Here is a 108,277-nt window from a genome sequence, read left to right as displayed (position 1 = left end):
GCCATGTTTTATTGCTATTATGACTTAAAATAAGAAATAACTTCCAGGAGTCAGGCGGTAACACTGCAGGTTAAGCGCACGTGGCGCAAAGCAAAAAGGACCCGCGTAAGAATCCGGGTTCGAGCCCCTGGCTCCCCACCTGCAGGGGAGTCCGAGTCGCTTCACAGGCGATGAAGCAGGTCTGCAGGTGTCTATCTTTCTCTCCCACTCTCTGTCTCTCTCCTCTCTCCATTTCTCTGTGTCTTATCAATAACAATAACTACAACAACAGTGAAAAAACAAGGGCAACAAAAAGGAAAATAAATAAGTAAATAAATAAAAGAAATAATGTCCAGATAAGTTTAAATTGATAAGACCTATGATATTAAAGGATATTATATTTTTCTAATATAGTAACAAAACAGATACTTTTTTCATGCAAACATCCCATATACATTCAATTAACAGCTAACCTCCTAGAGTCATTTGTGCAGTATTCCTCTTGCTTAGAGTATCTCAGAGCCTGGGTGGTGGTGCACTGGTTAAGTGCTCACATGATAGTACGTAAGGATCTGGGTTTGAGCCCCCAGTTCCTAACTTCAGGGGTAAGCTTCAGGAGTGGTGAAGAAGGAATGTGTCTTTCTGTCTCTTTCCCTCTTAATTTCTCTTTGATTCTAGTCAATAAATAAATTAAGAATAATAAAAATATATTTACAAAGAATGTTTTTTAATTTTTTTATATTTATTTATTTTCCATTTTGTTGCCCTTGTTGTTTAACATTGTTGTGGTTATTGATGTCATTGTTGTTGGATAGGACAGAGAGAAATAAAGAGGGGAAGGGGAAGACAGAGAGGGGGAGAGAAAGATAGACACCTGCAGATCTGTTTCACTGCTTATGAAGTGACTCCCCTGCAGGTGGGGAGCTGGGGGCTCGAACCGGGATCCTTATGCCAGTTCTTGTGCTTTGGGCCACGTGTGCTTAACCCGCTGCGCCACCGCCCGACTCCCTACAAAGAGTATTTTAATTCTACTCTTGAACAGTGTGAATTGATTGGTTTGACAACAAAGGTGGGGACATTGGGGCTCAGGACTTCACTCACACCAAGAGGAAATAAGATTTTCTTGCACCACATGGAGTAATCATGTAATGCCCAGGTATTGATGGTCTTAGGTGGATAAATTAATGAAGGCTGGTATTTAAGAGGATATGTTGTATTCAGAGATAATGATAAAGGCATTCTCTTCCTACTATTTCTTTTTCTGAACCTTTGTCTTCCCCCTTTTTAGGTTTTCACTGGAATTTTCACAGCAGAAATGTTCCTGAAGCTCATAGCCATGGATCCCTACTATTATTTCCAAGAAGGTTGGAACATTTTTGACGGATTTATTGTCTCCCTCAGTTTAATGGAACTGAGTCTAGCAGATGTGGAGGGGCTTTCGGTGCTGCGATCTTTCAGATTGGTATTCCACATTTCTCTAATTTCTTTTTACATTTCCTGTCTTGCAGCTACTAGAAAAAGATTTCCATAAGTGAATCTAATAATTTATTTTAAAATTCTTAGCTATAGTCTACTCCCAATCTTAGATGACTATCTATTGAATTAGTTCCTAAAATCTTAAAACTTTATAGTAAATACATAAAACCAGAAGCTAGTTTTTAAAAAATCAGTCAGCAAACAGAAATAAATTTTAGGAAGTTTCTCAAAATAAATAAACATAAATAAATAAATTTTAATCTAAACAGTGAAGAACAACTGCCAGTGGTATTCGGAGGTCTCATACGTATTTGCTGTTAAATCTGTTATTTTCTTTGAACATCTCCCTGAAATGTCCAGAATTTCTCCTTGTTCAAAAATGGCTTTTCTATTACTTTTTTTCTGTCAGGGTGAACCATTCCAGAAAATGAGAATAAAATGATTTTTAATTATATTGAAATGAGTTGTTGAACACTGGCTTCATTTTTCATCCCATTGGCTAAGGAGAATTTTTAACGAATGAATTTAAAGAAGCTAACATTTAATATTTTCAAACTGAAAGCATTTTATTTTTTACTCAAGATATTCATCATATTTAAGAATGGATATTGGAGTAGTGTGTGTAAAATAGAGTTCTTGTTTAGTCCAAGTCACCAATAACATCTGTCAAATTTCTAGTACCTCTGCTTACAAGTCTTTGGTTAGAATCCAACCACCTTAGACTTTATGAGAATAGTTCTTATTATATAAAAAATTACAATAAGGGTTAGGAGATAGGTGCCTTTGCTTCTCATAGTCTTAATAAATTAAAAGTCTGTCAGAAGGAGAAGGGCCGGGTGGTAGCACACATTACCATGCTCAAGGGTTTGGGTTCACCTGCAGGGGGAAAACTTAACAAGCAGTGAATCAGGGCTGCAGGTTTCTCTCTGTCTCTCTCCCTCTCCATTTTCCCCTTCCCTCTTGATTTCTCTCTGTCTCTATCCATTAAATAAAAACTATTTTTTAAAAAAACAGAAAGAGAAAAAATAGTAGTAACCAACATAATGCATAGGACAGCACCTGGTAAACTTTGAACTCTCTGATAGATTCATATTTTCAATAAAAAAAGAAAATGTCCAAATCCATAGTACTGCCTTTTGCCAAAATTTCTGTTATATTACATGTTTGTTATTAACTTATGATGTAGTATTTAATTATCATCATCCCATCACAGGCTTAATGTATTTTATGGATTTATGAGCTGTTAGCAAAATCCTTGTAAATATTGATTACATTATGTAGAAATTTGACAGAACCAGAGGGGCAATGACTAGGAAAAGATATGCTCATGAGTGCATTTTTAGAAAGCAGGTTAACCCAAGGACTAATACAAGGCAGTATTCTTAGCTTCTAGTTCCAAAAATTTCCCATGATAGGAAATTAATCAGTTTTTCCTTACGTGCCTCAAGTCTCCCTCTTCTTAGCTTAAGACATTATCAGACAACCCTGGGATTTCCCCTATGGTGCTCAGAATATTTAAGCTGATCTTGCTAATTTATGTTGTAGTTTTTTTAACCGTGTGATTTAAAAAAAAAAAAAAAAAGGATTGAGTATCATTTGGTTTTTTGTTTGGGTATTTTCCTTTAGCTCCGAGTCTTCAAGTTGGCCAAATCCTGGCCCACCCTGAACATGCTGATCAAGATTATTGGAAATTCAGTGGGTGCTCTGGGCAACCTGACCCTAGTGCTGGCAATTATAGTCTTCATCTTTGCCGTGGTGGGGATGCAGCTCTTTGGGAAAAGCTACAAAGAATGTGTCTGCAAGATCAACCAGGACTGTGAACTCCCTCGATGGCACATGCATGACTTTTTTCACTCCTTCCTCATTGTCTTTCGAGTATTGTGCGGGGAGTGGATCGAGACCATGTGGGACTGCATGGAGGTAGCAGGCCAGGCTATGTGCCTCATTGTCTTTATGATGGTCATGGTCATTGGCAACTTGGTGGTTAGTACTAAATTTTTTAATTTTCACTTTGAACATCTGATCCCTGACCCAAAAACCCTTTCTCCCACTTTCCAGCTATGTTGGATTTTATTTTTTTCTTGGCCCAGGAAGCCTAAAGTAAAATGAAGGAGGGGAGACTGATATTTTGTGTGGGCCAAATAAAATACAATACAAACTCTTGAATTTGTTGCTTTTATCTGTGGGCTTCCAATTTGCAACCCTAGTTTAGTGAATAGCTTTACCTAATGCCATTCTACATTCACTTTCTTCTTTTCTAATCTACGGATATAGGTGCTGAACCTGTTTTTGGCTTTGCTTCTAAGCTCCTTCAGTGCAGACAACCTGGCAGCCACAGATGATGATGGAGAAATGAACAACCTACAGATCTCTGTGATTCGTATCAAGAAGGGTGTGGCTTGGACCAAATTGAAAGTGCACGCCTTCATGCAGGCCCACTTCAAGCAGCGTGAGGCTGATGAAGTGAAACCTTTAGATGAGCTGTATGAAAAGAAGGCCAACTGCATTGCCAACCACACTGGCGCAGACATCCACCGGAATGGTGACTTCCAGAAGAATGGCAATGGCACAACCAGTGGCATTGGCAGCAGTGTAGAGAAGTACATCATTGATGAGGACCACATGTCTTTCATCAACAATCCCAACCTGACCGTGAGGGTGCCCATTGCTGTAGGCGAGTCTGATTTTGAGAACCTCAACACAGAGGATGTTACCAGCGAGTCAGATCCTGAAGGAAGCAAAGATGTAAGGTCCTAGCCTAAAATAACTAACCCCCTGAAAAATAAAACTTTGCTGGTCTAGGGAGGTATTGAGCTATGGGACTGGTGGAGAGATTCTGTAATAGCCAACTTACTTTAAAAACCAACCCTGTTGCTCCTCAGTATAATTCTAGGCCTTCCCTAGACAACCTGACTTCTAAAATGTCCTTGGACTTATTTATCTCCATTGTTCCTGGGTCATCCAGGTCAGGGGCTGGAGTATATTCTAGCCTGCCTTTCATCAATCTGAGCTATATCCCTGAGACCAACCTAAAATCACATTGTGTTGAGACTGGGTCTCTGTCATCTATGAGTGATTTTCACTGTCATACCTTATGGTAGTTGTATGCTTGTCCCGACTTGGATGGTGATGATATTATAATAAGGGGTGTGTGTGTGTGTGTGTGTGTGTGTGTGTGTGTGTGTGTGTGTGTTGGGGAGTGGATACATCATCCATTCCAGAGGTAGAATTGTCAGTGCAGAGTAGATAATGTTGCTGCTGAGTTGTTTGATCTCCCTTTTCCATGTGTATCTAGAAACTGGATGATACCAGCTCTTCTGAAGGAAGTACCATAGATATCAAGCCAGAAGTAGAAGAGGTTCCTGTGGAACAGCCTGAGGAATACTTGGATCCAGATGCCTGCTTCACTGAAGGTGAATAGAGGCAAGAAGACGGGGTGAATGTGTGATATTTGTACTGTGCACAGATACTTTTCTGCCAAGGTTAAAGGTTAGGTGAGAAAGGGAGGTTCAGTTGCTGTCTTCATGTACAGTTGCTGTTGTCAAACAATTCTCTTGTCTGTTTTTTTTTTTCTTTTGGCAGCATTCCAGAAAATTCTATTAGAGAGGCCTATTTTCTCATAGCCATACCTGCTTCCTGATTACCTTGTTCTTCTTCCTCTCACTGCTTCTTTGTAGGACTTTGCCCAACTCTCGGTAGCCCTGCTACCCTCTCTATTTCCAAATCAGCCATTCTGATTCAACCTCTACTTCCAGAGTGTGATGGGGCAACACCTGGTGGGGCCTGGGAGATGGAGGAGAGGGCAGACCTGGGTGGAGCATGCTCCCACAATCTGATCTGTCTCTCGTGCTGGTGCCAGGTTGTGTCCAACGGTTCAAATGCTGCCAGGTCAACATTGAAGAAGGGCTGGGCAAGTCTTGGTGGATCCTGAGGAAAACCTGCTTCCTCATCGTGGAGCACAATTGGTTTGAGACCTTCATCATCTTCATGATTCTGCTCAGCAGTGGTGCCCTGGTGAGGACCAGAGGAGAGTAAGATGAGGGGTGGCCAGGGAACCGTTTATAGGATCTAATGGGAAAGAATGGATGGAACCCAAACTCAATCTCTTAGTGCACAGTTTGGCTTTCAACCCGAGAATAATGGTCAGTTAAAGTGCTCTGGACTCAGCCTCTGAGCTTTTGGAATTAAGAGTCTGTTTGCTTACATCCTGATCTTTAACTCAGCATGAGCCCACTAAAACCAAGACTCATTTTTACTAGGATGAGAATACAAATTACCAAGTGTCTCCATTTTTTGGTTTGATAGCTTCTTAAAATGAGCTTCCCTGGGGACAGGCAGTGGTGGTGGTGTACCTGGTTGCAAGCACATGTTACCACACCCAAGGATCTGCATTCAAGCCCCAGGTCCCCACTGCAAAGGGAAAGCTTCACAAGCAGGTAAAACAGGTCTACAAGTGGCTCTCTGTCTCCTTCTCTATTTCCCTCTCCTCACTCAGTTTCTCTCTGCCTGTATCCAATAAATAATTAAATAAAATATTTAAATGAATAATTTAATAATACAAAAAACCCAAAGTTAAAAAAAAGAGAGAGCTTCCCTTTCTTCTTTCTTACCTAATATCCCAGATCTGTTTACTTTTCAGTTGCTCAAGATTAGAGAGAGCTGCTGTTCCTCCAATCACTTTGCCCTCACACTCTGCTGTGTGTGAGGAATTTGAGAGCCTGTGGTATTAGCAGGAATTTAGAGAGTCAGACCTCTGGTGTGAGGGTTATTCCCATTCACATGTGAGCACATGTGCTCATCACTAACCAGTGGCACATTCAGGTTCTTTTCCAGCTCCACAAAATATCAATCAGTCAACAAGAGAAAGAGGAGGAGGAGGAAGAAGAGGATGAAGAAGGGTTAAAAAAGAGGGGCCAGGCAGTGGTGCATGTGGTTGAGTGTATACATTACAGTACCCAAGGACCTGGGTTCAAGCCCCAGGTCCATACCTGCAGGGGGAAAGCTCCATGAGTGGTGAAACAGGGCTGCAGGTGTCTCTGTGTCTCTTCCCCTTTCCATCTCCCCCTCCCCTCTCAATTTCTGGTAGTCTCCAATAAATAAATAAAGATAAAATATTTTTAAAAAAGATAAAAGCAACAGGGAACAGCCCAAGAGGTGGCACAGTGGCTAGAGTTTTGGAATTTTCAGCATAAAGTCCTGAGTCTGGTCTCTGGCATCACATGTGCCAGAGTGATGCTCAGATTCTCTCTCTCATATAAACAAACAAACATTTTAAAGCAACAGGGAAACCAAAGCTTTGAACATTCTTTACTGTTCACCTTTGACATTATTTATCATAAAGCAGGGTAGCTTAGTACATATAAAGACCCTGTACATTTGAGACCAGTCCAGGAATAAGACCTGCAAATAGCAAAACCAGCCAAATACTCAAGAAAAGACTAGAGTGTAGTTATGATGAAAATTGGTTTTAGGCATCTCCCATATGATGGCATATAGAATCATATGCAAGAAATGTAACACAGGAACTTAACATAGCAGCTATTATTTTTTGTTTGTTTGTTTGTTTTATTTTGTTTGATTGAACATAGATGCATTTGTACCAAGATCTTAGGAAAGACTGAAGATCCATGACTTCCAGTGGTAAAACTGAAGCATCTCCTAGCTGTGTGCTTCCATTTTTAGAAGAATCTGCAGGTAGCTCAGGTCTGTCCTTCCTTCAGGAATTCTTCACAGCAGACAGACTTTTCTCCTTATTTGGCACTATCTGTCTATTCCACTTCCAGGTTTTATTTTGTTTTGTTTCATGCTATAGAAATTCCTTCCCAACAAGGGCAACAAAAAGAATAAATAAATATTAAAAAAAAAAAAAAGGAAGAAATTCCTTCCTCTTAGCACCAAGCTTTTTTAGTCCACCACTCTGAATATAGGAATAGTCTTTCCTTTCTTTTTTTTTTAAGATTATATTTATTTATAAATGAGAGAGATAGGAGGAGAGCAAGAAAGAGCCAGACATCATTCTAGCACATGTGCTGCTGAGGGTTGAATGCAGGACCTCATGCTTGAGAATCCAACACTTTATCCACCAAGCCACCTCCTGGACTGCTGTTGTTTCCTTCTGATCATTCAAAAGTCCAGAACAAAAAATGGAAAAGAATAGTAGATTTTCTTCATCTAAATATCTTATAGCTTTGTTACTTTCCACCCATATCCATGGACTGAACTTCAGATATATATTGGCAAGGATGTGGAAAAATTAGGGCCTTCTTCTTAGAATATAAAATGGTGTGACCACTTTGGAAAACAGTTTAGTAGTTCTGGGAAAAAAAAAATTAAACTTAGAATTACCATATTGTCCAGCAGTTTCATTCCTAGAGCTATACCCCGAGAGAGATGACAAAATAGCCACCTGAAGACTTGTACACAGGGACCAGGTGGTGGTGCACCTGGTTAAGCTCCCAGTCCCCACCTGCAGGAGGGCAAAGGAGTGAAGCAGTGCTATAGGTGTCTCTCTGTCTCTCTCCTCCCTTTCTTCCCCTTTCTCTCAATTTCTGGCTGTCTCTATCAAAGAAATAAAGGGAATAAAAAATTTAAAAAACAGTTTTTAAAATCTTATTAATAAAAAAAGGTCTGCACACAAATGTTCATGATAATATTTTTCAATGGCCAAAAAGTAGAAACAATACAAATGTCCATTAGCCAATAAAGGAAAAGCAAAATGTAGCATGACCGTCTATTGAAATAGTATTCATCAATTAAAAGGACTGAAGTACATGTATTTATGGTGAATGATCATAAAAAGATTTTGCTAAGTCAAAGAAGCCACTTACAGTGGGCACATGTTACGTAATGTCTAGAATAAGCAAATCTGCAGAGATAGAAAATAGACCAGTGGTTGCCGGAGACAAAGGGGAGGAAGTAGGGAGAGTAGAGGCTGACAGCCAGGAGTGGGCTTTTCCTTTTTATTTTATTTTATGTTTTATTAGCTTTATGTATTTGATAGAGACATCCAGAAATGAAGATAAAGGGGTAGGGAGAGAAACACCTGTAGCACTGCTTCACCACTTGTGAAGCTTCCCCCCTGCAGGAGGGGTGCAAGGGCTTGAACCCCGGTCCTTGTGCACTGTAACATGTGTGCTCAACCAAGTGTGCCACCACCTGGTCCCCTCTTTTCCTTTTTTAAAAAAAATGAAATAATTATATCTAATGATTAATAGAGGAGAGAGAGAATGTCAGAGTATCATTTTGGTACATTTGATACTAGAAATCAAACTCAGGACCTCATGCCTCTAAGTTCAACACTAGCTACCATGCTACCTCCTGGGCCCCTGGAGTTTCTTTTCTAAATTTGATTGTAATGATAAATGCGTAACTCTGGATATACTGAAAGCTGTTGGAATTGTATATGTTAAATCTAAATTGTATTGTGTGAATTGCATCTCATTAGAGCTGCCTGGTTTTAAAAAGAGCTATGTGGGGAATCCAGTGGTAGCGCAGCGGGGTAAGGGCAGGTGGCGCAAAGCGCAAGAACCGGCTTAAGGATCCCAGTTCGAGCCCCCGACTCCCCACCTGCAGGGGAATCCCTTCACAGGCAGTGAAGCAGGTCTGCAGGTGTCTATCTTTCTCTCTCCCTCTCTGTCTTCCCCCCCCTCCATTTCTCTCTCTCCTATCCAACAACGACAACATCAATAACAAGAGTAATAACTATAACAAAACAACAATGGCAACAAAAGGGAATAAATAAATATTTTAAAAAGTTTAAAATAAAAGAAAAAAAAGAGCTATGTGAAGCAGTGCAGTAAAGTGAGCCACAGGAAACTGATTGATAGGCACCCTGGAGTGAGGATGGGAGCTGTGTGGCACTCCTGCTGTCTCCTGCCTACCTTTAGACACTACACATGGTTGCTGCCTCTCTTGCAGGCCTTCGAGGACATCTACATTGAGCAGAGAAAGACCATCCGTACCGTCTTGGAGTATGCTGACAAGGTCTTCACCTATATCTTCATCCTGGAGATGTTGCTCAAGTGGTGTGCCTATGGCTTCGTCAAGTTCTTCACCAATGCTTGGTGCTGGCTGGACTTCCTCATTGTTGCTGTACGTGTCCTGCTTTCTTCTTCCGACCCCTTCTAACGGGAAAACCAAAGTAGGGATTTTTCTTCCTCTGATGTTTGGCATTGGTTCTAGGACCCAATATGTGGGATAAAAAGATGTAGATTTGGGTAAAGAAGTTGCTTCCAGAGAACTTAGATCTTAACTTGGGGAAACAGAGTGCTGAAGTCCTCACTTACACCCCTGAGAATAGCATACCAGCTCTTTACCTAATGGGTTTGGCATAGAAGATTGAGAATTGGGAAGTGGAATTATTGGCATTGAAGCCCTTCTGTTAGATGAGGGAAGAAGAAGGTTAAAGTCCTGAACTACAAGGATATCCTCTTTCTGCTATCTGGAGAGGTGTGAGGCTGATGTGGTGCTCCTGGGGTGGGGGGCTTGGGGGGGGGCAGTGTAGACTCTCCTGTTTACCATTCCCATATATACTTTATTCTACTAGAGTCTTTATAACAGACTCGTTGGAACAGGTCTATCAGAAAGAGGAGGATTCACACCAAAATAAAGCCCTGCCCTCTTCCCACGCATTGCCATCTCCAGAGTGATAATCAAACTTAAGAAAATCTTTTTTTCCTCTAGGTTCCAAGGCCATCTCCAAGGCTTGGTGGCCACTGTCTGCTTGTTATTTTTCAGGTTGGAAGCTGTTAACTATCATCTGTAACTATGTCTCATCCCACCAGCACTGCCCCTTGGCTTTTTTTTTTTTTTACTCCAGCAAACTATGCATGTTAAAGAAATCTCAAAGAAAGAGTGAATGAGATATGCAGGATTAGGACCTATGGGGAATTTACTTCCTATTGACAAATGCCATATAAGTGAGGAATTGGGAGGCTGGGCTGGTACTCTTAGAATGTAGCCATGTGGGGGCCAGGCGGTGACACATCTGCATGAGCACACATGTTACAGTGCACAAGGACCCGGGTTCAAGCCCCGGTCCTCACCTGAAGGGGGAAAGCCTTGTGAGTGGTGAAGCAGGACTTCAGGTGTGTCTCTGTCTCTCTCCATCTCTATTCCCCCTTCCGTCTCGATTTCTGGCTGTCTCTATCCAATAAATAAAGATAATTTAAAAAAAAGAAAACTGTATGTTTAAAAAAAAAGAATGTCACCATGTGATAAACTGTCTCTAGAGGGCCTTTGGGCCTTTCGGTGACATGAAAATCAGTCTCTCAGCTTACAATCCAACAGCCATCTCTGCTCTCTTACAGTGCTCCTGTTCCTGTCTACAGCCTCCTTGGGTAACAACTCCTTCCAAGAGCGCTCACCATGCTCCTTCTACTTTCCCCATCTCAAAAAGCAAGCTTTGGGGGGAAATTCCTAAATGAGGTGGGGAATGAAATAGATACCGTGCCAGAGGGAGCCCCCTTGATCCTCAGAGCAAATGGCTTCAGTGCTCCAGTCAATAGCTCTTGGGAGCACCTTTTGATAGGAGGACTTTTACCTCCTGGAAGGGGGAAGCTTGAACTCTAAGAATGACAGAATGGACAGAGATGAAGTCCAGAGAACTCAGGTGACACTAAGCCTACTCTCTCTGTCTCTCTCTAGAGGTTGGGGCAGTATCATACAGTTACCACACATGCTGAGAATCAGGTGGGTTACCTAGAGGAGATGAGCAGAAGACACAAACAGCCATGACCTGAAGCAAAGAGTCCTGGTTGCTTCTCATGAGCTATGTTCGGAGATTAAAGCTTATACTAACACCTGGGTAGATGCAGTTCCCAGAATGTTCACTGTCCATTTAAATAGCACATCTGGTGTCTTCAGTGGTTCAGAACATCCAGCAGATGTTCAGCAGTAAAATTAGCTCCTTGCTCAGCACTGTCTGAATACTAAATGCTAATCTCTTGCTTCACCTACTTGATGTCTGAATCTATTATTCACCATGTTCATTTCTGTAGTAGCTATCCTTTTATCCCTAGTTCACTGAAATTGCTAAAGGTACCTTTAGAATCATGGAGATAATCCACAGTTTCCAGGGCTAATTTTCATTAATTTTTTTCCCATTTTATTTGCTAGGACACAGAAAAATTGAGAGGGGAGAGGGAGGGAAAGAGGGAGGGGAGGAGACCTGCAACACTGCTTCACTATCAGTAAAGCTTTTAATTCTCTTTATTTAAGTACCTGAGTTCCTAAGCAGGAACAACATTCTGTTTCCCTTGAGTCTTTGGCTGCATTTTTATAGGACAATTTTGAATGTTGTCATCTCCCCAGGGAAAGGTACTCATTATGTCTGGATATGAGCATGTCTATTTTCAGGATAGGAATTTTCTGCGACTCCTCACCTCATCCTTCTTTCATTATATGTTTAAAGGTGTTCTCATCATTTTTAAAGTCACCCAGTATCTCTCGCTTTTCCCCCAGGCCTGCAACTGTAATGACTCTGAGTTTTGGTTTCTCAACTCCTTTTTTACTTTCCAGGTTCAATTTTTTTTTCCTGTAAGTATACTTGAAACAATGTTCTATTTCCAGTGAGAATTTAACATGGAGACTCAGATTATAAGTGAACTCTCAACTACTAACAATCCAGATAGGGTCTTGCTTCTGGAGAGCCTGGCTGGATTCATCAGTTGAGCAGCAGTTTCTCTCTGACAGACAGAGCCAGCCTTCTGGATTGCCATCTAGACACCTTCCACCCTTCTCCCCACTTTAGGCATATTTGTTCTCAGATGAATCGCCCACCCTGAAGAGCTGCATGGAGACTTGTCTTGTCTGGCCCTCTAGCCAGTTGTGGCATAGATTTTTGTAATTTCTACCTGGCATCTTTCACAGGATGAAGCTAATGCAATTATTTTGAACGCAGATCTGAGTGGGATAGTTTCCCTTCAGGTGTACCTACTAAAGTCTGTTAAAGAATCTGGCAGTTTTTTGTTATCCAGGACTAAAAATTGCACTTGGAAGTTACTATAGGCAAAAGGCACTTCCATGCAGACTTTTAATGATATTGATAAATGGAGGGGGAAATGATTGATAGGTGCTACTATGTTCTAGGTAAGGGCTTTTTTGTTTGTTTTTGAGGCCTTAATTTTGTACAGAAATTCAACTCTGAACTACCTACTTACCCTTCAGAGAACATGGCCAACCTAGTAAGGCAGCATTTAACTCCAGCTTTGCTCTGAATCCATTCTAGGACTCCAGAGAAGATACCCAGAGAAGATGAATATCTACATTGACAAAGGCTTACTCCCTTGTAGACCTGTGTATCACTGCCTTCACTAGGTCATTGGCCTAATCCTTTCCAGTCCTGCTGCTTAATATAAATGTCTTTATTTTATTTTTGAGCCGGGGCCTCACACATGCATGGTTTCTTCAAAACACTATTTCATTCAGATAGAGAGACACAAAAAGAAACAGAAACAAGGAAAGACACCACAATACCAGGGCTTATTCCTGTGCCATAGTGTCTCCCATGTGGTGCTAGGACTGGAATATAAGTCACACAGGCATAGCAAGGCACCCTCTCAGTCCCAAATGTCTTTGTTTAGGAAAAGGAGAAGGAAAAAAAAGTTTTGTACAGTTTAGAAATACAGAATCAAAGAATTAAAGCCCTGAGGTGAAGATAAAAAGCAACACATGAAACTAAGCTGTGGGTTTTTTGCTTTCTTTCTTTCTTTCTTTCTTTCTTTCTTTCTTTCTTTCTTTTCTCTTTAAAGTTGCTTTAAAATATCCATTTCAGCTAAGCAGATTTATGGCCACCATTTCCCCCTAGAGAGAATTTGAAAAGTGCTAATGGGAACATGTTAATTTACAGTGCAATATAAGAGGAAGACTGTTTTAAGAAAACAAGAAGCGGGGCCAAATGGTGACTCACCTGGCTAAATGCACACATTACAGTGCGCAAGGATCTGGGTTCAAGCCCCTGGTCCCCACCTGCATGGAGAAAGCTTCATGCATAGTGAAGTAGGACTGCAGGTGTCTTCTCTCTTTCCTCCTCTACCTCCCATCTTCTCTCAATTTCTCTGTTTCTATGGAATAATAAATAAATGTTTTATTTAAAAAAAAAAAAAAGAGGAAAGAAAGAAAACAAGAAGCCATATATTAGAGGGTTGTTTTAACTGAAGGTCTTATCTCCTTGGGTAAGGCCTAGGCAGCCCTTGATAGAGTTAGTACCCCGTGTTAACAATCATGGTGACTGCTCTGAGAGCAGTGGTAGAACAAGGTGAGTCCATCTGTGAGAGTAGAAAGGCATTTGATCATGACTCATTCCTGGAGGCCTGTGAATTTCTCCCCAGCACAGCAAATATATTCAACTCTGGACTAGCTAAATACCTATAATCCCCTACTGAGATAGTGTCATCTAACCAACCTGTCTGTGGGTTGGACCTTTGACCTGAAGTAATCCTGCTGATGTAAGATTGGGGAAATTTGTGTATATAGATCTCAATTTCCTCACCTATAAAACTAAAAATTCCTTCCAGATGTTATTCTGATGGTGAAAGTAATGGAAGACTGTCCTGGAAATGACACCCAAGGCCAATTTGTTTTGAACTCTTTTAGAAAAAAAAAAAAAAGGAAATTCTAGGAAAAGCATGATGTCATAGTTACAGTCAGAAATGGGAGGTAGAAAAACTATCAATACTTAGGTGAGTTTTTATCGCATCAAAATTCTGTCAAGAAACCTTCTTCATTTTGTTCTTTTCTTCTTGGGAACTGCAAAGTCAGCTGTGATACTGAATGTTTCCTTTGTAAATGTAGTAGTAACTCATCAAATTATCAAATGGTTTCTTGTCAACCAGGAGTAAGAGAGCTTGTCCCTGTTGGAAATCCTTGAGCTGAGGAGGGGGCAGCTGGTGTGAATGTGTGTATTTATCTGTATTCTTTTCCATAGGTACCATTAAATTTGTCTGGCTTAATTTAATGGGAACTTCTGGGACCTGCAGAGACTATAAAGGGCGAGGGTAAGGTTTTTGTAATCTGTTCAGGCTCCTCTCCTTCCAATGGAACTTCCTCATTCTCTCCCTCTCCCTTCAGCTGCTTCCCTTTTCCAACGTGTGTGTACACTCCACCACCTTCTCTCGATTTTCTCTCCCTTTGTGTTTTTTTTCTTCTTCTGCCTCTTTCAACCACCTTTCCTTCCAGGTCATTTGAGTCCAAGTTGAAGTAGGCAGCTGGTGTTACCCACTTCCTCAATGGGTAAGGGCGGGGCGGGAGGCCCAATATGTGTAATCAGTGCTAGGGGCTTTATTCTAACACTCTGGAACCTCTGTTTTCTTTTTCTTTCTTTTTTTTTTCCTTGTTTTTGTTTTTTGTTTGTTTTGTTTTTCTCTTCTGTTTCCGTGTAGGTCTCTTTAGTCAGCCTTATAGCTAATGCCCTGGGCTACTCGGAACTAGGTGCCATAAAGTCCCTTAGGACCCTAAGAGCTTTGAGACCCTTAAGAGCCTTATCACGATTTGAAGGGATGAGGGTAAGATACTAAGAGCAGCTGATCCTTCTGCATGCCAGTGGAAACTGTTTAAGCATGCTAGAACTGATCACATGGTGGAAAGATCATTCAGACATGAACTCTGTGATGCAGCTGCTGATTCGATCCTCCACTCTCCCCCTGCACCTGCCCTGTGCGAAGGGGAGTTGCCTTGAAGCTGCCTCATCACACTAATATTGGCCCCACCCCAACAATGTGCCATCGCAGAACATGTTAACATTGGCTATTCTCATTTGGCCTGGCTTACCTGTAGCACTTGGGGTGGCTTTCTGGGCTGTTGATTTAATAGGGAGAATCACCAGGTGCAAAGAAGGGGAATTGTCACCCAAAGCCCCATTGAAAAGCATAGGTCACTGGTAAGGAGAGTGCTGGGTAGGGGCATCAGCTAGGTGGGGACTGTGACCTTGGAGTCACTGAGGAAGCATCTGAGAAAGGACTGGAAGACAGGATGGCAGGACCAGAATTGGGAATGGAACAGAATTTGGCATGGCCCTGGGGAAAGAAATGAGTTTTCTTTCTATTCTGATTCCTCTTATTGCACCTTGTTGTTCTCAGCCCAGTCCCATAAGGACTGGCAGCCTCTGTCTGATAGCAAAGCTTTCCTCCTCACCCCCTCCCCCTGTCCCCACGCTATATGGTCCCCTATCCTAGCACTGTCAAAATAACAACCAGGTACAATGCTAAAAGACTGTTAGCTAGTTCTGAAATTTCTTGACACCTGCTGTCCAATACTCCACCCAAGTCCAAACAGTGCAAGGTATTGTCACCCTGCCAATTCAGGAATAAGGCTCCCTCCTTTGGTGCCTCTTTAGCTATCTCTCTTGATTGAAATAATCATGTGTCTGCACACACTTAAAGTCTATTTCCTAAAATCAAGTGGACCACTGACTTTTGATGCTAAAAGTTGCCCTATGGTAATCAGAGAGGTCTGTTATACTTAACGAGACCAAGAAAACTCCTATCAATTCAGATGTTGAATACATGCAGGAGAGCAAACCAAAGGATATGATTCTAAATGTGCAAACATCAGAATGTAGGGAGTAAAATTATACTGTCCCTGAAGTTCACACAAAACAAGGCTAATGGGAGAAACCAGATGCCAGGATAGTGCTGCCTCCTCTTTACCTCCTCTATAACCTTTAGTCATTCTTCCATGAAGCTACCCACAGTTGTATAGAAAGGCGAAATTTTATAAATAAAAAAGGTGAAAATTTCACCGGGAATTGGTAATTCATTTAAGACAAATTGCTTTATGTAACAAACTTGTGCCTCTTCTGTAGCACAGAGTTTGGTTTACTAAGACACAAACTTTTTGCAGCACACATCTGTTTGCAATCAAAAGCAAAGTAGAGGTGTGGGAGATAGTATAATGGTTATGCAAAAAAGGCTTTTCATGCCTGAGATTCCAAAGTCCTGCATTCAGTCCCCCACACCATCTTAAGCAGGAGCTGAGCAGTCCTCTGGCAGTTAAAAAAAATAAAAAGCAAAGCAGAACTTAGTGCTTAAAGTACTTACCCCAGAAGATAAGAGATCTCTCTGAATGTGTGCGATAAGGCCACTTCTGTGCTCCAGTTAAATTTAGGAAGTTTACTACAGAGGAATCTATTTCAGGTGACCATTATCATGTCATCACAGTGACAAATAGGACTAGAATTCTTTTCCCATTTCCACTTTTTTTTTTCCCCAGGAGTTAAAGTTTTAGTCATGCTAGTTTTGTTGTTGAGTTTCTAAGCTATTCTGGTAACTAAATAACAGTATTATAATAAGTATATTCAAAATAATACTTGGAATGTTGTGCCCAAGCCTGTGATCGTCCACACCCCTCACAGTGATAATGCATCTCCTAAAACCAGATTGGCAATGCCTGAGTCAAGTGCCCCCAGAAAAATATAAAAGAAAAAAATGTCCAGCTGGCTTTTGTTCTCCTAGTGTAGAAAAAAATAACTGGAAAAAAAAAAATGAATCTACCGAGACCTAAAGTAAGTTCCCCAGTAATAAAAAGAGCTAGTTGCACATGCTTCATTTGGATAATTTTCTTTTTTAATGGGGACATTTTCATTCCTTGGCTTGGGTTCTTGTCTATCCCAGCAGCCCTGAGAAATCTTCATGAACTGAATACCATCAATGCAGGTGGGCTCAACTGTCACTGTGCTACTCCAGTTAATCGTAGGCTGAGACATTTCACCTGAGAGGGAGAGAACACATGGCCCTCACCTGTCATGATCACTGACTTCAATCTCTCTCTCTTCTTCCTTAAACCAAAGATCAGAATATTAGAACATTAATGCTGTTGGCAAAGAAATACTTAATGTAATTCTTTGCTTTTCTCTCCTCCATAGTAATCTTCATTTAAACGTTTTGCTGTGCTATTAAATTTCTGATGGTTTATAAGAGTGATGCTGTGAAACATGCATGCATTTTCTTTTGTTGTCAGTACACAGTTATCCATTAAAGCCATGTTCCCTCTGCCAGATATTGAAAGCTATTTAACAGATTTTCAGAGTATTTGATGAACAACAATATTCAGGTATTATAGTGAAGACAGAACAAACAGACACTGAGAATTAGTATACACTGAATTTTCTTAAATAAAATGAGATTTGTATTAATTGTCAAGTATAGACTTCTACTGGAAAAATAGATTGCTCGAACTTAGTTTTGAGTAATAGTTCTAGATTTTAACAATAATGAATTCATCCTAAGGGCTATATAGAAAAACTTGAGAGTTATTCAAGAGTAAAAAAGGAGTTCCAATTTATTGACTATCTATACAAACTTGAAATAACATTTATAGTACATTTACAGTGGGATAACTCAAAATAAAAAGCATGATTTCTTGCTCTTTGGTTGCTGAGAATATCCGTACAATGACAAATCTATGGAGCATAGTTAAATACTTTATTTTTATAAAATACATTGCAATTTAGAAGGTAATCTTTGCAATCAGGAAGAAGTATTAGTAAATGTACTCTGTCTCTTTACTGTTTTACTCATAAAGCTAAACTAAGTTATTTTCTTTGGTTCTGATTAATAGATGAAAGTATATTTAAATCTTGTAAGTACTTTAGGTTGATAGGATTTTGTTTTGTTTTGTTTTTTGCTGTCAGAGATATCAGAAAACAGTAAATACTGCCATGTTTTTATTCCTTTGATTAGACCTGAATATTAAAGGGTGAAGAGAGCATTTCATCAATTAGCTCGTTATTCTTCCATGTTCTAAATATTACCCCCATATTCCACTGTGACAGTTAGGTGCTAAATAGGACAAGTTAGACTAGGTTAATATAGTCAGAAGAGTATCTAGAGGAAGTGGATTCTGAATTGAAATAAAAGTCAACAATTTCTAAGTTTTGAAGTCTTTTAGCATACATGTGATAATATAGTAGGTTATGCTCACACCTAAACTCTGCAGAATGCTATCACATAGACTTGAGCCTTTGAACCTTTAATCTACTCTTTCATTTGAGAACTTATTATTCCATTTGTGAATCATCCTTCCTTTGCATATTCTTTTTGCACATTTCACTGATTTCTAGTGCTCCCGCCAAAGGGTGAGCAACTGTAGACTGAGGAGATAAAAGTCAAATATGATCACCTGATATGTTTGGTATCAGAGGTAAATAAATTCATCATTCTCCAAAATAACTGTAGGGATTTTCCAGTCTTCAGGTAAATTGGATTCCCTTGTCCAAAGTAATGAACAATTGAAATATAATCATCTTGTTCTAATGACAAGCTTAGTAGATCTAGAAGAGATGTCTTGGTCTAAGAATTAAGAAATAACTGCCTCTCAATATAAAGACCTTCTTACATGAATTGGAGAGATATAGTACTCATATTTTAATCTAAGGAAGAATAACTCCATAACATTGCCTTTTTTATGTAGGGTAGAAGATATAGCTCTGATGAGTTGACATTTCAGTCTAAGGCAAAACCTGAACCAAATGGAGCTCAAATTATAGCCCAGAGCTGCCCCCCTGGTGTTCCTGCTGTAGCATGACCCTCATGAGGCTGTGCTCATTGGCTATCTGCACTGAAGAACTGATTCAGGGACATGGGCTAGTTGTATCCTCCTTCTAACAAAGCATTAGAAAAATCCCCTTATATTCAGTGTCTTTGTTTTAACTCTTGTTCATTCTCTTGGGCTACTAGGAAAAGAAAGAAACATTCTTCCCATTCTAGAGTCGCCTTTTAAGGGCTACAGAAGCCCTGCTTTAGAGAAGTGAGAATGAGAACAGAAATGAAATGAACTTCCACAGTGTTTCTTGTCCCACCATCTGAAGTGCTATTTTAATAAGCACTTTGAACTCCTCTAGTGCAAACTACTGCAACTATGGAAGTGTTGTCTAGCTACTCTCACCTATAGTGTGACGCAAAATTAAAGTTTAAAACAACCTAGAGTCTTCAACACCTGAGGGACTTTTTTCCTTTGTTGTTGTTGGGTTTGTTGTTTTAATTTCTGAACTTACTGTAGTCAGTGGTTTTTAACATTACATCAACTTTTGGACTTCAGGAGCAATGATCAGACCCAAAGTATAGTCATTCCTTTTTCTAATGCATTGTGAAGAGTGGAATCAACCCCTGGATTGAGCAGAGAAACATTAGCTATCAGCCCAGCAGGAGGCAACTCTTAGATTTTAGACACATACAGAGTCAGGAGGTGGGTGGGAAAATGCTGAAGAAGAATAATGAACCTCAATTGAAAAGCACATCTGTTCATATTTGGTTTTATACTGTTTGGTAGAGGGAATATAGCTTTATTTTTTCCTTGAGCCTGCAAAATATGCATGCTCAGCTATTGCCTGAAATAAAATAACTGGCCTTGCATAGTCATAAAAGAGACTTTATGTACTGTTGACTGACTCGCTGCTAACCCTAGATGGTAGTTCTCTGTAACTTTGAATAATTGTACTTTGTTTTGCAGAGGGGGAATGTCTGTGGGAAGGCAGCTAGTGAGCTTAAATTTCCTCTGGGGGACATATTTTATGAGATATTGAAGGAGACTGGACTAAAAAAAAATTTTTTTTTCTGTCCATCTCAGTGCCTGGGAAAGAAAAGCTAGGTCAACTTGGGGGGGTGGAGAGTGCAAGATGACATAAATATGTAATTTGTTAGAATTGATCAAAATGTAGTTTACAAGTTTAGAAAATCGTGGTCCTACTTGTGAATCTGTGTAGTCAGTCTAGTTCCACAGGGAGCATAATGTTTTCATAGTCAAAACAAGCCACACAATGCCATTCCCCTCCTGGAAATCAAAAGAGTGTACTTGCCTGAGCATCCTGCCAACACTCAGCAACCTCCCCTTCCAATGCAGGTGGTGGTGAATGCCTTGGTGGGCGCCATCCCCTCCATCATGAATGTGCTGCTGGTGTGTCTCATCTTCTGGCTGATTTTCAGCATCATGGGAGTTAACCTTTTTGCGGGGAAGTACCACTACTGCTTTAATGAAAGTTCTGAAATCCGATTTGAAATTGAGATTGTCAACAATAAAACTGAGTGTGAAAAGCTAATGGAGGGGAACAATACAGAAATCAGATGGAAGAATGTGAAGATCAACTTTGATAACGTCGGGGCAGGCTATCTGGCACTTCTTCAAGTGGTAAGTATTGTTAGTGTGTTTCTAGTCATGTAAGATTCAAGACAGATAGCAGAAAATCTCATTTGGCTCCTTCTTGACCCCTCTCCCAGAATTAGGATTACTTTTTAAAATAATTTTATGGGGAGGGAGCATGTTTAATGGCTTATAGTATAGTTGTGGACTCTTGAGTACAATTTCTCATCTCCCTGTGATAGGTGTCTGCATAAGAATACTCTTAATAAGCCCAAGAGAACAGTGTCACTTCTCGACCCCGTTCCTGTTACTCAGAGAGTTCCCAAGTTCTCTCACTTCCCTCACAGTGTTTCAGACAGCAGTTCTCTCTACTTAGATTCTGTTCACCAACGAAGTTTCCTGAAACACAATAAAGTACAGAGACATCCCCCTTTCTTTCTAACACATATTCACCTTAATGTAATTAAAGAGAACAGGGATGAAAAGTTTGTGAACTGCCCTCCCTCCCCCGTCAGAAAAAGTGATGACAGTTTTTGTGAAGCAGAATAATCCTGAGACTGCATTAACTCCAGAAAAAAATATGGCAGTGCTCTTACGCTCAACTGTAGAAAGTCTTAAAATCACAATAAGAAAGGGTTTTAATTAAATTAAATTATGTCTCCTTTCCCTCTCTACAACTTTTGCAATGTTTGACAGAATGGTATGAAACAATGAAATCTCCTTGGCTTTGTAGATTTTAGCCACACTCTTGTACTTAATGGATATGTCACCTTGAACGAAGGAGTCTTCCTGAACCTATTTCTTCATGTTAAGTTGGATACTAATACCCTGATGATTGTTAGGAGAATGTATCACAGTTTATTAAAATGACTAAGCTCAAAGTCTACCACCTGTACTGCTTAATGAATGGTCTTTGTTATTATGTACTTTCATTGTTGTTACTACTGTGCCTAGATCAAATAGTTGTTGGGAGTTTAAAATGAGATAATGCAGCCGAAACACAACTCACCTTCACATAGTGTTTACTGTTTCTGAGGCATCATAGTTGTTGGAGAGTGAGGAAGCTGTTAATGGAATTAGAGGTGCTTCATCCCACTCCAAAGCTCTTTTGTTGTTTTAATCCCAGTTGAAATCATTGGACCCACAAATTGAAGCTGAACTGGAGAAGCTACAAAAGACCAGTGCACATCAACCAGCCAGTAAAACACATTCTCAGAGTCCCCATCATATGTAAGGCACTGTTCATGGCAATACTAGAGCATCAGATAAATCAAGAACTACCTGTACCATGAAAAGGCTTAGAATCAGCTTCAGTAAATAGAACACAAATAAAACACTGAAAATATTAAATGGTCTATACTTGCTTCAAAAACCAGATTAAATATAGTAGATTGAAGAAATAGAGCTGGTTAGAGGCTGTCAAGGATAAAGCCCATATTGGCACCACCACTCCTGTCTAGATTGGAGTATTTTAGGGGAAAAGTTATGATTCCTTTTTAATGCAACTGAATTTTCCAGACACCTGTTGCTTACATGGCAGCTTTTTGCCCCTCCCCTCTCCCCTAGTGCCTTTTTTAAAAAAATTATTCTATCATGATATGCTAAATTCTAAGTGCCCTCAGCAGATTCCTGCTACTCATTCACAAATTAGTTTCCCTAGCTTGAGATAACCTTCTCAGGCCCATTTTCAAAGTATTGATCCAGTAACAATTGCCAGCTTCTTTCTCTCCCAAGCTCTGATGCTATTTTCAGGAATTTGGACAAAGCTCCTTTGGGATCTCTATTAACAAATAGAAATTTCTGTGTTCGCATGAGACTATCCAAACTCCCTGTCTTATGCTCTTGCTAAACCTAAGCCTGGCTTTTAGGACCTCTGCCTAGATGCCCACCTGCTCCCTAACAGGCACAGTCTAATGACTGACTCTGTTTGCCAGGCAACCTTCAAAGGCTGGATGGACATCATGTATGCAGCTGTAGATTCCCGAAAGGTAAGGATGTACCTGGTGAAATCACAACCTTAGAGGGTTTGAAAGCAAATAGCATGGTGGAGCTCATCAAGAGAGAAGAGGTGGCCCAGGAGGTGGTGCAGTGGATAAAGAAAGCATTGGACTCTCAAGCATGAAATTCCAAATTCAATCCTAGCAGCACATGTACCAGAGTGACACTCTGGTTCCCTTTCTCTCTCATTAATAAATTAAGTATTTTTTAAAAGAGAGAGTAGGGGAGCAATGAGAGGGCTCTAGTTTCTTTGTAGAATAGTTGTTGCTTGTTTTATTGACTGCAGATCCTTTTGCTCTGCTCAGTAAGTCTTCACTCTCCAATATTGTCTTCAGCTGATTGTTTTAACCTGGTCCTGATGACTCCCTTGTTTCTTCAGTGCTGCTTTGAAGCAAGTGTGCCCCTGCCCCTTGCCTCAAGATTTGCATTCTCTTCACATGGGGCATGGCAGGAGTGGTGTCTTCTCCAAGCAGAACCTGCCAGTATGGAGGAGATGTGCAGGAGACAGGCAGGGAGAACCTAGCCCCCCCCCCCCCCACTCCAACTTGTTCAGCATCTGAATGGTCAGTTCTGAACAATGGTCTTGGCATGCCAGAATCACTCACCTTGATCTGGGAGCTGACTCTTCCTCTTTCTCTGCCCTTTGACAGCCTGATGAGCAGCCTAAGTATGAGGACAACATCTACATGTACATCTACTTTGTCATCTTCATCATCTTCGGCTCCTTCTTCACCCTGAACCTGTTCATTGGTGTCATCATTGATAACTTCAATCAACAAAAGAAAAAGATAGGTCTCCTCCCCACATTGGCAGTGGCCAGAGGTCAACCCAGACGAGAGGCACTTCTCTCCATATTTCTACAGGGAAAATGCCTCTTTCTCTAAGGGGTCTTCTCACCCCACTGTGGCACTGATACCAACTAAATCTTGATTTCAGTGTGTGCACTACCATAGTCACTGGCAATCTTCTTCTTGAGGCCTGTTACTTCCTAACTTGGGCCTCCCCCCACCAGACCAATTCAGGATGAGAGGGGGGTCTCCAGTGGCAAAAGTGAAAAGGGGAAAATCAGATGAATAGTGAGAAGTATACATTGTCTTTGCCTGTCACTGTCTGTGTTAATCCCTAGCACCACTAGTATTTTAGGATTTGAAAGACTTAGAAAAAAATGTAACTTAGTCAAGTCTCTTAGCAAACTCCAAGAAACTCCCCAAATTGTTTTTCTTAGACCAATATTCCAACTTTTTAATAATTTAAATGATCATAAAAAGCAAATTTTTGATACTGTGTTGAACCAAGAGCCTTATATATGAAAAGCATGTTCTCTAGCAGTGAAGTATAAAATGTTTTTCTATTTTTTTTTTTTTAGGAAAGCAGGACAAAAATTAAGTATGAACTAGTTAGATGTAATTAACTTCGGAGTTAGTTGAATCATCTATTCCCTTTCTATCTAATTACTAGCAGATCTCAGACATTCCATACTGAAAACAAAGGCAGGTATACCTGTGAATTGCATATTTATTCCTCACTCTGGAACAACTGTTAATGAACCTGACCTCTGGGAAGGGAAGGGTCTAAGCCCCACCCCCACACTTGTCAAGATTGGGCTTGTTGTGCATGAGAGCCAGTTGTAACTGCTTCCTCTCTTTTCCTCCCTTTACTTTGGAGGTCAGGATATCTTCATGACTGAAGAACAGAAGAAGTACTACAATGCCATGAAAAAGCTGGGCTCAAAGAAACCACAGAAACCCATTCCCCGCCCTTTGGTGAGTGTATTGTGAAAGTCTCCAACAGAGTGAGGCCTCCTATGGAAAAAGATAAGTAAGGGTTATTGCAGAGAAAGACAGGGCAGCCTGTGCCCTGACACCCTCCCTTAACCATCCCATACAGAGAGCTGAGGATGAGACAGAAGGACAGGGCTGTGCTTGCCTGGCCTCTGAGTCCTTCTGGGTCAGCCCAGGGAATCAGCATGTGAATCTCACTGACTTTAGCCCTAATAAAAAGGTGTTTGAAAAAAAAAAAAAAAAAGTCAAAATTAACAAAAAGAAAGTGAAAATGAAAGCTGATCTCTTCTACCAATAGGAGGGAGAATTTGGTCATTATCTTCTCAGCTTCTCTCCCCAGTAAGTAAGACTTTGCAAGAAAGTCCCTAAAGCTAGAATAACACTTGTGCTTATTTGTGGGAGCAGAAGAGCATGACACTGGGAGAGCCTGCTATCCTCATCGCCTCTCTGGGACTGTACCTTTTGGAAGACTGACAGGATTATCTTGTTCCTAAAGCCACATGCCAGTCATATGCCTGCATCACTCCCAAACGCAGGCTCATATTTCCTTCTACTTTAACTTTCACATCATAAAGTAACCTTTAAAAAAAAAAAAGTAAGAAAGAAAAGAAAAGAAACCAGCCAAACTTTTAAGAGAAGACCACAAACTGGCAGACCAGACTATAAAGATAAAACAAAGAGCTACTTTGTTTGAATCAACAGTGGGAGTTCCAGAATTCCCCCTGCCCTGCCCTACTTTGTGCCCAACATACCAGTGTCACCAGCTTCTAAGGGGAGAAAACCCCAAGTCTTTGCAGAGCAGCTTTGGGGCTCGAAAACCACCAATGAAAGTAATCCTGAAGATTATAAGCACTCACTCAAGTACCTGCTTCTTCTTTTTTAAATAAAGAAGCTCTTAAGAAAGAGCACCTTTTTGGGAGTCGGGCAGTGGCACAGCACGTTAAGCGCACAAGGTGGAAAGCGCATGGACTGGCATCAGGATCCCGGTTCGAGCCCCTGGCTCCCCACATGCAGGGGATTCCCTTCACAGGCAATGAAGCAGATCGGCAGGTGTCTTATCTTTCTCTTCCTCTCTCTGTCTTCCCCTCCTCTCTCCATTTCTCTCTGTCCTATCCAACAACAACAATGGCAGTAACAACAACAACAATAATAACAACAACAATGAAGATAAACAACAGGGCAACAAAAGGGAAAAATGAATAAAGTTAAAAAAAAAAAAAGAGGACCTTTTTAAGGTGGGATAGATAGCATAAAGGTTATGCAAAGAGATTCTCATGCCTGAGGCTCCAGAGTCCCAGGTTCAATACTCCACACCACCATAAGCCAAAACTGAGCAGTGCTTGGGTTTAAAAAAAAAAAAAAAAAGTGAAAGAGGACCTTTTTAAGAAATATATATATTTCCTAGACATTACAGTTTCGAATTTGAGAGATAGAGATGAGACAGGCTGGGAGTGTGGGTCGACATGTCAACGCCCATGTTCAGTGGGGAAGCAATTACAGAAGCCAGACCTTCCACCTTCTGCACCCCATAATGACCCTGGGTCCGTACTCCCATGGGGCTGAAGAATAGGAAAGCTATCAAGGAAGGGGATGGGATACGGAGCTCTGGTGATAGGAATTGTACCCCTCTTTTTTTTCCTTTTTATTTTCATGTATTTATTTATAAAAAGGAAACACTGAGAAAGCCATAGGATAAGAGGAGTACAACTCCACACAATTCCCACCGCCAGAACTCCATATCCCATCCCCTCCTCGATAGCTTTCCTATTCTTTAACCCTCTGGGAGTATGTGGGATGCAATTGCTTCCCCGCTGAACATTGGCATTGACAGGCCAATCCATACTCCCAGCCTGTCTCTCTCTTTCCCTAGTGGGGAAGGGCTCTAGGGAAGCAGAGCTCCAGGACACATTGGTGGGGTTGTCTGTCCAGGGAAGTCTGGTCAGCATCATGCTAGCATCTGGAACCTGGTGACTGAAAAGAGAGTTAACATATAAAGCCAAACAAATTGTTGATCGATCAATCATGAACTTAAGGGCTAGAATAGTGCAGATGAGAAGTTAGGGGGTACTCCGTTTTGTAGATAGCTAGTAGGCATATTTTAGTTATTCCAAAGGGCCTGTGGCTATACTAGTTTTGGGTTTTTTTTTTTTTTTTCTTCCCTGAGCCTGAAATCTGATAGTACAGGTGGATCCAAGTTATTGTCTATTGAGATGATGTCATGGCTGGAAAAGGAACAGAAAGCTGGATCAGGGAATACAGTAGCTCCCTAATATGGGAAAGGGTTATAAATATCGTTGACTGTAAACCCCATCTATTTGATTTGGTCTGGGGCCCATATTCAGCTTAGGAGCCTTTGTGACCTCTGCATCCCTGTAGCTCTGAGCTCACATTATGTGGTCATGAGAATTGTACCCCTCTTATCCTATGGTCTTGTCAGTGTCTCCATTTTATAAATAAATTAATTAAAATAATAATAATAGAGAGACTAAAGGAAAGAGGGTATTTCTAAAGTCTGTTCATTACTTTGCAAGTACAGCAACACTTGAGTTTATTTTCTGCTGTGTGAAAATATAAACACTCAGTATGGTAGAAAACATTTATAAAGAGTAACTATCAGCCGTTTTGCGAGTGTTTATAGATCTTGTGCTATAGACCAGGCACTAGGCGTAAGTGATGAGTACTGCTTTCATAGAATTTATAGCACAGTGAGGGCGGGTAGATAGTAAGCAAATAGCTGTTAGAAATGTGGAATGTTGTATGAAAAAATTCACTGGAGGGCCAGGACAGAGAATAATGGAGGCTGGGAGACAACAGTCAGAGAAAGCTTTGCCAAGTAAGATCTACAGATGAGAAGGAGCCAGAATGCTCAGGAAAGAGATGCTGCAAAAGCACCCATGGCCCTTGGAGCAGGAAACATAGTGTGACCTGTGGTGACAAGCTGGAGAAGGGGGCAGCAGGCCTGAGCAGGATCAGACAGTGAAAGGCATTTAAGCCCAGACTGACAATAGGGATTTTGTTGCAAGTTCAGTGAGAAACCATTGAGGGATTTTAAGTAGGAGAATAAATATGGTCCATTTATCTTTTTAAATAATCACAGTTGCCACTCTATGGAGACTGCATTGGATGAAAGCAAAAAAGGAAGAATAGAGACCTATTAGGAGACTCTTACCAGATGAAAGATGATAGTGGGTTAGACTAGAATAAGGCCAACAGAAGTGGAGTGAAGTGGATGACTACAAACTGTGTTTATAGAGAAAGAGATCAGTAGGACCTGCAGTGGACTAAATGGGGGAATGACCTCCAATAATCTGTCTTAGAGGCTGAGGGAATAATTGAGATGAGAGAGGAACAAGTTAGGTGAGGGGTAGGGAAAAGGCTTAATTCTACTTTAGACTTGTTAGGTTTGAGATGTTTAAGTGTTATTAAGAAGAAATGGCAAGTAATGCGGCTACAGACAGACTGACCCACATAGTCAACGACTGCCACCTCTCCAGATTCAAAGGAGGTCTCGAAACTTTACATCAGGCTCAACCTGCCGCTGTTAACTGGCTACGGAAGAAGGGCAAACGCTAGAAGAAGAAGATTACAGAGAAAGGTTCAGAGGAAACATATAATCCCAAGGAGAAAGAATTTAAAACATTTTTTAGCAGAGGGATATTGACAATTTGATGATGGATGTGATATGATGACACCAAATATCTTGAAAAGGTGTGAAAGTATACCCCTGCAATATAAATGGTCTTATAAATCCATCGTACCTCACTGAAAGTAAAGAAATAAAAAGAATCTGAGAAACGTAAGTAGGTAAGAGGTAGGGATAGATGGGCTCTCCAAGGAAAAAATCTATATAAATGAGATTAAAAGAAATGACTAGTAATTGAGATTAAGGAATATCTGGGAGCAGTAGAAAGAAATGTTATACACCAAACACAAAAGTGGAATGTCGCCATTTCAGAAAACTCTTGGGAAGGTGCTGGTATTGTTCTCTATGCATATGCTGAGATCCTTATAGAGCATCAGGCCAGAGCCAGCCAGTATTACAGATGAGCAAGCAGAGCACTTTAGCAGAGTGGCAGCTTCCACCTACAAAGGCTCTCCTGAATCCTGTTGTATCTTTCCTGTCCCTCAGAATAAAATCCAAGGCATCATCTTTGATTTTGTTACTCAGCAAGCCTTTGACATTGTTATCATGATGCTCATCTGCCTTAACATGGTGACAATGATGGTGGAGACAGATACTCAGAGCAAGCAGATGGAGAACATTCTCTACTGGATTAACTTGGTCTTCGTCATCTTCTTCACCTGTGAGTGTGTGCTCAAAATGTTTGCCTTGAGGCACTACTACTTCACCATTGGCTGGAACATCTTCGACTTTGTGGTGGTCATCCTCTCCATTGTGGGTGAGTGAGACAATCAGGGAGGGGAAGAGGAACCTGGCTGGCCTTGAGGATGAGATTCCTGGGAGAGTAGTGCTTTAGGTGTCAGGTACAGGCAGATCACTGCCATAGCTCAACCACAGATACCCCTAGGCCATCTAGTGGGCCTTCCCAACAGATCACATCATCGTTGTGTTCATTCAGTGTTAAGAAGCAGGGAAGTTAAATTTGATTTTTGCCTGCAAAAAGCTGCAAGTCTAATAGGGAAGGTTTAAAAAGTTTTTTTTTCAGGCTAGCTGCAATAACAGTACAAGATGGAAAAAGAGTGGTAAGAGATATTACTGAAATGCTCTAGGAAAGTTCTGGTGGTGGTAGCACTAAGTGCTACTGCTAATGGCAGTGCTCACTTACTAAGATTTTCCTGGGTTCCAGGTACAGTTCAAGAATTTCTTCCTTTGTGCTATTTTATTGGGTCCTTATGATAGTCCAAGAAGCAAGCTGTTCATTATTTTCACTGTACAGTTAGTTCTCCAAGGCCACTCGACTAGATGGTGCCAGAAACAGAACTCCAGTTGGCTTTTGACAGTGACTGATAGGCACTGTGCTTCAACCTAAGAGTGATGGGAGGAACTGTGTCCTAGCAGTCAGCAGAACATGCTCTCCTATTGATTACTCTCCACAAAAATAGTTCTTGCCCTTCTAGAAGGCAGTATCCAGAATGGTAAGACACTGCATTGATTCCAGGTGACTTGTGTTAACAGAGGTCATGTGCTTGAGGTTCATGGCATCCAGCCCCAAGTCTCCAGTCTTCAAGACATCTAGCAAGATGATGACTATAGATACCAAACAGCATCTGAACCTCCCATTGACCTCTGCTACCTTCTAGTTCTGTCCTCCAGAGTAGCATGGCCAAGAAAAGAATTCTATCATAAAGTCACTTTGAGTGGTCCGGGAGGTGGCGCAGTTGATAGGGCATCAAATTCTTGAGCATGAGGTCCTGAGTTCAATCCCCGGCAGCACATGTACCAGGGTGATGCCTGGTTCTTTCTCTCTCCTCCTATGTTTCTCATTAATAAATAAATAAAATGTTAAAAAAATAAAAATATTTAAAAAAATAAAATAAAATAAAGTCACTTTGAATGACACTAAGTGATTCCTCAGTATGGCCACTGCATGTTAAACTCCAGAGGTCCTGCACAGTGAGTCTTCTTTAGCATACTTTTTTCAAGTAGTAATAATGATGCCTGACATTTTGATGGAACAGACTATGTGTTTGTCTCAGTTCTAAGTGCATTACATATTTTAAGTTCTGTCATTCTCATAACAACCTCCTAAGTACCTTTAAGAACTGAGGCACAGATACATGGAGCTGATGAGTAAGTGACTGTAAGTCAAACCCCTGGCCTCAAGCTTATATTCCTAATCTCCCATAAGACTCATATTGGGCAGTGCTACCACTCTCCACTGATACTGAACTTCTTCTGCCCATTTATCATTAAGTAGGTTGGGGGGAAAAAAAAAAAAAACACAGACCAAACCATGCCCAGATAATACTCCAAAACAAAAAGGAAAAAGTACTACTTTTGCTTATTGTTTTATTAAGTATCACTAATTTGTTCTGGAATAAAAATGTAGAAAAAAATTTTAAAGACTTGGAGTAAAACATAGCCCAGGAACCTCCTAGAATTCTTTAAGCGGTGTTCCCAGTGCCTGAACTGCTCTCTGTCACCTCTCCATTTCACTGGAGACAAATGCGTGTTCTTCCTGTGACACTTTACTGAGACATCTTCTTTCTGAAGCTCCATGTGGCTGCCATGCAAGGAATGCAAGTATTTTTGTATTTTGCCTGACCTCTTATGGTTACTAGTTACAACATAATTGATAAGTTAGAGAGTGGAGACATCATCTGGAGTCCTGAATGAAATAGAGGGGTTTTTTTAAATGTCTGTATTGGGGGATTAATGTTTTATATTCGACAGTAAATACAATAGCTTTTACATGCATGACATTTCTCAGTTTTCCACACAACAATACAACCCCCACCAGATCCTCTGTCAGCCTTTTTGGACCTGTACTCTCCCCCTTCACCCCACCCCAAAGTCTTTTACATTGGTGCAATATACCAACTCCAGTTCAGGTTCTCAGAAATAGAGATTTTTTTTCTCTTTTATTTTTTTATTGCCATGTGGGTTATCACTGGAGTTCCTGATGATCATTTATTCCCTTTTCCTTTTTTTTTTCTTTCTCTATTTTCTTGGAATGGAGAGGGGAGGACAGAGAAAGAGAGGTGCCTGTAGCCCTGCTTCACCACTCATGAAGCTTCCTCTCTGTTGGTGTGGACTGAGGGCTTGAACCTGGTTCCTCTCATATTAATAACATGTGCACTTAACCGGGCATACTACCACCCACCCATGCTTCGCTTCGCTTCCCTTCCCTACCCTACCCTTCCCTTCCCTTCCCTTCCCTACCCTTCCATTCCCTTCCCTTCCCCTTCCCTTCCCTTCCCCTTCCCCTTCCCTTCCCTTCCCTTTCCCCTCCCCTTTCTCCTTCCTTCCTCCCTTCCTTCCTTCCTCCCTTCCTTCCTCCCTTCCTTCCTTCCTCCCTTCCTTCCTCCCTTCCTTCCTTCCTTCCTCCCTTCCTTCCTTCCTCCCTTCCTTCCTCCCTTCCTTCCTCCCTTCCTTCCTTCCTCCCTTCCTTCCTCCCTTCCTTCCTTCCTTCCTTCTTTCCTTCCTTCTTCTCTCTCCTCCTCTTCCTCCTTTTTTTTTCTGAGCCAGGGCCTCATACATGTGTCATTTCACTGCTCCTGAGCCATTTTTCATTCAAATAGTGAAATAGACAGCACAGTTGCCCCCCCCCCAATGTCATGGCACCTTCCATATGATACCAAGATTTCATCCCGGGCTGTGTGCATTGTAAGGCAGGCACCCTACCTAATGAGCTATTCCTCTAACTCTTAAAAGCTCAGATATCCCTGTGAAATTCTAGCCCCAGAGGATGCTTTAAAACATTATCTTGCCTACCAAACTTACTACAGCTTGTCCCTTACTGAAAGTTAAGATTCTGCCCTCATCAGTATATCCCAGAACCTTACCTCTCTGGATCCCTACCTGACTAGGGAAAGACAGAAACAAGCTGGGGGTATGGATCTACCTGCCAATGCCCATGTCTAGCAGAGAAGGAATCACAGAAGCCAGAACTCCCACCTTCACCTTCAGTACCCCATAAAGATTTTTTTTTTCCTCCAGGGTTATTGCTGGGCTCGGTGCCTGCACCATGAATCCACCACTCCTGGAGGCCATTTTTCCCCTTTTTGTTGCCCTAGTTGTTGCAGCCTCGTTGCGGTTATTATTGCCATCGTTGACGTTGCTTTATTGTTGGATAGGACAGAGAGAAATGGAGAGAGGAGGGGAAGACAGAGAGAGAGGGGGAGAGAAAGATAGACACCTGCAGACCTGCTTCACCGCCCGTGAAGCGACTCCCCTGCAGGTGGGGAGCCGGGGGCTCGAACCGGGATCCTTAGGCCGGTCCCTGCGCTTTGCGCCATGTGCGCTTAACCCACTGCGCCACCGCCCGACCCCCCCCATAAAGAATTTTTATTCATACTCTCAAATGGGAGAAATGTTAGGGGAAGATGACCAGAGGGCTCTGAACTCCAATTCCATCATGACCCAGAGAGAGAAGAGGAAGAAAGGAAGGACATTCAGAAGTAGTAACAGGTATAGGTGTAACACAGGAAGAGAAGGCAGGACCATATAAAAATGGACAAGAATATCTAGTTATAAAAATAATAGCCAAGCCACATCTGTGACCTTGGAAGAGCTACTACAGTTTCCAGTGGAGGGAATGGGGATACAGAACTTTGGTGGTGGGAAATTATACCCCTATATTTTATAATTGTGTAAATCAATATTAAATCACTAACAAAATTTAAAAATTAAAAAAAAGAGTATGCCCTAGATTAAAGTCTTGAAGTCCTAGTTGGACTGTGGCTCAGTGCTAGAGTGCAGAGCTTGTCATTGTCTTCCCTTCAACTGTCATTTCCCCTTATCTCCTCTTATGTGGTCCCTCATAGGTCACCTATTGTCATTTTAAGGACAAATGGGCCAATTGAGATGGATCCCTAGATGAAACAGCAAAAGGTCCTTTCCTCTGTACATTTTCATTCTCTATGTTTATGTGCTACTCATGCCTTGACATTTTTATCTTCTGATGGTTATTTCTGATTTTCCATTTTATACGCAAAATCTAGGAAGCTGGGGAGGTAGCTCAATGGTGGAGAGCATACATTGCATCTGTGAGGCCCTGAGTTCAATCCCTAACACCACATGAGAGAGTAACAAAGATAAATAAACTGGACTTCATAGAAGATAGAATGGTGTTTTGGTGTCAGTCACCCCCCATCTCTATTCTCTCTCTCTCTCTTCTCTTCATAAATTGGGCAGGGAGGTGGGTCAATGGTAGAGCACATGCCATACAAACATCAGGTCCTGAGCTTGATCTCCAGTGCCGCACTTAAAACGCTCACTCTCTCTCCCTTACTTTCTCTTTCTTCACCCATCCCCCCCCCCCCTCTCTCTCACACATACACTTTAACACTTCTTAAGGTAAAGTCCATTCCTGAGAGGTCCCTTTAGTTTTCTAAACTAGTTTGATAAGTTAGGAGCATTAGACAATGAAAAACTAAAGATATCTTTTTCAAAGCTGGAAAGAGGATCCTTTGAAAGCTGTTGTCATTAGCATAATACCCAAGACAGTGATGGCTCAGATACAAGGTAGTGATGTCATAAAAGTAGAACCAGTGTGCATACATACACACCTCTAGAAGAACAAATGTTGCCCTTGAGTGTGAAGATATAAAGATCTTATAAATGCCATAAATGGATGACAATTTAACTGTTAAAAGAAAAATCTGAAGTGGATATGTGGACATGAATCCATAGGAAAAAAATGACAATACTGGAATTCCTTATAACATCTTCAGGATTGTGGTTACTTCTGGGGATGAAGAGAGTAAGCCAGTTTGGTAAAATACTATGGTATCCATTAAATCTATGTTTCCAGTACATAGGTGTCTGTTTTTATTGGTTTTTGCTGCCTTTCTATTTATTTGAAATATGTAGTTTTCTTTTATATTTATCATGAGCATTCCAAGTGAATAGTAAGACACTTACTCTATAAAGTCTTTTGAACTTACGAGTTCTACATCACCAGGTGACATAAGAGAAAGAGCATCTCCAATCTCAGTAACACGCCTTCTTCTGTTCCTCTTCTTAGGAATGTTCCTGGCTGATATAATAGAGAAATACTTTGTTTCCCCAACCCTATTCCGAGTCATCCGATTGGCCCGTATTGGGCGCATCTTGCGTCTGATCAAAGGTGCCAAAGGGATTCGTACCCTGCTCTTTGCCTTAATGATGTCCTTGCCTGCTCTTTTCAACATCGGCCTCTTGCTCTTCTTAGTCATGTTCATCTTCTCCATCTTTGGGATGTCCAATTTTGCATATGTGAAGCACGAAGCTGGCATTGATGACATGTTCAACTTTGAGACTTTTGGCAACAGCATGATATGCCTGTTCCAGATCACAACCTCAGCTGGTTGGGATGGCCTGCTGCTACCCATCCTAAACCGCCCCCCTGACTGTAGCCTGGATAAGGAGCACCCAGGGAGTGGCTTTAAGGGAGACTGTGGGAACCCCTCAGTGGGCATCTTCTTCTTTGTAAGCTACATCATCATCTCCTTCCTAATTGTTGTGAACATGTACATTGCCATCATCTTGGAGAACTTTAGCGTTGCCACAGAAGAAAGTGCAGACCCTCTGAGTGAGGACGACTTTGAGACTTTCTATGAAATCTGGGAGAAGTTTGACCCTGATGCTACCCAGTTCATCGAGTACTGTAAGCTGGCAGACTTTGCAGATGCCTTGGAGCATCCGCTTCGAGTGCCCAAACCCAACACCATTGAGCTCATTGCCATGGATCTGCCAATGGTCAGCGGAGATCGCATCCACTGCTTGGACATCCTTTTTGCCTTCACCAAGCGGGTCCTGGGAGATAGCGGGGAGTTGGACATCCTTCGGCAGCAGATGGAGGAGCGGTTCGTGGCATCTAATCCTTCCAAAGTGTCTTACGAGCCAATCACCACCACACTGCGGCGTAAGCAGGAAGAAGTATCTGCAGTGGTCCTGCAACGCGCCTACCGGGGACACTTAGCAAGACGGGGCTTTATTTGCAAAAAGACAACTTCCAATAAGCTGGAGAATGGAGGGACTCACCGGGAGAAAAAAGAGAGTACCCCATCAACAGCCTCCCTCCCATCCTATGACAGTGTAACTAAACCTGAGAAGGAGAAACAGCAGAGGGCAGAAGAAGGAAGACGGGAAAGAGCCAAAAGACAAAAAGAGGTCAGAGAATCCAAGTGCTAGAGGAGAGCAAACATTACATATTGTACAGATTTAAAACTTGCAAGTGAAAGATTGTTTACAAACTTCTTGAATATTGTCAATGCAGAACAGCTGTGGAGACACTTTAACCTGAAGATCTATACCAAACGTAGTCTGCTTACCATGTAACTCAGTTGCATCTTGAGCAGTGACCTGCCAAGGGCAAAGGACCCTGCTCCCTGGACTCACAGATTTTCTAATGCTTGGGCAGGTGGTTACTGCATGTTCCACATCAATCAATGCAACTTAGGATAAAATTAACAGAATACAAACACAGAAGAGAGGCTGCCGGGACCAGCATATTTCCGTTGCAGCCAAAATGGATTTTTTTTTTTTTTTGGTGATTCTCAGAAGCAGAAAGCATCACTTTAAAAGTTTGTTTGATCATGCAAACTATATTTGCATTATTACATTAGTTATGCTAAACAGCAAAAAGAAAGAAAACACATGCACACACACTCACATTTAGCCCATATCATTTAATTGTCAGTTTCTTTGACATAAACCGCATCTTCTCCACATGGGCTTCACGTGGTTTGGAGATGGGTGGGGGAAAACAATCAGGTTTCTTCAGGCTGAGGAGGACTTGCTCAGGCCAATTCCAAACATTGTGCTCGTTTAATGCGTAGAAATGATTTGCATGATGGCATGCCGTGATCAGAAGTCATGCATGAGAACCATACACCACAGGACACTATTAATCCTGTCCCCTGCACTGGGTCAGTCTTTGGACAGGACCCAGCCCTGCACCGTTCACTGTATTTGGAGGGAAAAAAAGCAAACAAACAAAAACATAAGAGTTCCATACCCACTGCAATTCTTTATGAATTCCTAGAAGTCTTTCATACACCTTCTGGCTAGGGAAACATAACCAACCAATTGACCAACAACAACAACAAAAGAACCCAGTCCAACAAGCAGCTGGATCCGTTGTGTGTATATGTTTAACAGACATCTCTAACATACAGCCATTGTTGCACATTTGGAAAGATGAACTATTTCATGCTGCTCTGTGTCCCATACATGGGGAAGCTTTGATCTCGAATGGCTTGTATTAATAATGTCACTGTAAAACCAAATCCTAGGGCTAAAAACAAAAAGACAAAAAAAAAAAGTTCATTTGTATCTTGCAATATTTATGATTGTTTAGCCTTCATACTGGATAACTGACACATATTTGGGGTAGAGGTAAAAAGTGCTATTCCAAGTAACCCATTATCTCTTGGGGAACTTAGGAAAAAAACTTTCATTGGGGGTAATGGGGTGCTCACTTCATTTAGAGTCATGTCCTTCCATATCATGGCTTTCTCTGGGCTTGAGTCCATGAGGAGAGGATCTCAGATATTCTGAACTGGCCTCTCTCTTCTGGAAAGGGGTTGTCATGCCCTGCATTATTTCTCTTGCATCCATCACATCTGTCCACCAAGCAGGGCTTATCCTACTCACATAGGTGGATAAGGGCAGCAAAATTGGGCTATTTGGGCACGTTTTCTTCCATATATTATCAGAATAGCCATGGGTAAGGCCTGAGGGAGAGATGGAGCCACCTCTGAACCAAGCCCACTTGGTTTCTTTATTGTACTGGTTCTCATGAGAAAGTGACTCGATAATTAACTCTTTCAGATGTTGCAGCTTCCCCCAGTGCATTCCCTCCCTTTTAACCAGTTTTGTGGTTTGATTAGCAGCCTGCCCATTGCCATTGAAGGGTGGCTTTGGGGGGGGGGGATGGGGGGGAACCATAGCTTCCATTCCATCTCCTGCTTTAGGGTAGACAGTTTCTAGTCCAGGGTTTTCTCATCTGATGACTAGATTTCCAAGTCAAGAAACAGTCTGTGAAAAACTCTACAAAGAATGAGGAGAGACTTTAGCATGTAAACCAAATCATAACAAATTCTTCCTGTACCATGCAATAGGGGTAGGGTGGGGGGAACATAATCAGACACACCAATCTGCCTTGCAGTAGAAGCACTTTCTTTGGATGTAATTTCAGAGTCCACCTGATGAGTTTTGTGTAGAACAAGCCACAGCAAGTCAGTAAGCAGAGCTCTCTATCTTGTTGGACCATTAGAAACTCTGCCTAGTTCTCTCTAGCCTGCTTCCATGGTATCCTCCGCAGACCCTGTGTACTGTACAAGATACCAGTTTACGGAGGCATTTCTTTCAGTGACCCTGCTAACTGATAGGATGAATGTATAATAATATGTACAGGCTACATTGGAAACAGCACAAAACAGAAGCTGACATGTGTGGTTATTCTTTTTAAGAGAATTATAAATACTGTAATATATCATTTTATTTTATTTTATTGGCATGCCTTTTTGTAAATACAAATTATTAACTTATTAAATAGGAAATGGCTTCTGGCTTATGCCATTGTCATGTTTATTTTTATTTTTTATACTTTTCTTTCTTCTTAGAATTTAGATGCTGTCAGCCAATGTACATCCCTGAACTAGACAGATAGACAAAAAAAAAATTTTTTATTGCTAATGGTCTTTTCCAAAACAACAAAAAAATATATTTTTTCCAGTGTGCAATAAATTCTAACCACTTCTATGCAAGATTTGGCTAAACTTCATAATTGTTCTTAGGTCTTGAGATGGGCAACAGAGCTATAATCCCATTCCATATCCCCAAGTGCTCATGCCAGTGATGTCATTAAGCTGCTAGAGCATGTCGATGAGATTTTTCTGAGATTGACCTCCGTCTCCCAAACCCCAACCCAACCCCCAGCTCAACAGGCCGTCTGTCTCCTCAGTAATACACACACAGGCCTCAGTATCAGACACCCATCAGCTAGCTTCATAGGGAAGAAGCCACCTTCACTTGGTCTGAAGTTTCACCTTTTTTTTTTTCAAAAACATTTCCCACCTTCTCCTTTGCCCACCATCCTTCCACCTACTCACTTCCTCACTTCCCCAACCCACTCCACACTTCTTTGGTAGTAAATGACACCATCACCAGCAGTTTACACCCGCAGTTAACAGGCACTGAACTGACAGGACCAGTGAAGACATTTCTGTACGTCTTCAGTCTTCACTGAAGTGGGTAAGTGGCAATGCTTTGCCAAATATTAACAAAGCCAATCAAAAAAAAAAAAAAAAGCAGCAGCAGCCACACAGTATCACTGCATATATATATATATATATAGATATATATATATAGACATATAAATATAAATATTTATTTTTTTGTAGCCAGGTCCTTGGTGCAGTATTTATACTTCACAATCCACCTTTTAAAAAGGACAAAAAGAAAAAAAGATGTGCGATGCTGTTCATTAGAAATGCACAGCCAAAGCCACTGAGCAGCAGCTGACACAGCTGCTGGTTTGTGTGTGATAATAATTCCCCTCTTCTTTCCTGAATCTCCTCACTACTCAGTATGAGGAGACTCCATAATTTAAAGCAGAGGCTGAGAGCAGGCAAAACTTCCCACTTCAATATAACCTATACCCACTCCTCTCTAAAAGAGCCACTTTGGGCACCAGGAGTTGGCTGGGTCAACATAAACAAGTTCCCAGTCTGAGCCCTTGGAATAGCAGCGCCCAGTCCTTTGATTCTTTCCCGCCGCAACCAGTGTGAACTTGTAAAAGACCGATAGTGAAGATCAGTTGTATTAGTGACTGCGTGGAGGCCAACACTGCTCTAAGTGAGACATAACGAGAAAGAAAGAAAAATCACTGCTATAAGCCAAAAGGAAACAAAATAAAAACAACCTATTTTACTGTACAAGGGAAGCCTGTCTTGGTGTGTTTGTTGCTTGAGTATCCCCACTTCTTGAGTCCTGGGAGGGGTCTGGAAATTGGGACTTAGCACATTTGAGGAAAGGAGGGCAATATGGAATGGGGAGAAATCAGAGTCTCTCTCAAAAGTTCTGGTTGCAATGTAGATAGTGAAGGGAAAAGCAAGGTCCTGACCCCTCCCCAAACTCCATCCACACTCACCCATTGTATGTGGCATCCTCTCCCTTTCCTCCACACCCCACCCAGCAGAGCCCACAGAGATGATGCCAGCCAACCCAGCTGAGGCTGGCTTTCATCCTTTTTGACCAGTATGTTATGAACATAAACGACTCCATGCCCCAGAACTCGGGCAAGCACTATGCCCAACAGCCTCCACTCTGCTAGCTAACGCCCCCCATCACCCCAACGGATAAACTAGCACACTGAAAGCTGGTCTCCTTCACATGTGTGCAGGGAGGAGGGGTGGCCCTCCCCTCTGCCCCTTTTGGGGACATCCCTCTCAAGGTCATGTCTCCCACTCCAGGAAAACTCTCAGGAGGATTTTGAAGTGCCCACTCTGGTCCACTCCAGTAACTCCACTCTGGAGAGAGATGGCTGGTAGGTCAGTCCCCATCCTCCTCCCTTGGCCCCAGCCTCCAGGCCTACTGTGGAGGTAGATTGCCATGGATAATTATGACTTTGTGACTTGAGTTCTGGGCATCTTCTGCAATGATGCCTCTTTCTTTTCTCAGATGTTGCCCAAAGTTTTGCAAAAAGCTTCGTTCATTTTCAGGTACCCCCACCCCTAAAGAATTGGCTGCAACTAGCCAGCCAGGGGGGACCTCAGGAGAGAAGAGGAATTCTGGAATGGGAGGGACCCAAGGACAACATGGAGCATTGTTGTTCAGCTCTATGCATTCTTGTTTTCTTCCCCAAGATTACCAAGATTTCCTCCATTAAAACACTCCTGGGGCATCCCATGCCCCTGCCCCCCACTATTGTTTGCTGTACATAGAAGCTAAGTGGGGTGGGGTGGGCAGGTGTGCACATGTGGTGTGTGTGTGTGTGTGTGTGTGTGTGTGTGTGTGTGTGTGTGTGTGTGTGTGTGAAGAATGTATATAGGTAATGGGGAGTGTGGTCCAGTGGTTCCAGAAAAGGGAAAGAACTCATTTGTTCCATCCCCTGCTTGACTGCTGGCTCACTGTGTGGCCTTGGGCAAGTCACTTAACCTCTCTGTGCCTCAGTTTCCCCATCTGTAAAATGGGGATAATAATACTGACCTACCTCACAGGGGTGTTGTGAGGCTTTAACTAAATGTTTTGTAAAATGTTTTGAGATACAGAGGCAAAGGCACTAGGGAAGGGCAAAGTACTACTTGGACTTAAGGAAGATGAAATAGTACCATAAATGCTGCTATTCTGAGAGCCATTTGAAACTGCACTGCTCCAGTCACCCCCGCTTCTCATCACCAGGACAGCAGGTCGAGAAAATGTCTTTCCTTTCACTTGCTTCTGGGGTTTGTGATTATTCTAGATACTTAATTTTTTTTTCCCTTGCTGTATCTCCTTTCCTTACCCCCCTCAACTTTTTCCCTGTTCCGTTTATGCGGAAATGGCAGAAATGCTTGAGAAATGAGAATGTATAAGTGGATTGGAAGTTTATAGTCTGAAATTTCAATTTTACTTTGTACTGTACATCTTTTTACTTTAGAATTTGCAATAAAGGGTTACGTCAATCTTGTTTTCAACTCTCCTCTTGGATTGGCCTGTCATTCTGTCATTTCTCACACTAATTTAAATAAAAACCCCTTAGTTCAAGAGGACTCGGGGCATACTCTCACCCAATAGAACCCCAAAAGTATCCTCTTGCCTCACGGAGACAAAGGGCAGTGTCTGCACATGGTATGTGAGGATACGCCCAGTCTTGACTTCAGGGCTGTCCTGGCACTGCCACAGCCACTTGAGTGGGTGGAAACTTTGGGGGGCTCCCCAGGAGGCCTTGCCTGAATGGGGAGCACAGCTTGGAGGCCGCAACTCTGGAAGCAGGACACACCTCTAACAGTACCTTGGAGGAAGTGACAGCTTGGTCACTTGATGCAGTCCACATTCAGTTTCCTAAACTCCCTTACTACTTACAGGTTATTCCCTCTGGAGTTCAAAAAACCTGACTATGTCATTTAGTAGTTGAGACCCAGAGTTTCTTTCTGTGTAATACTTTCCTTCTTGGGCTTTGAAGTTGAGTAGTGTATGTAACTGCTTAAACATGCAGTGCTTAAAAAGAAAAGTAGCTCTTAGAGCAAGAATAATAGTGAGACAAGGAATTAATAATTGGGGGGGGGGCGACGGCGGGGGGAGGTACAGGTACACTCATCTAGTTTGCACCAGAGCCTCTTCTACCTGATGGAAGATATTCAGCGTTTGCAACATCCTGTGGCTGTTGATGTGCATTCCCTCTGCTTACGCCGGTCACTGCCCACGAGCTAATGGACTGCGCTCTCCTCTGTGTATTTTTCATAATTTTTATAGTAAGCGGAAGGCAGCAGTCAGCCAGAATCGCGTTCCCATTTTGCAGCCAGGCATGCGGGCGAGGGGGGATCTGGTCCACCCGCAGCCCAAGAGGCGCTTCGCTTCCCGCCAGTCGCGCGAGTCGCGGGGCCGTGCGGAGGCGAGTCGGGCGGGGCGGGGCTGCCGGGTCGCACCGGGTCGCGGTCGCCGCCCGTGATCCACAGCGTGAGCGGGATGAGCAGCGCCCCGGCGCCCAGCGCCCCCAGGAAACCCGAGACGAGGCCGAGCGCCAGCGGCCCGGCCCAGCCTGCGGGGCTCCGCTCGTACGGAGCCTGGGGCAGGCGCTCCACGACCAGCTCCAGCGCGTCCCAGTCGGGCTCGGGGGGCGAGGCGCGGCGGGGGCGAGGCGCGGCGGGCGCGGCGGGCGCGGCGGGCGCGGCGGCTCCGGGCGGCGGCAGGTAGGGCTGCCCGAACTTGAGCAGCTGCAGCGTCGCCTGTTGGTGGAGGCTTTTGCCCAGCTCGTGGGCCACGTCCGGGCGGCCGCTGCGCCTCAGGGCCCGGGCCACGCGGTCCCAAGACAGGGACGGGGCCCTGGCCGCCAGCCAGGCCGCCAGCGCCTCCCTGCAGCCGTCGGACACCTCGGTGGGCTCGGCCGCCTGGGCCGCCGTGTTCGCCGCCTCCCGCCTCCGCTCCCACAGAGACCGCGGCGGCGGCGGCGGCGGCGAGGGCGGCCGCGTAGACTCCGGCGACGGGGCGCGGGCCAGCCGGTCCTCCGAGAGCCTGGCGAGCTCGGCCTCAACGTCGGGCTCAGGCGCCTTCAGGAGCGACTGGAAATGGCCACACTCCTCTGGAGTCAGTAGCTCTGCCAGACGGACCGCCAGGTGAGGGCCCATGGCGTCCTCGGCCTCCGAGGGGCCCAGCGTCCAGCCCCAGAGCCCCAGCGCCAAGACCAGGCCCCCGCCGCGCGCCGCCATCGCGGGCTGTGGGGGAGGGGCGGGGCGCGGAGGGGGAGGGGAGCCAGCACCCGCGGGCGGGGGGGGGGGCTCTGACTCGCACGATTGGCCCGCGGAGGCTCCTGGAGTCCTGGGGTCTCACGCTGCCCTCCCCGCCTGCCCTAGGCTGCCCGTCAGCCCACTGACGCCTCCAAATGTGGCAAGTCTTCAATCCATTTACCCCCCACTAGAAGCCCTGGACCGCCTAGTTCTCTGTTCTCTCTCTTTTCTTACCTACTAAAGGCTAAAGAGTTAGAGAGACTACCATGTTCCCACCTTTCCACACCTGCAGCCAAACCCTCATTCTCACTCTGACAGGGTTAAGACCTCCCACCCCCCAATCTCACCCACCCTCCACTTTGAGCCCCACAGTGACTGTGGTTCTAGAGGCCTTTGTATTGTCTCCCCTTAGAAGGATGTAAGCTCTGTCCGTTATCCCTATAGCAACTGATAGGGTGTTCAGTAAAGATTTGTTGAGTCATTGTGTCATTTCTTTTTTAAAGATTCCTTCTTAATTTCGGAAAGAGACCAGAACACTGCTCAGCTCTGGCTTATGGTGGTGCTAGGATGGTGGAGCCTCAGACATGAGTCTTTTGCATCACCATTATGCTGCCTCCACACGCCAGATTTATTTTTATCAGAGATCGAAATATAGCTCATGTCTGGACTTGTGGTAGCAGGGATTGAACCTGGGGCCCCTTGAGAACCTCAGATATGCAAGTCCTATGTTCTAACATGCTGGGCTATCTCCCTGGCCCCAAAATGTGGTATCTTAATATGCCAGCCCCCTCACCTAGCACATACATGGGCTTCCTACTAAAACTTCAGTTCTATTCATGGTTTGAGAGGTCTTTCTGTACAGTGGTCTTAGTACATCCTCCAAACACTTCCCCCTGCTCCTCTCCTCACTCTATTTTCTGAAAGCAGAACATCCATCAGATGTGTGGCAGTGTGTCCAGCCACTGCATCTTCAACAGGTTGTACCTGAGTTGTTCAGACACACCACCACCAGCTAGGATCTTTTGAGGTTTGTTATTACTTTGGTGTTTTAGAATGCTTGTGCTTTTTTGAAATGGGTGTGCATTCCCCCATCAATATTTAACTGAAAATCAGTGAGTTCGTGGATTTATTCAAGAGAGCACCCTCTGTATATCTGTATTGTTCAGGCATGAGAATAACAACACTTTGGCATAGTCACCCAGTTTAATTCAGTTTCATTTTGTTGTCTCTTTTTTTAATTTTATTTCCTTTTGTTGCCCTTGTTTTATTGTAGTTATTATTGTTATTTATGTCATTGTTGTTGGATAGGACAGAGAGAAATGGAGAGAGGAGGGGAAGACAGAGGGGGAGAGAAAGACCTGCAGACCTGCTTCACCGCTTATGAGGTGACCCCCCCCCCGTAGGTGGAGAGCCAGGGGCTCGAACCAGTATCCTTATGCCGGTCCTTGCGCTAAGTGCGCTTAACTCACTGTGCTACAGCCTGACTCCCTTTGATCTCTTTATCAGAGCATTGCTCAGTTGTGACTTATGGTGGTGCTGGGGATTGAACCTGAGACCTCAGCACCTCAGGGATGAAAGTCTTTTGCATAGCTGCTATGCTATCTCCTTGGTCTCTATTGTATCTTAAACCAACCCATTTACGAGCTCTTTCTGCCCTACATTCTGCTTTTCAGAAGTGTCTGTGCTTAACCATTTCTATACCCTCAGTGCTGTGCACACTGTCTGCAACAAATCAGTGTGTAAGAGGTAAGAAAGTGAGGTAACATCCAGATCTCCAAGGGCAAGAGAATTTGGACCACTGAACCCTGGGGCAATGCCCTGCTGTCCACTAAAACTACCCACAGTTGTTGTTCTTAGCGAAGATTGGACAATCCTCTTGGTCTGGTTTTGCCTCCTGGAAGCCCACAGGATACACTCAGCCATGAACTTGTGGACAAGAGCCTGGGTAAACTTGCTCCCCTTGCACTCTGCTGCATTTTCAGTAATTTTGCTTAGAACACTCAGGAATCTCAAGAAACTGATCCTAAATATCTCACTGTTCTCTCTACACAACTTTTCCAGCAAGTTGTTTCTCCCTAGTTTTTCTCAGTCTCCCAGTTCATGAGCTATGAAGAGAAGTTGGGAATTGACAGATGGTGATGGACAAATTGTTTCATGTGACTACACGGGCTGTAACTCAGTCTCCATACCCTCCCCGATACCCACTCTTCCCCCCCCCCCCGCCACACACACACCCTCAGAATGGAATGGAAAATACATTCCTAGTTCTAGGCAGCCAAGCACTGTTGTCCAGGTTCTGATGAACCTTCCTTTTCAGTATCCATTCACTTGTACACATTCATTTTTCAAGAATTCACATTTTCATTCACCTATTCAACAAACATGTTCACTCTTCTTTATCTGTTGCATTTCAGAGTACCAGGGATACAATGAATGCCCCCACCCCATTTCTGAGCCCCTGGGAGCTCAGATTTGCAGGAGTGACTTCCCCTTTGTTGAGAGGATTTGCAGTGTGGTTTATCACCTTGCAGGCCCTATGCATGGTGTTTGGTGGGCATCTGCTGTGCACATGAATTTTCTTCTGAAGGGACAGAAACACCCACAGAACCACACCCTGGCATCAGCAGATCTGGATGCTTAACCATCCCCCAAAGGAATCCCCACCTCCTGTTGACCCCAAGAAATCTTCTGAAGACCACATGTCATCACTTTAATACTGTGTAATACTTTCTTTTAAAATACAGTCTCTTCTGAGGTAGACAGACCACAACTGCAGAGCATCGGCAGACAAGAGATAAATAGGTCCATGTACAACACACAGCAAAATGAGGTAGAAATGGTTGCAGCTGGAGGAGAGAACCCCAACCCCAATGTGGGTAGAGGAAGGAAAGAGCTAGCTTGCCAGTCTGCCCTCTCCCAATCCCTGCCTTTGGATTCTTTGGTATGCCCCCCCAACACTGCCAGAGCTAGACTGCCCCTCCTCTACCTGTCCCAGTGCCCACGAGGTAGGTGCTAACAGGCTAGAACTGCCTCCTTGTGCAAAGTTCCCCAAGGTCAGTGGAGGTGGTGGGGGCCTTGATCAGTGAGTGCTGCCCTCCCTTCCAGAACTGCCTGCTTGGTGAAGGGGAGAGTCTCGGAATCCCAACCCCACTTCCCTGACTCCGTCCATCCATCCTGCCCATCCATCCACCCTCTTACCCCCTTACATTACAAACACCTGAGAGAACCTCTTTCTCCCCTGCTCCCTGCAGTGCCTTTCACAGCCAAGGCCCTAAGCCCTACAGCTACAAACACTAAAGCCCTGTGCTCAGCCAGCTCCAAGAAGAGGATTAGAAAGAGACTGGAGTAGGGATGGGGATGGGGTGGATGGGGAAGTCACAGAACAGCTTTTTTTATGAAAGTTATATATAGGCCAGAACAGGCCCTCAGCACCTTGGCACTTGAAATGTCCCACAGAGACACCCTTCCAGCTGGGAGTGGGCAGAGGCAGTAGTAGGAGCTGTGAGGACTCATAGGAAAGAGGAAAGGCAGCTGGGCTCAGCGAAACAGCCTTCCACTTACAACCATAAGTCAGAGTTGTAGAAGTGGCTCTCTGAGAGGGAAGGAAATTAGGTGACTCCCAGCTGGGAGAACTGGTGAGGAGAAAGAGGATTCTCACAAGGAAGACCTTGAAGTCTGGCATTATGGTAGACAGTTGGGGCAGGACTGAGAATAAACTCCCAGTATCTGAGAAAACAGCCTACCCATCTCCTTTCCCACCCCATCCACATCCTGGAGTTCAATCTAGTGCGCTAGGAAAATGAGAGACTTCTGCACAGAACCTCCCCTGTGACAGATGCTCACCCTTCCTGCCAGACTCAGGCCTGTACTCAGTTTTATGCAGTCTTCCCTCTTGAAGGAATCTTCTTAGCATAAGCTATAGGAGTCACCTTCCCAATTTGGGCCCTCTCAGCCTACTTTCTGGGCCTGGGGCAGGAAGGAAGCAAGGGCATGCCAACTCAGAATAACCTTTCACAGCAATTAGGAAGCTATGGGGTGGGCTCAAAGTGGAAAGCAGAAGGGAGGGACCAATACCTACCTCTAATCAAGCATCCCTCTCCCCCACATCTCTGCCTACAACCTTGAGCCTGGGAGGAAGCCCTAGAATACATTCTGCTTCTGTCCCAGGAAGAGCAGTTCGGTTGAGGCCTGAGTCTTCCTCTCCTCTTCTTTGAGGAGAGCAGACATTGGGAGTCTTCTTGGGAGGATTTGCTAAAGAGGGTGGGGATCACACAGGAGAGCAGCCAAAGTCTAACATTCTTTCTGAGGTCAGTTTCTTCCTGAGTTGTCAAAATAAAAAAGGAAAACATCAAATTCTACACATCTTACAAAAATAAGAGGCCTAAAATATTAAACAAGCTACATTTCTGGGATTTCCCTCTCAAAAACAAAAATAAACCTTTGAGTGTTTGTTTTGGTTTTTTTTTTTTTCCTTTCTTTTTCCTGCTTGAACACCCCCTCCCACCCAAGGGTTCAGGTGGGTAAGGGGGAACTTCCTAGCCCCTGGTTCTCCAGATCCCCTGCAAAGGGACACAACAATCTTGGAACGAGAGAGAAGACAGAAGGCAGGGAGTGCGCAAGAGATGGAGACAGTACAGAGGGTGATAGATGGAGAGGGAGGAGCAAAAGAGAAACGGAGCCAGCGTGGGGGTGGGGTGGGTGCAGAAGGATCAGCGATAACGCCTGGGGAAGAAACAATTAAGTAGAGAAAGGATGTGTGGTGAGTGAGGTCGGGGGAGGGAGCCATTCAGAACCAGAAGACAAAAGGATTATGTCTACAGAGCAGGAGTTCCATAGGCCCCGGGTGCCAGTCCATCCCTGGTCAACGCGTCCACAGGGCGGAAATGGCGAGCTTCCCGTCCACAATAAATAGGGAAAAACCTGAGTACACACCGTATATGGCATCTATCTGCCTAGCAGAAGCATTTTTCCTTCCCATGAAAAAAAAAAAAAAATCCACCACCGGCAGTCCCCTCCCCTGCACCACCCCACATTCATCACTCCAGCGCCCTCCCAGTCAGGTCTGGTGAAAGATCTCCCTCCCCAGGGGCGAGGGCGGGGCGGGGAGCGCCGTCAGTGGCCCGAGCCGTACATCTTGTCCCATTCCACGAACGAGTCCAGGTCCTTGGGGGAGGCTCTGGGGCCCACCTTGGCCAGCGCTGCCTCCAGGTCCTTGTAGGAGAGGGGTCGCTGCAGCCCCGGGAGGCCCGCGGCGGCCGCGGCCTGCTGGCACAGCTGACCCAGCTCGGCCCCGGAGAAGCCCTGGGTGCCCTGCACCAGCGCCGCCAGCTCCCGTTCGCTCAGCGCGCAACCCTGCTGAGCCAGCGCCCGCTGCAGGATCTGCCCGCGGGCCGGGCCGTCAGGCAGCGTCACGTAGAAGCGGAGAGCGAAGCGCCGGCGGGTCGCCTCGTCCAGAGCCGCGGGCCTCGACGTGGTGGCCACGACCAGCACGCCGTCCGGCCCTGCGCCGCAGCCGCCGTCCAGGCAGGCCAGGAGCGGCGCCTGCAGCGCGCCCGCACCCGCGGCTCCATCCTCTCGGGCCGGGAGCAGCGCGTCCAGCTCGCTGATGAGCAGCACGGCCGGCGGGCGGCAGCGCGCAGCCGCGAAGGCTGCCTGGAGGAGGCGCGCGCCCTCGGCCGCTCCCGGCGCGACCAGCGTCGTCCCGCGCAGGCGCAGGAGCGTGGCGCCCAGCTGCGTGGCCAAGCAGCGGCCCAGCAGCGCCTTGCCCGCGCCCCGCGGCCCGAAGAGCAGCACGGTCCGCGGCAGGCGCGGGCTGCTCGGGAAGGCGGGCGGCCTGAGCAGCGGCCACACCAGCTCCTCCTCCAGCGCCGCCTTGAGCGCGCCCTGGCCCGCCACGTCCGCCCACTGCACGGGGGGCCCGCAGTCCACCATCTTGCTGCTCACCAGCTCCAGGGCCCCCGGGTCCACGCCTTTGGGCGGCTCCCCCGACGCCACCGAGAAGCTCCCGCGGGGAGCCGGCGCCGCGGCGCGCTCCGGGAACTTGTCGAAGGGCTCGAGCTGCGCGGCGCCGTAGAGCGGGGAGCCCAGGGCCTTGAGGGGGACGCCGAGGGGGACGCCGACGCCGTACTTGCCGGGCGCCTCTTCAGCCGTCCCCGGCGGCTTCGCCCGGAAGCCGTTGCCCCGACACTCGCCACCGTCCGCGGCCGGGTACGAGGCGCCGTCGGCCGCCGGGCCCTTGGCGGGCTCGTAGACGTACTTGCGGTAGCGGCCGTCGGCGCCCTCGTCCGCAGCCTTGCGCTTCAGCGACACGCCGGCCTCGGCGCCTGGAGCGGCCGCGGGGAAGCCGTAGGAGGCGGGCGCCGGGCGGGGCGGGGCGGGCGCGGGCAGCGGCGTGGGCGCCGCCAGGTACGGGGCGGCCGGCGGGGCGGCCGGGGGCGGCAGGGCCCCGTAGCCGGGCTGCGCGGCGTAGCCCCCGGCCGAGTAGTTGTAGAGCGGCGCCGAGGGCCCGTAGCCCGGCGGGGGCGGCGGCTGCAGCAGCGCGGCCGGAGGGGGCGGGCCCAGCGCGGCGCCCGTCTGTGCGCAGTAGCCGGGGGCCAGGTAGCCGCCGCCGTAACCCGCCGCGTACTCGGGCGCCGCCGACGGGCCTCCGCACGCGTTGCCGGCGTAGAGGGCGTCAGGCAGGTTCCCGGTCAAAACCGGGGAGCCGCCGAGGCCCCCGGAGCCGCCCCCACTCCCCGGCTTGGCGCCCGGGAGGCCCTCGTGGAGCGAGGCCAAGGGGTAGGGCGGCTCCGGGCCTGGCCAGGGCTCGGGGTCCCCCTTGGCCCCGTTGAGGAAGGCGGCGTCGCCGTAGCCGCCCAGGGGGGCGCGCTCGTAGGGCGAGTCCAGGACCCCCGAGTACTTCTCGGCGTAGCGCTTGAGTAGGTTGGAGGCGGTGAGCGCGGAGATGTCGTCGTGCGCCCAGGCATAGTGGCAGCGCTGGCGGCCCCCGGGGGGCAAGTCCAGCTTGTGGGCCGGCGACGGGGTGGTGGAGGAGACGTCCAGGTGCTGCTCTGGCCACTGGTTGAGGGGCTGGGCGTGCTCTGGTGTCCAGTGCATCTTCGCCAGAGCTGCAAGCAAGAGAGAGAAGCTGCTTAGCAAGGGCCTGTGGAAGCTCAGGGCACCCAGTGACCACTGGCCCCAAGCCCCCCCACACTTAGGCAGCGCCCATCCACTTGGTCCAACCCTCCTGGAACATTTTTATCCCTGGACTGAAGTTACCTGAAAGTCCTTTTCAGAGGTATGGAAAGGACATGTTTGCCCTCATCTCGCCCTACAGGCAGTATTATTTGTCCTGGCCACACCAGCCCTGTCCTCTCGGGCTCGTGGTCCTTACTTTCCGAAGGTCTAGTACAGTGAAGGGACAGACAGCCCAGCCTTGGGAATAATTCAGCCAGGTGGTGCTTATTCTGACAAAGGGTTTGCTGCATACCTACCACCTTCCGATCACTCAGTCTGTGTAAAGATGAATGATGTCCTTCCCCCAGGACACCCCCTAATGGCCCACCAATTAGCAGCCTCCCATTCCTTGTTCATCTCACACTTCCCAGAGATCACAGGGATCTAACATCAGAGATGTGGCTGTGTCCTTGGCCCTAGGAAACCCCCCAAACCCAGAAGTATTCACTTCCTTTTAGGTTGGTTTCTTCAGTCTGACTGGTGGAGTCACAGTACCTCGGTGCCAGTCCCAAATATAATGTTTTGTTTTTAATATTTAGTCCCCTTTGTTGCCCCTGTTGTTGTAGTTATTGATGTCGTCACTGTTAGGACAGAGAGAAATGGAGAGAGGAGGGGAGAGAATGATAAGACACCTGCAGAACTGCTTCACCGCTTGTGAAGCGACCCCCCTGTAGGCAGGGAGCAGGGGCTCAAACCAGGATTCTTCTGCGGCACGTGTGCTTAACCTGCTGTGCTACCGCCCGACTCCCACAAACCTATACGTGATGATTGTGTCCCCAGAAGTGCCTAGCTCCCCAAATCTGTCTCACCACAATCCAAAAAGACTTGATATTCTGGAGGAGGTATGGGACGGTTAGGACACAGCAACAGAAAGTGGGTCACCAGTCTGTCTCTGAGCTTCCCAGTAACCTAGTAAAGGAGACATGACTATACTCACTTAACAAAGTTAAAAAGCAAAACATGTTCCTGACATAGTGAACAGAGGACTTTTTTCCCCCCACAAACCTCAGGAAGCAGGCCTGAGAGATACAATAAATAATATTGTTTTAATTTTATTTGTGCATACCACAAATGCAGTAGAAATATTTCAGCTCTTTTTTTATGTTTTTATTTATTCCCCTTAGTTGCCCTTGTTTTATTGTTGTAGTTATTGTTGATGTTGTCATTGTTGGATAGGACAGAGAGACATGGAGAGAGGAGAAGACAGAGAGGGGGAGAGAAAGAAAGATACCTGCAGACCTGCTTCACCACTTGAGAAGTGACTTCCCTGCAGGTGGGGAGCCGGGGCTCCAACCAGGATCTTTATGACGGTCCTTGCGCTTTGTGCCAGGCCTTATTTTTTTTAAGAATTTATTTATTTATTCATCAGAAAGATAGGGGAGAGAAAGAACCAGACATCACTCTGGTACATGTGCTGCCGGGGACTGAACTCAGGACCTCATGCTTGAGAGTCCAATGCTTTCTTTATCCACTGTGCCACCTCCTGGACCACTCAGGTCTCTTTCTTAAACTACCCCCTCAGCATCAGTCAAGGCCTGAGCTGAACACTAGTGACAGAGACTCAGCCTGAGAACAGCATATATCCCAGAAATGGGTTGGCCCAATCAAAAGATAAAAATTTTAGACAAAATGACCCATGAGATATCAAAAATGGTTTTTACTAGTGATCCTTTTTCTTTTTTATTTTATTTATTTATTTATTTATTTATTTATTTATTTATTTATTTATTTTGCTTCCCAGGTTATTGCTGTGGCTCAGTACCTACACTACAAATCAATCCACTGCTCCTGGAGACCCTTTTCCCCATTTTGTTGCCCTTGTTATTGTTGTCAGATAGGTCAGAGAAATCGAGAGAAGAGGGGAAGATGGGGTGAGAAAGGTAAGACACCTGCAGACGTGCTTCACTACCTGTGAAGCAACCCCCCTGCAGGTGGGGAGCCAGGGGCTAGAACCGGGATCCTTATGCTGGTCCTTATGCCTCGCCAAGTGCATTTAGCTGGCTCTACGACCGCCCGGCCCCCCTCAATATTCTTTCTTAAGCAGAAAATTTTGAACAAATAGCAAGTGCTGTGCTAGGCATGGGAAAAGACTGGACAGTTAATGTGGCTCAGCCTAGGGAAGGAGAAGTGAGTTGTATGCCAAGAAAATGTGATTGAGAAAGGCTTATTAGGGAGGTAGTGTTGCTGGACTTGAGGAAGTGGGACCAAGTCCAGCAGAAGGCTAGAGGATTCCCAGCACCTTCAGAGCTGCGCAGTGCACTCAGAAAGCCATGTGCTCTGAAATTTTGGTGCTGGGTACATTGTTGAAACTACCCCTATAATCCTACAATCTTACAAACTATAATTAAATCACTAAAAAGTCATGTGCCCCCATTCTGTTCCTCGAGACACTTTACTGCCACCTTCTGGCAAAGTGTTGTAATGAACCTATACCCCTACCCTGTGGGATGCCAGTTTTGCCTCTTTAGACACAGGGTTTATTTGCAGCATACAACCTACATCCATAACCCCGTAAGCCTAAGGGGACACCAAGAGATACTTGGTCACAGAGGCTTGCAAGTGGGTGTCTGGGAAGGTAGATGGGGCCAGGAGTAGTAGAAGAGACTGAAAGTAACCAAGTTGTTTCTGGGCTTCTGCACTGTTGCTCTTACACTGAGGGCAGCACCTCTGATGATCTCATGCCCTCCTGTGCTGTGCCTGATGTCAATGGGAAAGGACAATCAGAAAATAAAATGACCCACTCTCATCTCCATTGCCTTGGAGAGGCCGTGAGCTGTATATACTCAGACTTCAAACGGGAAAGGAGAGTTTACTTTCAAGAAAAGCAGAGCATCACTCCAGCATATGCAGGGCCAGGGATTGAGCTCAGGACCATGTGGGCAAGTCTGGTGCTCTATCAAGTGGGCTATTTTCCCAGCCACAGGAGGCAGAGTTGTCTTGCTTCCATATGAGAGGTGATCTTGGCCACTACTGGCAAAAGGACAGAATCGGGTGTGAGGGTCCATTTAGAGAGGGATCTCTAAAGGACAGAGTCACTAGTCAAAAGGGGCAGTCTTCTGGATCAGAAATCATAGTGGCTCTGACTGCAGGGGCATAAAGGTGACACAGAGATTATATAGATGCAAATATTGTGTAAGGCCATGGACCCCGAATCTATACTTTTTTTTTAATCTACTTACTTAAAATCTGTCTGTTTTGACTGCTTAATATAGAAGAAAGAGATTTGACCTTGATGATAACACTTCCCTGAACATGTTAAACTGGACACTAGAGGGAGGGGAGGGGACACTGACTAGGACCCAGAGACAGTAAAGGAGCCTCTGGATGGGGATTTGTCACACTCTCTTCTTCTCCCTCACCACACCCTCTGTTCCTATATCACTATCATAAGGTAGCTTCCTTACCCTCTTAGCAGGCTCCAGTCCTGGCCTGCAGCAATCTTCAAGTTTTCACCTCCAAGACTAAACATTCAAGCTCTGGTCAAGGTGAGCTCTAGGCCCACCTCTGACCCACCAGCCTCACAACCACTGTTTTCTTCTCCAGGATCAGGGGTGACCCTGTCTAAGGCAGTTCATCCATCCCACTAGAACTCTTATCCTCAACTCCCAGATACTAGCCCTTATATTCCCATTTTAGCCCAGGGGTGTGGCTTGTCACCTGGAGCCTTTTGTTTTTCACCTTTATTTGCACCTTTACAGGCCTGAGAGCCCATCCATCCCACTCGACCCATCCTCAGTCAGGTTCCCAATGCAGAGCCTTTCAATAATTCCTCCTCCCTCCCAAGTCCTGGTTCCTTCCCCACAGCAAGTCTAATTCTCTCCATCTTCAAAAAGCCCACCCTTACCCTAAGTCTCACACTAGCTACCAGTCCATCCCTGCTTCTCTTCATTTTCTTTCAGGCATCTTTTTTTTCATTTTTATTTGTGATTAGTAGTAGATTTCTTACAAGAGTGTAACCCACACCCACCACCCAAGTTCTTTGTCCCCACCCTTTCACCTCCCAAATTTAACCACCATAGTTTTCTCAAAGTCTTAGAAAGTTTGTTTGCTTCTGTTTTGTTTTTTTTCAAGTTGATGTATTTCAATTCTCTAGTCTACATGAGTGAAGCTATCCAGTAGTTGTCTTTCATCTTTTCAAGCGTCTTTGTCTACATGCTGCAGTGTGATCTCTGCTAAAGTTCCATTAATATTATAACTGGAGGACAGGGACCATGTCAGTAATTTCTGCTGGATTTACTTGTACAGTGGTGCATGCATGAAACTTCCATGGGAAAGAATAAAGGTCTGTTTAGAGTCCAGAAGCTCAAGAAGCAGGCTCAACCCGAGGGCTGGAGGAGGATGCGAAAACCAAGATGTGAAGTTGCCTCATCTCCTCGAAGATAGAGAACACTGTCCCATGGGAGCCTGAAGTCTTACCAGTGTGAGTGGCCATACCACTGGAATGTGTCCAGATGTGCACAGCTGTAAGCACATGTTCATTTGTCCATGCACCGCCCCTCTTACAAACATACTCTGAAGCAAGCACCACTTTCTGCCACTGCACCTCTGGGGGAACAAGCTGCTCAAAGCTCATCCTCTGCAGACCCTTGAAGGCCAAGGGCCCTTGCACAGATAGAAAACCAGAACTCCACTTGACTCTGCCTGCAGTGGGCGTGTGGTCCTTCAAATTCAGACCATCAATAAGTAGTGGGGGTGGGGTGTCTCTGCCAGTAGGGTGCTTGCATTGTTGTTCATGTGACCCAGGTTCCAGCTCTGGCACTGTGTGGCAGGTTTATTGGCATTGGCAGAGGGGAGGAGAGCTATGGTACTGTGATGTCTTTCCCTCTCAGTGTGTCTGTCTGAATGAAAAAAAAAAAGTAGCCTATAGCAGTTTAATCAGGAATGTGGGGAGCTCTGCTTCTACAAACACAAAAAGTAGCAAGGATGGGCAGGAAAGAGCTCCCTCAGTAGAGTTAATGTCTTAGTAGGTGCAAAACGCTGGGCTCAAGCCCCAACACCACATAGAAGCATCACAACTGGCACTAAGGGTAGCTCCATGGGAGCTTTACTGTGGTAAAGAATGCTCATCCTGGGAGCTGGGCAGTAGTGCATCAGGTTAAGCACACATGGTGCAAAGCACAAGGGCAGGTGTAAGGATCCAGGATCGAGCCCCCAGCTCCCCACCTGTGGGGGGGGGGGGGAGTCGCTTTGCAACTGGTGAAGCAGGTTTGCAGGTGTCTATCTTTCTCTCCTCCTCTCTGTCTTCCCCTCCTCTCTCCATTTCTCTGTCCTATCCAACAACAACAGCTATGACAACAATAACAACTACAACAAGGACAACAAAATGGGAAAAATGGTCTCCAGGAGCAGTGGATTCATGGTGCTGGCACCGAACCACAGCAATAACCCTGGAGGCAAAAAAAAAAAAAAAGAATGTTCATCCTCTCTCCTCTGTCTTCTCCACAGGAGGCTGCTAGGTAGGATCACACATGTACTAGATCCTGAATTCAGTCCTGGCACTGGAGGAAGCTCTATGAGCCGTGCTGTGCTGTCTCCCCATCTCTTGTTTCTCAATCTAGTCTCCCTCCACAGTCTGAAATAAAAGTATGAAAGAGTTTGGGGCTGGGCAGTAGCACACCGGGTTAAACACACATAGTGCAAAGCACAAGGACCCCAGTCTGAGCCCATGGCTCCCCACCTGCAGGGGGGTCACTTTGAAAGTGGCAAAGCAGGACTGCAGGTGTCTGTCTTCCTCTTCCCCTCTATCTTTCCCTCCTCTCAATTTCTCCCTGTCCTATCCAACAACAGCAGCAACAGCAATAATAAAAAAAAAATTGGGGAGGGGGATGATGGCCATCAGGAGCAGTGGATTTCATAGTGCAGACACTGAGCCCCAGGGATAATCTTGGAGGCAAAAAAAAACTAAGAATCACCCCAGAAGTGGTAGGGCTGTGCCTATGTGAGGCCCCTAGGCCCTGGCACCACACACACATACAAAAGTCATAGTAGAAAGTACTAGATACAAGGACAAATAAATGGGCATCAGTAGTGGAGCACAGACTTCCTATGTATGAAGCCCTAGGCTTGATCCTAGGCACCCAAAAAAACAAAAGGTCAAGAATTCCTTGAACTCTTCCATCTAATTTTGAGGATGTCTTTCAGGATAGATGACAGAAGTGATTCAGTCTTTACAAATAGCCACTCAGTTTACGATGTTGATCTTCCTGGGAACCCAGTTGAGATTGACATAGGCTGTGATATTGTTGATTTATAACAAAGAAGTGTGCATTTACTGTATTTACTTGCTTTTTAATTGTAAAGTTTTTTTAAATTGCCACTAGGGTTATTGCTGGGGCTCAGTGCCTACACTATGAATTCATGCTCTGGCAGCCATTTTTTCCTTTTCCCCACCCCTCCATTTTATTTGTTAAGCCAGAGAAATTGAGAGGGGAGAGGGAGGAAAAGAGATACCTGTTAGAACATTAATGAAGGGTCCCCTCAAAGGTAGTGAGTGGGGGCTTGAACCTGGTTCCTTCTGTCTGATATTGTGAGCATTCAAGCAGGTGTGCCTCTGCCCAGACCCCCTATATTTACTCTTCACCCACTGTTTTTGACATATACCTTCCAAAACCCTTGTAACTTTCTTTTTTTTTTTTTAAAGATTGTATTTATTTATGAGAGAGATAGGAGGAGAGAGAAAGAACCAAACATCACTCAGGCACATGTGCTGCCGGGGATCGAACTCCGGACCTCATGCTTGAAAGTCCAAAGCTTTAACCACTGCGCCACCTCCCAGACCACATCCCTTGTAACTTTTTATACATAGAAGTGGGATCTAGGGAGTCGGGCGGTAGCACAGCGGGTTAAGCGCAGGTGGCGCTAAGCACAAGGACCAGTGTAAGGATCCCGGTTCGTGCCCCCGGCTCCCCACCTGCAGGGGAATCGCTTCACAAGCGGTGAAACAGGACTGCAGGTGTCTATCTTTCTCTCCCCTTCTTTGTCTTCCCCTCCTCTCTCCATTTCTCTCTGTCCTATCCAACAACAACGAGATCAACAACAACTACAACAATAAAACAACAAGGGCAACAAAAGGGAATAAATAAAAAAAAAAAAGAAGTGGGATCTGAGGGGGTTGGGCTGGTTAAGCATGCATGGCACAAAGTGCAAGGATCAGCGTAAGGATCCCCACCTGCAGGGGGGTTTGCTGCACAAGTGGTGAAGCAGGTCTGCAGGTGTCTATCTTTCTCTGCCCCTCTCTGTCTTGCCCTCCTCTCTCCATTTCTCTCTGTCCTATCCATTACAATAAACAAGGGCAACAAAAAGGAAAACATAGCCTCCCAGGAGTCAGTGGATTCGTAGTGCAGGCACCAAGCCCCAGCGATAACCCTGGAGGCAAAAAAGAAATGGGTCTGAGATGTAGCTCAGTGGCATAGCACTTGCCCTGGGTTGAATCCCAGGCACAGAGGGAGAAGGAGAAGTTTGAGCATTTTATAGTATCTGGTCTCTTTTCCCTGTTTCTTGAAATAGCGTCAGAGATCAAACTGAAATGGGTATCTTGTTATTCATAGCTTGGGTATTCTGGCTACTCATAACAAAAAGCTTTCAAACACACCTGGGTTTACATAAGCAAGTAATTTTAGGAAAGGTCCTAGGTAACCTGAAGTTGGGGATTGGTTGCCAAGGGAACCAGCTAAGATTAGGGGGTTAGAAGATTTAGTACCACCCACCTACCTCCAGGGAAGACAGAGAAGTTGAAATTTGAGTTCATTCACCAATTTAATCATGTCCATGAAATGATTCACTCCCAGGGCCAGAGAGAGAGAGCAACAGACTTTCAGTCTGAGATACAGGTCCCAGGCTCAGTCCCTGGCATCACCATAAACTAGAGCTAAGTAGTGATGGGGGGTGGGGGGGAGTGGAGGGGGAGGGAGAAAGAGGGAGAGGAAGAAAGAAAAATAGGTTTGGAGAGCTTGTGACAGATGAACACACAGTGGCGCTAGGAGAGCAGCACCCACCCCAGTAAGGGCCAGGACATAGCCACCCTTTCCTTTCCATCACACGCTGCCCTCTCTGTCTCTTTCACCTCACTGTCCCCAAACTATAGTCTTTCACAGTAAAGTGGTAATCTGGTGAGTAAGCTGTTTTATCTTGGTTGAGGTCTAACAAGGTGGTGGGACAAGGTGAGACAAGTTGCAGAAGCCTCCAATTTGTGTAACTAGTGAATCAGAAGCACAGGTGACAGTCTGGACTTGCAGCTGACATCTGATGTGGGATAGCCCGTGCAAGCTGATGCCACCTCCATGAGGTAGTGTCAAAACTGAGTTAAACTATGGGCTGCACAGCTGGTGTCACAGCATGGCCCCATGTGGGGGGTGCGCCCAGAGGGCTGTAAAGCTGTGCAGCCAAGCAGTGCAAGAGTAAAGGACAGACACGGGTGTGCTTCTGTTCACTCTGCACCCCCCCCCCACAGGGGGCAGCAAGCTGTCACCGTATGACCATGAGCAAGATGCCTAGTCTTCACTCTCAGTCGTCAAAAGAGACAATCAGTTGGTGGATCTCTCACTAGGAAGTCTTTAGAGTAAATTTTATACAGGATGTGGTGGCAAGGGACCCCCACCATGCAGTGTCAAACACCCCCCCCAACTAATCTCTGGGGGGGGGGTGGATAACATCCCTTCTGAGGTTTAGCAGTTCTGGGAATCAGAATTCCCTCACCCTCCATGGGAGGGATTGGACAGGACAGACTTGGACCAGAGGAGGAGGGCAGCTGCATGGTCACTCCAGGCCTGAGTAGAGAAGGGGCCTTTAGCCCTCCTGGGCCAGCTCCATTATCTCAGCATGGGACAAAGGGGCTGGGGTGGAGAATCCCATTGTGGAGCCTCGCATGGAAATCTCATTAATCTATTCACCAAGGCTCCCACAGGCCTTTTGTCCCAGGCTTTTTGTCTCCTGCTCACAACTGGTGCCCCAGGGGGTCTCTGGCCGCCTGGCAGAGCTTGGACAGAACTATTCCCCCCAACCTCTGGGCCCTGCTCCCTCATGCCAGTCCCATCTCCACACATTTTGAAAGGAGGGGGTTAGGAATGGGCTCTGAAGTCCACCACAGACCTTGGACCTGCCATAGAGGGACCTCTTCCCTCAGACCAAGAGCCCCTGGTACAGCTAACCCCTCCAAACCCTGCCTTGGGACCCTCCAGGGGTGACACAGGACCTAGCACGGCTAGGGTAAGCAGGTCTGCAGATGTCTGTCTCTCCCCTTCTCTGTCTTCCCCTCCTCTCTCCATTTCTGTCCTATCCAACAACAGTGACATCAATAACAACAATAATAACCACAACAACGATAAAACAAGGGCAACAAAGGGGGAAAAATAGACTCCAGGAGCAGTGGATTCATGGTGCAGACACAAGACCCAGCAATAACCCTGGAGGCAAAAAAAAAAAAAAAAGCAAGCCACCTTCTGCAGGTACTCTGTCTCAGAACAACCTCCTGCCTTCCAGCCACCAACTAACACTTGCATGGCGCTGTCAGTGTTCAGACACAGAGCATCAGCTGTTAGCAGAACAGATAGGGTCAAACTGTGACCTATCCTTGAGGACTCTGTCATCTAACAGGGAAGAGGAGGCAGTAAGTGTTCCTGGTCAAAAGAAAGAACAGGAAGAGAAAGGAAATGAAAGAGGATGAGGGGAGAGAGAAGAGGGGAAGGCGGCACAGTGGATACGCAGTGGACTTTCAGCTGTGAGGTCCCAAGTTTGATCCAAGAGCAGCAATGTTGGGCTCATTTCATATTTGGGGGCAAGTTGCTCAGCTGCTCTGTTTACTGTCTTTGGACATTACAGACCTTTCCATGCAGGGGGCCTAGAGAAAAACCTAGAAGGTCTGGCAAGATAGCTAACCTGGTAAGGTGACTGCCTTGCCGTGCACCTGACCCACGTTTCAGTCCAGCCCCCATAGCACTGGGGAGGGGAGCTTTGGTGCTGTGGCATCTTTCTGTCAACATTATATAGATTCTTCATATATATTCATATATGTATATGGAGAGATAAAGAGTTGTGAAGTCCTGGCAATTATAAATTCTAATATCTAGAAAAAATCACCCCTGTTTCTCCAGACCTCTGCTCATGCCATCTCTCTCTCTCTGCTAAGGAGCTTATTACCCCTCCTTCAAGGACCAGGGCAAGTCCTGCCTTCTTCGTGCAGCCCACTCAGCTGCTCCAGCAATAATTGACTTCTTTTTTATTCCCTTTTGTTGCCCTTGTTGTTTATTGTTGTTGTTACTGATGTCATTGTTGGATAGGACAGAGAGAAATGGAGAAAGGAGGGGAAGACAGACAGACACCTGCAGACCTGCTTCACCACCTGTGAAGCAACTTCCCTGCAGGTGGGGAGCTGGGAGCTCGAACCAGGATCCTTAAGCTGGTCCTTGCGCTTTGAGCCACCTGTGCTTAACCTGCTGCACTACCGCTCAACTCCCAATAACTTAAAAAAAAATTAATTTCTAATTGACCTATTGAGCTTCTTGGGTAAGGTGAAGTTCCAGCCCTCCCAACACTCAGTGACATCATCATGACCTCTCCTATCCTGCATAATCGCTTTCTTCCTCTCTGCTAGATCATTCTCATCAGCCTACAGACAGGCTGTTATTGCTCCTATCCTGGGGAGGGTGGGGGGAACAGAAACCCAAAATAATCTTTTGATGCCACTTCAGTTAGATCCTGTTGCTTACTGCTTCCTTTTACCAAAACAAAAAGCAGCTTCAAAGTTGCCTAAATTACTATTTCTGAGTCCTGCCCTTGCGTTCTCTGTGGAACGCTTCCCAATCAGGCTTTCCCAGCTACAGTCCAGCTACCCTTGGGGTGGCATTATCCTTAAATCCCATGGTCAGCCCTCAGCTTAGCTGCTTTGGACTCAGTTGATCCTTACAGCCTTCTTGAATCTTGTCCACCAGGCCTGAGGACTTCTCTCAGCTTCTTTACCTTCCTTTTATTTCCTCCCCTCTAATCCCTATTGAGATTAGAACCTCCTCTTCCCACTCCATACTAACTCCTTGAGGGCCTGTGCACTCATGACCTTGACCATCTAGGATTCTCCAGCCTAGATTCGGTAGCCAGGGTGGAGATGGGGTTGCCACAGTGGCTAGATTGTTGGAATCTCAAACAAGGTCCTGAGTTTGGTCTCCAGCATCACGTGTGCAAGAGTGTTGCTCTGGCTCTTTCCTTCTCTTCTTGTGCTAATAAGTAAATTAGTCTTTAAAAAAGGGGGGGTTGGGCGGTAATGCGGGTTAAATACACATGGCACAATGCTCAAAGACCTGCCTAAGGGTCCCGGTTTGAGCCCTTGGCTCCCCACCTGTAGGGGGGTTGCTTCACGGGCGGTGAAGCAGGTCTGCAGGTGTCTATCTTTTTCTCCCCCTCCTCTTTCCATTTCTCTCTATCCTATCCAGCAACAACAACAACAATAATAACCACAACAACGATAAAACAACAATGGCAACAAAAAGGGGAAAAAAGTTGTCTCCAGGAGCAGTGGATTTGTGGTGCAGGCACCAAGCCCCAGCAACAACCTTGGAGGGAAAAAAAAAAGAGGCTGGAGTTGTCTCTGTGTTCACATAAAGAATCGGAGCAGGGGGCCAGTGGTGGTGGATCCAGTTAAGTACACATAGTACTAAGCGCAAGGACCAGCACAAGCATCTGAGTTAGAGCCCCTGGCTCCCTACCTGCAGGTGGGATGTTTCACAAGCAGTGAAGCAGGTCTGCATGTGTCTTTCTCTCTCCTCTGTCCCCCCATCTCTCTCAGTTTCTCTCTGTCTTTTTCAATAAAATGGAAAAAATAGCCTCTAGGAGCAGTGGATTCATAGTGCTGGCACTGAGCCCCAGCAATAACCCTGGAGGCAAAAAGAAAGAAAGAAAGAGAGGGAGAAAGAAAGAAAGAAGAAAGAGAGAGAGAGAAAGAAAGAAAGAAAGAAAGAAAGAAAGAGAAAAGAAAAGGAAAAAGAGTCAGGGTGCCTAAACTGAGCACACATGGGATGGTGAGGGTGACAAGACAGACACAAAGTCAGAGAATAACTTCAGGGTTAGAAAGGGGAGGAGTGGCTATGAGGAGAGCTTGTGTCTGTGGCTCCCAAGGAAACACCCAGTCTTTTCCCAGTTTCAGTTAACTATATTTACTTACTTAGAAAGATAAAAATGTCAATAGATGATTACCAAAACTGTGGTATATTTAAAGTTCTAAGCAAAGGGCTTCTCAGTTCTTTCAGGGAATCTCTTTGATTATAGTTATATTATTTTTTCAATTTCTTATTAGTGATTTAATGTTGATTTACAAAATTATGAGATAACGGGTATAATTCTGCACTTTTCCCACCACCAGAGTTCTGTGTCCCCATTCCCTCCATTGGAAACTGCAGAAGTTCTCCCAAGGTCACAGATAGGGGTCGACTATTATTTCTATAACTGTCCGTATTTATATGTATGTGCCCATATTTTCGATGGTCCTGCCTTCTCTTCCTTTCTAAGTCACACCTACACCTTTCACTACTTCCACATGTCTTCCTTTTCTCCCTCTTCTCTCTCTGGGTCCTGACAGAATTGAAGTTCAGAGACCTCTTGTCATCTTTCCCTAACATTGCTCTCCTGGACCAAAATCCTTTATGGGGTTCACAGGGTGGGAGTTCTGGCTTCTGTAATTGCTTCTCTGCTGGACATGGGCATTGCAGGTTGATCCACACTCCCAACCCATTTCTATCTTTCCCTAGTGGGGTAGGGCCCTGGAGAGCACACCCAGTCTTGATCTAACTGGCACTGAAGGATACCCAGCCCTCAGGGACCCACCTGGCCTCATTTTTTAAATTTTTAATCATCCCTCTCCTCCACCCTCCACCCCACCCCCAGCCTCTGGGAGGGGACAAAAGGGGCAATGGAATTCCCATCAAAGGCCAGGGGACACATGGTAAAGAGATCAGGGCCCTTGGGATCCTGCTTTCTCAAGGCACTGAGGCCTCCCCGCCAGTCTGGCTCCTCTCTGGGCTGGGGATGGTGGTGGTGGGGGTGTGCTCTCGCCCTGGACTCCTCATATGTCAAATGCCAAACAGCAGGAGGTCAGCCTGAGTGAGGCTGACCAAGTGGCCCCCATCTGGGCTGTTGCTGTGTGTGTACACTCTGTGCTGGGGGAGGGGACAGTGCAGATATCCTGGCCTGTGTCCGCGGTCAGGGCCACAATCAAGCTGTGGCCATCTGTTGTCATCTTGAGAGGCCAGGCTAGGAGCCCAACACCCTTGAGAATAAGCCTCCCCTATCCCCCAGCCTTCTAGTAATTGCAAAGAATGTTCTTAGTTACCATTCCAGTTTCCCCCTGACAGCCTCCCCACTCCAGAGGAGGAAATGGAAGCTGGGAGAGGGAGAATGAATCCCCCCCCAAATCATACCAAGAGAGGAAGTTGGGACTTTCCAGACCATTCTGCCAGCCTCCTCCTTACCACAACCTTGGCCATGTATCTGGCCCCAGGGCTCTCAGAGGGATAGATTTCCAGGCTGAGCTCCAGCCCAAACCTGCCCCTTCCACTGCTCTTCCAAAAAACCTCCTAAGAAGGGGGTGGGGGGAGACAGCACAATGGTTATGCTAAATATTTTCACGCCTGAGGCTCAGAAGTTCCAGGTTCAATCCCCCACACCACCATAAGCCTGAGCTGAGCAATGCTGCAGTCAAAATGAATAACAAAAAGCCTTCTAAGATTGATACCCTCAAGGAGGTTCCAAAATGCTCTGTGCAGACACTGCTTCAGCCACAACTTTCCCAGCCTGTGTTGTGGGTCTGTCTCTGGATGTCTGGTCCCTTGGCAACCTGGAACTTCTCAAAGGGTAGCTCAGCATCCCCACAGGAGTGGATGACTCCCTCAGTGCACCTGACCCATACCGGGGGCCACACAACCATGAGGAGGGGTGACCATGAGGATGTACACCCAAGAGCTTAACTTTGACCCCATAAACACTGCCTGCACTCCTGTGCAGCCCAAAGGGCAGCTGTTCACACAAATAGCTAACTACACTTAAACTAAGGGTAAGGAACTAGCTGACCTGGGAGGCAATGCCTTACCATGCCCCAGACTTAAACTCCAGTTTCACAAGTGAGCACACTAGCAGGCTAGTGAAATAGCTCACTTAGATAGTGTTCTGCTTTGACATGCATAGGACCCAGGTTTGAGTTTGGCCCCCACTGCACTGAAGGACGATTTGGTGCTGTGGTTTCTCTCACTGTGTGTCTTCCCCTACCCCAATTAAAAAACAAACAAACAAAAAAAACCTCAATAGCTCCCTTTCTCTCCTTCTCTTTCTCTAAATGAAAAAGTCAAGCTAGGAGCAGTGGAATCATATGTACTCAAGGTTTCAGCTCTACCAAAATAGATTTGATAATTTTAAATTTTAATTTAAGTCTTTTATTTATTTATTTATTTATTGCTCCAGGGTTATCGCTGGGGCTCAGTGCCTGCACTGTGAATCCACTGCTCCTGGAGGCCAGGTTTTCCATTTCTTATTGGATAGGACAGGGGAAGAGAGAGGGGGCGAGAAAGATAGACACCTGCAGACCTGCCTCACCACTTGTGAAGCGACTCCCCTGCAGGTGGGGAGCCAGGGGCTCGAACTGGGATCCTTACACCGGTCCTTGCACTTTGTGTCACGTGTGCTTCACTCGCTTGCTACCACCCAACTCCCACAATTTTTTCTTAGTAATGTGTCCTAGACTGAAAACAACAAAAGTAGTGGCTGGGGAGATGGCTTAGCCAGTAGAGTGGTTTCCTTCATGAGGCACCAGCACCTCATATGACTGAGCAGTGCCTTCACCTCTCCCCCGACCTCCATATAAAATAACTAAATACATCTTTTTAAAATTAAATTAAAATTTCAGTTCCTCGACAGCACCAGTGACATTCTGAGTGCTCGGCAGTCCTGTGTGGCAGAGGCTACTGTATGGACTGGACAGACACAGGACACTCCCAGCCTCAGAGAGAAGAGTGTACAGCGGCTCTCTCTGAGCCCAACTGTGCTTGGCGATGTACCCAGGTGCTTCCCTCCGTGAAGCCTCCGAGCTTCCTTTCTCTTGAAGTTGGAGTCTGATTCTTAGGTCGCCTGGTAGACATCCTTAGCACTCAATGCCCTTTCCTTGGGATCCCCAAGCTGGGCTCCAGTTGTCCTGGGGACCAGGGGGTAGAGCGGGCTTGCTGGACCGGCTCCTTCCCACCCATCTAGTCGCCCAACCTGCTGTCAGGAGCTCTGAGAATGAAAGGAGGGGCGGGCTGAAGGAAAGGACAGTGGGACAGGGCAGTTTGTCATCTGGTCCTTTGGGCTGTGCTGCCTTCCCTCCCCCCATCAGCTGCTCAACACTCCTTCCCCTCTGACCTATCATCCTCATCCTCATCAAATCCTGAGGACAGATGGGGGCCCACAGAGGGAGAAACGTGACCACAGTGAAAGCACTCTCAAGTGGTAACAGCGTCCAGGGGTCACAGCTGTGTCCCCTAAGGCCTAGCCAGACTCTCATATACAGCCTTGTGCAGACCAGACCAGGGCTCAAGTGAGGGGAGAGGGCCACTGGATTCTTCTAGCAGATAACAACCTCAGTTTAAAAAGCAGTCAGTCACAGGGCTAGCAAAATAGCTCACTTGGATAGTGTGCTGCTTTGCTATGCTCACCACCCAAGTTCCAGCCCAGCCCTACCACACTGAAGGAAACTTCACTGCTACCATTGGTCTCTTTCAATCTCTGCCTCTATAAATAATAACTAAATATATAAAATAAAATAAAAATGCAGTCACTTGGGAAGTAGCACAGCGAACACAGTGGACAAAAAGTTGGGCCCTCAGGCATGAGGTCCTGAGTTCAGTCCCTGACAATACATGTGCCAGAGTGATGTTCTGGTTCTCTCTCTCCCTCTTTTTCTCACAAATCAATAAATTTGATTCATCCGCTCATAGAACACACACAGAATAATTCCTGCTACATCAAGCAGGCTCCCTAACCAGCTTGACAGGTAAGGACCTGACTTGTTTTGGGCATGATCTTTGTCCCAGTCTAGATGCCTATCCTTTGTTTCTGCCCACTGGTCTGAGAAAGATGGACATCCCCTCACCAGCCCCCACCCCAACAGGCACACTTGTGCCTACACAAACACAAGTGCACGGATGTGAGCTTGCACACACTGATCCTATACTCTCTCTCTCTGTCTGTCTCTCTGTCTCTCTCTCTCTGTCTCTCTCTCTCTCTCTCTCTCTCTCTCTCTCAGCTGCTGCCATGCACCCCCCACCCAAGGACCCTCCAGCCAATCACAGCACAGAAGGCTAAGTCCCACTTCCCAGCAGCCCCAGGGAGTGCATTCGGACATTTGAACCACTCAACCTGCAATGACAAAGCCTCTGGGCCTGGGGAGGAGACACAGCAGGGGAGGCAGCGAAGGGAGGAGGGTGTCCTCCCTCCCCTTCCAGTGGGAAAGCTTAGGACTACAGCATTCTGGGACACAGAGGAATTTGGGGGCCCCAGCTCCAGCAGGGGAATAAGCGATCCATAAAATCCCAATTTACACACTCACTGATCAAACAGTCTATCTACTATCCCAAAAGGCTGGGGGTGGCTTTTGGGTTTCCTCCATGTCTGCAGAAGGTCCCAGGGAGCTGTGCACTGGAGCCATGACAGAGGGTCCCCACCGTCATCCACAGACTCAGTCCCAGCCCTGGTCCCTATAGGAGGCATCCAGCCTCAGGGCTTGGGGGCCTTCTGTGTCCTCTGTGATCTGGCTGCGTTTGGGGGTTACCTCCCCAGAAGTCATCTTTGTCTGCCCTTTATGAATGACAACTTTTTCTCCCCAGAGTTGCCTGTTACCCTGGGGGCTGCCGGGGCCAACTTCAGCTTCACTAGAGCTGCTGATCACTTTCCCAGCTCCCAGCTCTCCCCAACCCCATTTCTAACAGCCCCTTTATGTTTTCTCAGGCCCCTCCCAACACCCCAGCTGTCAGGGAATGTTCTGATCCCTTCCCACCCCCCACACCCACCCAGTTCCACCCACCCCCACGTCAGAAACCAGGGAGACCAGTTTTCTATCCCCATCCCACCTCCCTGGAGACACCAGGCAGGAGAACTAGCCTTTTATTATAACTCCTTCCCCTTCCCTCAAAGAAAACACCATTTGTCTTCACCTGCCTAGGTTGTGTTTGTTCTGTATAGTGAAGCTACCTAAGACCGCAGCTGCACTCTGGTTAACAAGTAATCTCTTTGAAACTACAGTGCCTCCGAGGGGAGGGTCCAGTCTCTGTCACCTGCCCCCAGTAACAGTTAGTCAGGCCGGCCTGCTTCCCCCCATGGACCGGACCACTGGAAGTGACTTGGCACAGCAAGTGGAGATTCTGCAGGCCAGTGCATGAGTCTGAGAGACTGGGGAGTACTAGGGCAGCAGCTACTTGCCACACTTTTTTTCTCACTATTTGAGTCACTTGGAACAGGTTAGGGATGGACTTAACTCCTAGAGCAGTGACAGAGAGGGAACACCCTCCGCCCCTGCTTTCCAGAGAGCCCCAAGGCCAGGCTGTCCTCTGCCAGGAGCCAAGGCCAAGCAGACTGGGAGCTTGGTCTCCACCATCTCCCTCAACCCCCACAGCAGGCTGCTCCTGTGGGCATAACTTACCTACACTAGGACTTACTTGCCTTCCATTCTCCCTCCCTCCCTCATGGTCCCTGGCTGCTTGCAGGGGGTCCCAGCACAGCTTACAGCCATTTGTGATGGCTTCAGGTTCAGCAGGAATCTAAAAACTAAGGTGGGTTAGGGAGTAGTGCAGACCAGAGTTCCATGCTTGAGGCAATAGGGCCCCAAGTTCAATTCCTGGCACCACCATATTCCAGTGCTGAACAGTGCTCTAGTGCTCTCTTGTTCAGTCTCTATCTTTCTCTCCTTCTCCCTCTCTTCCTCTCTCATAAAAAATACAGACAAAAAATAATAATAAATAAAGATCAACCTGAAAGACTGTCCCAGAGCTGGAGTTTTCCCCACGTCCATAAGCTCACGGTTCCATCTGGAGGTGGAACCATTGTCTCAGTCTCTCTAGTGTTAAAGAGGAACATCTCTCACAGGCACAAAGGCACTCTGAAGATTAGCTGGAGGGGGACCAGGGCTGAGGTAGCATAAGCAGGGCAGGTTCTAATATGGCTTTTAAGAGCTGGCTAGGTGCTTCCTCTGGGGCAAGAAGTGGTACTCTGTAGGATCAAAAGGACCCAAGGGGTCTGAGAGACTCCAAGCAGAAAAGTGCTACGTTGAGGCACCTTCTGAGCCCCAGAGTGGAGAGCACTAGTCTAGAGGAGAAAGGCCCTCTCCTGCCCTAGACTGATGGGAGGGAAAAGGGGTCTGCAGGAGCTGTGGTGGGCGACTGGTGACTCACCATTACTGCAAATGTGGTCTGAGTCATGGACCACTAGCATGTCTTCACCTGAGCCCTGGTCCCTCTGACCTGCATGCTGGGCATGCCTCACCAGCTCTGCCACTGGCAGCAGGAGGAAGAATCCAGATCCCTGCCATGCTCCCCCTAACATACATAACACACACCTCTACCAATTAGAAACAGGTCACATGTCCCTCTGGGTCCCTCTTAAGAATCCACCACACCAGGACAACTTTATAGGGATAATTTTCTTTTCTTTTCTTTTCTTTTTTTTTTTCAGATAGACACAAAGAGAAAATACCACAGTATCAGAGCTTCCCCCAGAGCCATGGCACCTCCCATGTGGTACCAGGACTCAAGCCCGGCTCACATTTATGGCAAGGCAGACAATGTGAGCTACCTCTCTGGCCCTGGGAATCTTTGAGGGAGATCTGGGGATTTAAGCAAAACTCCTTAACTCCCCCAAATGTACAGACAAGACCTCAGATTCAATGCACCTTTGTCCGGGGCCCATCTATTCTCCCAGGCTGGAAACTTGGGGGTGGCAGACCTTATGTCTTCACTTCTGGCAGCTTCCTCCAATCCAGTTGGTCTTTGGCAACCTGGCCATGCTCCAAAATGGCCCACAGCTGTCACATGCCCTGTCACCACTGGCCCTAAAATCACTGTCTCTGCCCTCCGAGTTTTTCACCATGTGGCTACCAGGCTGGTCCTTCCATCCAAGCAGCCCATGAATCAGAGTGACAGCCACCCTCTTGAGCCTGGCAGCAGAGGTGTGTCCACTCATCCTGCCCTCCAGCCTTAGACCCACAATTCCACTCCCTGATCTCCCCTGCAGTCACATCCATCCATGTCCTGGAGCATCCAAGTGCACACTTTCAGGACTTTGATCCACATGGACCTTGTGCCCAGAATCTTTCTCCTTACTTCTGCATCTGAGTTGCTTCCAAGTTACTAAGTGCCTTTGACTCTGAGGCAAGTGCTGGTCCTCTTTTGGGCTTCCCTCAACAAGCCCCCTGCACGTCTATCCTGCTATTTGAAGGTCTTAGAGTGGACATGACTCTTAAATTGAATACATCACCCCATCTCCCTGCTCAGATACTCCTGCCGCTGGGCCTTTACACAGTAGCTATCTAGCCTAGCAGCCTCGTTCTGTCCTTTCCAGCCTGTCTTTTCCCTCCAAAACTCTTCATTAATACACAGGTGGTAAGAAGAGTTCTGCATTGGAGGGCTTTCTTACTTTCTTACTCTTGCTATAAGTAAAGATATTTTAAAGATTATTTACTCTGCCATTAAAGCACAAAGTCCACAGTTTAGCCTAGCTGGAACCAAACCCTTCCTTTGACCACAGTCCAGAGATGGGCAGACATGGCAAGGCTCTGGGGCTTCAGGGAAAAGACATGCTGGGGGACGAGGCCAAAGCTGTCGTCTGGAGCTGGGGAGCAGTGCTTCCAGTGTCCGTGTCCTCATAACTTTCTACTCAGGGGTCCTCGGCCTTCTGGATTGGGCCCCACATGAGTGTAGGGTGAAGAGTGAAGTCAAAGTCCTTCACTGGTTTTCAGTCAGAGGTCCTTTTTGCAGCTGGAATTCTGTGGCCTGTTCTCAACTATACTCTTTCAGTGCATAAGATCAAAACAATGAGGGCTGGGGAGAGAGCGCCATGCCTGAGGCCTCAGTGGCCCCAAATTTAATCCCCTATACCACTATAAATCACAACTGAACAGTGTTCTGGCAAAAAGAAATAAATATCAAAATAATGGGCCCACTTATTTGTCGATTTGATCTCAATAAAGCTGGGAGGGGGATTAGAGCATACCTAGACCACAAAGGGAAAACTTTTAAAAAATATTTATTTTCACTTTTGTTGTCCTTGTTTTTTATTGTTGTTGTTATTGACGTCATCGTCATTGTTAGATAGGACAGAGAGAAATGGAGAGAGGAGGGGAAGACTGAGAGGGGGAGAGAAAGACGGACACCTGCAGACCTACTTCACCACTTGTGAAGTGACTCCCCTGCAGGTGGGGAGCCGGGGGCTTGAACTGGGATCCTTAAGCTGGTCCTTGCGCTTCGTTCCACATACACTTAACCCACTGAGCTACCACTCGACTCCCAACTTTTTTTTTTTTTCCCTCCAGGGTTATTGCTGGGCTCGGTGCCTGCACCATGAATCCACCGCTCCTGGAGGCCATTTTCCCCCTTTTGTTGCCCTTGTTGTAGCCTCGTTGTGGTTATTATTATTGCCATTGTTGACGCTATTCATTGTTGGATAGGACAGAGAGAAATGGAGAGAGGAGGAGAAGACAGAGAGGGGGAGAGAAAGATAGACACCTGCAGACCTGCTTCACCGCCTGTGAAGCGACTCCCCTGCAGGTGGGGAGCTGGGGGCTCGAACTGGGATCCTTACGCCGGTCCCTGCGCTTTGCGCCACATGCGCTTAACCCACTGCGCCACCGCCCGACCCCCCCCCCCCCAACTTTTTTTTAAGAGCTAAGATCTTGCACATCTGTGTTCTCACCACTTCCCAAGCCAGGTTTTTGAAAGAGAGAAAGAGAGACCAACCAGCAGGCCATAATACCAGACTGAGAGCCTGAATCCAGGCTGCAAGAATGGCAAGGTACACATCTTCCCTGGGGAGCTAGGTCTAAGCCTAAGAGACTAACAACCCCTCCTGGGCTCCACTCCCCTCTTCATAGTCAGGATGAGCTTGATTAGAGTCAGCTGTTTAAGCTTTAAAGTTTGGGTGATACTCTGCTCCTTACCCTTGTTTTCTTTTTTTTTTTTTTCTCCTTATCCTTGTTACCACCCTCCTTACCACCCCCACGTGAAGGGGAGGGAGACACTGCCCTGCAAGGCCAGGCCTGAGCAGAGTCAGAAGCAGGCTCAAACAGCCCAACTAGGGCCTTTCCCAGCCTCAGGGGTGCTTGAGCTGAGTAACTCCAGCTATGCAGCCTGGCCGGTCTACCTGGACTTAGTGGGCAGGGTCATCTCTGAGGGGTTTCCCCCTGCTCAACCTGTAAGACTACAAGAATGGGGAGAAAAAGAGAAACCAGGAGAGGAGGATGCTGAGCAAATGCAGAACTACCACAGCAATTCCTTCTGCTGGGGTATGAGGTCCCACACATGTGCCAGGCCCTACCCAAAGTGCTTGATACTTGAATCCTTGAAATCACCCCAGGAAAGAGGTAGAAGGGCCACCCCCATGTGACAGAAGGGGCAACCTGAGGCTCTTAACTGGTCACATAGTAACATCGACCTGGGTAGGCTACATCCAGATGCTTCTCTGGCACTCGTGTCAGAAGCAGATGCTCTCATTGTCACTGGGCAGCAAAGAAAGCCAAGGCAACCTTCCTGCCCCCTTAGCCCTTTACCCCCAAGCTGCCCTCGAACTCAGCCACAGACCCTGGAACTAAGTGTATTTCTAAGTGGTCCTCATGGGATCAAATCTGGGCCTGCAGGTCTGTGACCAGGTGGGAGACACTCCGTCTATAGATGAATTCAACATGCTAAAGGCTCTGCCCCCTCCTCTCCTCACTGCAGCTTTCTGGGGTCATCCCTACCAGAAAGTTCCAAATTGAACTCTGACCTCCCCAGATCCCTCCTTTCTAATTAGGGGCTCAAACCTCAACATTCCAGCTTCCAAAGGACTGCAGTATGAAAAATTGTGCAATGAGGGGGTCAGGCGGTAGCACACCAGCTTAAGCGCACATGGCACGAAGTGCAAGGGCTGGTGCGAGGATCCCGGTTCGAGCTCCCGGCTCACCACCTGCAGGGAGGTTGCTTCATGAGCAGTGAAGCAAGTCTGCAGGTGTCTATCTTTCTTTTCCCCTCTGTCTTCCCTTCCTCTCTCCATTTCTCTCTGTCCTATCCAGAAATAACAACAATAATAACTACAACAACAATAAAATAACAAGGGCAACAAAAGGGAAAAAACAGCCCCCAGGAGCAGTGGATTTATGGTGCAGGCACCGAGGCCAGCAATAACCCTGGAGGCGAGGAAGAAAAGAAGGAAGGAAGAATAGAAAGGAAGGAAGGAAGGAAGGAAGGAAGGAAGGAAGGAAGGGAGAAAGGAAAAAAATGCAGGAATGCAGGAATGCAGGAATGCAGGAAGGAAGGAAGGAAGGAAGGAAGGAAGGAAGGAAGGAAGGAAGGGAGAAAATAGGGCAATGGCCAGTGACACAGGACACTGAGAAAGAAGCCCCTTTCCTAGAGGTCATGGTGTGGTCACTAGTGTCTGCTCTTCTCTAAGGGACTTGACTGGAGGCAGAGCTGATTTCCCAGCATTCCCAGGAAGCCTTTCTGCTGCTGGAAAAGTGGCAGGGAGTGGTAGAACCACAGGACACAGGGCTACATTTTTTTTTTTTAATATAAACTAAATCCTACCAGCTTTTTGTTCTGGCTTGGAAAGAAGACTAAGTCTTCCCCTACTGTGGTATCCCAGGGTCCAATAGGCCTGTCAGTAGCAGGTGGACTTTCCCAGTTTCCTATTAATTTCTTCTGACAGTCTTCCCTGGGGGAACTCAACCTCTTGGGTCTTCACCAATGATATGAGGCCCTGTTGCCAAGTAACTAGTCTTTTTATTTTTTTCATCATTGAGACTTCACCACTCTGACTTTTTCTGATAGAAAGGGAGAGACAGGGGGCCATGTGATGGCTCGCTTGGTAAAGCATCCATAACATGCTCAAGGACCTGGGTTCAAGTCACTGGTCCCCACCTGCAGGAGGGGGAGCTTCATGAGCGGTTGAGCAGTACTGCAGGTATCTCTCTTCTCTGGCTCCCTCTATGTCTCTATCCTTTACCCTCTATTAAAAATGGGAGGCTGGGCAGTACAGACAATTAAACACACATGGCGCAAAACCCAAGGACCTGCATAAGGATCCAGGTTTGAGCCTCTGGCTCCCCACCTGCAGGGAGGGTCGCTTCACAAGTGGTGAAGTAGGTCTGCAGGTGTCTATCTTTCTCTCCCCTCTCTGTCTTCCCCTCCTCTCTTGATTTCTCTCTGTCCTATCCAACAATAAGGGCAACAAAAATGGGGGAAATGGAACAGTAGATTCATAGTGCAGGCACAGAGCCCCAGAAATAACCTGAGAGAGAGGAGAGAGAGAGAGAGAGAAAGAGAGAAAGAGAGAGAGAGATAGGCTAGAGAGATAGCATAATGGTTATGCAAATACACACTCATGCCGGAGGCTCTGAAGTCCCAGTTTCAGTCCCCAGCACCACCATAAGCCAGAGCTGAGCAGTGCCCTGGTCTCTGTATCTCTCTCTTATTAAAATAAAATAAATTATTTTTTTTAAAAAAAAAAGGAGAGAGAGACACTAGTGTTGTGGGGGCTGGTGGCTTGAACCAGGATTGTGTTCATGGCAAAGCTGGGTACCTTCCCAGGGGCAACTAGTGTTTTCACCATTTTCCCTCTCAATCCCATCCCACACCCTCCCCAGCTCTGAGTTTGTTAATCCCCAGCATACTGCACCTTCCATGACTCCCTTCTACATCGGGAGTATCGGTGAGAACAGGCCTTCCCCACATGCTTCTGGTCTCCAGCTGTCTTGTAAACCCCTTAAAGGTAAGACCACACCAGAAAATGATAGTTGTTGGGCAAATGATTTCCTGGATAAAAAAAAAAAAAATACCAGGTCTGGCATGGGGCCCTGCCAGTCATGTGATGAGTGTGACCAAACTTCATGCCTGAGGCAAAGCAAAGCAAATGTGCTCTGGCCCTCTCAGGTCATGTAGGCCCTCTCAGTCATGTAGGTCTGACTCAGTGGTGTCCAGTACCTGTATGGGGAGTCTCAAGGGGCCGGGAAACCTGACCTTTGGCTGGTGATGGGCACCCTCTGAAGCTTAGGGGTACACCAAGGGCCCTATACCCCTGTTGGGACACAGCAGAAGCTTGGTCCAGGTCTGCTAAGAGCAAATGCACCTGTTCCCACCCATTCTTCTGGCATCTAGCACCAGGCTGGGGGCCAGGGGGCCTGAGTCTGCCAGATAACATGGGGTAGTGAGAGGCATGCCTTCACCACCTTAAGAAATCCGAGCTGGTTCTTCTCTTAAGGAATCCAAGCTGGTTCTCCTCTCCTTGATCTGAACCTCCTACCACCACCTCACACCCTGGCTTTATACTGGAGAAACTTCCAAGGTGACCCACAAAAGGTAGAGGAAACCACATAGTGATAGCATGTAAGATTTGCACTCTGGGGCCGGGTGGTGGCGCACCTGGTTGAGAGACATGTTACAGTGAGAAAGGACCTGGGTTCGAGCCCCTAACCCCCACCTGCAGGGGGAAAGCTTTGCAAGTGGTGAAACAGGGCTGCAGGTGTCTCTCTATCTCCTCCTTCCCTCTCAAGTTCTGGCTGTTTCTAGCGAATAAATAAAGATAATTTTTAAAAATTAAAAAAAAGATTTGCACCCCAAAGGTCCCAGATTTGGTCCCCAGGTGAGCATGCTGGTCTTTCTTTTGCATGAAACTAACCAAATCTTCTTTTTTTTTTTTTTCCACCAGGGTTCTCACTGGGACTTGGTGACTGCGCGATGAATCCACTGCTCCTAGCAGCTTTTTTTTTTTTCTATTTTAATAGAACAGAGAGAAATTTAGAAGGGACGTAAATTTAGAAATGGAGAAAGACACCTGCAGAGACGGAGATTTGGAAATGGAGAAAAGAAAGATAGACACCTGCAGACTTGCTTCAACTCTTGCAGCGCTTACCCCTGCAGATGAGGAGCAGGGGCTTGAACCTGAGTTCTTGCACATGGTAACGTGCAGGCTCAACCAGGTGTGCCACCTCCCAGCCCCCCCAAAATCTTTTTTTTAATTTTTTTAAGATGACCCAGATAGGCCAGCAAAGTAGCTCACTTGGATGGTATACTGCCTTGCCATGTACGCAAGTCAGGTTTGAGCCTGGCCCCCACCACAATGAAAGAAGTTTTAGTGCTATGTCTCCTTCATTCTCTCTCTGCTTCAATCTTTCTGTCTCTATTAAAGACAAACAAAAAAACACAACGATCATGCTGTGAGGCAGAAGTTTCATTAGATGTATATTATTTTTTAAAATGAAAGAAGGAAAGAGAGTAGCAGAGGGAACCAGCATATAATTCCAGCATATCAGATGCTAGGGAATCATATTCAGGACCAAATGCTTTTAGGTCCAAAATACTAACCACTGTATCACCTCTGGGGCTGCAGGACCAGAACTTACACACACACACACACACACACACACACACACACACATACACACACACATACTGATTTTTTTTTCCCTTGATCCATACTGGGAAGTAGGTAAAAAGACACTGAGCAGGTCACCAAAAGTAGATGTGAACCTCTTTGAAATCAGGGTCCTTGTCACCTCTGAACTCTATTTTTTTAACATTCATTTCATTTACTTATGAGAGAGAGAGAGAAGGAAGGAGAGAAAGGAGGAAAGAGAGAGAACTACAGCATCACTCTGGAACATGCAATGCTGGGGATCAGACTCAGAACTGCATGCCTGACAATCCAATGTTTTATCCACTGTGCCACCCCTGAGGTCATGAACATTCATTATGTTTATATTTCTATTTTGCAGGTTTAGAAATAAGACCCAAACAAAGTAGGTGACTTGTCCGTGGTGATGATGCCTAATTAGTAGTAGGGTTTGGACCCTAAGGTAGGGAACATGTCCTCATAAATCCAAGTGAGGGCCACAGCCTTACAAAGACTGATCCCCAGCCACTGCCCAATTCTCTTGTTCACTAAGGATGCCCCACTCCTCTCAAAGTTCTCAGGATTAACTACAAAGGCCAACATGGTTTACATCCAGTACTGAAGGAAAAGACAGCAAGTTTCCAGGGTAGTTCCTATGGCGGGTTGCTCTTTGTCATGGGCCCAAGCAAGAAAATGTTAGCATCCATGACAGCCCTGAACACGGTTACTTACATTTCTGACTGATCCTTTTAGGACTCAAGTCATTCAAGGCTAGAACTCAGATGTTCCAACTCCACTGCTACATCACTTAATCCTCATGATAAAGGTTTACAAGGTAGATACCATTCTTAATCCCATTTCACAAGTAAAATATAGTGTTTGATAAATGTTAAGCACTGACGATCCACTAAGATGCTCTAAGAAGCCCTTGCTTTCTTGCTCTGGGGACAAGCAGATTCTAAAGCAAAACAACTCTAGACATACTCTTGCCAGGCAACAGATTTGGAGGTGAGGTGACTAGACCAAACCTGACCTAGACACTGTTGGGCCAACTGAAGTGCTGACCCAACACCTCCTCCTGATCCTCTGGCCCATTGGTCCATCTGTCCTCCTGCCAGTAACAGTGCTCAAGACAGCACTGAGTGTGGAGGCCAGAGACCTGGCTACAGGTCCAGCTCTGCCCTCAGCATACAATCAGGACTTAGACTAGTGTGAGGATTTCTTGGTGTTAGCTCTCCATGGACTTCAGGGTGTCCAAGAATCCTCAGAAGCAGAATTCAAAATCTTTTGTTAAGTGGTAGAGGTCCATTTTTCATCATTCATCAACAGATCAAAAAAAAAAGTTATGGACCCCAGATTGGGTAATCTTGAAGGCCCATTCCATTCCTAGTACTCTTGGAACGTAGGCACTTTAGATAAACTCCACTCTTTATCCTTCAAGGTCAGCTCAGATACTGCCCCAATAGACGCTTGGATATCTTGCTTCTTCACAGCACAAAGTATGGGAGCCAGTGTCACATTGCTCTGCGGCATCTCTCCTGACTTGTCTCCCTCACTAGCCTGCCAGCTCCCAGAAGGGAGCAGTGCCAGTCCTCAGCTGAGTCAGAAGACCCAGGACACTGGGTGGTCTGCCTAGAGTGGTTGCAGCCACACACCTATGCGAACACACACACACACACACACACACACACAGCCTCTGCCTCTGCCTCCTCTAAGGCAAGATCTCTCAGTGATGCAGACCACAGGTGCCCTCAGTCCATCTTTTCCTTCTATAACCCTGGGACCTTGCTGAGCCACACTCCTGCAGGGAGTGCTGGTTTTCATTAAATTGGGTGAAGCAGTTATTAACTGCCAGCCAGATGTAGAAAAAGCAAAGTCCTTCGAGAAGGCACAGGGAGGTTGAGGGAGTCCAGCCTGTCCCTTACTCTCCCTGGTTGACCAGTGGTGGGGGTGGGGGCAGCAGGGAGGTGGGGCTCCTAAGGGCCCAACCACTGCAGCAGTCAGGAGCTAGGGGTGGAGAGTGGGGGCAGCCTGGGCCCAGATAATAAGCAATTGTTAATGTGATCCATATGGATCCTGACTGGCCTCTCTGTTTAACAGGATGATAATGGCAGGCAAAGAATGCTAGTCTGTGGGGAAAGGAAGGGGCAAAGTCCTCCCAGACTTGGGGGGGGTGGGGGAGGGTCAGCGGTGGAGAGGAGGAGGAGAACCGCCCAGGGGTCTCCACCTATCCTGGAGTGCAGAGCTATTTGCCAGGTTCCATGCTTTGCAGGCTGCCCTTACAAAACCCCTTTAATTCGGCCAACAAATATTTACTAGGCACCCAGGAGGTGCCAAGCCTAGTCGGGACATGGTGCAGGGAAGAAAGTGTTGGACATCTGTACTCCAGGAGGCAAAACCTAGTGTGAAAGGAGACACAGGTACAGGGCTAGAAGAGCATGAAGGAAGAGCAGGGGTTTGGGGAGACCTAGTTGAGCCTGGAAGAATGAAATGGTTGTAGAGAGAGAGAGGGACAATGGGAAGGCATTTGGCTGAGGGACCAGCCAGCAAAGGCAGAGAGGCGTGAAATTGCGTGGAGAAGGGCTGAGATCTTAGCAATAAAGCTGCCGCCTAGGCAGGGGAGGGGCAACTGGGGATTCCTGTTCCATAAAAAGCTGTGGCCATGGATGATCAGCAGGAAGGCAGGAAGGGGCTCTGTCTGGTCCCTGTCCCCTGGCCGCTTCCAGTCTGCCTACTGGAATTGTTCACTTCTGGGACCCTCGACCCTTCACAGCACTGCCAGAAAGTCCCTCAGGGCCTAGGAGGCTAAACTCATGGCCTGACCCCCAGTCCCTATCTCCTCTCGGGATTGGAGGGGAATTCCTATAGAATTGGGGTCTTCTGTGCCTTATGGGGGGAGAAGGCGGGGAATTCCCTTGCCCCACACAGCTACATTCCTGTTGTCCCATGAGGGTTTTCCCCAACAAGATATTACAGAGAGGGCATGAGGTCACTCCTTGCAGGGGTGGCTGCTGCGAACACCAAGGGAATCCAGTGGAAATAAACGGCTTGGTGTTAAACCTGGGGAGAGGGGGATTTACGAGACCTGTCACCCAGCCTGGCTCTAAGCCCGCAAGCCCCGCCCTCTCTTCGCCCACCCCAGGAAGCCCCGCCCCGCCCCCTGCCCCACAGTTCGCGGGACTCTCGGGTCCCTGCGGAGCCACCCAGTGCAGCCGTCTGCAGGGAGCTAAGACAGCAGGGGTCTGGAGATCCGGGCAGGGGACTCCGAGCCATCCTGGGTGGGCAGTCTCCAGGAGGATGCAGAGGGAGTTCATGTTGGCCTCTGGGCCCTTCTGCAGGGTCAGAGTTCTTCGGGCCGTGCCACCACCAACCCAGTCCAAAGACTTCACAAGAGAAGCTCTGGGCCCCGACAGTCGAAACGTCCCTCCTCCCCCGCAGTGGGGCTGGAACCGGATCCCGACTCCTTGCCGCGGCTGCCCGTGCGGACCACAACACAAACATTCTTCCGTCCTCTATTCTCCTCCAAATTAGGTCTCCATGGAGACAGGGCCAGGCAGCCTGACAGCCCCACAGCCTAATCCTGATTTAGTGACCGTCCCTTTAACAGCCCACCCACCCGTCCACCCACCTCTGCGCTCCGCGCTGCCCCAGCCTCTCACACTCCCCTGGCAGACCCAGCCCTTCCAGGCCTCCTTGGTTCAGGAGTGAGTGGCAATGAAGTGGGGGTCAGGAGGGTGCGGGGGGGGGGGGTAGAAGGGGGCTGGGGAGTATATAATCTGAACACCTACTGTGTGGCCAGCCCTCTCCAGAGGCCCCTCTGCAGAGCGGGATCCCAGCAAGGGAATCTGCAGATGCAGAGAAGCCCCCCCCATGGAGTGGGGAAGTTTAGGGGCTCTCTCCAGAGAACTGGGGGGCCAAAGGTCTTCCTTGCAGCAGGTAGCCCAAGGGTAGAGGAGGTAAGTGCTGCTCTTCGCAACCTCCGGACTCTGAGAGAAGAGCTTTGCTCTGCTTGGTCAGAAGAAAAGAAAAGAAAGGGGTGGGCGTTAAGGGCACTGGGCCCAAAGTGGTCTCAGTCTCCTGTCACTGCCCCGTCACGATGCTGGGGAATCTCCCAGCCAAGAACCCAGCCCCCACCCCTCCCACACACTGGGGACGCTGGACAAAGACCTGACGGAGTGGGAGGGGCCTGCGGGCCGGCCCTCGGGCTCCGGACACCGGATCCTGCAGGGTCCCGAACCCGCAAATCCTAGCTTCCCACTCCCCCCCAACCTCGCAGACTCGCCCCACAACCAGCTGTTCGCTACTTGCTGCAGCCAGTGCACCCAAGGGCGAGCCCAAGCGGGTGCCGTCGACGGCGGGGAGAAGGTCCCTGCTCCGCCCGCCCCTTCCCCCCGGGAAGTGACCCTGGACTCCACGCACCCGTTCGGGTCTCTTGCAGGCTTTGCCCTTCGACCCCCACCTCTCTGATCCTCGCGACCCGCAGCTCCCGCCCTCTCCCGCCCTCGCACTGCCGGGCATCGGCGGACAAAGCTCCGGACACCGCACGGTCACCACCCCCTGACCCCGACCCGCCCGCGCTCCTCAACCCGGGCCCGCAGCCCCGTACCTCGGCATCCCGGCCGGGTCCTAGGTGAGTGTGCGCGGCCTGGGCGGGTGTCCGGTCCCGAGACCGGGGCGCGGGCCGTGGGCGTCTGGCCGGGGTTGGGGGGCAGCGGCGCTCACCATCCTGGGGCCGCTGCTGCTGCTGCGGCTACTGCAGCCGGCACGGCCGGGAGCTGGACTGGGCAGTGGGGGTGGCCGGACAAGGGGCCGCCCCGGCTCCCCCGGCAGGCAGGACCCCCGCCCTCGCCCCCGCCTCCAGTCGCCCGCCCCCAGCTCCCTAGTCCCTCCCCCGCCCTTGCTCACCTCCCCTTTCGCCGCTCCTCCCTCCCTCCTTCTGCCCCCCGCCCCCTGGGCCCCTCCACCCCCCCCTCCGTCCCCGCCCTCCCCCCTCGTCCCCGCCCCGCCCCCACCTCCCCTGGGCCGGCCCCTCCTCGCAGCCCGCGGGCCTGGCCCCGCCCCTCCCTCCCCCAGCGCTCAAATAAATTAGCCACAGTGGGGGAAAAGAGCAAATGACCCTTCGGTGTAGAGTGTCCTTGCGCCACTCCGGGGGCGTTGGAGCGGAAAGTTGGGGTGGGGGTGGGAGCCAGGCCGGCGGGTGAGGGTTGGGGGGCCCAGAGAGAGCAGTGGGGCCGACCGAGCGTGTCCGCTGGGTGGGAGCGGCTTCCTGGGTCGAAGGGCAAAGGGGAAGGCAGCCTGCCCAGCCCGCCCCGTCCGCTAGCTGCCCACACTATCTCTCCCAGGCCTGCTTTGGGCCCCGGACTAATGCCTGGTTCACGCACTCCCCCCCCCCCCGCCCCCAAGCCCTCACCCCAATCCACAGGTGAATTGAGCACCTACTGAGTCCGGACTGCACAGTCTGGGGTGCAGGAGGCTGGACGCACAGCGGACAAGTCCGGCGCTCAGCACAAGCGCAGAGGGAGGGGTGAGGAGGGCGAGCCCAGGGCTTGGGCCACAAGGGTCGCGGGTGACTTCTGAAAGGCAGGCTTCCCTGGAGACCTTCTCCACGAAGGTGGATTTGCACTGGACCCAGCTGGGTGAATGGTAGAAGACAACGGTGGAGTATGAATCCCAGATCTTTGGTGTGCTTAGAGGTGTCCAAAGGCATTCATTGATTGGTGCATTCATTCAACAGATCCATACTTAGCAGAACGTCCACTTCGTGCCAAGCATTCAACTAGGCCCCAGGGATACTGCGGAGTCCCAAAGGCACATCCCTGTCCTTGGAGCTCCTAGTTCAAGGGTAGACAGAATTCTATCAGACACACAAATGCAGGCTTCAGTGGAGATCCTGGCTGAGCCAGGCAGATGAAAAACTGGAGGCTGAATCTACTTTGCCCAGAGACTGCAGGAGAAGTCACTGAGGGTGACTTACACTTAGACTTGAGGGTCTAGATAATATTCCTGGAGATGTTCAGCTCCCAGAGGGCTCTCTGATACTTGAGGGGTCTTTCTCCTGGAGTGCTTTTACCCTTGAAAAGCTGATGAACCTCCCTGAGTACCAGTAGGACAAGGTTGCCTGCACCCCCCAGCTGATAGAGTAGCATTGTCCGTGTTTCCAGAATTGTAATTGCTTCCTTCTTTCTCCTAGCAATGTTTAATCAGGAGACTCTTGGGTCTCACTGTACCCCTCTGGAGGTTCTGGGTTCTAATCCCCCAGGGCACTCCTAAAGGTGTCCCTCAGGGAAGGGTGATCGCCCACCCCAATTCCCAAAGTTTCTTCAACTACAAGCAGAAACACACAAAGGACTCTGGCAGGTCCCTAAACAATTCAAGGTCAGACTCTTCTCCAGTTCCAGAATCTATGCCATACACATACACACACACACACACACACACACACACACACACACACACACACACACACACACACACACACGGTATGTGTTCAGATTCAGAATGTTAGGCTGGCCTGTGCCTAACATTCTGAATCAGAAAGAATAAGAATAAGAATCAGAAAGGCAGGAAGGACATAGGGAACCACAGTCTCTACCCTTAGAGAGCTGATCGCCTTGCTGGAGGAGCAATCCCAGCATAGCTGGCAGGAACAACCCTATAAGAAGGTCCTGGGAGGCTGAGTGGTGGTGCACCTGGTTGAGTGAACATGTTACCATACTCAATAGTACCATATGACCCAGATTCAAGCCAGTGTGGGGGGGATGCTTCACAAGAGGTGAAGCAAGTCTGAGGTATCTTTCTCTCTCCTCTATTTCCCCTTCCCCTCTCAACTTCTCTCTGTCCTATCAAATAAAACATAAAAGGAAAAAAATGGCTGGCAGGAGCAGTGAATTCATAGTGCAGGCACCAAGCCCCAGTGATAATACTGGTGGCAATTAAAAAGAAGAAAGAGGCCGAGTGGTGGCGCACCTGGTTGAGTGCACAAGGACCCAGGTTCAAGCCCCTAATCCCCACCTGCAGGGGGAAAGCTTCACAAGTGGTGAAGCAGGGCTGCAGGTGTCTGTCTCTCTCCCTATCACCCCTTTCCCTCTCAATTTCCGGCTGTCTCTATCCAATAAATAAATAAAGATAATAAAAAAAATTTTTTAAAGGAGAAGGAGAAAATCCTTACTGACCAGGCATCTGAGGCCCAGAAAAGAAGAGCACACTTGAGGCCACAGCATAGTTAGACCTAGAATTCACTATATTCTTTCTACTCCTGGTGAGAGGCTTCCCAAGCATAAGAGACAGGAGGGAAGGGAGAGGCCTATATCTACTTGAGCTCAGTGATGTCAGCTAGCAGGGCTAATGCCAGGATGGCATTAATAATGGTACTATCAGGGCATTACCACTGGGTACCACTAGGGGCTACTCCACCAGACTCCAGGGTGGGGGTACATGACAGGGATGAAGCTGAAAGAAGAAAGTGTTAATGTATCCTCTGGAGCAGAGGTACAGTTAACTCACACACACACCCCACATACACACACAGCAGCCTGGGAGAAATGGCCCACCCACCAAAGGTAGGAAGGACAAGGTTAGAGGCCAGGCAGGAAGGATGGTTGGATGGGACTGCATACTGGAGAAGATCTTGACTGGATCCCTTCAGGGGAGATTCTGCACCTTGAGGTAATAAGTTGCTTCTGGTGTAAAAGGGGTCTATTGGCAGCTGGGGGTGGTGAGGCTGTTCTCTTTGCCCCTCATCCTGCACAGATGCTCAGGCAATGAAGTGTAGTTTCCCCCTCCCTGAGCTCATTAAAGTCCTGTTAATACATCATCCAGCCTTCTGGGCTGACAAATACTCAATCCTAGCAAATGGCCCTTCAGCACTCCTGGGTAGGGTGTTGGGGAGTCTATTCTCCTTGGAGTCTCCATTCCCAGTCTAGGAATCTGAGCCCAACCCCCCCAACACACACACACACACACACACACACACACACACACACACACACACACACACTGCTGAGCACTGGCAGGTCAGAATGGCCTGTGATCACCCCTTGGACAGGTCAAGTGCCCAGCAATAGATTGGATGATGATAGTGCTAATGATGTGGTAATGTAGGACAAGGTTGCCTGCACCCCCCAGCTGATAGGGTAGCATTGTCCGTGTTTCCAGAATTGTAATTGCTTCCTTCTTTCTCCTAGCAATGTTTAATCAGGAGACTCTTGGGTCTCACTGTACCCCTCTGGAGGTTCTGGGTTCTAATCCCCCAGGGCACTCCTAAAGGTGTCCCTCAGGGAAGGGTGATCGCCCACCCCAATTCCCAAAGTTTCTTCAACTACAAGCAGAAACACACAAAGGACTCTGGCAGGTCCCTAAACAATTCAAGGTCAGACTCTTCTCCAGAGGGCCATCCATTCTTTCCTAGCTCTTCTGCTTGTACCACATCCAGGGTGGAGCATCTCACCCTGAGCCCGACTCAGAGAAGGCAGGTGCGGTGCTGGGGGATTTGGGGCACACCTATGTGCACAGGGATGTGCTGAGTGTGTGGTATTCCTGGTCCAGAGAGGAGTCACAAAACCTTTCCAAAAACAACAAGAAAAAGAACACAACTGGGGGGTCAGGTGGTAGTGCAGCGGGTTAAGTGCACATGGTGCAAAGCCCCAAGAACCTGCATAAGGATCCCTGCAGGGGAGTTGCTTCACAGGCGGTGAAGCAGGCCTGCAGGTATCTATCATCCTCTCCTCTCTGTCTCCCCTCCTCTCTCCATTTCTCTCTGTCCTATCCAGCAACAACGACAGCAATGACAACAACAATAACAATGATAAACAACAAGGGCAATAAAAAGAGGAAAAAAATAATTTAAAAAAAAAGAACACAACTGGCTGGGTAGAATCAGCATTCAAGATTCTAAAGAGAGACTGGAAAGTTAGAAGGATGGCATGGATGCTAGGAAGAGAGGAGGGAGGAGCAGGTGGGGTGGGGAGGAAGGAAAGGAAAATGCCCCAGGGAGGGAGGAGGGGTGGGGTGAGGAAGGGGGGAAAGACCAGGAAGAGAGGCAGAGGAAAGGGCGGGGAGACCTCTCTTTGTGGTCCTCTGAATCGGCCACTCTGGAGCCATTAAGCAGGAAAGGAAGGAAATGTGTCCCGGTTGTGGGATTGGGGGTGTGTGCCCAGAGGACGCCACACCCGGCTGGCTGCCCCCCCCACCTCCCCCACAAGTGGAAGCTCTCTCTTCTCTTCCATTCTTTAGCACTGCTCACTGAGGGCAACTCAGAGCCTCCAGGAAACCCTGAAAACTTGCCCCTTGGGGGGGACACAGCTCGGAGTCAGAGCATGCAGGACTTGAGGCTGCCTGTCAGGCCCCCCTCTACTCCCAAGTGCCCAATACTGGTCTCCACTTCCAAAATCCCCCCCCCCCTGCCCCCAATCTGGCTCTGTCATGTAGTCTTTGAGTACAAGCACACACTCTCAGCCTGCAGCACAGCCTTGGGACCAGCACCCGCACCCCAAAATAAACTGTCATCCCACCACATACTAATGCCCACAGAACCTCTCATTAAGCACCCACACCATTCCAACACCTCAGTCTCTCCATGGGAGTATCCTTCCTTCTTTCCTTCCTTCCTTCCTTCCTTCCTTCCTTCCTCCCTTCCTTCTTTCCTTCCTTCCTTCCTTCCTTCCTCCCTTCCTTCCTTCTTTCCTTCCTTCCTTCCTTCCTTCCTCTCTTCCTTCCTTCTTTCCTTCCTTCCTTCCTTCCTTCCTCCCTTCCTTCCTTTTTGCTTTTATATTTATTTTCCCTTTTGTTGCCTTTGTGTTTTTTATTGTTGTTGTAGTTATTATGTTGTTGTTATTGATGCCGTCATTGTTAGATAGGACAGAGAGAAATGGAGAGACGAGGGGAAGACAGAGAGGGGGAGAGAAAGACAGACACCTGCAGACCTGCTTCACTGCTTGTGAAGTGACTCACCCTCAGGTGGGAAGCCGGGGGGCTCAAACCAGAATCCTTAATGCCTATCCTTGTGCTTCGTGCCACATGTGCTTAACCTATTGCGATACCTCCCGACTCTTTCTTCTCCTTCTCCTTCTTCTTTTTTTTACCAGTCCTGTTCAGCTCTGGTTTATGGTGGTGTGGGACTGAACCTGGGACTTTGGAGCCTCAGGCATGAGAATTCATTTGCATAACCATTATGCTATCTACCCTCCCCACCAGGAGTATCATTTCTCTTGCCATGCCAAAGGTGCTCCTATTCGTCCTTCAGAATCCAACTCAGATGTGCCTTTCTCTGTAAAACCTTCCCTAGCTATCAATGCTCCCTCCCCCAGAAGAGCTGGTAGCTCCTATCCCAGAGCTCTCCTAGTCTTTATTTTTCTGCTAGGTTCCAGGGGTTGAGCCTTGCTTCCTAAAGGAATCCTTACCTTCCTATATCCTGTCCAAAGGCAGAGAATTCCTCCCAAGCTACAAGACTCACTCTCTCCTGGCTCAGCCCCTTTGGAACACCCTAGGACTCCTCCCTTCCCTATGGTTACAGACCTGGCACAGAATGGGAAACTAGAAATCCAAGTAACCCCAGAACACTCCCCACCCCCCACTCTGCCCTCTCCAGGTCTGGCCTGACCTGACAGGGGAAGCCCAGAGCATCTGGTTGTGCTTAAATCATCTAGCATCCAACTGTCCAGGCATGGTCCATGCCTTTCTCCCCTCTGCCCTGGCCACCTCCCTAGATACTTAAACTAGCCTCCCTGGGCTCTCTTCCTGGTCTTCCCTGATGGTTCCAGCCTCTGTATCCACTGCCCAGACTCTTTGGGTCTGGGGCATCTGACTGTGAAACCCCATCCTTCCCAAGAATCAACTTGGCAAGATACCCACCCTTGTACCCCAAACTGAAAGGAGAGTGGATCAAGGATCTTTCCTCAGCTCCCTTGGCCTCCACTGTGACTGTCTCCAGTTTCTGGTGCCTATAGCAAAGACTAGTCCTGCCCTCTTGATGTTTTGGTTCAGATCTAGACAGGGAATTCTTCTCACGACAACCCTTACTGGTGGTCATTTTCCAAAAGAGCTAATAATAAAGAGTGAAAAGAAAGCACATACAGAGGAGACATCAAGTGTAAAAGGACACTGGCTACAAAGAACAGGTATGTGGATTTACCACAGCTCATTTCACCAGGCTGTTCCTTCTTTCCTTTTAGCATCACTTCTTCTTCTTCTAGCGTTTGCCCTTCTTCCGTAGCCAGTCAACAGGTCAGGTTGAAAGCTGTCAGGAGCTGCTTGCTGCTGGCTTTGAAAGTGACTGGGATCCATGTGGATTCAGTCGGCTAGGAAGGATCGTCAGTTTCCCCAATGCATGGGTACTCACGGGATGCCCCACGAGAAGGTCGATCCAATGCATCCCATTAGCATCACTGATGCCTGAATACACTCACTGCTGGGAACAGAGGCTTGAACGAAGCCTCAGTGCTCTGGGGAGAAAACTCACTATAGGAAAAGAGGACAAACAGGTGGGTGAACAAATGCTGTGCTGAACATGAGTGGGGAGGCCGTATGGAAGATCAGAAGCCTTGGGCTGAGCTGAAGCTGACCCCACTCCCTGCAGCTGTCCCTGACAGGAGGCTTTAACCTGCTGGAGCTTGTCTCCTCACCTATAAAAGGGAGTGATATGACGTGGGGTCGTGGGGGTGGGTGGGGATACAAATAAGATAATGTATGCCAAGCACTACGTGAGTTGTTGCTGTTATTACAAAGACTGTCTGATGCTCATTTTTCTGACGCCTGATCAGCTGTCTATTTCTCCCCTCTGAGGGTGGAACCATGATGGAAAAACTCCTGTGAAGGACACAGCCAGAGCAGCAAGCAATTTGGGTCCACACACATGCATGGATTTTTGTTATACAAGCAAAACATCACTTCACAAATGTTAGAAGATTTAGATAATTGGGCAGGAGAGGTGGCTCAATGGTCCAGAATAGATCTTAAATGTGACAAGAGGTGTTCTTGTCCCTCTTTCTCTCTCTCATTAAAAAAAGAAGAAGAAGAAGAAGAAGAAGAAGAAGAAGAAGAAGAAGAAGAAGAAGAAGAAGAAGAAGAAGGGGAATGGGTCGGGCAGTAGCACAGCGGGTTAAGTGCAAGTGGCATAAAGTGCAAGTGGCACAAAGCGCAAGATTGGCAGAAGGGTCCCAGTTCGAGCCCCCGGCTCCCCACCTGCAGGGGAGTCACTTCACATGCCGTGAAGCAGGTCTGCAGGTGTCTGTCTTTCTCTCCCCTTCTCTGTCTTCCCCTCCTCTCTCCATTTCTCTCTGTCCTATCCAACAACAACAACATCAATAACAACAACATTAATAACTAAAACAATAAAACAAGAGGGGCAACAAAAGGGAGTAAATAAATAAATATTTTTTAAAGTTTAAAAAAAAGAAGAAGAAAATAGAGAAAAGGGGAAAAATTAGAAGTCAACAGGGAGCAAAAAGATAGTTTCCCGGGTTAGGCACATGCTTCATCATGCATCTGGTCCATGCTGGAGCTCCAACACCACATGGGAGATGCTATGTCACCAAGGAAGTTCCAGTACTGTGAGGTTACTCCTTCTCTATCTAGATTAAAAAAAAAAAAAGCCCAAGAGCAGTGACATCTATATGTGGAGGCCCAAATGCACAAATAAAATAAAATAAATAAATACCCTTAATCAAACTGCCCGAAATAATCACTGGTATGTCAGGTATTATTCTACGAATCAATATAGAAAGCTTTTCTTACTATTTTGTAATCTTCTTTTCTCAGTGGACACATTTTTTTTATTTTTTTAAAATTTTATTTATTTCCTTTTGTTGCCCTTGTTTTATTGTTGTTGTTATTGATGCTGTCATTGTTGGATAGGGTAGAGAGAAATGGAGAGAGGAGGGGAAGACAGACACCTGTAGACCTGCTGCACCGCTGTGTAGTGACTCCCGTGCAGGTGGGGAGCCGGGGGCTCAAACTGGGATCTTTCCTCTGGGCCTTGTGCTTTGTGCCACCTGCGCTTAACCCGCTGCGCTACCGCCTGACTCCCCCTCCCCCCACCGAGTGGACACATTTTAATAGCTTATTCTGTCTATAAATACACTTACAGCACATACTTTTTAAATATTTATTTTCCCTTTTGTTGCCCTTGTTTTTATTGTTGCTGTAGTTATTATTGTTGTTATTGATGTCATCATTGTTGGATAGGTCAGAGAGAAATGGAGAGAGGAGGGGAAGACAGAGAAGGGGAGAGAAAGATAGACACCTGCAGACCTGCTTCACCGCCTGTGAAGCGACTCCCCTACAGGTGGGGAGCCAGGGGCTCGAACCGGGATCCTTCTGTGGTCCTTGAACTTCGCGCCACATGTGCTTAAACCGCTGCACTACCGCCCAAAGTCCCCACAGCACATAATTTTTAAAAAATTAATATCCCATCACGTGGACATACACAATTAACAAGTTCCCGTTGTTGTTTCTCCAGAAACAAAAACTTAATAAACAGACTTTTAAATCCATCTTTGTGTATGTGTTTAATTAAGAGAAAATCCTAGTAAAGAGAAGCAAGGAGCACCTATTTTTAGCTATGAAGAGCCAATAGGACTCTGAGCATGGTTTTCACATCTCTTCTCGGTGCGTCTCCCAGGCCCATTTCTCTACATAACTATACCTATACCTACCTTTTCAGGCCTGGAAAGCTCTGAAAAGTACTCGGAAGGCCTGGCTGGTGAGGGTCAGAAGGGGCCCTGGGTGCAGAGCACAAAGCAGGCTTGTCCAGGGAACCGAGAGAGGCCCCGCCTCCCGGTGCTGTGGGCGGAACATTCCTCACTGGACAATGGCTGCCTCGGAATCCGGAGAATGAAGGAGGCCGGGTGGCTTCCCCAGCTCATCCCTTGACTCCTCAGAAAATTGTATTGGGTCTCTAAATGGAAAGAAGAGGCACTTTGCATTGGACCGGGGCGGGGAGGGCCAGTGTCCATGCCTATGGCCTCCACCTCCTCCTGCTTAATCCTCCTCCTATATCCTCCCCCCATAATGGCTTGTACCATAAGAAAAATGCACGATCATATTTCATCCAATTTAGATGACACTGATGCTAAGAAGCACTGTTACTTTATGTACCATTAGAAAGAAAATAACTACCAATTAAACTAACATAATGATTTCTTATGGCTTAAGAAGTTTTACTTTATACTTACTGAGAAAGCTCTGCTGGACTTACATGGAAGAAACTTAACGTGAATTACTTTTGCAAGTCTGTAACAAGGAAAACACCAGTGAAGTAAATTGGTTAAGTCTTCTTTTAAACTTTATCACATTCCGTAGGAGTCTTGAAGTGACTTTTTCCCTTTGAGCTGTCAATGCCTGTGCTTTTCCACAGGGAATTGTCATTAGGCCATCTTGAGTAATGGTGGTACAGCATTTTTTAGAAGATTGCTCTTCTGAATCAATTACCTAAAAAAAAAAAAAATTACCCCCCAAATTGCAACTTGAAGCAACAAACATTCTTCATCTTGTAGTTTCTATGGGTGTAGAGGTCCAGGGGGTGGTTTGGCTGTGTGGGTCTGACTCAGGGTTTGTTAGGAGCCACCCCTCAAGCTGTTGACCAGAAACTGTAGTCAGGTAAAGCTAAAGAAGTGATTTCCAAGTTCACGCAAATGGTTGTTAGCAGACCTCAGTTCCTAGCTAGGCCTCCTCGTACAGACTTCTGTCTTTCTTTGGCGTAGTGCTCAGCACATCAGACCTCTCCATCACTTGCTCCTTCACATGGTGGCTCTACTTCTGGCCCCAATAAATGATCCAGGAAACAGACAAATGAGCATTCAAGACAGAAGCCACATTCTTTCTGGAACCTAAAATCAGAAGTGACTTCTCATGATGTTTGCCTTTTGCTGTTGATCACAGTGCAGGAAGGGGCCTCACATGGGTGAAGGCTTGTGAAGGCCAGGAAATGAGGACCACTGAGGACCACTTTGCAGGTTGCCTACAACACCCACTATTACCTCCCAGGTATGCTTCTATTTACTTATTTACTTACTTACTTATTTTTACTGTCACCAGGTTATCACAGGGGTTTGGTGCCTGCACTATGAAGCCACCACTCCTGGCAGCCATTTTTCCTTTTTTCTTTTCTTTTCTTTCTTTTTTTAAATATTTATTTATTTATTCACTTTTGTTGCCCTTGTTTTATTGTTGTAATTATTATTGTTGTTGTTGGATAGGACAGAAAGAAATGGAGAGAGGAGGGGAAGACAGAGACGGGGAGAGAAAGATAGACACCTGCAGACCTGCTTCACTGCTTATGAAGTGACTCCCCTGCAGGTGGGGAGCCAGGGCTCCAACAGGGATCCTTACGCCTGTCCTTGTGTTTTGCACCACCTGCATTTAACCCTCTGAGCTACCGCCTGACTCCCCTTTTCTTTCTTTTTTCTTTTTATTTTATTTGACAGTGCAGAGAGAAATTGAGAGAGGAGGGGAAGATAGAAAGAGAGAGAGAGAAAAAGAAATATTTGCAAACCTGCTTCACCACTTATGAAGTGTCCTCCCTACAGGTGGGGAGCGGGACTTTGAATTCAGATCCTTGCACATAGTTTCTATGTGTGCTTAACCTGGTGCCCCACCCTCCACCCCCAGGTATAATTCTAAGCTGCTAACATTCATTCTAGTTTTAATGCTGGTAGGTGAGCTTTCTGGGCAGTGAACAGGAATTTCTAGGTGTGGGCCAGAGCTCAAAGAGTGCTCGTGTGGCTTGTGAACTGAAACAACATAAGGTTGTAGTTGCCCTGTTAACATACCAGGAAAAGGGCAGGGGTAGATAGCATAATGGTTATGCAAAAAGACTCTCATGCCTGATGCTCCAAAGTCCTAGGTTCAGTCCCCTGCACCACCATAAGCCAGAGCTGAGCAGTGCTCTGGTGTTTAAAAAAAAAAAAAAAAAGAAAGATACCAGGAAAAACCTCAAGTTCTAACCTGCACAGGAAGGCCAGTTGTGATACTACCATCTGGTCAGCAGGAGATTAAGGTGCTGTTGATTATAAGTAGGCTGATTTCAGAAATGCTAAAAAGTAGCCCAATGTGTGTTTTAGAATTGATCAAATATACTGTTTTACATGAGACGTCTTGAAAAATGATGACTCCAGATTAGTTAACTCAGAGACTCAACATATTCTAGAAGGACACAGATTCCTCCTATCTTTGCAAGCTAGCACTTCAGCATATCTGCTGTGGTTCTGAATGATTCCTTTCAAGTTATAAAACAGCTGCTGCAGCCCCAATCACCCCATAGGAATCTAACAATTTCTCTCAGATGCCTCTCCTTAGGAGCAAGGAAAAGGTTCCCAGAGATATTCAGATGTTTCCTCTTGTCTCATTGAGAAGGAAGACATGTCACTAACTGTGTTAGTTAGGATTGAGTTCAGTTACTTATTTTAGCAAAAACCCAAAAGTGATTTAAATTAGATTGAAGCTTATTCTTTCTCATATAAAAGAAATCTGAAGGTAAGACGTTGGCTTTAGTTGTAGTATGTTGGGTTCAGTTTCTTGTTGTTGTTGTTGTTTTTTGCCTCCAGGATTATTGCTGAGGCTCGGTGCCTGCACTATCAATCCACCGCTCCTGGAGGCCATTTTCCCATTTTTGTTCCCTTGTTGCCATTGTTGTTGTTATTGTTATTATTGCTATTGTTGTTGTTGGATAGAACAGAGAAATTGAGAGAGGAAGGGAAGACAGAGGGAGGAAAGATAGACACCTGTAGACCTGCTTCACCGCTTGTGAAGAGATCCCCCTGCAAGTGGGGATTCAGGGGCTCAAACCGGGATCCTTATGTCCGTCCTTACACTTTGCGCCATGTGTGCTTATTTCACTGCGCTATAGCCCAGCCCACGGCTTCACAGTTTTAATATCAACAGAGTCCTAGGTATTTCTCACCTTAAACTTGATCATTCTCCATTCATTATCCAAAATGGCGACTGGATTTCCAGTCTACAATCAGTATTGTAGACCAGACAGAGCAAAAGTAGAAGGGCAAGAGACTGTTCCTCAGTGCAGTTAGTTCCCTTAAGCAACCTTATCAGATGTCCCATGGAACATTCCTGTTTATATCTTATTCATCAGAGAACAGGATGCCTTGGTCTACAGGGAAAGCTGAGCCCCTCCTCTGTCTTGGAGGGGTTAAATCTGAAACACTATGGTAATTCCTTTCCATCTGCTAGTATAATATATTTTGTTATATGTATTGAGATTCTGGCTTGTGAGGCATAAGGAGATGTTTTTTGGGGAGCACCGAAAAGATTCCCCAGAGGCCAAAGGAAAAATGCCTTTGAATGGTGTTGCCTACATGTGATGTATGGAACTGCAGCAGCCAGCACTTTAAAGGTACAAGGACAAAAATCAAAATGATGAAGGAGAGCAGAAAAAAAAAAGAGAGAGAATATGGTGGGATAATAACAGAATGTAACTACTAAGCAGTAAAACCACACAACATATACACAACAAGACACATTGTTCAAAAGCACTGTCTAGAGCAAAAGAACCAGACACAAAAGAGCATATTAAATATGACTTAATCCATAGGAAGATCTAGATCATGCAAATTTAATCGATGATGGTGGGAATCAAGTTAAGAAGTGGCAAAGGATGAGGGAGGGATTGACCATACATGAACAGGAGGGAACTTTATGACATTATGTCAAGGTTTATCTTGACTGTAATGTGTGTATGTGGTTTTATTTACCAATGAGAGTAAGCATCACTCACACATACAAACCTCCCATACTTGAGAATCCAACGTTTTATCTACTGCTTCTCCTCCCAGGCTGTTTTGCCATGTTTATGTTTATCAAAACTCAGAAAACTGTTCTTTTAAAACCGGTGTGTACTATATTGTATGTAAGTTCCATTTCAATAAATTTAGTAAGAAGGAAAGGAAAAAAGGGCCAAAGCCAGAAGGAACAATGATAACATTGTTGAGTCACTGATTTAACCAACAGCCCCACCTGGGGATTTCTTGTTTTATGACATAACAAACATCCTTGCTGTTCAAGCCACATTTAAGCTGGGCTTTCTGTAACTTGAAGCCCAAAGCATCCTGCAAATACAATCCCTCTTGTCAAAAGCAAGGAGAGGCACCTAGAGGTCCTGGCACACATCCAGCCTAGGAAATTGTGGGCTTCGAGGAAAGACCAACAAGAGGCAAAAGTTTCTGAAGCACTCTAGCACTCTTTATCTGGAGGAATCTGCTGTCTGCTCCCCAGCACAGCAAACCCAGTACACTGTCAGGGGTATGGGTGGGGGGAGGGTGGTGGTGGTGATTTTTTTTTTTTTCATGGCTCCCTGACCTCCTCTATCCCCCATCTGTAAAATGGCAATGCTGGCAATTAGAGGATCTACTCTCTGGTGAGGGCTTCTGGTGAGGAGTAATTAAGAAAACACACAGGACATCTCTTGGCACAGTTCCTGGCACATATTAAGAACTCAGTAAGGCTCCTGTCTTACCTCTCCTGGCCCTGGAAAGGATGACCTGGGTTGAACCAAGCAGAGGTAAGGAGAGAGAAGGGAACAGAATTCAGGCTCTTTTAAGGAAGCAGATTTGAAGGACTGTAAATGACTGATGACACTCAAGACTTGAGCTTAAGTGACAGTATGGATGGGATTTCTTTACAGGCTTTTACCAAAGAGTATCTGTTTTTATCAACAGGTAAGTCCTGCTAAAGGAAGTTAAACATGGGGGACAGGGCCCACTTTTAGAATAAAAAAATGTATGAGATGACTTTGAATGGTGGACAAGAAAATTAAGGATTCTGCCACCAACTAGCTATGTGATCTTAGACAAGTCACTGCTTCAGTGTCCCCATGTCTAAAATAAGAAATTTTTTAAAAGTACTTATCTCATTATGTTATTATATGAAACAGTATATCTCAGTGTCCCAAACCTTCAAGCATGAAGTCCTGAGGTCCTGAGTTCAATCCTCAGCAACATGTAGGCCAGATGCTCTGGTTCTTTCTATCATAAATAAATATTTTATCTGGTACACTTTATCATAAATAAGTAAATCTTTTTAAAAGAGTTTTTTAATGTATATCTGCCATAGTGTCTGGCATATAGTAGTTGCATGAAGCCCAGGCAGTCTATCTTGGTGTTACTCTCGATCGCACTCTGTCATTTCACAATCATCTCATAAAAACTGCAGCAAAGGTGGGCGCGAGGAATAACATAATTGCAAGACTGGCCAGCTCCTCATGGGGCGCGAGCGCTTCCACACTACGATCATCATCTCTGGCATTATGCTGTTCCACTGCAGAATACTGTGCCCCAGTATGGTTCCGTAGCCCCCATGTCCACTTGGTCGATTCCAAATTATATTCCTCCATGAGGATACTTTCTGGAACCATCCGTTCCACCCCGGTTCCATGGCTGCCAGTTCTTAGCAACATCACCCCGCCAGATATTCGTCGGGATGCGGCATCATCTAAGTTCATTTCCCACGTCTACGCTCGACCGGACCTGCCAATATACGCGGATATCTTCGCCCACCCTGTCCAACGCTTGACGTCTCGTCACCCAATCTGGTGCCCTACGCCTACACTGAACTTCTCTGTTCCAGATTCTTGGAAACAGAGTTGGCAGTCAGCTGAGGTAAAGAACAAACACTTCATCACAGACCCCTGCGAGCGTCAACCCGGCTTTGACCTAGCACGTTATGATTGGGCCCTCCTCAATCGCTATCGAACAGGCCACGGCCGGTGGGCCGCTATGTTCCATCGCTGGGGAGCCAGAGACGACCCGAACTGCCCCTGCGGCTACAGACAGACTATGACCCACAATGTCAATGACTGCCACCTCTCCAGATTCAAAGGAGGTCTCGAAACTTTACATCAGGCTCAACCTGACGCTGTTGACTGGCTATGGAAGAAGGGCAAACGCTAGAAGAAGAAGTAGTTGCTCATTAAATAGTGGTGTGTTTTAATTTCTTTTCTTTTTCTTAATTTCTTTTTTTTTCTTTTTTATGACCCCTCCCCACCATGGCAAAGCAGGCAGCCTCATGCTCAGCTATCCTGCTTAATCACTGACATGTATGAAGTGTATTAAGCTTACATTTTGCCTTCTTCTTCAAATAGGATGTTCCCCTGCAGAGGATTTCTCTCTCTCTCTCTCTCTCTCTCTCTCTCTCTCCTTTCTATGATTCCCTTCCTTTCAGTCTCTGCCCTCCCTCTTCCAGGAAGCCTTCCTTGACTAATGCCTCTCCCTTCCCTGCCAATATCTGCATAGGTCTTCCTGCAGGGGCTACCCTCCCATCCCAGAGCTCAATATACTCCAAGGCCCAAGCCCATACCAAAAAAAAAAAAAAAAACCACAAAAAATAAACAACAAACAACAAAAAAACCACACACACACAACCCTCCTGGGCCCCATAGAGAGCTTTGGTCCATATTCCTAGAGGGATAAAGAATAGGGAAGCTTCCAATGGAGAGGATGGGATATGGATGGCACTGTGGTGGTGGGAATTGTATTAATTGTACCCCTCTTATCCCACAATCTTGACGACCATTATTAAATCACTAATGATAATAAAGAAGTTGAAAGGGGGGGTACCATTCCGGTTAAGTGCAAGTGGTGCAAAGCACAAGGACAGGCAGAAGGATCCCAGTTTGAGCCCCCAGATCCCCACCTGCAGGGGAGTCGCTTCGCAGGGGGTGAAGCAGGTCTGCAGGTGTCTTTCTCTCCACTATCTGTCTTCTCCTCCTCTCTCCATTTCTCTCTGTCCTATCCAACAACAAAGACATCAATAACAACAATAATAAATAACGACAACAATAAAACAGCAAGGGCAACAAAAGGGAATATATAAAAAAAAAAAAAGACCACTCCAGCTCAGGTCAGGCCTGGCTTCATGGGAAGGGGTGCTTGCTCAGGAAGGGAAGGATGCCCCCTCTCCACCACAGCCACAGTGGACAAAGGGCTCCGAGAGGGGTGGGGGCTAGTGAGGAGGAGGCCACCTGCCAGAGTGGCAGCAGACAGGCCAACTAAATCCTTGACCTACGATTTAAGGGGTCGGGCACAGTTCAATAGAGCACTCCAGACTGAGTCCCAGCTCATTCACACAGGTCAGGGGATGAGAAGCTGGGAGGGCAAGAGGGCCATCTCCTCCAAGAGCCTCTTGCATTCATACCCAGCACTCTGAGACAGTTTCAAACACCCTGAACCCCACTCTCGCATCCGGATCAGTAGAGATGGGGAGAGAAGAGAGGCTGAACCGGGAAGTGGGGAAACCATACGAAGCATCGAATCACACAGCAGGGCCTCCAGAAGGGGGTCTGTATTCAGCTCAGAGCCTTTGCCAGATCTTGGAGCCCACCGGCTTGCCCAAAGTTTCTGCTCCCCAACACCTTTGGAATCCCTCCCTTAGAGCCCTACTAAAAGGGAGTGTCCAATGGAATCCCGCAGGCAGAAAGCCATTGCTAGGCCTCGCCAGGGACGCCAGTCTGCGGAAAGAGGGCCAGAGCTGGACGGAGGGATCTCAGCCTCAAGCTGGCCTCCCTGGGTTTCTTCGCTCGCCACCGCCCAGGTCTGCCCACCCGGATGAGTATGCAAATGAGAGCGAAGTAGGCTGAGACAGCCTCAGCGATTGGCTGATGTGGGAGCCACGGCCCGCCCAGCCCCAGGCTTTGTGGCGACCCGGGCTCGCCCGCACCAGGCCTGGTCCCGCCCATAAATCAGCTCAGTCAGCGTTAATGGCTTCTGACTAATTGCCTGGACTCTGGCTCCGGGCTCGGGTCGCCAGCATTAAAATTCAATCAGGCCCTGCGCTGGGCTATTAAATATTCATTGGGAGAGCTTCCCGAAACTAAGCTGGGGGATGGGGACAAAAGGGGGTGGAGGGACTACCCGAATCCCAGCTCCTCCCCAGCACCCTGTTAACTTCTAGAACTACTGCTGGCTTTCCATTGAGGCTGGGCCTTGTTTCTTTCCACAAGTCCCTAAGCCCTCTCTAGAGACTTCTGGGAGATTGAACAGTACTGCAGAGGGATACGGTGTTACATTATGCCAAGGGATGGCCTCAGTAGTCTGTCCTGCATCTCCTTTGTGCCTGGTCACTCACTTCACAACCTCTTTCCTAGTATCACTGGGAGGGTCCCTAACGTGTTGGGACGTTAGGTTCCACCAGGAGTGAAATAATTTCAAGGCACCAAGCTCTAAGAATTTCATCCTCAGAAAAGATGAAGAGAGGTTCCTTGGTCCCTGACACTGCCACTTTTGTCAGAACTTTTGTGAATCCACACCCGACATCTTCAGCATGGCTGAGTTCTGGGCTGAGCAGCATGGGGACTGTGGCGATGGAGTGCCCCAGGAATGCAGCCTGACCAAGCTCCTGGGCCCTGGCCTGACTCTGAGCAGACTGCCTGGAATTTCTCAAGGTGGGCACCAAGGGGGAGAAGACTGGGCCTGTGGGTCTGGAGGGGACCATTAGGAGTACCTCAATTTAAACAGGAAGCACCACCTCATTCATACATACTTTATCTGGAGGATTATGAAGAAGGTTTATTGCGTGAGGGAGGACAACCCTGTCCCAAAGGCCACTCAAATAAAGACTAGTAGATTTTATCTCTCTATTTCTCTCTCTCTTTTAAGAGTGTATTTGGACTGGGGAGATAGCATAATGGTTCTGAAAAAGATTCTCATGTCTGAGGCTCTGAGGTCCCAAGTTCAACCCTCAGCACTGCTATAAGCCAGAGCTGAGCAGTACTCTAGTTGGCCAGTCTCTCTGTCTCTGTGTGTACCTCTCTCTCATTAATAAATAAAATACTTAAAAAAGATTGTTTATTTATTCATGAAGAAGGTAGAGAGAGGAGAAAGAAAGAACCAGACATCACTCTGGTACATGTGCAGCCAGAGACTGAACGCGGGACCTCATGCTATGAGAGTTCAATGCTTGAGAATTCACTGCACCACCTCTGAGACCACAGGACTAGTAAGTTTTCTAGCCCTTCTGTGGTGTACTAAGACATGATGTGACACAGCTCCAGGCCAGAAGTTTGACTTAGAGGGAGAGTAAAGCATGAGCAAACACTCAAGGAGAAACTGTTTCCTCTCCTGTTTATACAGAAAATCTTCAAGACCAAACCACCTGCTCACAGACTTCCCTGCCCTTTGGACTGCTCTCTGCTCCTGGTGCCTGAGGTTCTGAAAGAAATTAACCCCATGGAGCAAGGTATGGGGGAGGGATGGAAGCCTTGGGCACCAGTTTCTACAATTTTCAGAAGCTGGTCAGAGTCCAGCATGAGTGTGAAGTTTAGGGAGACATTGGAAAGGGCATCTTGTTCTGCTATCTTTGCATCAACCCTTGGTTCAATAGGAAGTCTAAAATTCTTGTCTGAACACCTCTACTTTCCTGAGGCTTAGGTGTAAATGGGGGTCCATAAGCATCCCTTCTCCACGACCCAAGCAGACTCCAGAGTTGGGTGCAGGGCAGTGTGTCTGGCAGTGATTAGGAAGGGAGCTAGGGCTGAGAGGCCTCAGACTCCAGCAGGTCAGCAGTGTCCTGAGTCAAGTGTCCGATTCCAAAGCCAAACGTCACAGGCAATCCAGGATTCCAGCTCACCCCATGTGTGGTTCCCATTAGGGCTGGCTGGGGTCTTCCTGAAGGCCAGTCGGATTCCTGAGCCCTTCCCCCCACATGACCCCTCCCTCCTTGGGCTGTTTGGAATGTCTTACCCAGTTCTTCCGGGTGGCCTGCCAGAGTCCAAGCTTGAGGGTTTATGGGGGCATCCCACTCCAAACAGGCCTCCCACCCACTAGAAGATGTTTTTATAGTCCCTTAAAGGAGACAGAAAAGAGATTCAAACCTACACACACACACACACACACACACACACACACACACACACACACACACACTGAAATCTAATCTCTAAAGGCCTCTACCCACTAATCTCTAAAGGCCTAGGAGCCTTCCCTCATCAGCAGGTCAGTTGCCTTTCTTCAGGCTTCAGCTCCTCTGGTCTGAACACTTGCCTCTACTCCCACTGACCATGCCACATTCCCATACTGCTTGTTCTATGTGGACATCCAAAAACCCAGGCCTGTTATTCAGATCTTTTCCCTCCTTACAAAACTACCACTAACTAGCTTTTCAAAAACTGCACAGCAATTCCTGTCTGTATCCCCAGATATGTTTGTGGCATTTACATTTTGGACACACACATCAATTTAAGGTTTTAAAGTAGTTGTGAGCTGGGGACATAGTTCTGTGGCAGAGTGAATGCTTCATATGCCTGAGGCCCCAGGTTCAATCCCTGCACACACATACCCCCCAAATAATTGTCATTATTTAAAAATCATGAGGCAACACATAAAAATCTACATTTCTTGGCAGTCGGGTGATAGTGCATCAGGTTAAGTGCACATGGCGTGAAGTGCAAGGACTGGCGTAAGGAGCCCCCGGATCCCCATCTGCAGGGGAGTCGCTTCGCAAGGGGTGAAGCAGGTCTGCAGGTGTCTATCTTTCTCTCCCCCTCTCTGTCTTCTCCTCCTCTCTCCATTTCTCTCTGTCCTATCCAACAAAATCGACATCAATATCAACAACAATAATAATTACAACAATAAAACAAGGGCCTCAAAAGGGAATCAATAAATAAGTATTTTTTTAAAAAAATATTTACATTTCTAATAGTTATTGATACTATCTGATGCTAAGCTAGAAATCTTGCATGATAACAACTGGCTAGAACTTAGTAACTACTACAGGCATCGGAAAGGACTTACATGTACTCCAAAGTCCCTACTAGCTACTACTGTTTCCCAGGCCTTAGTTCCAGGTGAAGGACTTTTTTTTTTTTTTTACATAGAATTTTCTTTCTTTCTTTTTTAAGTTTTTATTTATAAAATGGAAACACTGACAAGACCATAGGACAAGAGGGGTACAACTCCACACAATTCCCACCAGAACTCCATATCCCATCCCCTCCCCTGATAGCTTTCCTATTCTTTTTTATTTTTTTAAATATTTATTTATTAGATAGAGACAGCCAGAAATTGAGAGGGAAGGAATTGATAGAGAGGGAGAGAGACAGACAGACACCTGCAACTCTGCTTTACCACTTGCAAAGCTTCCCCCTGCAGATGGGGACTGTGGGCTTGAACCCGGGTCCTTGTGCACATGTGTGCTCAACCAGGTGCGCCACCACCCGCCTCTAGCTTTCCTGTACTTTAACCCTCTGGGAGTATGGACCCAGAATCATTGTGGGGTGCAGAAGGTGGAAGACCTGGCTTCTGTAATTTCTTCCCCGCTGAACATGGGCATTGACAGGTCAATCCATACTCCCAGCCTGCCTCTCTCTTTTCCTAGTGGAGCACAGTTCTGGGGAAGCGGGGCTCCAGGACACAATGGTGGGTTTGTCTGCCCAGGGACATAGAACTTTCTACCTTATTTCCCATAGGCTTCACTCCTTCTAGCCATTTGTGTTCCTCTCGCCCCTCCTATGCAGACACTTTATTGTGCTATAGCACAAATCTGAACCCCTTGGCCCGGGATCTGTGTCATTTCAGTCTGTCTTCACATATCTGTCTCCTTATCACAGGTTATGCCCCATTCTGGCACTCTTGCTCCAGGCATCCGAGCTTCTCACTCTACCCTAGACACATCACATACTTTGAGACTCACAAGTCTTTGTGGGTGCCATTCCTCCTGCCCTGGAACACCACAGCTCTTCTTGCAGAGAACTTCCATTTCTCCACCAAGCCCCAAGCCACAGACTCTGGCATTTTCTTGACCTTTCCAGAGACACTGACCTCAGGTATCCTACAAACCCTATGGTTCTAGAACGCTGTCTCCCCCTATAGTGAGAGATCCTTGGGGCTGCAATGTGCTGGCCATCCGCAGGGCTCACCTGTGTCGAGAAGTTATCAGGATTGGTGGGGATGACTGGAAGGAGGGGGTTTGTGGCTCAGCTTTGTTGGAGATGTTCTCCTAGCAGACACAGGTATTTTGTTTCATTTTGTTTTAATTTTTTAATTTTATTATTGATTTGACATTGGTGTATAAGGGTGGGGAATATCTGGCCCACAGGTCATATGTGGCTCTCAAAAAATCTTTTAGGCTGGCCCTGCCAAGGCACTGATGACTCTAGGGGCTTTTCCATAGTAACATTAAGTGTCAATTTTTAAATTGATAATTTTGTATCATCTACTAATGATGTTATAAATGTCTAAATGGGGGAGCCGGGTGGTAGCGCAGTGGGTTAAGCGCATGTGGCGCAAAACACAAGGACAGGCAGAAGGATCCTGGTTTGAGCCCCCGGCTCCCCACCTGCAGGGGAGTCGCTTCACAGGTGGTGAAGCAGGTCTGCAGGTGTCTATCTTTCTCTCCCCCTCTCTGTCTTCCCCTCCTCTCTCCATTTCTCTCTGTCCTATACAACAATGACATCAATTACAACAATAGTAATAACTACAACAATAAAACAAGGGCAACAAAAGTGAATAAATATTTAAAAAAAAAATGTCTAAATGTCCCTTGGCAGAAAAATAAAGGTCCCCCTCCCCTAGTTTAGATCCTTAGTAGGAAGTGGGGTAAAGACACACAAGTGTTTGGGTATGTAGTTCCCCTGTACCAGGTCAGTTGGTTATTTACTTTCTTCTGCCTTGTGAGACCACCCCTACCACCACCACCACCACCACCACCACCACCACCACCACCACCCCCACTCCCCCCCACACACACTCTTAGCACTGACATAAGTACTAGGGTAGAGGTCAAGCAGGCAACATTCTCACCTGCTGAAGCTGTTTCAGAAACCCCAAAAGTCAGTCTCAAAACACTGAGACTTCCAAAGTCCCAGGTTCAATCCCCCACATCACCATAAGCCAGAGGTGAGCAGTACTCTATTAAAACAACAATAAAATAAAATAAATAAATATTTAAAAAAAACACTGAGACTGGTTGGAACTGGGTGGTTGCACATATGGCTAAGTACATTCATTACAGTTCACAAGAATTTGGGTTCAAGCCCTTGGTCCCCATATGGAGGGGGAAAGCTTCATGAATGGTGAAGCAGTATTGTGGGTATCTCTCTTTCTCCCGATCTCCCCTTACTTCAGTTTATCTCTCTGTCCAGTAAATAAATAAACAATAAATCTTTAAAGAAAAAATACCAGGGAGTCAGGCAGTAGCGCAATGGGTTAAGCGCAGGTGGTGCAAAGCGCAAGAGGACCACCATAAGGAACCCGGTTCAAGCCCCTGGCTCCCCACCTGAGGGTGAGTCACTTCACAGGCGGTGAAGCAGGTCTGCAGGTATCTATCTTTCTCTCCCCCTTTCTGTCTTCCCCTCCTCTCTCCATTTCTCTCTATCTAACAACGACGACAACCATAACAACAGCAACATAACTACAACAATGAAACAAGGGCAACAAAAGGAAATAAATAAATAAATAAATAAATATTTTTTTAAAAAATACCAACACTGAGACTAGTAGGGTGGAGTGGGGTGGGAGTGAAGTACCCAGTAGGATAAGTTCCCATATGCAAGAACCCAAGTTCAGGGAGTCATCTGCAGGAAGGGAGCTTCACAAGCAGTGTAGAGCAGCACTGCAGATGTCTCTCTTTCTCCCTCACTATTCCTTTTCCCTCAACTCTCTCTTTCTCTCCATTTTTTTTTTACCAGAATGAAGAAGAAAGGAGAAAAAGAAGAAGAAGGAAAAGGGGTCTGGAATGGCGAGTCATTGTGCAGGCACCAAGCCCCAGCAGTAACCCTGGTGGCAAAAAAGAAAGGAAAAAAAGGGTGGTGGCACAGTGGATAGATAAAGTATTGGACACTCAGGTATGAGGTCCCAAGTTAAATCCCCAGCAATGCATTTGCCAGACTGATACTCTGGTTCTATAAGTAAATAAATGTCAAAAAATTCTTAATAGTTGCACCAAAGTAAAAGACTCTGGGGTGGGAAGGGAGGGTTCAGGTCCTGGAACATGATGGCAGAAGAGTACCTAGAGAGGGTAGATTGTTATGTGGAAAACTGAGAAATGTTACACATGTACATACACATGTAATCTCTGCAATAAAGAAAAGAAAAAAATCTACTTTTTTTTCTTTTGCCTCCAAGGTTATCGCTGGGGCTCCTGCACTACAAATCCACTGCTCCTGTCAGCCATGTCTTTTCCATTGTTGTTGCTGCTATTATTGTTGGATAGGATTGAGAGAAATTGAGAGAGGAGGGGAAGACAGAGAGGTGGAAAGATAGACACCTGCAGACCTGCTTCACAGCTTGAAAAGCAACCCCCCCCCCAATTTGGTAAGCCGGGGGCTCGAACAAGGATCCTTGCACAGGCCTTGCGCTTTGTACTATGTGTGCTTAACCCAGTGCGCTAGGTTGCTACCTGCCTACACTTTCTTCAAAGTCCTAGCGGCCTGGAGTTCCCAGCCCCCACACACATTGAAGAGAGCGTTCTGTCAGGCTTTAGCAGGCTTTTCCTGCCCCTGGGACTCCCCAAGGTAGGTTTAATATTTCTGGTCTCCCAGCACTGGCAACTCACCCTCTTTGGAACCCCCAAGTAGTTAACTGGAGTACCCTCATTTTACATATGCGGGAACTCTGAGCCCAGAGGAAGGAGTTCAAAATCTCGCTGGGATGTTGTCTCTGGGGTGGAATTCCAGCCCCGCTAAGGGCTAAGTTCTGTCTCTGGTCGCCCCGCTTCCCCAAGGACTAGAGGCTCTGGCCCTGGTTCCTCCTCCTGTCCCATTCCTATTTTCAGGGTGGTTCCTTCTCCCTCAACACTTCCACATGAGCGTCAGGCCGGTTTGTGGATTGGGGGCCGTCCACACCCCGAAAAGGCGTTCACCGCAGGCCAGTGCATGTGCCTTGGGGAGAGCCGGGCCCCAGGATCCCAGAGGGGAGGCAGAGGCCGGACACCTGGAGCTCTGAATTGGGTCTCCCAACGCAGTGACTGCATCCAAGCAGTCTGGTGGGGGCGCTCTCGGGTCACCTGGAGCGCCATCCCCTGGCGGAGGGGTGCGCTCGACCCCGGGCGCTGGGCGGGCGCCTCGGCCCCTCCCCCAGGCAGCGGAGGGGGGAGGGGAGGGGAGGGGAGGAGGGAGCAGATGGCAGCAATTACTGCGGACCCTCCCCCGCCCCTAGCCCCGGGCCGGAAGAGCGGCTTCTGCGGACCTTCTCCCCGGGAGGGGGTGTGGGTCCGCGGCGCAGGGGGGTGGTGGTGGTGGTGGCTGCCGTGCGGGTGTTCCAGTTTCAGGGTTGGAGTGGAGGAGGACGCTGCCCCAGCCTGCTAAGCAGGGAGCGCCCCTAGGAAAGGCCGAGCCCGCAGAGTGGTTCCAGATAGAGCCCGGGGTCCTAGCCGGGCGGGGGGGGGGGGGGGTCGGTATGGTTGTGCAGGCAGAGATCTCATCAAGGGCTGGGTGGAGTGGGGCAGGGCTGGGCTGGGGTGGCGGGGTGAAAGAGTTCTGAGATTCAAGCCCTGGCTCTTGGCAGGTGCAGCCTCGGGTTTTTGTTTTTGTTTTTGTTTTTTTTTGAGGAAACAAGGTCCCACTTTCTCACAAAGGACCTGAATGAGCGAGCTTGGGCAACTCACATCCACCCATTTAGCACTACTGACTGTAGACAGGGGCGAACAAATGGCGAGGGGTGGCTTCTATAGGTCAGGGGCAGGGCCAGAGAGAGCAGGGAGATCTTGTGGGCCAGGACAGAGACATCTGGACGGATTGGGCTTCCCAGGCTCTTTGTGTCTTGTTGAATTCCTCTTCCATCCTCTCCCATTTGCAAATTGTATCCTTTTCTCTAAAATACAACCTCTAATCTCTCCTCTACCGCCCAAGTCCCCAGTCTTTTCCTATTTCTTGCAAAATTACAAAGGCTACTGTTCTGCTTTTCCACTTCTTGACAGTCAATTCACAGTTGTTAGAAAGCCCTCAAAACACAAGTCAGAAAAAAAAAATCGGAGTATATTACTTGCTTTAACAGCCTAAGCCTCCCTGTTTCAAGCCTTCCTTCTTTCAAACCTCCCTTGAAAGAAAACCCCAACTTGTTAGCTTGACTCTGTCCATGCAGACCTATCTCCTCTCCTACAGATCTCCTCTCTGCCCACATGCCATTCACACTGCTGCCTTTCTGTATCTTGAACTTGGCCTTTCTGGTCCCTGTTCCTGGAGCACTCTGCCCAGATGCAGATTACAGGAATGTAATCTTCCAGTCAGCCCTGACCACAGTGCTCAAGTAAGCCCCACAACCATCTGCATGACCTGGTGGTACACTTAACTCTTTATCTGTTTTTGTTGTTGTTTGTTTTGTTTTTGTTTTGCCACAGGACCTACCACTTTCTAAAATTATCTTTTTTTACTCACATAGTTGTGATCTCCTTTACATACCAGAATGCCAGGTCTGTGCATGTAGGATTCTTGTCTTTCTTGTTCTTTGTTAGCACAATGGCTGGCACAAACCTAAGAGGTGCTCAGTACAGACATCATACTCAGGAATAGACTGGAAATGGGAATTAGGTTAGCAGCTGCAAACTCAGCTGCATTCACCTGACCCACCAGGTGCCTCCTGTATGTGAACAGACCTGTGGTTTATAATAGCAGTCTTCTTAGTAGCCAAAACTTACTGAGCATTTACTGTGTGCCAGGTATTATAAGCTTAACTAATTTGTACAGTAAAGTAGATATGGATACCTTCAGGTTTTCAGCATAAAAACACCAAGACATATAGCAAATCTATTGTTCATTGAGAAAGCACACACACATCTATTTTAAGCATTGGATTAATTAATTATTATCATGCAATAATAGATTAGGGGTGAGTTTGGGTCATTCAATACATCAGCAAGTCCTCTCTCTCACCCCACTGTTTGCCAAATGGCCCTGTCATTCTAGTCTGCTGTTGTTGAAGTAAGCTTCTGTGGGCCCCTCAGACTTTATATGAGTTTTGAGTTTATAATAACTACTGCAGGGGGACTAGGCAGTAGTACACTGGGCTAAGCGCACATAGTATGAAGTGCAAGATCCCGCGCAAGATTTCCAGTTCCAGCCTGCAACTCCCCACCTGCAGGGGGCTGCTTCACAAGCAGCGAAGCAGATCTGTAGGTGTCTATCTATCTCTACCCTTTTCTATCTCACCCTCCTCTCTTAATTTCTCTCTGCCCTATCCAATAAAATGGAAAAAAAAAAAAGGCCTTCAGGAGCAGTGGATTCATAGTATCAGCACTGAGCTCCAGCGATTACCCTGGAGGCAAAAATAAAATAAAATAAAATAAAAATAACTACTGCAGGAAGGCAGAACTGAAGGAGAGAATACAATACTAGGGAAGTACCCATGAGGTGACAGTGGGTAAAGTGTTGGATTTTCAAGCATGAGGTCCCTAATTTGATACCCAGCATCACACAAATTAAAATGATGCTTTGGGACCTAATGGGGGTTGTATTATTACACTGGGAAATGTTATGCTTGTACAAACTACTGTATTTACTGTTGAATGTAAAACATTAATCCCCCAATAAAGAAAACAAGTGATGCTTTGGTTATCATTATTATTATCATTTCCAGATAGAGACAGAAAGAAAACACGGCATCAAAGCTTCCTCCAGAGTAGCACACATGACAAAGCAGCAGATGATCTAAGTGAGCTATTTTACTGGCTTTCTCTCATTAATAAATTTTATTTATGTATTCATGTTACCATAAATTATTGCCATTATTATCACTGGGGCTTCATGCTAGCTAGCACTATGAATCCACTGCTCCCAGCCGCCATTTTTTCTTTCTTTCTTCTTGTTTTTTATTGGGTAGGACAACGAAATCAAGAGGAGAAGGGGAGATATAGAGGAAGAAAGAAAGACACCTGAAGACCTGCTTCACTGCTCTGACGTGTTCGCGCCTTAGGTGGGGAGCAAGGGCTGAAAGCCAGATCCTTGTACATGGCAACATGTATGCTCAACTGGTTGCACCACTCCCTGGTCTTATTAGTACATAAATCCTAAAAATAAATAAATAAATAAATAAATAAATAAATAAATAAATAAATAAATGAAAGAGTATCAGGAACAGGCATGAAGATGGCAGGGCCTGGGGTGGGGGGATGCTATGGACTAGTTTGGGCAAGTGAGCAGAAGAAGGTTAGGCCACAGCTCATGCCCACGTTACTCAGGCAACTGTTCTGCCACCCTCTGGAGCAGTGAGCTTGGATAACCATTTAGTCTTCTGGGGACATGTTAACAAAATGTTAGAAAAGGCTTATATTCTACTAACTCTGAGAGCCACCGCCGTCATTAAGTTCAAATGTGCTTGTGAAATTGCTTTTTCGGTTACAGAAGACTTGGCTGAGGCAGGAATCCGGAAAGTGAAGATTACAGGTAGAAAAATCAGGGTCACAGCCAAGCTTTGGTCCCTCTAGAGTCACAGGCCTTTCTGTGTGCCCCTGGGGCCTGCCAGGGGCCTTATTACTCTACTCTTTTTCCTCCTCCTCTTCCTCCTCCTCCTCTATACTTGCCCTGGTCCAGAATTAGGAGTCCAGAGGTGTTTGTTGAATGCATTTGTTTTGAGTACATGCCTGAGTGAGTGAGTGTCTGGGAGGATGCATAAGAGAAGGAGAAGCCAGAAAGAAATAAAAGATGCGAGAGTTGGGCGGTAGCGCAGCGGCTTAAGCGCACGTGGCACAAAGCGCAAGGACCAGTTTAAGGATCCCGTTTGAGCCCCCGGCTCCCCACCTGCAGGGGAGTCGCTTCCAGGTGGTGAAGCAGGTCTGCAGGTGTCTGTCTTTCTCTCCCCCCTCTGTCTTTCCCTCCTCTCTCCATTTCTCTCTGTCCTATCCAACAACAGACAACATCAATAACAACAAAAGTAATAACTACAACAACAATAAAAACAAGGGCAACAAGAAGGAAATAAATAAATATTAAAAAAAAGAAAGAAAGACATGAAAGATGGAGTGAATGAGGCAGGAATGAGAAAGGCCTTCAGTCTCTCCATTTGGGAACAGCAGTGGCAAGGCTGTGTCCACATCTCTGGCTTCGACACAGATTGGATGAGAAGCAGCAGGTCCACAGAGGCCAAGCTGCTATCTGCACAAGGCTGAGGTGACTGTTCTCCCCTCCCCTCCCCCATGCCCTTGTCCCCCGGAATTTATAGATTCCTCATTGTCCCACACAAAGGCCTTCTTGGGGAGAAGGCGGGCTGGGTGAGGAGGCT

General features: G+C 46.8%; 3 protein-coding genes and 1 long non-coding RNA gene across 9 annotated transcripts in view; 2 read left to right on the top strand and 2 right to left on the bottom strand.

Annotated features, from left to right (window-relative positions):
- SCN8A (sodium voltage-gated channel alpha subunit 8) overlaps positions 1-36,022 on the top strand; it is a 185,833-nt gene extending 149,811 nt beyond the window's left edge. For 2 of the 4 annotated variants that reach the window (XM_060195347.1, XM_060195346.1), the window contains 13 exons: positions 1,268-1,441; positions 3,082-3,438; positions 3,730-4,200; positions 4,751-4,868; positions 5,315-5,469; positions 9,373-9,546; positions 14,835-14,957; positions 20,290-20,574; positions 22,461-22,514; positions 23,175-23,312; positions 24,183-24,287; positions 28,435-28,705; positions 33,956-36,022. In XM_060195347.1, coding sequence (XP_060051330.1) covers positions 1,268-1,441; positions 3,082-3,438; positions 3,730-4,200; positions 4,751-4,868; positions 5,315-5,469; positions 9,373-9,546; positions 14,835-14,957; positions 20,290-20,574; positions 22,461-22,514; positions 23,175-23,312; positions 24,183-24,287; positions 28,435-28,705; positions 33,956-35,103 — 3,573 coding nt within the window. In that variant the 3' untranslated portion in view covers positions 35,104-36,022. The remainder of the gene's footprint in view (positions 1-1,267; positions 1,442-3,081; positions 3,439-3,729; positions 4,201-4,750; positions 4,869-5,314; positions 5,470-9,372; positions 9,547-14,834; positions 14,958-20,289; positions 20,575-22,460; positions 22,515-23,174; positions 23,313-24,182; positions 24,288-28,434; positions 28,706-33,955) is intronic. The other 2 variants (XM_060195345.1, XM_060195348.1) reach the window with 1 other exon arrangement.
- A 4,946-nt stretch (positions 36,023-40,968) lies between these two features.
- TMDD1 (transmembrane and death domain 1) lies at positions 40,969-42,323 on the bottom strand. The gene has a single exon (XM_060193480.1). It carries the CDS (start codon positions 42,321-42,323, stop codon positions 41,388-41,390), a length of 936 nt encoding a protein of 311 aa, XP_060049463.1. The 3' UTR covers positions 40,969-41,387.
- A 2,713-nt stretch (positions 42,324-45,036) lies between these two features.
- On the bottom strand, positions 45,037-80,183 carry FIGNL2 (fidgetin like 2). 2 transcript variants are annotated; one of them, XM_060195334.1, is made up of 3 exons: positions 79,738-80,182; positions 47,529-49,447; positions 45,037-46,660 (listed from the first exon to the last, which is right to left on the bottom strand). In XM_060195334.1, the coding sequence occupies exons 2-3, from the start codon at positions 49,434-49,436 to the stop codon at positions 46,370-46,372; spliced, it is 2,199 nt and encodes a 732-aa protein (XP_060051317.1). In that variant the 5' UTR covers positions 49,437-49,447; positions 79,738-80,182; the 3' UTR covers positions 45,037-46,369. The 2 variants fall into 2 exon arrangements, with proteins under 2 accessions (XP_060051317.1, XP_060051318.1); XM_060195335.1 differs by lacking the exon at positions 45,037-46,660 and having other exon boundaries at positions 47,015-49,447; positions 79,738-80,183.
- LOC132539517 (uncharacterized) lies at positions 79,113-102,999 on the top strand. 2 transcript variants are annotated; one of them, XR_009550851.1, is made up of 5 exons: positions 79,113-79,761; positions 86,508-86,608; positions 90,006-90,110; positions 100,675-100,890; positions 102,754-102,999. It is a non-coding gene; the product is annotated as an uncharacterized LOC132539517 (long non-coding RNA). The 2 variants fall into 2 exon arrangements; XR_009550852.1 differs by lacking the exons at positions 90,006-90,110; positions 100,675-100,890; positions 102,754-102,999 and adding an exon at positions 88,789-89,266 and having other exon boundaries at positions 79,156-79,761.
- The last annotated feature ends 5,278 nt before the right edge of the window (positions 103,000-108,277 follow it).

This window comes from Erinaceus europaeus, chromosome 7, assembly GCF_950295315.1.
Source record: "Erinaceus europaeus chromosome 7, mEriEur2.1, whole genome shotgun sequence".
NCBI classification, from domain to species: domain Eukaryota; kingdom Metazoa; phylum Chordata; class Mammalia; order Eulipotyphla; family Erinaceidae; genus Erinaceus; species Erinaceus europaeus.
Note: the sequence above shows the minus strand (reverse complement) of the source record. Positions and strands in the feature narration are given on the sequence as shown.

Coding starts and splice junctions, on each gene's coding strand:
- TMDD1 (XM_060193480.1), bottom strand. CDS start 42,323: ATGGCGGCGCGCGGCGGGGGCCTGGTCTTGGCGCTGGGGCTCTGGGGC.
- FIGNL2 (XM_060195334.1), bottom strand. CDS start 49,436: ATGCACTGGACACCAGAGCACGCCCAGCCCCTCAACCAGTGGCCAGAG. Junction 46,661..47,528: donor TGGAGGCAGCGCTGGCCAAG/GTGGGCCCCAGA, acceptor TTGACAACTCAG/GAAGAAACTGACCTCAGAAA.